The sequence below is a fragment of the Carica papaya genome, chromosome 6, assembly GCF_054855325.1.
Source record: "Carica papaya isolate Zhongbai chromosome 6, ASM5485532v1, whole genome shotgun sequence".
Classification (NCBI taxonomy): Eukaryota; Viridiplantae; Streptophyta; class Magnoliopsida; order Brassicales; family Caricaceae; genus Carica; species Carica papaya.
In genome coordinates this window covers 34,063,029-34,184,924 of record NC_142314.1, presented here as the reverse complement: position 1 = coordinate 34,184,924, position 121,896 = coordinate 34,063,029, and the positions used below count along the sequence as shown (strand labels likewise).

Here is a 121,896-nt window from a genome sequence, read left to right as displayed (position 1 = left end):
TTTAAAAATTTATAATTTCTTTTTTAATAATTCATTATATTAAGATTCAAAAGTTTATGAAATTTACTATCTCGTTATAATTAAAGACGAAGAAATTTCGATGAAAATTCTAAGAAAAAAAGTAATTTCACGAAATGTTGATTTTTCATATACATACATATGATATCTATTATCAAAACTGTTAATAATCGAATCAAGTTTTTAATTTCGATTCACGATTTTCACATACAAATTATTATAAATTGGTCAATTTTTAGTTTCACCTATTATAGTCTCATTATAATTAATGACGAAGAAATTTCAATGAAAGTTAAAAAAAAAATAATAATTTAACGAAATGTTGATTTCTCATATACATACATATGATATATATTATCAAAACTGTTAATAATCGAATCAAGTTTTGAATTTCGATTCATGATTTTCACACACATATTATTATAAATTGGTCAAATTTTAGTTTCACCTATTATAGTCTCATTATAATTAATGAGAAAGAAACTTCAATGAAAGTTCTAAGAAAAAAAGTAATTTCACGAAATGTTGATTTTTTATATACATACATATGATATCTATTATCAAAACTGTTAATAATCGAATCAAGTTTTTAATTTCGATTCACGATTTTCACATACAAATTATTATAAATTGGTCAATTTTTAGTTTCACCTATTATAGTCTCATTATAATTAATGACGAAGAAATTTCAATGAAAGTTAAAAAAAAAATAATAATTTCACGAAATGTTAATTTCTCATATACATACATATGATATATATTATCAAAACTGTTAATAATCGAATCAAGTTTTGAATTTCGATTCATGATTTTCACACACATATTATTATAAATTGGTCAAATTTTAGTTTCACCTATTATAGTCTCATTATAATTAATGAGAAAGAAACTTCAATGAAAGTTCTAAGAAAAAAAGTAATTTCACGAAATGTTGATTTTTTATATACATACATATGATATCTATTATCAAAACTGTTAATAATCGAATCAAGTTTTTAATTTCGATTCACGATTTTCACATACAAATTATTATAAATTGGTCAATTTTTAGTTTCACCTATTATAGTCTCATTATAATTAATGACGAAGAAATTTCAATGAAAGTTAAAAAAAAAATAATAATTTCACGAAATGTTAATTTCTCATATACATACATATGATATATATTATCAAAACTGTTAATAATCGAATCAAGTTTTGAATTTCGATTCATGATTTTCACACACATATTATTATAAATTGGTCAAATTTTAGTTTCACCTATTATAGTCTCATTATAATTAATGAGAAAGAAACTTCAATGAAAGTTCTAAGAAAAAAAGTAATTTCACGAAATGTTGATTTTTCATATACATACATATGATATCTATTATCAAAACTGTTAATAATCGAATCAAGTTTTTAATTTCGATTCACGATTTTCACATACAAATTATTATAAATTGGTCAATTTTTAGTTTCACTTATTATAGTCTCATTATAATTAATGACGAAGAAATTTCAATGAAAGTTAAAAACAAAAATAATAATTTCACGAAATGTTGATTTCTCATATACATACATATGATATATATTATCAAAACTGTTAATAATCGAATCAAGTTTTGAATTTCGATTCATGATTTTCACACACATATTATTATAAATTGGTCAAATTTTAGTTTCACCTATTATAGTCTCATTATAATTAATGAGAAAGAAACTTCAATGAAAGTTCTAAGAAAAAAAGTAATTTCACGAAATGTTGATTTTTCATATACATACATATGATATCTATTATCAAAACTGTTAATAATCGAATCAAGTTTTTAATTTCGATTCACGATTTTCACATACAAATTATTATAAATTGGTCAATTTTTAGTTTCACCTATTATAGTCTCATTATAATTAATGACGAAGAAATTTCAATGAAAGTTAAAACAAATAATAATAATTTCACGAAATGTTGATTTCTCATATACATTGTAACGGCCCCGTAAATTTAAAATGAAATGTATATTAAAAATATCAAATGCGGAAGCGAAGTCAAAAATCCGATTAACATCCCTTACACTAAAACCAAAAGCGTGCTCACAAAATATAAAAGATCAAACTACCTAAAGGAGAAACTTGAAAGTAAAAGTTACGTATATGACTATGAAGTCTTTAGGCGTCCCCTTCGTCGTCCTCCTGCGGAACTGGCTCGGGAACGATGTCTTCCTGATCTGAAATGATTAAATAAGGAATGAGCTACACTAGCCCAGTAAAGACATCACGATATCTCACCGTCACGGAGGTAAAGGTGGGTAAAAAATACAAAAAGACCAATGGAGTATAATTTACAACAAATTCTTTTATCAATAATAAATCCTTCACCATCCACTTACCTCGGTGAAATCCATAAAACAGTATACGAAAGCAATAACATCATAATCATCATGAAATCATATGTAGCAGCCCCGGAAATTTAAAATGAAAATTATATTATAAATATCAAATGCGGAAGCGAAGTCAAAATTTGAATAACATCCCTTACACTAAAAACCAAAAATGTGCTCATAAAATATAAAAGATTAAACTACCTAAAGGAGAAACTTGAAAGTAAAAAAAACTACGAATGTGACTAGGGAGTCTTTAGGCGTCCCCTTCGTCGTCCTCCTGCGGAACCGGCTCGGGAACGATGTCCTCTTGATCTGAAATGATTAAATAAGAAATGAGCTACACTGGCCCAGTAAAGACATCACGATATCTCACCGTCACGGAGGTAAAGGTGGGTAGAAAACACAAAAAGACCAATGGAGCATAATTTACAACAAATCCTTTTAATAATAATAAAACCTTTACCATTCACTTACCTCGGTGAAATTCATAAAAATAATATCCGAAAGCAATAACATCATCATCATCATGAAAACATATATATGAACTGTATAACATAATACCTATCAAACTTTTCGTAATTCAATCGTTACACAACATATTTTCTTGATTCACCAGCCCACTAGTATCCATGGGGATCCATAGGGGTCCTGCTACCCGTTAATCCTTAACACTTGAAATCCATTCCAGGGCCGTCCCCATACCCCGTCCGGTATGAGTGCCAAACCATAGACCTCATTACCCCGTCCGGTATGAGGGTGAAACGGGCCGTCCCCATACCCCGTCCGGTATGGGCGCTAAAATATAGACCTCATTACCCCGTCCGGTATGAGGGTGAAACGGGCCGTCCCCATACCTCGTCCAGTATGGGCGCCAAAACACATAAGATCTCCATACCCCGTCCGGTATGGGAGACCATAATCCCGGTAGGGTTCCTTACGGACCCGGTCCGTCCACCATCTCCCAGGATATCTAGTCAGGCTGACCACATTATACCATTACCCATTTACATAATTTTTCATTCTCTTTTTCCTCAGTCAGCATCATTAATCCACATACAAGCAAACAAACAGTAATTTATACTAAACAGACAACATACAGCATCAATATCCCGGTCTTTTAATCCATAATCAATAAAACAGTAAAATATGCACACGAAACTATAAAATGAAAACATCGAACCTCATGCTGCATTTAAAACTGTAAAACAGGCCAAATAACAGTTAACCGACAAATACACTAGACTTGGGCTCTATTAGCGACCTTAAGCAATTTCACACATTCGTTGACTCATGAAATACCGTTTTATCATTTATTGAACTTTAAAACCGTGATAGGAAATAAGGTAAGGGGTCCTTACACGTTTCGGGGTCCGAACACAGCTTCACAGTGCGCCTACAGGCTGTCCCTAATTTTCCCTGAATTTTTCTCGGGGAACTGAAACGCACTACTGGTACCTGCACGTGTTCCAAAAAATCCCAAATTAGGCCCAGGGCCCCTTTTGGCCAATATCGCAACTCCGGCACGGCGGCTCCGCCGTGCTCCGGTGACGGCATCGCCGCTGGCGGCGGCGATTCGCCTCGGGTTGGCTATTTTCGGCCGTTTCTGGCCGAATTCGGCCACACTCGCATTGGTCCCTGCGATAAAACAACCCTAGGGCCCTCGGGGGGCCAAAAAATCACGGAAAAACGGAGCTTACCGGCGGCGGCGCTCTCGGGTACGGCGGCTCTCCGGCGAGGTTCGTGTTTTGGTGATTCAGCTCCGGTCAACCTGTAGACAAAAGAATGGTGATCACGGTGATATAAAAATTGCATCAAACGGAGGCCGGGAAGGGCCTCATCGGAGGCAAAAACCGAGAAGGGGCGCGGCGGCACCGCTGGGCTTCGACCGTGTATTCCGGCCGTTTGGCCGGGATTTTAGCTCCGATTTAGCCACAGGAGGAATCAGCGTGGAAAAACGAGTCGGGGGTACGAAATTTACCTCGATCGGCAGTCGGAAATTTCCCCGGTGCGGCGGCGGGTGGCGGCGTCCGGCTTCTGGTTTGTCTTCTCCAGCGAGCGGCAGGCGGCTAGGGTTTGTGGTTTGGTGTGGGGGTTCTATTTATAACCCTTTGCCTTTTGATCTCAGCCGTCCATTTTGTTTTAATCTGGGCCGTCCGTTTTTGATTGAATCTGGACCGTCCGTGCGATTTCATCTGGGCCGTCCGATCGCGCCTACGCGGATCGCCAACGTGGCCCGTTCCGGAACGACGTGGTCTTGCCACGTGGCAGGTCCCGATTGGCCGGGACTGCTGACCGGGCCTGCTGACGTGGCTGCCGACGTGGCTTTTTTTTTTTTTTATTTTCGGCCCCTTTCCGGGCACTACATCATATATGAACTGTATAACATAATACTTATCAAGTCTTTTGTAATTCAATCGTTACACAACATATTTTTCTCATTTACCAGCCCACTAGTATCCATAGGGATCCATAGGGGTCCCGCTACCCGTTAACCCTTAACACTTGAAATCATATTCCAGGGCCGTCCCCATACCCCGTCCGGTATGGGCACCAAAACTATAAACCTCATTACCCCGTCCGGTATGAGGGTGAAACGGGTCGTCCCCATACCCCGTCCGGTATGGGCACCAAAACACATAAGATCTCCATACCCCGTCCGGTATGAGAGACCACAATCCCGGTAGGGTTCCCTACGGACCCGGTCCGTCCACCATCTCCCAGGATATCTAGTCAGGCTGACCACATTATACAATTACCCATTTACATAATCTTTCATTCTCTTTTCCCTCAGTCAGCATCATCAATCCACATACAAACAAGCAAAACGGTAATTTATGCCAAACAGACAACATACAACATCAATATCCCAGTCATTCAATCCATAATCAGTAAAACAGTAAAATATGCACACGAAACTATAAAATGAAAACATCAAACCTCATGCTGCATTTAAAACTGTAAAACAGGCCAAATAACAGTTAACCGACAAACACACTAGACTCGGGCTCCATTAGCGACCTTAAGCAATTTCACACATTCGTTGATTCAAGAAATACCGTTTTATCATTATTGAACTTTAATACCGTGATAGGAAATAGGGTGAGGGGTCCTTACTCGTTTCAGGGTCCGAACACGGCTTCACAGTGCGCCTACGGGCTGTCTCTAATTTTTCCTGAATTTTTTTTCTCGGGGAACTGAAACGCACTACTGGTACCTGCACGTGTTTCAAAAAATCCCAAATTAGGCCCCGGGCCCCTTTCGGCCAATATTGCAATTCCGGCACGGCGGCTCTGCCGTGCTCTGGCGACGGCGATTCGCCTCGGGTTGGCCGTTTTCGGCCGAATTCGGCCACACTCGCATTGGTCCCTGCGATAAAACAACCCTAGGGCCCTCGGGGGGCCAAAAAATTACGGAAAACCGAAGCTTACCGGCAGCGGTGCTCTCGGGTGCGGTGGCTCTCCGGTGAGGTTCGTGTTTTGGTGATTCGGCTCCGGTCAACCTGTAGAGAAAAGAATGGTGATCACGGTGATATAAAAATTGCATCAAACGGAGGCCGAGAAGGGCCTCATCGGAAGCAAAAACCGAGAAGGGGCGCGGCAGCGCCGCTGGGTTTCGGCCGTGTTTTCCGGTCGTTTGGCCGGGATTTTGGCTCCGATTTGGCCACAGGAGAAATCAGCGTGGAAAAACGAGTCGGGGGTATGAAATTTACCTCGATCGGCGGTCGGAAATCTCCCCGGTGCGGCGGCGGGTGGCGGCGGCCGGCTTCTGGTTCGTCTTCTCCGGCGAGGGCAGGCGGCTAGGGTTTTGTGGTTTGGTGTGGGGGTTCTATTTATACCCTTTTGCCTTTTGATCTCAGCAGTCCATTTTGATTTAATCTGGACCGTCCGTTTTTGATTGAATCTTTCGATTGCATCTGGGCCGTCCGATTGCGCATACGCGAATCGCCAACATGGCCCGTCCCGGATCGACGTGGTCTTGCCACGTGGCAGGTCCCGGTTGGCCAGGACTGCTGACGTGGCTACCGACGTATTTTTTTTTTTTTTCCCACCCTTTCCGGGCGCTACATACATACATATGATATCTATTATGAAAACTGTTAATAATCGAATCAAGTTTTGAATTTCGATTCACGATTTTTACACACAGATTATTATAAATTGGTCAAATTTTAGTTTCACCTATTGTAGTCTCATTATAATTAATGAGAAAGAAACTTCGATGAAAGTTCTAAGAAAAAAAATATTTTCATGGAATGTTGATTTTTCATATACATACATATGATATCTATTATCAAAACTGTTAATAATCCAATCAAGTTTTGAATTTCGATTCAAACAATGCATTAATTAAAGAAACTAATTAACTAGTGATATATAAATACAAATGATGAAACATTATAAAATAAAATTATATATTTTTTATACATTCTTTAAAATATCACCATAGTCTATAGATTTTAAAGTAGTGAAAATAAAAAATAAAAAATAAAATAATTATTTTATATTATTTATATATTCTTACGTATTTTATAAAATCAGTCCTTTTAACATCTTATAAATTTTTTACCACCAAATCCAGAACTAAACTTTGTAATTTATAAAACAGAAATTAAAATCGAAAATGGAAGAAATCGAACTGCAACTTCAAATCAATTTCAGTTAAACGAACTGTAGAGTTGCAACGGAGAAGATACTCTGGTTACAAGCTTCTTATATCTCTTTGCATGCATCTGATTCAGCCCGAAGCTTTAAATCATCAAGCCTCTACTCAAGAACCCTAATCCATTGAAGCCCGAAACATTCTCCAGTCTCGGCTCTCTCTCTCTCGCCATTTCTCGCGACAAGAAGATAAAAAAGTGAACCCTGCAGCATATATCATCACTTGTTCGGCGCGACTCTTTCTCAATCCTGTTCAGGTAAGCAGACTTTCAAAAACTTGGGTGAACTGCTGAACAATTTTCAAGCTTGCTATATGCTCTTAAATGGGTTGGTTAAAATGGGTAAAATTTGATTCCATGCGGGAAGTTTTCCAATATATGGTGTCGAAGAAATTAACTCCTGATACTGTCATGTATGGCATTCTAATTAGTTTCTCTGGTCACGGCGATGTTTCAAGGGCACACACACACACACACACACACACACATATATATTGATGAACTGGTAGTTAAAGGCTTGAACCGATTGCTGTGATGTAATTTTGTTCTTGTTCGTTATTTGTGCAAACGAAATAAAACTACAGAAGCTGAATGCATGTTCAGGTCAACGGGGAGCATGCTGTTCTCCCAAATTTGTACATTTGCGATACTTTGATGGATGAGTATCGCCATATCCCAAATGGTTGATGTGAAACAGATCTTTAACTTGTATAGGGACATGGTACATGATGGTTGAGACCAAATACTTTCATATTTGTTCTAATTGATGCCTTCTGCATATTGCATTAATTAGCATCTGTAATAACTTGTTATAGGTAATAGTGTGGTGTATTAAGGAGAATAATGACGTGTTAAGTGGATAGACAAATTTATTGGGGAAAATAGATCAATATGTGTTATGTGTAAGACGATCTGTTAAGTATGGACATGTGTATTAGGGAGAATAAGTCTAGATAAGGAGAAGTAAGTAGTTAATTCTGGAAATAACTTCTAGACAGCTACTTTTTCTCTTGTATAAATACATGCTGTCTTCTTTGACAAATTTTTGGGCAATAGGAAATTTATAGAATTTATTAAAGAGTATTGAGTACTTTCTTAAATAAGAGATTGTTGAATTCTCTCTTAACTAGCCCATACTATTAACAAAAATCAGAGATCACTGGATTCTTTCAACGAGCCCGTACTATTAATAAAATCCCATAACGAGATCCATAAATCTGGAGCGAAATGTAAGTGTTTTTGCATATGTGGTTAATTTTGGTGTTCGTAATATATTTGTGCATAGTTGTTTAATTGATGGGAGCTGTAATGTAAGACAGGGGAACTGTCTGAACAATTATTACTCTCAGATATGAAAGGTTTAAAATTTTGCTAAATGTCTTTACTCAAAGTATACTCATTGACTCTTCATTTAAAATGTATTTTCTTCTTAGTTCCTCCCCTTCTCAATTGAGGATTTTATTTGCTTTTTTGTGATAGGTGGTAAATTGACTTTATTCTTTATGGATGGCTGCTATTCGGTCGTCACAAGTTTTTGTCAACCCCCAAGAACAATATCTTGGGTTTCAAGGCACAGAAGAAACAACGTCAAGATCTACAGAATCAGAATCATCCACCTCCCTTTTGGTTCGGCACCTTCCTGAAGCAATTCCTCATGATACCCTCTCTCGACTCTTCTCACACTATGGTGCTTCTGCTGTTCGTCCCTGTTCAGGTGGCAGGTACCTATACTAAAGAATCTTTTTGTTAGGTCTATTCAACTATGGAATTTATAGTTTTTGCTTTTCTCTATGGCATCATAATTGGATCTAGGGGGGATTGAACTCACACGCTCCTCAAGGGGAGCATAGTGTCACTAATGAAGCTTTTGGGAGATTGAATCAATTGCGTTAAAAATTTTTGCTTTATTATATTTCCAGGTTCTTGTACATAATCTTTTTGTATTTCACAGAAAATATAGGATGATTAGATATCCTTACAAAAAGGAAAAGGAAAAAGAAAAAGAAAAGAAGTTATAGTCAAGCACCCTTTCGACAAGGAATGGCATCCAAGCTCGATGCAACAAAGATAAACAGTAATCCTTAAAATATCTATGCACCTGACAGAAACCAAAAAGGACATCTTATCCCTAATAACCAAAAATGGAGAGGTTTGATTTCTGAAGATCCTAGCATCCCTCTCCAACCAGATCACCATAAAATAGTGAAAACCACCCTCCTCCAGAACTCCAAGCTTTCTTTCCTCCTCCTAAAGCCCCTAAAAGTAGATAAAATGAAACCCTCAAACTTATCAGGAACAACCAAAATCAAACCAAAAATGTCAAAAAGTTGAGACCATTCTGGCTTCTTTCTGATACTTGCTTTTATTTTTCCTCTCATTTGGGCCATCATTATCCCATTACCACTGGCTCAAACTTTATTTCCTCTCAAACTTTTAGCCACGATATCATCCTTTCTCATGTTGGCTGCCTCATAAAATCAAATAAGAATTGATAAAATGTCTAAATTTTATTCCCTTTAGTATGCAGATAAATAGATGCTCATCATGTAACATTTATTGATTCTTGCAGATTGAGAAATTGTGCATTTGTGGATTTCAAAAATGAAGCATTGGCTTCTCAAGCACAACGTCAGTTAAATGGGTAAATATCTCTTCTTGCTGATTTTCTCTCTCTCTTGCTTAAAGAAAAAAGAAGTGGAATTGGTTCCTGTTTGTCTGAACCTTAGCATGTACCTCAGCTGATCAAATTTTATCCAATAATGTTGGTATAGCCATTGAATTTTTGTCTGTTCATGGTAGGTCAGGCTGAGGTTTCTTGGTAAAGTCTTATCTGTTCGGAGGGCTAGTAAGCAGGCTGGACAAACTGAGGCTCAAGGTATGAAGGATTTTAAACAGTCAACATCTAAAACGAAGGATGCTACTTTGATCAGAGATATTGGTAGTAGTTCAAAACCAGGGTCTGTTTTTGCCGATGAACCAATTGCTGCAAGACTTGGTGTAGAATATCCATTTCCTCCTCACCTAGAGTAAGTTATTCACTTCTACCTCTTCCAAATTTTCTTTTGCTTCTGATGCTCTTTACATGTGCAGAATAGTTTGGGCAGATGGAATAACTTTATATTCATACTGCTAGCTCTTTTTCCATGGTTCATCATTTTGTAGCTTCCATAGGGTCACTTGAGTGAATGTGCATAATAATACTTTTCTTATATTTAAAAAAAAATAGGGTCACTTGAGTGAATAAGAAAGAAAGAGGATGGAAGGATTGATGTTGAATTGAAATATACAATGGGGTCATCTTTGGAGTTTAAACTGCACGGATTGGCTCATGTGGATAACCTGCAAACTTGTCCTCTCTGTGGCTTGAACATGTGCAGAGGAAGTAGAGGATTTGGTGGTGAACATATGGATTTAATTTTGCAATTGATTCCCTCTTGGTTCAGGTTCTTTTTTCTTAAAATCCAGAGTTGATTAATGCCTGGAATTTACCAACAACCATGGTTCATTAAAGATAGATAAATAATGTTATGCTCCAGGAATTGGCAAAGGAAAAGGAGGTGGAAGAAAGAAATTGCAGAAGAAAATAATGGTGTAGGTGCAGGGACCATGCAGGAGAGGAAATCTGGGCTGATCTCCATAACTTTTTTTAAGTTGAGGTTTTTTAAGGAAAGATAGGATTTTTAGGGTAGGAGTACAGAAATAGCTAGAACGGGAACTATTTTATGTTAATTGGGGATCAACTAAGGATTCTTAATTCTAGATTTAGATCTTTAAAATTATGAACTGGAATCTATGATACTTATCATTATTAGGAATAGACTAAGAATTTATTGACGGTTGTTAAAAAAAAGCTTATGAACTTATCTATAAGTATGTAAACAATCTGCATGAAGAAAATCAACTAGAAACTAACATGCTGTAGAGTACTTAATCTAGAGATTGGTGGGTTCTCTCTAACAAACACTAACTCTAAATTCCACATATCTCAACTCATAACCTCATCCTTAAATATGGGACAATAGCCTAATGATTCTGTTGTCTAAGAGAAAAAACCTACTTGCAGTAGTACTTTCGTGTTGGCTTCTGTATTCACTTCTTGTGTGAGTGCAACTACTTCATGTTTATTTTTTCATCTTGAATGGTATCATCCATGCTAAATACTTCTTTTGCCTTTTCTTTTGAAATAAACCTTTTTTTCTTTTTTTGACCTCTTGAATATTATTTCCATCAATTACAGTTCCTTGGGTTACACAATCCTTGATGTATTTATTGCTAATAAATTGTAGAGGAGCTTTAGAGGTCTTAAGTGAAGGGTCTTGTCCTTAAAGTGGATTTTGAGAAATCTTACGATAGGTTCAAATGGGGTTTCTTAGAGAGTCATATCAAAAAATGGCTTTGGTGGCAAATGGAAAAGTTGACTTGGTGGTTGTCTTCCTTTAGTGTCTAACAGGTCATTTTTTTGAAAATAAAAAAAAGTATTATATATAAGCAACTGAGTGCAATCTGAATGTAATCGTTTACAAATTTATCAAAATATCTGTAATTTACAACTCTCTTTCTCTAACTTTCTCTTTCTAAAAATCTCTCTAGCCAACTGCTCTGTTGGGTCCCTGGTCAGCCGACTGGACCAGCCACCCAAGTTAGCTTTGGAATGAGTGTTTTTGGGAGAAGGTATTTTATCATAGAAAATAAATATTTTGATTTAGTGTGCGAGGGAAGGAAGTTGGATAGTTTGAGAATCACTGAGAATGGATGTGGTTTTAGGCATTCGATTTTCTTGGAAAAAGATGAGTATAAGTGGCTTCTTGATGCACTGGACGAGTTCTGGTGGAGGAAAAGACAGGGGACATGGGCCAAACACTTGGTGAAGAAAAACTACGAGCTATGGTTCTCTTTTGGGAAGAATAGAAGAGGGAAATACTTGGCTTTAATAGTGCAATGGAATTGGCAGGTGAAAATGATATATTTCCCCAGTGATCCTCAAGGTAAAGGTTGGTGGAAACTGCTGGTTGCTGTGTTTGAGCTTGCAGACAGACTAGTGAAAAACCGTAATCTTGAGTCAGTGAAGGGACAGGTAAGTAAGAGTGGGCACATTGAGAAGGTGAGTCATCCCGAAAGGCCGTGGAAGTTATCCTTTCCATGTTCGCATTGCAATGTTCCGATTAACATTGCAATGGATGGAGGCGCTCCAAAATCATACGCGGCAGCGCTGAAGAAAGGTGAAGGAGAAGCGAAACGGGTAAGGCAAAGGAAGCATGGAGAGGAGGTGGACCGGGTTGACCCCGGGTTGACTCGAATCAGATAGAGGAGGGGTTTGCCCAAAATGATAGAAATTCTAGTCGTCCTAGGCTTCAGGGTAAAGGCTATGCACGAATGACAGGCCTGAACAAGAATAAAACCAAACTGCATGTGCTGGGCAAGACAAACAAATACACTTGGCAAGAGAAGGAGAAATGGGTTGCAGCCCTAGACATAGAAGCAGGTCTAGCTTGCGAAACTGGTTTGGGCATGGGTTTTAATCCAATCCGGGGGGGAATGTTCAGGAATTAAAATGAAGCTGTCCGCTGGAAAGGAAATCGCAAAGGAAAAGGAGGTCCGAAGTGTCAAAGGTGAAAAATTAGGGTTTGAGGGAAAGGCGACGAGTGAGATTGGTAACGAGTGTGAAGTGGTCCCTGAATGGAAAATCCCAAGTGAGAGATGATGATGAGCGGGTCTCTATGTTCTCTACGATGGAGGACTTTGATAATGACGACAGAGCTTCATTAATGGAGGATGAGTCGTTCTCTAATCTGGCGTTGGTAACAGTAGATGATGATCCTCAGGCTCTTGCGTCTGGGAATGAGACAGAAATTGAAAAAATCCTGTAGATTGGTTTGGAGGACGTGAATATCACCACGAAGGAGGTAGACTGCTGTTCACTGTGGGTAGCAAATAACGTTCAGAAATTTAGTAAATGGGTGGGAGTCTTGATTGAAGGTATGAAATATCTTACCTTTTTATTTTTCTTTGAAATAGAAAAAAGATCACTGGGGTATATTGCAGAGGAAACAGAGCTGAAAAAGAAACCCTTTGGAGCGAATTGCAGAACTGCAAAACCAAATGGGGAGGAAACTGGATAATTGGTGGGGATTTCAACATGACCTTGCACGGGTATGAGAGGAGTGGTAGTAGATTTTCGGTTGCGGAGGCAAAGGAATTCTAAAAGAGGATGGAGAGGTTGGGGTTGTTGATCTCCCACTCTCTAAAAGGCAATGGACTTGGTCTAATCAAAATAGCAGGTGTAGGATTGACAGGTTTTTTGTATCGGTCAATTTATTGGTGGTTCTTGCTGGAGTCAGTCACAAAACTCTTGCAAGAGCTACTTCAGATCATTATCCAATATGCATTGAGGCGGATGGGATTAAATGGGGCCCTGCTCCTTTCTGGTTGGATAATAAATGACTGGAGAAGGAGAATTTCCGATTGTTTGTGGAAAAGACTTGGAGGAATACAGTGCCTGATGGTTGTGCCAGCTACAGATTTGCACAGAAACTGAAAATTTTAAAGAATGAAATCAAAGTCTGGACGCGGGATCTTTTAGGGTAGGAAAAAACAGAATTCGAGTCTATTCTGGCTGAAATTAATATTTTGAACATGAGAGAGGATTCTGTGGGTTTAAATGATGTTGACATAAGCAAAAGGGGAAACTTGAAAATCAGATTGGCTTCGTTTTTGAAGGATGAAAAGGTTTTTGTGGAGGCAGAGGTCCAGGGAGAAATGGCTAGAAGTAGGTGACAGAAATACGAGGTACTTCCATGCGATGGGTTCATATAGGCGCATATGTAATTATATTGAGGAGGTTAGTGTAACGGCCCCGGAAATTTAAATGAAATATATGTATTAAAAATGTCAAATGCGGAAGCGTAATAAAAATTTTAATTAACATCCCTTACACAATAACCAAAACGTACTCAAAACATGAAAGAACAAACTAACTAAAAGAGATACTCGAAATAAGAACTATAAATATAGATATGGAGTCTTTAGGCGTCCCCTTCGCTGTCTTCTTGCGGAACGGGCTCGGGAACAATGTTTTCCTGATCTGAAATGGTTAAATAAGGAATGAGCTACACCAGCCCAGTAAAGACATCACACTATCTCACCGCCACGAAAGTAAAGGTGGGTAGAAAACAAAAATGACCAATGGAGCATAATTTATAACGAACTCGTTTGTTAACATAAAAACCTTTACTGTCCACTTACCTCATCGAGATCCATGAAAACAACATATGAAAACAATAACCTTATAATATCATGAAATCATACACACTTTATAACATAACATATATAACACATTTACATTTCAATAATCAGGAAACAGATTTCCTCTTTTACCAGCCTACCAGTATCCCTGCGGATCCATAGGGGGTCCCCTCTACACGTGAACCATTAACATTTAAAACCTGATTCCAGAGCCGTCCCCATACCCCGTTCGGTATGGGCGCCAAAACCATGAACCTCAATACCCCGTCCGGTATGAGGGTGAAACGGGCCGTCCCCATACCCCGTCCGGTATGAGAGACCACGTTCCTGGTAGGGTTCCCTACGGAGCTGGTCCGTCCGCCATCTCCCAGCATATCTAGTCAGGTTGTCCATATTTTCCACTTATCAATTCACATAACCTTTTTGCCTTTTTCCTTAATCTCAATCATCCAATCATACAAAACATGTAAACTAGTAATTGACACAAAATAAGACAATACAGTACCGGGTTCGCCATAATACAAACCATAATAAAAGAAACCATGATTCATGCATACGAGACCATAAAATAAACACACCAAACATCATACTGCATTTAATACCGAAAAATTAGATCAAACAATAACAGACCAACACTGTATCAGACTCGGGCTCCATTGGCAACCTCAATCAATTATACATCTATAAAGTCTCAAAATACCGTTTAATTATTTATTAAGCTTTAATACCGTGATAGGAAATAGGGTGAGGGGTCCTTATCTGTTTCGGGGTCTGAATTCGATTCTACAGTGTGCCTACAGACTGTCCTAATTTCCCTAAATTTTTTCCGGAAAACTGAAACGCACTACCGGTACCTGCACGTGTCCCAAAAAAATCCCAAATCAAACCTAGGCCCTTTTCGGCCAATATCGGAATTCCGGCGACGGCGGCTCCGCTGTGCTCCAGCGACGGCGATTTGCCTCGGGTTGGCCGTTTTCGGCCGAATTCGGCCACACTTGCATCGGTCCCTGCGATAAAACAACCCCAGGGCCCTCGGTGGGCCAAAAAATTACGAAAAACCGAAACTTATCGGCGGCGGTGCTCTCGGGTGCGGCGGCTCCTCCAGTGTGAGTCGCGTTTTGATGTTTGGCTCCGATCAACCTGTAGAGAAAAGAACGGTGATCACAGTGGTATAAAATTTGCATCGAACGGAGGCCGGGAAGGGCCTCATCGGAGGCAAAAATCGAGGAGAGACGCGGCAGCGCCGCTGGGCTTCGACTGAGTTTTCCGGCCGTTTGGCCATTGACAGACTCAGCATCGAAAAACGAGCAAGGGGGAGAAAATTTACCTCGATCGGCGGTCGGAAACTTCCCCAGTGCGGTGGCAGGTGGCGGCGGCCGGCTCCTCCGGCATCTGGTTCTTCTTCTCCGGCGAGTCACTGGCGGCTAGGGTTTTTGTGGTCAGGTGTGGGTGGGGTTATTTATACCCTTTGCCTTTTAATCTCAATCGTCCATCAAGATTAAATCTGTACCGTTCGATCGCGATTTAATTGGGATTAAATCTGAGCCGTTCATCGCGATGCAATCTGGGCCGTCCGTGCGTGCGGGAATGGATCTGGGCCGTCCGATCGCGCGCACGCGGATCGCCCACGTGGCCCGTTCCCTGGTCAGCGTTGCCTTGCCACGCGGCGGGTCCTGGTTGGCCGGGGCTGCTGACCGGGTCGCTGACGTGGCTGCTGAGGTGGGTGCTGACGTGACGCAATTTTTCTAAATTGCGTTTGACCCCCGGTTTTCGATTTTCTTTTCAAAAACACTCCAAGAATCCAAATTTTCACCATTTTTTTTTAAAATCAATTTCAATTAAATCCAAATAATATTTTTACTCAATTTTATCATTATTATTATTTTTATTTTCATTAAATTAAATTAAATAAGAATCAAATAAACAAAAAATAAAAATAAAAAAAATAAAAAAATTTTTTTATTTTACTTGGGTGTTACAGTTAGGGTTGACAACAGAAAAATCCATGGTAATACAGATATAAGTGATGCTGTCATATTGCATTTCTCAAATCTTTCCGAGGAAGATTTTAGCTGTCGGCCCAAATTGGAAGGTTTATCCTTTAACAGCTTATCTGCAGAGAGTAAAACGATGTTAGAAGCTGTTTTCACTGAAGAAGAGGTGTACGATAGTCTTAAATCGTGTATTGGGAAGAAAGCTCCAGGGCTGAATGGTTTCAACATGAAATTCTACAATCTTTCTGGTATTTGTTGAAAGATGATATTATGGGCATTTTTTGGGAGATGCACTCTTCGGGTAAATTTGTTAAATCCTTGAATGCTATTTTTATCACTCTAATACCCAAAAGAAGTGGTGCTTGTGAATTCAATGATTTTATACCAGTAAGTTTGGTTGGGTGCATATATAAATTAATTGTTAAGGTGTTGGCTAAAAGATTGGCAAATGTGCTGGGTGAGTTAATTGGTGATTGTCAACATGATTTTGTGGGTGGCAGACAAATCATTGATGTAGTGATGGTTGCAAATGAAACTGTTGATGACTTGTTATTCGGTAAACGGGAGGGCTTGGTGTGCAAATTAAATATGGAAAAAACATATGATAATGTAAATTAGAATTTTGTAGATTACATGCTTGGAAGAATGAGTTTTGGGCCGAAATGGAGGAAATGGATGAAGTCATGTGTGACTACAACTTCTTTTGCTGTGTTGATTAATGGGGGTCCCTCTATTTTCTTTACCGCTTCGAAGGGCTTGAGGCAAGGAAATCCAATTTCTCCACTGCCCTTTATAATGGTGATGAAATCTCTTAATGGCTTATTAAGGAGAGCTACTGATCTGCATTTGCTAAAGGATGTTTCGGTGGGGCATGGGAAAAACAGAATTGTGGTCTCCCATCTTTTCTTTGCGGATGACATTTTAATTTTCTGCAAGCCTGATTTGAAGAATCTGCTATATTTAAAATGTGTTTTGCTGTGTTTTCAAGTGGTTACGGGACTCAAGATATAACAAGTCCAAACTTGCAAGAATTGGGAGAAATGGTGATGCTGGATCTTTTGCGAAATTCTGGGGTGTAAAGAGGTAAAATTCCCTTTCAATTATCTTGGTGTTTCACTAGGGGCTAAATACAAAGACCAACTAACTTGGGAACTAGTTATTGAGTTATTCGAAAAAAGACTTGTGGGATGGAAAAGAGGTTTCTTATCAAAAGGTGGGAGATATATTTTAATTAAGAGCACCTTGGCTAATTTACTGATCTTCTATCTATCCACTATCACTATTCTGGTAAAGGTTGCCAAAAAAATGGAATCTATTCAGTTCAAATTTCTATTGGGTGATGGGGATGAGAATCGAAAATATCATTTGGTAAATTGGGATGACATTAAGTGCCCTATCGACTATGGGGGTTTGAGGATTCGGTCTTTGGTGAAAATGAACGAAACCCTCCAAAGCAAACGGCTTTGGAGGTTTTGGAATGAGGATAAAAGTCTTTGGAGGAGGATTGTTGAGGCTAGATGGGGAGAATTAATGAAAAGTAGTGATGGCAGCAGAATTTCAATCCCTCATGGCCGTGGTTTGTGGAGGAAAATACTGATGTTTTGGTTTGATTTTCGGCACTGCACAAAGTGGAAGGTCGGGAGAGGAAACAGGATCAAATTCTGGGAGGATGATTGGGCTGGGGATGGCAGTTCGATGAGCAGGTTTCCTAGAATTTATAACATTGCTCAATCTACATCTTTGACAGTTGAAGAGGCATATCAGTTCATTAATGGGAGAGTTGTTTGGGCTATCAATGTGCAGAGGAATCTGAATGATTGGGAGGTGGCAGAATATGATGGTTTATTACAGGCTCTTGAAGTGCAGCGAGTCCCGACAAGTGACGATCGGATTGTGTGGAAGCTGGAAAATAATGGAACTTTTTCTGTTTCGTCCTATTATAAGCATTTGTGTTGTAAGGATGCTGCTGGCAGCAGTGATTTTCTGGTCAAACTCATTTGGAGGACTAAAGTCCCTCCCCACATAGCTTTTTTCGCATGGGAGGCTTGCTGGGAAAGAATATTAACTATAGACAGACTTAGAAGTTTGGGTAGGATTACAGTCAATGGTTGTTATTGCTGTTTAAGGGATGAGGAAACATGCAATCATCTATTATTGTGGTGTCCTACTACATACAGATTGTGGTGTTTGATTTATGGGCTTTTTGGGATTGATTGGGTTATTGCGGGCTCGGTTAGGGGTGAGATTTGGGCTTGGGATGGTTTACTTGTAGAAAGAAACATTGCTAATATGATTCATTTGACTGTTTTTTGGGTTATTTGGAAAAAGATGAATAGTAAAGTTTTTGATAGTGTTGAGAGTAGTTTTAATAGAATTAAAATTAAATGGATACACTATTTTGAGTCATTTTTGTTAGGTCATAACATCAATAGTGAGGCAGATTTTGGAAATGTCATTGATACTCTAATAGTATTATAATTATTTTTGTATATGGGTGATACCCCTGTTTTATTGGTATCATGTTAATAGATACTTAACACCTTTTATTTTTTTTTTTAAATCAAAATATTTATAAAGTCTCCTAAGTACTCAAAATAATGAAGAGGATGATCATTTATAAAAAAAACTTAAAGAGTTTGGAGCCAAATATCCTTGATTCTATCAAAAGAAAACTCTATGCTCTCAAAAGCTCTTCTTCTGAAAGGAAGAACCCAAAAGATAATGAAAGGAATAGGGCTTATGTTCTACTTGAAGCACATATTCTCATGGATACCTCTCCAAATCCGTATTTCCTTCTATCCAATAGGGCCATTACCCAATTAACCCCCATAAGATTATATGTCATTGGCCAAAGATGAGAAGCCAAAGAGCACCATAAAAGAATATGGTTTCCAACCTCCGCATCGTTCTTACATGAGTAGCATCTATTCATCAAAACCATTCCTCTTTTGATGAGATTCTTTGCAGTTAATGGACAACCCTTGTTGCTTCCCCCACATCTTATGCAGTCATTATTAAGGTAAACCTAAATCTTGGTTTATGGGAAAAAGGGGTTGAGACGAGGCGATTCTCTCTCCCCTTCTCTTTTCACAATTGTGGTGGATGTTTTTAGTTGTATGTTAATCTGTGGATGCAAGAGAGTTTTGACGAAAGGATTGTTGAGGCAGAGAATATTGAAATTTGCTATTTAAGTTTGTGGATGATACTATCCTCATTCTCTCATATAGTGATCGGGTTGCTAATGATGTCTTGAGCTTCTTACAATCTTAAGTATTTTAGGCTTCACATCAATCTTACTAAGTGTAGGCTTGTGGTACATATTGTTGTGGAGGATGCCATTTCTAGGCTTGTTTCGTTGATGGGTCCTATGTTTTATCTTGGCTTATCACCTTATTTTTCCTTTTTGTGGAAACCTTCAGACTGAGGCTTTTTGGGATCTTAGCCAGCAGGGTTTCTAGGATGCTTGATTGTTGGACGGGGAGTTCCTTCCTTTTGGTGGTAGGGTTACTTTTATCCATCTTGTTTGTACTATTCCCTCATATTACCTCTCTCTATTATGATCCCTAAGGGGTTACTGAGAAATGAGAGAGGATCATGAAGAACTTTTTATGGTCTGGGGTGGGGGAGACTTCAAGAGATTACCTTTTTCATTGGGATGTTTGTTGTCTTTCCAGAGCAGATGGTGATCTAGGTATTGGGAATCTTATATCTAAAAATGTGTTTTTATTAGCTAAATGTGCTTTGGCTTTCCTTTAGAATTATGTTCTTTGAGTACAATGTAATAACGATAAGTACCGGTTGCATAGGGATATTCGAATTTTATAGCTAGGCATACCTTGGCTAGTAGGAACTGCATTTTGACAATTGATAACATGATAAAGAGAGGTAATGTGATGGTAAATGGCTGCTATTTGTGTAAACAGGAGGGAGTCATGCCATCATCTATTATTATGGTGCCCGACTGTATACAACATTTGGACTATGATCTATGGACTGCTTGGGATTGGTTGGGTAGTCACGGCCTCAGTGAGAGAGGGGATTTGGTTATGGGATGATATTAGTACTAATAGAAGTTATATTGAACTTACTGTTTTTTGGGTTATATGGAAGGAGACAAAGAGAAGGGCTTTTGATGGGGTAGGGAGTGATATTAGAAAAAATTGTGATAGGTAGCTGCACTTGTTTGGGCTGATCTTACTTGAGCATGACTTGTATAAGGTAGAAGATTTTGGGTATGTGATTGATTGCCTTACGGAAATGTAAATAACTTTTGTACATGGGTTGTATCCCCTTGGTGCTTTGTTAGTACATTTATACTTTTCATTTTTTTTAAAAAAACATAGCTAGGCACATTGACTAATAGGAGCTTCTCAGAGCCACTTAGCAGGAAACGTAGCTTCATGGTGTCATCACCCCTCTTGCATTGTTGAAAGTGGTTGATGATTCCTGTTATTGTTTTGGGAATATCCTTGGATTTGGGTTATCCCATTAGCTAATATTTTCCCTCACCTTTATACTCTTCTTCATGCCACAAGGCTTCTCAACAAGTTGGATAGTAAGATCTCTTGGAATTTCGTATTCTTTACAAATCTTGATGACTGAGAATTTGTGTGCATAATCTGTTTGCTCAACATTCTTGAGTTTTTTTTGGTCTCTTCATATCCCGAAACACTTGCAAGTCTCTCTTTTCTCATCGTGCCCATAATTTCACTTTATATAATAAGAGTTTTACTGGTGCATTTTGAAGGGCTAAAGTGCAGGTACCTGACTCATTAGGGTTTCCAAGTAGAATTTAGAGAGCTATGGGAGAGAATAGAACAGAAAATGGGGGGAAAGAGAGAAGAACAATGGAGAAAGAATGCGGAGAGGGAGAATGCAGAAGAACAACAGAGGGAATTGGAAGTTCTGGATAATTCTTATTATCTCGTTCTGTTGCCTAACAACCTATTAATAGTACCAATAGTTAGTAGCAAGTAAGGACAACAGTACAATACAGCTGGGTGTCAGTGGTCCTTATGAATAATCTAGAATATTTGTGCAAAATAGAAACAGGAAATAGGGAAATAACTAATGAAATAACTAACAGAAATAGAAAATAGGTCGCCTCTTGTTACCCTAGCAGATTAAGCCTTGACATTACCCTCCTCTTGAAGATTGACCTTGTCCTCAAGGTTTAAGTGAGGAAACTGACTTTGTAAGAACTTTTTGTTTTCGAGTGTATAACTGGTGTTGTTGCAAGATTTTAAACATTTACCCAAGGTGCTGTAAGTGTTGCTCCATCCACTTGTTATATACTAAGATATCGTCAAAAAAGACTGGCACGTATTTTCTTAAACATGGTTCAAATATGTGATTCATGAGGGACTGAAAAGTGATAGCAGCATTGGTAAGGCCAAAAGGCATTACCTTGAATTTTATACTGCCCGTTGTGAGCTCTAATGCAGTTTTATTAGTGTTTCCAGGTCATACATGTATTTGATGGTTACCCAACTCTCAAGTCAATCTTAGAAAAGATGGAATCCTCATGTATAAATCATCAACCATAGTATGGGGTACTTGTTTTTAACTGTTATGGCATTGAGTTGCCTATAGTCAACACAAAATCTCCATGATCTGTCATTCTTTTCCTCTAACAGAACAGGGATGTAAATGGGCTATGACTATGCTGTATAATATGGCTATCTAGCATTTGTGCAATTTGTTTCTCAATTTCAGCTCCTTGAAAGTAAGGATACTTGAAGGGCCTTGCATTCGCGGGTGTAACTTTGAGAATCAGGGGAATAGAGTGATCTTGATCCCTTCTTGGCTGCTGGATCCTTGATTCTTCAAAAACTTGTTAGTGTTCCCTTATAAGGGTACATAGGGGTTCTGCTATTGCTAATGATTCTGCTGGACTCTCTATTAGTGGAGGTTGAGATTTAACAGAGTATATGGTACCAAGTGCACCTTGGTGAGCCTTCTGCATTAACTTTTCAAGCTTTTCTCCTGTTGTTCCTTTTTTTAGGCTCTTCTTTCCCCTCACTCCTTGTATCACCCTTGCATCCCCTACTTGGGTCTCCATTACCTGCACTTTATCATAGTCAAAGAAAACCAGTTTATATTTCTGCATCTGATCTGTGCCCAAAATGATGTCATATATTCCGAGTCTACTACTCAGAAAAAGCTTCTGAACCATAGTTGTTATATCTTACTGTTCAGTTCTGCTGTCTAGTAGTTACTTTTCATGGACTGGCCATTTTCCACCAGTACCTTGAGTGGAAACGATTCAACTAGTGGGATGGCACAACGTTCAGCCAACCTGGAATCCAGGAAGGTGTGTGTATCCTCACTAACAGTCAGGATCAATGCCGGTTTGAAGTTGATGTTTCCCCATACTTAAGTGGTGCTGCCACCCTCTTGCCCATTTAAAGCATGCAGGAATATTTACACTAATATCTGTACATATCATGTTTGTTTCCTCCTTTAATTCTTTTTTAGTAGCACAAATGACTTTGATTTGTCTAAATCTACTTAGATAACTTGCTAATATAACAGATATGCCTATCCACCACCAGATGGAAATATTCTGACCAACATTGTCAATGCTCTTATAGCTGTTCCCCGCTTTTACACCCAGGTTATCTTTCATCACATGAAGCTTGAGTAGTTGCTTTTTAGTATGTGTGTGTACTTGTCTGCAATATTTGATTCTAGTGTAATCAACCAGTGTGTGCATGTGGGTCTGCAATAATTCATTCTAGGGAATCAATTGTTGGCCTTTGAATTTTAGGTGTTGCACCTGATGAACAAAATGAATATTCCAGCTCCATTTCGTATGGCTCTACCCACACCACCTCTGCCACCTTCAGCACCTGCACCACTCTCTCCTCCACCACCGCCTTCAAAACCTAACATGGCAGATCTATCTAGTGGTGAGTCAGAGATGGAGTCTTCAGATGAGGTAAGTTCTTGCTACTAAGTTGCTGAAATTCACAAGACATATATATTCCTTTTTCACCTAGCTAGACTTGCATTAAAAGTATTGATCTGTTTAGATTCTGTAAAATAGAGCTGGAAGCAGGTGAAATTTTTGTTTGATTTCATTCACTGGATTCAATACAATGTTCTTTTGGAATTTTGATCGCTACTTTCTGTTTCTCTCTCTCTCTCTCTCTTCTCTGTCTTTCTTTTCATCCTCTGTTGCCTTTACTTTTTTCTTTCCTTCTGCAAACCCTGAATCCTCTACCATGGTTCTGGGAAATTAATTGTTTTATGATAATGTTTTCAGGAGGTTGACGGTGAAGATCATTCTCTTCGAGTAGTGAAACCTGGAAGAAAGCGTGCGAGGCCAGAAGTTATTTTAGGCCCTGCAGTTGATAAAGATGTGGTTCATGAGGCTGTTGGAGTGAAGTCAGTCACCTTGATGCCGAAAGAAATACCAGTTATAAAGAAGAAGAATCCTGTAGTACAGGTAAAATTCTTGTGTCCAAGAATGATTTTGGAAGATTTCTATTGTTAGTCCTTGACATTCCTTCCCTGGTTCTATGCAGATAAAAATTTCCCACAAAGTGACACAGGTTGAACATAAAGATGAAAGTGGTCACAAAGAAAATGTGGAGGAGCCCAACAAAGAGAACTCAGACCTTAAAGCATTTGCAACTCAAGCGGAACTAGAGAGTGGAAAGTTACCTCCGGAGGAAATTCTCTCGCTTCCTATGTTTAAGGTATTGGAACCCACATAAAGTAGATGCTTGCAAGGGTGCATGAATATGCAGCTATCAACAAAATTTTATGAATATGTAAGCCTAATATTTCAAAAAAAAAAAAGTAAGCCTAATTTTTGTTGTGACTAAGAAGGTGTTTAGTTTGGCATCTTATAGGCTATAGAATTTATAAGAAGATCAAAAGCTTCTTGCGGGTGGTATATCTAGATAGTAATGTCATGATCACATAAAATACATTCTCTTAAGACTCCCCTTCAAACTAGAGAACATATATTGTCTATCCCAAGCTTGCCAACAATAGTCCGAAACTCTGAACTACTCAAATCTTTAGTCAATACATCTGGTAGCTGTGAAGTAGTAGGCATATATAGAGTACATTTTAGGCTACTATCAAATTTCTCTTTGATAGAATATTTGTCAACCTCGATATACTCGGTCTAGTCATATTATACCGGATTGTGTAGTATTTATGATTGACTTATTGTCATAATATAGACGTGTAGGCCTCTCCCACTTAATTTTTTGATCTTATAAATTTTTTTTATCCATAATGGTTCACATACCGCTTAGGTCATTACTCGAAATTTTGGTTTTGTATTTAATGTAGCCTAAATTTTGCTTATTACTCCTCTAGTAATCATGACTTGGACTTGAGAGAGAAAACAGAGAGGAAAAGGAAGAACTTTTATTGAGGTAAATGCTTAAATGTTCAATTATTACATTGTGTAGAAGAATGGTCTATTTATTGGCTGTAAGTGATGGGGATGAACGCCAAGCGGGAGAAAACCGCACGGATCTTGTGATTTGCAGCGGTGATCTCGTGATCGTCTTCATCAGTTATGGTTTGATTTGGTCAAACCTTGTAACGCCCCATTTTTTTTTCCAACGGCGTAGTCTCAAACAGTTTAATGGCCAAATACTAAAATATCATTATAAATCAGTCGCACACAGAGAAAAGAAACTATCACAAGCTACTGCTCAATGTCAAATATAAATCTTCAACCATAAACGCATCATTATAGTGAAGTACAAACTCATACATTCTCAGTAGACACACAATCTACACTACTACCAACTATTTACACACTCAATTCTACCTGTAGAAATCTTTGTACTGTTCCTCTATACGCTAGGCTCGGAAACCGACAACTCCGATCCCGACTCCATCCCTACTTCATCTGTAAATAATAACGAGTGAATACATATAATTCAGTACAGTAAAAATTAAGTTACAAATATAACATGGAAACCAAATTAAAACTCTATTTTTATATGTTTTCCCTTTCCGTCGCCTAAGTTATACTTTCTTTCTACCTGGTATTTTAAGTGTTACTCATACTAGGTGTGATCGTCCCCCGACATCACCTCCTCGACCTTGGCTAGGCCACTCAACTATACAAATGTTCTCATCCGTCACCAGTATCGGCGACCATCAATTAGCCTTCTATCACTCGACCCCTAGCAGGCCACTCACACACATCAATACTGTTTTCTTCCGTCACTAACATCGGTGACTCAACACCTTACCTGTCGGAGACCCCCAACTATCACTACTATCGGCGATCGACTTACTATTTCTAGATAGCGACAACCAATATCGGCGTCCCCCAGTGCAACCGCCTCAAAGACAATTTCATCTCGTTCTTACTCAAGATACCCAGTAAACTCGCATACTTGATTTTTCCCACTACTAGTATGCCATTCTAAACAGTTCCTACACCACATCATTGTCCTGAAGCTCTTCTACACTTATAACATGTGTATAGAACCTCCACACATCTCCCCATACAACACACACTCACACTTAGCACGTATACACCAGTACACCCCTACACTTAATGCTCACATACTAAATTTCTAAATTTACAACAACTACACCAATCTACATGCACATGCAACTCACACCCGCACACAACACATCCACACCAATACACCTCTATTCCAATCCCTCACACACACCCGCTACAGACCTCCCTTTCCTACTCCCTAATTTCCAAAATACACACACTCCACCCCTACATGCCTAACTTCTCTGTTAGTACTCAACTCACTCTCTATCCCTGCCTTCACTTCTCCCCAAATTGTCTCGGCTTCCCATCCTTTCCTCCTAGAGGTATCAACTCTCACAATACCCTACCTTTCCTATCCTCCTCTGCCAACTCCTCCTCTACTACTCTCCTATACCTATTTTATCCCTAACCACGCCTCTCTCCACACCTCTCTTACCTCCCTTCACTTACCTCATTCCGTGCGCGTTCTGCCCGTCTTCACTCACTCCTATTCACCTCACCTCCTTACAAACTCCCTTACACCTTTTTAATCACCGTATTCCTCCCTCTAATGGAACTCACTCACTCACCGAACTCCTCAATATCTCTTCCCGTAGCCTCCTCCATGTACCTCCACTCACAGTTCATTTTCACACCTCCACGGTTTCATCGTCTCTTTCCACTCTCCTATTCCATCTATCATAGTTTCCTACTCCATTTCCTAAGCGATTCCTATATTTCCTCAAACTTACGGTCACAATTCCACGTTCATCTTAATCCTACGCTTGAAACTTAAAATTTATCGCACCTTCCATCTCCATCTTTTCTTTCTGCACTTCCATAGCTCTCACCGTCACCGTCTTCCTTCTCCTGCTCTCTCTTCTTGTTCCTTCCCGCTTCGGCTTCTCTCTCTCTTTCGAACCTTCTCCTCCTCTCTGTTTTTCCTCTTCTCTCTCGAACCTTCTCTTCCCCTGACTCCTCTTCTCTATTTTCCTTTTTTTTTCTTTTTCTTTTCCTATTTATATCCCGCCTACCCCTCATCCTGCCCATCCATCTCACTTCATCCCAACCGTCCACTCCCTCTTCTCCAAATGACGCTGTTTCCTCCTCTTCTCCAAACGGCATCGTTTTCTCCTCCTCTCCCCAACTATATAATTATGTTCATATTTTATGATTATTACCATAGACATATATATATACATACAAGAATTTTTTAATCCAATATTCAATTACTACAAACCCTAACCCTAATATTCTAGGACGGTGAAAGGACTATTTTGCCCTTCTGTGGGTGAATTTCCTTTTCTATCCTTCCTCTTGTAGTAGACTACTAAAGGTTTCTACAATAACTAAGTTACCTTCAAGGAAGGTATGGTGATCTGTAGTAGATCTTCTGTTTACCACTAATCTTGCATAATTTACATTTATAAGCCTTTTAAAAGCAATTTGTCAACTCTTTCTAAACAAGATCCCTTTCTCATATGACATTTTTAGAGAATGCAGCATTCTAGCCTACCTGTAAGTGCAAGGAATGCGCATGAATTGACTTATAACATTTATTGTATAGACAATGTTTGATCTTGTGAGGGATAAGTATATCAATCTCCCAATTTTCTTTATCTACTGGTGTATGTTCTTATGTCACTCCCAATTTATGATTGGGATCAAGAGAAGTACTAGTTGACTTTTATGCTAGGTTGTCAGTATCTTTTAATAGATCATGAATGTATTTCTATTGGGAGATAAAAATTTTAAATGAGTGGGCAACTTCAATCCAATAAAATACTTTTAAACTTATCTAACTTATTGATCTTGAATTCTCTTGCTAGACATTGCTTTAGCGTCAATTTTTTTTTCATCGTCTCTTGTTATAATAATATTATCAACATATATTAAAAGAGTTATAACTCCCTATCTTTGATGATGAACAAAGTGTGGTCTCTATGAGTTTATTTATATCCTAGGCTTATCTTTACTCTTGCGGATTTGTCAAACCATGCTCTTGGCGACTACTTGAGTCCATAAAGTGTTTTCTTTAGTTTACACACTTACTTGGTCCTGCTGCTTTGGCAAAACCTAGTGGAATATTCATGTAGATTTCTTTCTTTGGGTCTACATGTAGGAAGGTATTCTTCACATTGAATTGTTGCTATTGCCAATCAAAATGAAAATAGAATCCGCATTGTGTTCATCTTGACTACTGATGCGAATGTTTCTTGATAGTCTATCCCATAATTTGTGTATAATCATTTGGCACTGCAAATTTTTTATATGGTCATCGATGAACGTCAAATCTGGCCAACTGATAGACCTGTAAAGAGATTCACTTCCTTTGCTTTAATAACAATATGGCTGAAAGCTCCATAATGAGAATAAACAACAAAAAGTACAAAGGTTACCTTGTCTTAAACCACTAAAAGTAGTGAAGAATTTCGGCGGGCACCATTAACAATCACAAAGAAAGGATGAGGTAGTCATGCAACTTTTCAATCCTAGTTCATTTTCCCCTGAAACCAACTTTCTTACAAGTTGAAAAGAAAAGACCATCCACGGTGCTAAGCTTTCTTATTATCTAGCGTATAGAGCACATTATCTCCCCACTTCCCATAAGGTGTCTACTATTTTATTGCCATCATGGATATTGGAAGAATTTGTCTCCCACCTAGGAGAGCATATTGTGTTTTTCCAACTACGAAGCTCACCGCTTACTCAACCTTCTGACAAGAACCTTCATGGTAAGTTTGTATATACTAACCACCAAACTAATCAACCTAAAGTCTCTCAAATTTGTACCCTTCTCAATTTAGGAATAGGGAATAAGGAAGTAGCATTTTGATTCCTCACAAATTTGCTTACTGGAAAGAATTCCCAACAGATATCCATAACTTCAATTTTTATCACACTCCAAAATCTCTGTAAGAGGGCCATTGGGGGACCATCAGGCCCAATAGCTTTATCACCATAGCAAGAAAAAAAACTGCATATCTGCTTTATTCCTTTATGAAAGGGACCTCTAGAGAACATTTCTTAGTGGCATTTAGGCAGACTCCAAACCATCAAGCTTTGACTGCCAATGCATATGCTCAATTCATATAAAGGTCTTGGTAACAGGCGATCTCGTGTTGGAAGTGTCTTTAACTAACTTGTTATCAAGTATCAACTTGGGAATAAAATTGTTCCTCCGACTTACTGAAGCCAACATGTGAAACAATTTGTATGTAATAATTGCCAAATCATCGTCAAACTTTTCTAAGCTCCTAAAGAGTTATAAGTCTTCTTCGACCAAAATAAAAGCAAAACTTAACGTCCTGTAAATTGAATTCTTTTAACCTGTTTTCTCCAAAGATTATTATGCTTATAGGAAAACTATAAGAAAATGTAAATCAATTATCCTTCCATTTCTACTAGGAGTTTTGTTGATAAAATGAAATTTTCTAGTAGTAATCATCAGTAACATGGAAAACTGCATCTTGAGATGTCCATATATTATATCTTTGTTTTCTATCATCAGGTAATTTCTCTTTCTACAAGCCCTTATTCCAAATAAAAAAGATCTCCTCTTGTTAGAAGTTGTCTGTTCTTCTGTTGCCACATTGTGAGACACAGTTATATGAAAAAGCACCTGTGAGGTTCTGGATGACATTGGTGTGCGGTTTTCTAGTTATGGATTCTGAGTATTTTCATTTTTTTAGCCTTGCAGTTGTTCTTGCCTAGTATTTGTCATTTAGTGGTTGTAAATTCCTCTCATGCTTCTGGTTTGTAGATAATTACGTGGCCAGATTTTCTGTGCAAAGTCTGAAGAGATATCCTTGGCTGATTTGTGTGAATTTGATGAATCAAAACTATTAGAAATCTGATCATCTAGGAAAATTCATTCAGAATGTAAATTAAATAGTCATTACTTATAGTTTGAAACCTTTTTTGTAGAAAACTATTAGTCTGAAGCTATACTGAATTTTGCAGAATTACGTGGCTGGAAATCCTGCTCCTGTGCTGTACATTAAGAACCTGGCAAAAGATGTTGTTCCTGATGATTTCTGCTATATATTTGGTGAGAGAAAAATCACTGATACTTGTTGTATCCAATTCCTGTCTTCTACAATGTGATTTACTATTTTAGCAACTCAAGCGTTTCTAAAGTTCATAAAAGAACGTAAAAGAATGGTGTTCTTAATTATATAGATAGAAAAAAGTTTATTTACATGTTTGTTGTGAATGAAGCAATGATGTTCATATTACTTCAATTATTCTACTAAAGTTTAGACTGATAGTATAGTTCTTCTAACATGCTGCAGGATCAGTATTTGGAAGCAATGATGCAGCTAAATCTGGTATAAGCGTGAAGTTAATGCAGGTGAATTTCTCCAGCATCACTTTGTGACTAATGCAAGCGATGGATGATAAAGTTAATTGCAAATATGTCACTTTTTGTCTAGATGATAAAGTTTATTTTGCATATATGTGCAAATTCTACTTTCAATTTTACTGTCTTTTTAAACATATATTGAGCACATGGTATCTATCTTCTTCAACAACCACCATGTTTTCGAACTTTATGATTAGAGATCTTGGTTTCAAGAGTATGTTTGGAAAGAAAAGATCTGTTGGCATAGTGACAAAACATAATGACTGTACCTGCAGAACTCTTGTATGTTATCGTCATAAGAATATCTAGCCTTTGGCTAGTAGACTGTTGTTTTGTCTTAGAGCACTGCAGGACATGATGTCATGATGGCCCCCACTGTTAGAAAGTGAATGTCAGTTGGGGACAGTATCTCAATATTTCAATTGACCAAAATTAGATATAACCAATGCTTCTTTTTGGATTTCAGGAGGGAAGAATGAGGGGCCAAGCCTTTGTGACATTTCCATCAGTTGAACTTGCTCAGCATGCTTTGGTATGAGTCCTATAGCCAGCTTTTTGATGTTCTAAATATCTGTTTCTATTATTTGTTTTGCATGACATGTTAATTGTTAAAATGCTATCCTTTTCTTCCTTACCAATTTACCAATTTTTAAAAAGAAGTTATACCTTAAAACATTTAAATCTTTCTGCAGATGTTTTCAGTTTCTATTCTTTTCTATACTGATTCCATTTAACCAAAATCTTGTTTAAATATCAAATTAGATTGTGAATATTTGCTTGTTATGTTCCTCCAGATTCTAATTTAATACATCTTAGTACTGCTTTAGACCAAAAACAGCTGCAGAAGGTTTGTCTCTTTGTTTCATGGCTGTAAAATTGGAACAAGTTGCTAACTTAGAAACGGATTTTTACTCATTTAATTAAAAACCACAAAAGCAACTCTGGTATATGATAAAGAGGAGATTTGACTTGGATTTTCTATAAAGATTAAGAAGTATGTTTCTTTCAAATTTAAGTGTAGGTTTTCTTTATTTAAGTTTCACAAATAGTATAAGAAATACTACGTGATATTTATAGGGGTACCTTTGATAAGAAATAGCACCTAACTGTATAAGACACTGACCAAATAGAAAAAGATTATATGAGAAATATCCTATTATTCTCTAATAGAATGTGTAGGAATACTCTTAATTTTCTAGAATGTTCCAACAATTTTATTAAAGAAATCTTTTTATCACCAAAATTAAAAGAAATTAAGGTTCAATAGATTCCAAATCTAGAAACAAAATGCAAGCCAAAAGGTAAAGAAGTAGCAATACTTATATTTCTTCCATATAACTTCAAAACTTCCAAGTTATAATGTAAAAGGGCCTCTTAACCAACGAAATTAATTTAATTTGCTTGCATATTTAATATATATATAAAATGTAATAATTTATATGCGATGAGTCATTTTGGTTTAGTTGATTTTCAAAACCCACAAACTGAAAATGGAACCAAATAAGTGGTTTTGATTACTAAAACCAAACAGAGATTAAGAAACCAAAACACAGCAAACTGAATGGCTGGTCTGTTTTAGTTCGGCAAATGTAAACCAAATTATTGTACAGTTCTACTACACAAGCATGCACTATATGAACTATGATCAAAGCGAAGATATATCTTTGTTTCTGTTTTGCGTTTATGGTTTTTACATTATTTGAAACAAAAAACAACCTAATCCTGAGAAATACCAAATTGTTGCAAGGTGAACTTCTTGATTACTTGAAAAAAAATATGACGATTTTCTTCTGTTATCTGTTCCTGAAAAAGCATCATCTTGTGTTCTCTCAACTTTCCCCCGAAACGGAATATCTTTTAACATGCAATCAGAACTGTTTTTTCCAGAATCTAGTGAATGGTTATGTGTTCAAAGGTAAACCGATGATCATCCAGTTTGGTCGGAATCCTGCAGCTGCTAAAGCAAACTAAAATTGTTTCTGCTACATCAAGAGAAGCCCCTTTTCCTGCCACTCTCATGGTTTGTTCTTTTGTTTATTCTTTTCCATTTATATTCTTAAGCAAGCTGGACTTAGATTTGTGAATTACACAAGATCTGACTGTTGATTTGAATATTCTTATTGAGAAACTGATTTTTGTAAAATTGCTTATGAAAATGGGCTCACTCTGAGTTTAAACTCTAATATCTATTAGTGATTAGCTGCTGACCCTTCCTGCATCAACAATTTTTTGGCGCAAAGAACTGGCGCATCGGCCTAAAAAAGGCAGGAATTGAGTGGAGTGTCATCGTATTGACCCATGTTTACCTACCGAGATTTTGTGGCCGTGGAAGCTGGAGGTTTCGACGATACATATATTTGCATGGTGTACTACGATATGTATCCGTGGTGTTGATAACTTGGGTTTTGTGAATGTAATCTTTACATTAATGATCACTTTCAGTATTTCAGAAAAAGCATGTAGCAAAACTGTGATGGGAGGTTACCAGGAGGGGGCAATGTTTTCCCAACATTGCTGGTTCCGAAGCAGTTTATTTCCACATGCTTCCCATTGCTTGAAGGGGATTCGATAAAGTTGAAAGGACCCGAAAAATTAGTACGGTTCCTGCCTGAGGATGACACGAGCAAATCAAAATTCCTTTACGGAGAATTATTTCCATGAGTTCTAAAATTTTGTCACTTGAGAAACATTGGAATATAATCTAAGATGCACAAATTGAAAAATAGTACTTTCTTATGTTATTAATGAGATCGTTAGTAACCTTTTTTCTTTTTTACAAATTCTAATAATTTTTATTAGATATGTAATATAATTTGATACATACTAACAATGTGTTTCATCATTTTTTTCGAGAGTAATAATACTCAGTTAGACAGTTAATACTTGGTATCGTCACTGCACTCGGAACGAACAAAAATTAAGGAATTACTAGTTGACGATAATGGTAGGACTTTTTAAAACTCACCATCTTTTTGCCCTTCCCTTGTCAGAAAGAATAAGATTACTCGTTAGGTTACTATGGCACCTCGGAAGGACTCACCATATATGATTACAGAACGTCCAAAGAAAAAGGTAAAATAGAAATTAAGTTCTCACATAAAGAATTCGAAATACATGGTTAAACTACCAAGTTTAATCAGTGTCGGTGTCTTCACCTTTACCTAATTCATTGTCTTTCCTCATTTTGCATGAGACTTAAACCCATACTCTCATCTCAAGACAACCAAGAATTTTTCTCATCTTCCTATTAATGTTAAATTAAAAAAAAAAAAAACTATACCAAAAAAAAATTGAATGAGATAAGTTTTAGTAGATATGTAATACCCGAACCAGAAATTTGGTCCGGAATTAATTTTAAAAATTAAAATTAATATATAAAATCTAATTTTTAAATTTTATTTAATGTAAAAATTAGGAAAAAAAATAGGTGGATGATGAAATTGAAAAGAAGTTTGAAAAAAAAGGATGAAAATTTGAGTTCGGTGAGTATTTTTGAAAGAAAAATTGAAAACTAAGGAGGTCAAAATGCAATTTAGAAAAAATATGCCACGTAGGACTGCTCAATCAACAGTCCCGACGAACCGAAGCGCGTCGCGTGGCGAGGTACGCTAACTTGGTGCCACGGGGGAGGCCACACTGGCAATCAGCATGCCTGCAATCAGATGGTCTGGATCCGTTTGCTCCTCAGGCGTGATCGAATGGTCGTGATTAAACGTGATGAACGGTCCAAATTCGTTATCGTACGGTGCAGATCAAATGCGATGGACGACCCAGATTAAAGGGAGACAAGTATAAATATCTCACTTCACATCGAATCCTAACCTTAGTCGCCAACTCTCCGCCGGAAAAGAAAAACCAGTCGCCAGAGAAGGGAGCTGACCGCCGCTTGCCACTCGCCGCCGTGTTAGAGCCACATCCAACCGCAAAAAAAAAGTAAAAATTTTCTCATTCGCTCGAAATTTGATTTTGAACACTCACATAGCCAAATTGGAGCAAAATGACTAGCGGATGAGCCAGAAATCGCGGGTAAAACCAGGCGGAGTCGTCGTAGGAAAGACAAAAAATTGCCTCCAATGAGGCCCTTCCTGTTCTCGTTTCGTGCAATTTTTTATCATTGTATTCACCATTCTATTTTTCACATGTTGACTGAAGGAAAACACCCAACCGCGAATGTGAACCGGCGGAGCCGCCGCACCGAAAAGTCCTGCTGCCGGTAAGTTTTTGTTTTTTGATTTTTCAGCCAACTGAGACCCCTTAACGTGTTTTCTCGCAGGGATGAGTATACAACCAACTGAAATTGGCTAAAATTGGCCAAAAAGGCCAGTCCGAGGCAAACCGTCGCCTGAGCACGAAGGTGCCACCGCCGGAATTTCGAAATTGGTTGAAAAATATTTTTAACATCGATTTTGAATTTTTTTGAGATATTTCTAAGTACTTGAAGCGTGTTTTAATCTTTAAAGAAAAATTTAGGGAACCTGGGGACTAGCAGTATACGCAGCTGAAAGTTTAGTATTTCGGATACCAATTCGGGTAAGAATCCCTCACTTTATGCCATGTTATGGAATTGAAATTTAATTATAAATAATACGATATTTTGTGTAATTTAGAAAAACTCGATAATTAATTACAGGTTACTAATGAAGCCGAAACCGCTTATTTATCATTGTTTATCATGTTTTAACTGATTGATTGATTTTACAGTTTTAAATGTATTATAATACGCTGGAGTTGGTAAGATGATTTAGTTGTATTTTCTTGATGCATGTATTACTTGTTTTGCATGATTTACAGTTAAATTGTGAAACTAGAAATTAAATGTAAATGAAAAATTATTTTATTAAGTGAATGAATGAATGGTAATCTTACTGGATATCCGGCGAGATGATAGATGGACTACGTACATAAGGAACCCTACCGTGAATGTGTCTCATACCATATAGGGTATGTGGACGGTCCGTTTCATCCTCATACCAAACGGGGTATTGAGAGATAATATTTTTGGCGCTCATACCGGACGGAGTATGAGGACGGCCAGTTAGTTGATAATGTTGAATAAGGGTTTACACATAGTGGAGACATCCATATGAACCCCTATGGATACCAGTAGGCAGATAAAAATGGAAAGTTATTGTTTTAGTTAATTGAATATGAAATTATGATATTGTTTGTATTATTATCTCTATATGTCAGTTTTGGAAATCTCGCTACAATAAGTATATAATAAATGATTTATTTATGATAAATGAATTTACTTAAATTAAGAGCTCCGTTAGTTGTTTTTATGATTTTTACCAACCTTCATTTCTGTATCGGTGAGTAGTGTGATATTCTTACTGGGTTAATGTAGCTCACTTTCATTAACAATTTCAAATCAAGAGAACCAAGATCCAGATCCTAATCTACAAGAGGGTTGCGAATAGAATGTCCAGTTATTTACTATATATTTATTTTTTTTGATTTTTTGTTGTTCTTTTAGAAGGATCATTCCCATAGACCTATTGGGTATTCTAAATTATTATGTAAGAAATTAAAATTCTAATTTTATTATTTCGCTTCCGCATTCAATTTATAAGTTATTTCCTTTTAAGCTCTGATCGTTACAAGATATTCCTTGGTATAGAGATAAAAAAAAAAAAAAAAAAGCTAGCCAACTTCAAGCATAAAAGGAAAGGTGTAAAGAGAGAAATGAATTAAAAAAAAGTTCCCATTTTATAAGCCCCTCTTAGACTTGCTAAGTCTTTGACCGGTTTGAGCCAATAAAATGAGAATATGAAAGGAAAAAAAAAAACATTTATATACCCTACTAAATACTCTAAGAGGTCCCTCAAAATATTAAATATATTGTCTATTGTTAATTTTACTTACCAATAGTCAAATCACATTGAATTATCTCATTATCCGAGCACTTCTTTAAGGGATACTAGATATTAAAGAATATTTTATCAATTTAAAAGATAGTAGTCAAGGAAAAGTTTTATTAAACATGTCATTATCAATATATAAGGACATTTAGAGCAAGACAAGGCACTCTTTGTTGAAGAAATGATTCACCATTAAATGATGCCAATTAAAAACAGAGTTATTAGTAGGACTACTTTGTCTATCTCAATAAATTATCACTTATTATGGAAGCAACCTATTCCTAGATAGCGTTAATTTAAAAAGGAGCTAGTGATAGAAATACTATAGTGGATAATGAATGCTATGTTTACTAATATATTGTTTACAACTACATACAAGCTTAATAATAGAGATTTACTCTAATGTCTAATCCTAGGAAATCTCAATGAACCCCCTAATATTAGCCTTAGGCATGTTGGCCAACCATTGGGCAAGCACTTAACCAAGAAGCCTCAACCTTAAAGCCTCGTATTAGTTCAACAAACCCATGTGATTGGAAAAGCTGATGATATAAACCTCATCTCTTATTGATTAACATCCCTAAACTCATGAATCTCATGATGTCAACCAACATTCCTAATTCCATTGATGTTAGAGCCTCTTAACACTTAAAAAGAAGTCATATGAATTAGTTGAAATCACTCTTTGCTCACCACGAATCCCCCATAATTAGACCTTATGAATCCTAACAAAGGCAACTTGTTTCTCATTATCCTTATTTAATTAATATTGTTTTGCTCTTTAATTTTCTCTCTTCTTTTTGTCATTAACTAGATCTTAAAAGGTTTCTACTAAAGAAACCTCTAGCACGCCACAAATCCTTCATTTATTTTTAGGTTATAACCTTGATTTCATACTATAATAATAAAGATCTATATGATCGTATTTATAGAATTTAATCCCAAAGAGATTTATGTCTTACCACCAAATTTTAATTTAAATTATAAAAAATTTGATAGATTATGAGATAAAAATCTTCTTAGAAATAATTGAAATTTGATTTTTGTTTTAGTAACCTTACCATTTTAAGGTGATATAGTGATATGCATAAGATATCTTTTCATATAAAGAATACGTAAAATTAAATTCTTCGTCTATAAATACCCATCTCACCACTTTTTTTTTCACATTCACAATTATCACTTAAAAATAACTAGAAATACCTTTCTGTTGCAACGATGGTAAAGAGTGAAAATATGAAAGGAAAAGCTGTTATGGAACTTGAACTAGATTTGAAGCTTTCATGCGTTCCAGTTGATCAGAAAGAGGTTAATTTATTAGGCCATGTTGATGTGGACTATTCTAAGAAAAATTTGGATGCGTCAAGTGATCTCCATCAAGTGCTTAGTCCTACAAAGGTCGACAAATCTTACGCTTGTAAGTATTGCAATAAAAAGTTCAGTACTTCTCAAGCGTTGGGTGGACACCAAAATGCCCATAAACATGAAAGGGAAATGTTGAAGAGAAATAAAACTTTTGATCATATGGGTGTTTTTGTTGGCAATTGGTGTCCTTATAGGTCTTTTGATAGACCTTTTGGGGTTGATATGAGTTCCATGATTCACAAACCCTTATACTCTTTACCTAATTATCGCATTCCTAGATCCAATGTGAATGCATATGAACAATTTAATATGCCTAATTATCAGAGTGACCTGCAGCTAGGAAGCCCAAAAATGGATAATTATAGGATTCCGACGATGATGATGAATCAAGCACCTGAAGCTACGGAGGTTGATTTGTCACTTAAACTCTGAATCGACATCAATAGTTCGTTTTATTTTATGTTTGGTCAATTAATATATTTGTCGTCTCGTTTCATTTTATGTTTGGTTAATTAATGTGTTTGTCGTCTTTTTTTTTGTTGTTGCTTCATTTGAAGCGTAACAATATAGTGTTTGTCTTTTAAATGCTTTATAATATTGTTTCGGGTGGATATTACAAATGCATTATGCATATCATAGAGTTGGTATATGTAACCTTTTATTGCATATATAAATAAAATTTTCTATAAGTTTTGGAGTCTAAGTTTTACTTTCGATTATTAATTCACCTCGTATAAATTAACTTCTAATGGAATTTGTTTCATAAAATCAAAATAAAATCTTTTTCATGGTTTCTTAATCGAAATAAGAGAAATACTAAAATTAAGATGTTTGGTTTGTAATTCATATATTCTTTGAAGATATCGAGAATTTCTTGATAAAATTGATCGATTTTTTTTTGTGTTGTTGGACATATTGTTGTCTCACATATTTTCTCATGTGTGTAAAGGAAAAGATATTGTGAGAAGTGAAAATGGAGTAACAAAATTGTTTGATGTATCAAATTAAAATAGTCAATTATTTTGACCATGAGATGCAATTAAATCCAAGGGGTCAAAGTCTATGTTATTCTTATTCAAAAGGTTATTTATTGTAGAGAAAATCTCTTTGACCAAATGGATTTAAGAGTTCCCTCAAAATGAGAGATAAGAGGATGTCCATATAAGAAATTGGACATTATAATTTACTTATAATTATATATATATATATATATATATATATAATGTGTATACCTATCAATTGGGTTGAAAGTGGTTTTGAATTATGTTGGGCATTGATGAACAGCCTAACAGTTGCTATACATACATATATATATATATATATATATAATTTGATTTCTTATTCACAATATAGGAGATAAGATCTACCATTCAAGTAAAAAATAATTGGTCAACCAATTGTTCCTTTTGGCATGCTATTGAGTTTATGCATAAATTAGAATTATAATTTGTTTTTAATTTAATCTACTTTTTCTTTTAATAATTTCAGTTTTCATACTATTTTATCTCTCTCTCTTTTGTTACATGCATACGCGTGTGTATGTATATGTGTGTGTCTAAAATACTAATTTAGTTCATCTATTATTTTGATTCTATCTTATACTTTTTCTATTTTGATTCGTGTATTTTCAACAAGTTTTTATTTTAATTTATTATCATTAACAATATTAATAAAAATATTATATAAATTTATGTATTATATTCTAATTGAATCGTCGTATACATAAAATATCACGTGTTTTATGAGATAGCATTTAGCATAAAATAATTTAATTATTTTTTAATATAAAAAATAAATTAAAAACCTAAGACGAAAAAGCTATCTCACTCAATGCTCACATATATTTTTAATATTATTCAAACCCTTGACATTATCGATTTCGAGTTTCTTTTTATTATTATTTTTTTAAAAAAATATATTTTTAATTTTTAATTATTAATTATTTTACTATATTAAAAAAATTTATTTTTATATATTAAATATTACATTATGAGATAATTAATAATTGATTTCAACGATGGCTTAATCAGAATGTGACATGTACCCAATTTAAATTTATATAACACATACACTAATATCATTAATAATTATAGATTAAAAATAAAAAATTTTATATTTTAAATAATACACGAACTAAAGTATTTTGGTATAATATTTTTCCTCAAAATTGGCAATAAATAGAAAAGAAATCCAAAACTATAATTATTTTTAAAGCATCTAAATATATTTTAATCTTTAATTTTTTCATTAAAATATGAAAAAAAAGGAGTGTTTGAAATAATATTAGAAATTAAATTATAACAAATGTAAAATTTAATAATTTATATTAAGGACTAATTTATTAATTTATTTTTTATAATAAAAGTGTACAAAATTAAATAAAAATATTATATTTAATAGAATACATGATACGTAATTACAAAATCAAACGAAGATATCAGATTTTGTAGAATACATTATATATAGTTATATGTATTTAGAGCTTTAAATTTATCTTTACATAGTTTAAACCCTTAAATTAATTTAAATTTAGTTCATTAATAATTGTATAATAACATGAACAACATATGATTTATTTAAATTAATAATGACGAAATGATGACTAATAACTTAAAAATAAAATTATAATTAATTCATTTAAAAAACTAAACTAGACCATAAAATAAAATAATAATAATAATAAGAGGGTATAAAGGGAATGAGAAATATTGTAGCACCCGGAAAAAAAAAAAAAAAAAAAAAAACCACGTCAGCAGCCACGTCAGCGGGCCCGGGCCAACCGGGACCTGCCACGTGGCAAGACCACGTCGCTCCGAAAAGTAGCCACGTTGGCGATCCGCGTGGGTGAAATCCGACGGTCCAGATCAATCGCGCGATCGGACGGCCCAGATTCAATCGCACGGACAGCCCAGATTCAATCAAAAACGAACTGCCCAGATTAAAACGAAATGGACGGCTGAGATCAAAAGGCAAGGGGTTATAAATAGAACCCCCACACCAGACCACAAACCCTAGCCGCCTGCCGCTCGCCGGAGACGACGAACCAGAGGCCGATCGCCGCCACCCGCCGCCGCACCGGGGAAATTTCCGACCGCCGATCGAGGTAAATTTCATACCCCCGACTCGTTTTTCCACGCTGATTCCTCCTGTGGCCAAATCAAAGCCGAAATCCTGGCCAAACGGCCGGAATACGCGGCCGAAGTCCAGCGGCGCCGCCGCGCCCCCTCTCGATTTTTGCCTCCGACGAGGCCCTTCCCGGCCTCCGTTTGATGCAATTTTTATATCACCGTGATCACCATTTTTTTCTCTACAGGTTGACTGGAGCCGAATCACCAAAACACGAACTTCGCCGGAGAGCCGCCGCACCCGAGAGCGCCGCCACCGGTAAGCTCCGTTTTTCCATGATTTTTTAGCCCCCCGAGGGCCCTAGGGTTGTTTTCTCACAGGGACCGATGCGAGTGTGGCCGAATTCGGCCAAAAACGGCCGAAAACAGCCAACCTGAGGCGACTCGCCGCCGCCAGCGGCGGCACCGTCGCCGGAGCACGGCGGAGCCGCCGTGCCGGAGTTGCGATTTGGGCCGAAAGAGGCCCTGGGCCTAATTTGGGTTTTTTTTGGAACACGTGCAGGTACCAGTAGTGCGTTTCAGTTCCCCGAGGAAAAATTTAGGGAAAATTAGGGACGGCCTGTAGTCGCACTGTTAATCGTATTCGGATCCCGAAAACAAGTAAGGACCCCTCACCCTATTTCCTATCACGGTATTAAAGTTCAAAATGATAAAACGGTATTTCTTAAATTAACGAATGTGTGAAATTGCTTAAGGTGGCTAATGGAGCCCGAGTCTAGTGTGATTGGTGATTTACTGTTATTTGGCATGTTTACAGCTTTAAATGCAAAACGAGGTTTGATGTGTTCATTTTACAGATTTGTGTGCATATACTACGTTTTTATTAACTATGGGTTGAATGACTGAAAAACTGATACTGAATGTTGTCTGTTTGGTATGAATTACGATTTGCTTGTTTAAATGTGAATTGATGATGCTGACTGAGGGAAAGGAAAATGAAAGATTGTGTAGACTGATAATTGTATTATGGGGGTCAGCCTGACTAGATATCCTGGGAGATGGTGGACGGACCGGGTCCGTAGGGAACCCTACCAGGATTGTGGTCTCACATGCCGGACGGGGTATGGAGATCTTATGGTTTTGGCGCCCATACCGGACGGGGTATGGGGACGGCCCGTTTCACCCTCATACCAGACGTGGTATTGAGGTTTATGGTTTTGGCGCCCATACCGGACGGGGTATGGGGACGGCCCTGGAAACTGATTATGAATGTTAAAGGTTAACGGGTAGCGGGACCCCTATGGACCCCCACGGATACTAGTAGGCTGGTAAATGAGAAAAAGATATGTCGTACAATGATTGAATTACAAGAGGCGTGATAAGTGTTATGTTTTACAGCTTATATTATTCCATGATTATGATAATATTATTATTTTTCTTATATTGTTTTCATAAATTCCACCGAGGTAAGTGGATGGAAAAAGTTTTTATGTTAATAAGCGAGTTTGTTGTAAATTATGCTCCATTGGTTTTTTTGTGTTTTCTACCCACCTTTACCTCCGTGACGGTGAGATATCGTGATGTTCTTACTGGGCTAGTGTAGCTCACTCCTTATTTAACCATTTCAGATCAGGAAGACAGGGTTCCCGAGCCCGTTCCGCAGGAGGACGACGAAGGGGATGCCTAGAGACTCTGTAGTCATGCTCATAGCTTTGTTTTCGAGTTTCTCTTTTAGTTAGTTTAACCTTTTATAATTTAAGTACGTTTTTGGTTTTCGTGTAAGGGATGTTAACTGAAATTTTGATCTCGCTTCCGCATTTGATATATTTAAATACTAATTTCATTTTAATATTTCCGGGGCTGTTACAAATATAGAAGAAAATTTTGTTCGACTAAAAAAAAAAATTAATTATTATAAAATATTATTTGTATATTATTTATACTCTACAAATTAAATTAGTTATAATTAATTTATACTGTATTTATAAATTAAAAAATTATACGACTTTAATAAAATTCAAAATAAAGTTTAAACTCTGAGAATGAGGTGGTGGGGGGTGGGACCTACCTTTTATCCTTTATCCAAAACTTGTATCGTCCTTTTGCAAAAAATCAAGATTTGCTGCTGCCACGTGTCCCGTCGACTTTTCATTCACCACCGTAAAAAAATAAAATTACAAATAAATAAATTACTGACTAAAAAAAGCTTATCCAGACACAAAAATCACTCCTGACCGTTAGATTCACACCCAATCACAAAAATCAACGGCAAGCAGATTAAAATCCAAAAAAGAAAATTCCAGAAAAGGAAAAAGGGGGAAAAAAATCTATCCGGTAATAAATAGAAAATGTTCGTAATTAAAATTTAAAATCCACAAAAACCTTATCCATTTTTCACTCTACGTCACTCCGATTCATCTGATAATTCCTCAGCCGTCCGATTCTACCCGTGTCAGAAAATCCAACGGTCCATAACAAAACCATTCACCATTATTATTATTATTATTTTAAATATTCCAGTTTTTTTCATGGCAAGAAAGAAGGCCAGTCGGGTCAGACGATTTTGCAGAGAGGGAAAAAGCGAGAAAAGCTCTGAACCTACGAACTTGTTATCTATTTCTTTTTTTTCTTTTTTCGTCTTGGTTGTCTTCTTCCATTTCTGAGTTTTGTGGGAGTTGTTGAAAGTTTTCTTTTTCTTTGTTTCTGTGAAGCGGATCCATTTCTGTGAGGGGAAACATGGCAGATGCGTTGAGCCAAACAAGTTTGTTTTCAGCTTGTAACCATGATAAGCTTCATCATAATCATCAAAATCAACGCAGTAGCCTTCATGTTTTCCCAAAAGGCCGTGTTTATTTTCGTTGTAAGAGCTTCCCTTCAACGAAATTGAAATCCCAGACACTGAGCGGTGATTTCCATGGAGAAAGAATCGTTTCCGGAGATAATGATAGTAATAATAACACAGGCATGTCCAGGAGAGAGAAATCTCAATTCTCGATTAAAGCACAGGTTGGTACTATTTCCAATCGCTGATTAATCAATTTGTGGGTGTAGGTCAAACATCGGGGGTTTTGCTGACTGTAAATTTTATTTGTTGTTCAATCTTCTATGGATCTTAAAATCTTTATTACTTTTCTTTTTTTTTTCTTTCCTTCTAATTGTGATGATTGATGATCGATTAATTGTTATCTTCCGAGCTTGGCCTTTTAGTGGATATTTTCTTGCTTGATCGCTTTTCTGATTAAGAGTAGGCTTTGAATTTGAGCTACCTCTTAGCTTGTTGCATATGCAAGAACAGTATAACATGGAAACTAAATTGCTTTCTAGGTTTTTTTTTTTTTTTAATTTATGGTTTGGATTTCCATGTACAATCGACAGAAGAATTTAAAGGGTTCTCAAAAATTTTGAAGATCCATTATTTGTTTTTTTTTTTTTAAATAATCATTCTAATTTATAAATGATAAAAAATTTTGATTAATTTTTCCTTTAATTGGGATGGAATTTCACAGACTAGACTTGGAATTGGGAACTCTCAAAAATGGTGGCAAAAGGGGTTACAAGCAAACATGAAAGAGGTGAAATCTGCACAGGACCTTGTTGATTCCCTTTTGAATGCTGGGGACAAACTTGTCGTTGTTGATTTCTTCTCCCCTGGTTGTGGTGGCTGCAAAGCTCTTCATCCCAAGGTATAATAACAGTAAACAATTCCTTCATATAGATACACACATACATAACTCATCTATACGTTATTTGTGTCCATATGTATGTATGTTTGTGTGTCTTTGGTTAATTGATCTATTGGTTTCAGTTTTTCTTTGGAGTAATTCGGGTTATGGTGTTTGTATGTGGCAGATATCTCAATTTGCAGAGATGAACCCAGAAGTGCTCTTTCTTCAAGTGAATTATGAGGAGCATAAATCGATGTGCTATAGCCTTGGTGTTCACGTGCTTCCTTTCTTCCGATTTTATAGAGGCGCCCATGGTCGCTTATGTAGCTTCAGCTGTACCAATGCCACGGTTAATTTTCACGAGCTCTTAACTCTTCATATGATCTTTTTCTTCCATGAATTAAAACCTTGAGAATATATGAAGCATGTGTTTATGTGAAAATCCCCATTTACTTTATTTGTCTTGCAACTACTTGTTTCTTGCTTCAGCAGTTCAATATGTCTCCTATAGATCTGAGTTAAAACCTTGAGAATGATAGATTTGGAAATCAGGATTGGGTTTGCACATTTGCTTTGCATTGATTAGGACATTCTCTTGGAAGCATTCGATTGAACATTCGATGATTCATTATTACTATAATTTTTCATGGACTGGTTCTTATTTCAATTTAAAATCATGATTGTACGCATGACAGATAAAGAAATTCAAGGATGCACTTGCCAAGCACACTCCGGACAGGTGCAGCCTTGGGCCAACAAAGGGCCTGGAAGAGAAAGAGCTGCTGGCACTGGCTGCAAACAGAGAGCTTTCCTTCAACTACACACCAAAACCAGTCCAACCGGAGATTATCCCTGCACAAAAACAGATAGTACCAGAAACATCTCCATCACATTCAAACTCCAGTCTCCCTCTTCCTATGACAGACCTGAAACGAGCCCTAAAGTCCGAGGAGAAACCCTTGGTTTCCTCTGGGAGATGACGTGGTTAGTTTTTTCGCCAATCCAGTTATCTTCCCAGGACCCCCCTTGTACAGTCATGTAAGAAATATGGGTGTTTGTAGTTTGTGTGAAGTTTTGGGAAGTGGATGAGCTAGACGAAGTGAAGCTATGGAAATCTCATATATACACATACATATATATATATGTGGTTAAGCTATAATAAATATATTACAAGTATCTACATGAAGTTGCAGGGTGCAGGCTTATGGATTTTAGTTTTTTTGAATCCTGGCCTGCTGGCTAGTCTCTATGTAGAGCAAGCAACCTGGGTTTGTGGGTTGCTATTTGAGATGAGAAAAATATGAATATATTATCTCCAAAGACATTGTAGTTTCTGTCTGTATGATTTTGTTGCTGGGAATGAAATATGAATGATATATTAGTACTGGAATTCCTGACTCATAATCTTTATAGAGAGAAGAATGTGTGAACCCTCGTACGATGAAGTGAGGTATTCATACAGTGATAGTTTTATAAACTTGTTTGATGTGTCTTTGAAGACTTAGAATTCACAGAAATGTATACATTATACACACACATATATATTTATATGAAAGATTAATTAAAAATTTAAGGAAAAAAAAGGGAGCATAAAGTGGAAGGTGTTAACTTTATGTTTCCACATAAAGCGAAAGCAATTTGATTTTCATGTGCAGCATGCATTTGCTTTCCATGATCCATAAATAAAGTTTACTTTTATATTCAATAAGTCAATATATAATATAATATATATATATATATATGTGTGTGTGTGTGTAAAAATAATTTTTGAAGAAAATAGACAGGGTTTGCGTGTGAATAAGATTAAAGCAACGTGGCCTATTTTACCTTACATATTCCTTTGAAAAAAAACAAGAAAAAAAAATCGAAAATGAATGACACAGAGACCTCTATATATATATATATATATATATATATATATTTTTTTAAAAAAATGAGAATGGATTCGAAAGGTATTTTAATTTTAACCTACTTTTTTCAATATATCTCCAACCTCCTCCCACGTGTCTCTGTCATCTCCACAACTCAGTAGCTGTCGCCATCTCCTTGAAAACGACGTTGTTTTATTATTTGCCGAATTTCTAATCATTTTTACAAAATAATTTAAAAATATGAATTTTTTTTTTAATCAATTCTAAAGTAATTCAATTCAAAAAATTTTAAAGTTAATTTTGTTATCCATAAAATTGTAACTTCACTTAAATCTAACCTAATTATTTTAATCATTTTGGTTGGTTTTTTTTTAACATAATGTTGAGTTAAATCTTTTATTTTATTAAATTAAATATTATGTATCGGTTAATATTATTTTATAAAATAATTAATTTTTTAATTTTTAATAAAATCTAAACTCGTAATATTTTAATACAATCCATAAATTGTAATCACTAAAATACCTTATTTTTATATTTATAAACATATTTTTTAAACATAAATACTTACTTTAGACTATACATTTTCTTTATACATAAAATATATAAGAGAATAATGTTTTATGATATGTTGTCGAATGTGCCACAAATTATACGAATAAGCAGGTGTGAGCTATTTATAGCTCAAGAGGTTAAAAGGTCAGTTGATTGCATTAGGCAATCCTTACATGTTTTTGTTAACCTATCGTTTAAATAAGTAACAAAAAATTATTTTTGTTAAAAAAAATTAATTTCTAAAATATGCACAATCAAATATAAAAAGAAATAATACAAAAATTTTACGTGATTCGACAGTGTGATTATATTCATGGACAAGATCGGTAAGAAAAAATTTCACTATGTAATGTTAGTATACATTACCAATAGGTTAGCACAACTATTTATAGGTAGATTATAAAAATTTTTCACAAATAAAAGTTCTCTAATATATATCAAATATTCTTCAAGATAAATACAAATAAAATTCAAATAAATTATCTCTCAAAATATAGATAAATATCACCAAAATTCAAAATATATTAACAATTTTAGTTTATTTATGCAAGACGATTTTTCGCAAAGCAGCATAATCTACATGATAACTGTAAAAATGTAACGTCTCCGGAAATTCAAAAGGAAATACATATAATAATCTGAGTGCATAAACAAAATAAAATATTACGGTTAACATCCCTTACACAATAACTAAAAGTACTAAACAAACATCATGGAATAAGTTCTTTGAAAGAAATACGAAAAATAAAAAAAATAAAGGAAACTACAAAGTATTTAGCATCTACTCGTAGCCTTCTTGCAGATCGGGCTCGGGAACTGGGTCCTCTTTATCTGAAATGGTTAAATAAGGGGTGAGCTACACTAATCCAGTAAGGACATCACAATATGTCGCCATCACAGAAGTAAAGGTTGGTAGAAAACCAAAAACAACTAATGGAGTACAAATTTTAAACAAACACATTTATTAAAATTAAAACTATTTTTCCTTTTCCTTACCATTGGAGAACCTGCGAAAACAACCTATTAAGACAATAACAACATACAGATCATAACTTCATGTACAATCAGTAACATAGAGCATATCATAAATTCATATTTATTAACAATAACTGATTATCACCATTTCTCATTTCACCAGCCTACTAGTATTCATGGGGATCCATAGGGGTGTCTACGCTACACGTGAACCATTTCCATTAACAATCTTAATTCCAGGGCCGTCTCCATACCTCGTCCGGTATGAGCGCCAAAACATTAAACCTCAATATCCCGTCTGGTATGAAGGTAAAGTGGGCCGTCCCAATACCTCATCTGGTTTGAGCGCCAAATAATCAAGTCTCCATACCCCGTCTGGTATGAGACAACATTTACGGTAGGGTTCCTTGTGAACCCAGTCCGTCCACCATCTCTCAGGATATCTAGTGAGGCTATTACCTTATCCATTTATCAGATCACATCACTTTCCTGTTTATTCTTAATCTTCGTTACCAAATTAAACACAATCACAGAAACAATGAACATGTACCTGATAATACAATTATATCTTAAATTTTAAAATCACACAGTGGTCAAGTAAGACAGTAATACATGCATTTAAAACTCTAAGACCAGATACTATTATGCCTTTGAACTGTAAAATAAATCAACAAAAATTAACAGAGAACAATGTTCGATTTCGGGCTCCATTAGTAATCTGTAATTAATTATGCATATCTATCTAACTGGTATAAAAGATCGTATCATTATTTATTCAAACTTCACATCTATGATAGGAAATAGAGTAAGAGCTCCTTACTTGATTCGACGCCAAAATTAGATAGTTACTGTGCCTACGGGCGACCCCTGGGTTTCCTAAATTATTTTTCGAGAATTGAAACGCGCTTACGGTACCTACAGGTGTCCCAAACAAACCCAAAAATCAGACCCAGGGCCCACTAGACCAATTTCAGAATTTCGGCACGGTGGCTCCGCCGTACTCCGGTGACAGCCCCGCCGCCCGCGGCAGCGATCCGCCTCGGGTTAGCTGTTTTCGACCGTTTTCTGCCAAATTCAACTGAACTTGCACCGGTTCCTGCGAGAAAACATACTTAAGGCCCTCGGTGGGCTGAAAAAATACAGAAAATCGAAACTCATCAGCGGTGGGGCTCTCCAGTGCGGCGGCTCCTCTGGCTCACATTGCGGTTGGGTGTTTTGCTTCGGTCAACCTGTAGAGAAGGAAACGGTAGTCACAACGGTAGAAAAATCACATCGAACGAGAATCGAAAAGAGCCTCATCGGAGGCAAAAATCGAAACACCCTGTGGCGGCGCCGCTGAGCTTCAACAGCGTTTTCCGGCCAATCGGCCAGTTCTTTCACTCCGATTTGGTCATGGTTGCATTTAAAATTGAATTTCATGCAAGAGAAAATTTTTTTACCTCGTTTGGCGGTCGAAAATTGCTCCGGTACGGCGGCGGGTGGCGACAGTCGGCTCTCCGGCAGCTGGGCTGTCTTCTCCAGTGAGGGGCTCTGGCGGCTAGGGTTAGGGTTAGGGTACGGATGGGGTTATTTATACCCATCCGCTTTTTATCTAGGCCGTTCATCGCTTTTAATTTGGACCGTCCATCACTTTTAATCTGGACCGTCCGATTGCGATTAAATAGGGAGTGAATCTAGGTCGTTCATCGCGATTCAATCCGGGTCGTTCGTGCGCGATTCAATCTGGGCCGTCCGTGCGCGATGCAATCTGGGTCGTCCGTGCGCATGGGAACGGATCTCAGCCGTTCGATCGCGCTCACGCGGATCGCCCACGTGGCTCCTCCACTCGCGTGGCCTCTTGCGTCAGCCTCTCTTCCACCTGGCGTGTCCTGGTTGGTCGGGGCTGCTAACCGGACAGCTGATATGGTATAACTTTTTTAAATTACGTTTTGACCCCCCGATTTCTGATTTTTGTTTCAAAAACACCTTAAGAACCCAAATTTTCACCATTTTTCTCCAAAATTGTTTTCAATTAAATCCCTAACCTATTTTTTTTACCTTTATTATTATTATTATTATTATTATTTCCATTAAATCAAATTAAAATTAAATAAATTAATTTAAAATCATATAAATAATAATTATATTTATATATAAAAAAATAATTATTGTTAAAAAAAAAAAGAAAGGTTGGGTGTTACAAAAAAAGGGTAATTCATCAATCTCTCTAAATTTTGTTTCAATTAAAGAGAACATATAACCACTATGACATTATGAACATTAAGAATCTTATAAGTACCAATCCTAGTGACATACTCTTAAAGAATATAATGATGTTGCTTATGGAAATAACTCATTTTACCCTTAAAAGCTCACCATATAACAATACATGGTCACTAAAAATGGGAATAGTAAAAGTGAGAACAAAAGTTGATTCAGTTTATATTACTTTTATGCATGTACTTAGCATGCTTACACGCACATACACATATATATATAACAAGAATATATGATGTGTATATATATGATATATACGTGTGATAAAAGGATGTATAAGATATGTAGTTGATGTTACATACCGTAGTATAAGAAATAATTTTGTTACATACAGATCATGAAGTGCTGGAGATTGATGTGAAGCTTGATTCATGTTGAGTTCACTAAAAGCCTAGCATGAAGAAGAGAAAACAAGATATAGCCAAAGACAACTCGCCAGCTTTACCCTTTCTCTCTTTCTCTCTCTCTCTCTCTCTCTCTCTCTCTCTATCTATATATATGTAGATATATATATGCACATACACACGCTGAGACATACACAAACATAGGATAAGTTGAAAGCCGGCAAGTCATCCTTGGCTACATTTTATATTTTTCTCAGCTTTCATGCAAGACTGTTAGCGATCCATCACCACCACCATAACTTGGTGAAACCACATAACAATAATAAGCTAGTATTGACCAAAAGATAGAGATTGAGAAGCCAATATTAATAGGATTCTCTCTCTCTCTCTCTCTCTCTCTCTATATATATATATATATATACACACACACACAAACACCGCACTAGACTTCTCTGTGTGTGTAGGGGGAGAGAATTGCATGGAGAGATGAAAGAGGTAACGGAGGCAGTTGATGAAATATATATAGTGGTGTTTCTGATAAATATATATGCAGCAGTTTCTGCATTTATCTTCTACGAAGGCACTGCACCTATATGAGCTTCTAAAGCGTTTGTCGTGTTAATAAATAATGTAACAATTATTTCCAGATCTCAATATTGTTTTATTCTATTTTCCAATAAAAAAATTAAAAAAATTAGGAATATTTTTTTGGATACTTTTAAGAAATAAATTTAAAAATAAATTTAATTAATTAATTAAATTAATAAGAATTAAAAATAGACTTCTGTTATTATTAATTTGTTAATATATTAATTTAATCAATTAATTAAAATAATTTCTTTAACTATTTTTAAAGCATTAAAAATATATTTTAAATATTTTAATTTCTTTTATTATAAAATAGTAAGAAATTAAATGTTTAAAATAAATAGAGAACATTAGATACACTTAACAAATGACAAAATTCTAAGTGCAAATCACCAATCAAATTAAATAAATGCATTTATAATATAATTCAACAATTAAAACTTATTGTTATATATTATCAATGAAAAACAAAGTAATATATATATATATATATTAAAAAATATATATATATACTAATATTAAACACAACTATGTAGTATTTTTATAAAAAAAAAAACTAGAACTAAGGATTTTAAGGCAATGATGACTTAGGAGAAAAGAAAAGAGAGGAAGGCATAGATAAGTATCAAAGATTATTTCTTTGAGAAGTAAATATGTTTCATTATGTAAAAATGATGGCGGTGCAGTGCAGTGGGGAATCCTGCAAACATGGTGATATCTAGGGAAGTGAGTTGACTCGTGCATCAAGGCTCTCTCAATCCTCAATTCAAGCTTTTCTCATCTTTCTTGGTTTGCAAAAAAGATAAAACTGTTCTCTCTCTCTCTCTCTTCTCTCTCTCTCTCTGTATATATATATAAACAGACATGTATACACGCATACATTACTAATACAATATCTATATATATATATATGTACTCCCAGTAAATGAATATCACATACGTGGATTCAATACCCATGCATTTTATATATATATATATATATATATATTTTTAAATGGGTATATAGATACAAATAAAATACTGATGTATGGCTCAGTTACTATATATGAATGTGGGATCTTTTGGTTCATTTGTGTGATCAAATTTTTGATTATGATATTATGAATATATAGAAGTGTGCATGTGAATGTCATTTCCGGTGCAAAGATTAAAACTCATAACAAGCTAGATTTGCACAAAAATCTTGGTTCATGCACTCTGGATATTTGTTTTTTCTTCTTACCAAAAGCCCCTTTTTACGTAAACTTTGCTTAAAAATATAGAATGATTGTTACTATTCTACACCCCCGCCATAGTTATCCTTGTAACTTGCACCACCAATATATATATATATATATATGTATATACATACATAATTTAAGATAGAATTATAATTATATTTATAAAATCTCTTGATTTATTTATATTCTTAAAACACATAAAATATTGTAAATAAATAAATTATGAAGAGAAAAGAAAATTCATAACTTGTAGAGGTTCAGAATTTAAAAAGAAATAAAGTTATAAATTAAATGTGGAAGTTAAATAATAGAATTTAGTGTTTACATTACTTATACAATAATTTAAAATGTCCAATAGAGTTACGAGAATGTGCATTCTAAAAGAATAAATGAAAATTAAAGAAATAAATAAAAAACAAATAATTAATTATTTTAGAACGACTTTCACTACTTTTTGAAGGGAGTCTGGGTGGTGAACTATTCATAAATCTCTTGTTGATCGAGATCTTTATCTTAGTTATTTTGATATGAAATAATTAATAAAAGTGTGAGCTACACTAATTCAGTAAGAATATCATACTACTCACCGATACAGAAACTGAATGTTGGTAAAAATTATAAAAAACAACCAATTGAACTATTAATTTAAATAAATTCATTTATCATAAAAAAAACTATTTATTATATATATTTACCGTTGTGATATTTTCAAAATTGATTTATAAAATCAATAACTCAAATAATATTATAATCTCATAATTAAGTGAGTAAGAACAACAACTTTCTTTTTTTATTTTTCTATTAGTATTTTTGGGGGTCTATAGGGATGCCCCACTATGCGTGAACATTGATCCAACATTGTCAACTAACCGGTTGTCTTCATACCCCGTCTGCTATGAGTGCCAAAAATATCATCATTCAATATCCCGTTCAGTATGAGAGTGAATCAGACCGTTATCATACCTTGTGCGATATGAGCGCTAAAAATGTCATTTCTCGATACCCCGTCCGCTATGAGGTAATGTTCATAGTAAAGTTCTCTATGTATTCGGTCCATCTACTATCTCTCAGAATATCCAATAAGACAATCATGCATGTATTCACATAATCAAGCAATTTTTCGTTTGTATATTAATTTTCAATTTCATAAATTAACCGTAAATCACGCAAGACAAATGATAAATATACATCAAGGAAGCACAACTAAATCATTTAACCATTTCACTATATTCTCTTATATTTAAAGCTGTAAAAGCAAACAATCAACAAACAAATAAATAATTAACCGGTTCCGCCTCCATTAGTAATTTGTAATTATTCTCAAATTTTTTTAAATTATACAAAATACTATATTATCGATTATTAAGCTTCAATTCCATAACAGAGAATAAGATGATAGATTCTTACCCGAATTGGTGTTTGAAACATTGAACTTTCTACTGCGCCTACAAGCAGTCCTCAGATTTTCTGAATTTTCTTGTAAAGATTAAAACACACTTTACGTACCTAACAATACCTTAAAAATTCAAAATCGGTGTTAAAAATTATTTTTCGGCCAATTTCGGGATTCTGGCACAGTGACATCGTCGTGCTTCAGCAGCAGCATCGCTGTGCTCTGGCGACGGCACCCCCGTCCGCGGTGGCGATTTGCCTTAACCTAATCGTTTTCGGTCAGTTCTAGCCGGTTTCGGTCGGTTTTATACATATGCCTATGAAAAAATACGTCCGAAAAAAATTAGAAAACGAAAACCAACCGGCGGTGAGGTTTTTTGGGTGCGACGGCTCTGCCGGCTGACCTTCGCGACTGAGAGTTTTTCTTCAGTCAACCTGTAAAAAATAGAATGGTGAACACAACGGTAGAAAAATCACATGAAACGAGAAACGAAAAGGGGCTCATAAGAGAAGGTTGCATGTTTTTCTCGCAGCGACGCCACCAGGCTTTGCTCATGTTTTCCTACTTACCCGCCGTTTCGTTTGCTCCGATTTGACCATGAGGGTGCTCGAAATCAAATTCCGAACGAATAAGAGAATATTTACCTTTTTTGGCAGTCGGAGGTGGCTCCGGTGCGGTGGTGGTCGGCTCCCTTCTCTGGCGACTAATTTTTCTTCTCAAGCGGGAGGCTAACAGTTAGGATTTGGATTCAGTGTGATGTAAAATATTTATACTCATCTCGCGTTAATCTGGACCATTCATCGCGCTTAATCTCACCGTCCGATCACGTATAAAGAGGAAATGAATCTGAACCGTTCATCGCGATTTGATCTCGACAGTCTGATCGCGTTTAAAAAGGAAACGAATCTGGACAATTCATCGCGTTTGATCGCAATCGTTCGATCGCGTCCGAGGAGAGAACGGATCCGGACCGTTCATGTACGCGGGAACACTTTTGGGGTTGTCTGATTGCGGGGCACGCGGATCACTAGTGTGGCCTCTTGCGTGGCACCGAATCAGTATGTCTTGCTACGCGACGCGCTCCAGTTCATCAAGACTACTGGCTGAGCGGTTTTACGTGGTAAAATTTTTTTTAATTGCGTTCTGACTCACAGTTTCTGAATTTTCTTTCGAAAACACCATCCGAACCCAAAATTTCATTCATTTTTTTCAAAATTGTTTTCAATTTCATCATCAATCTATTTTTTTTATTTTTAAATTAAAATTTACAAATTTTAAAAATAGATTCTTATACATTTTTAAAATATTAAAATTAATTATGGGCCAAATTCTAGATCCGGATATTACATAACTAATTACAGCAAGCATGCCCCTAAAATTTGCACATTTCTTATAAATAAGCATTTAATCAATTGTTGCTTTAAATATATAAAGAAATTATTATTTTGTGCTTTTCTATTTGTTTTAAATATTTATTTTTATTTCATTTTTTAATAGAGAATATTTCAAATGTTTAAATCATACTTGGGCAACTTTAAAGTTCTAATTTTGTCTAGGATAATTTCATTTTTATTTTAATTTAATTGAAATTTATAAGTAGTAATTTATTATTATTATTATTATTATTATGTGAGGTAAACAAAAAAACAAGGAGGAAATGAAAGAGAGAGAAAGAAAAACTGAAGAAAAGAGGATTCAGAAAAAAAAAAAAAAAAAAAAAAAAAAAAAAGTGGAACCCGTAGCAGGACCAGCTCGGGCATGAACCCAGCCCCATGGAGATTCCAAACGGCATCGTTTTAGTTGGACCCAACACCACCACGGAACCCCACAACATGACGTCGTTTTGATGGCATTTGAAAAAAAACCCATTTGACATTTGCTTTCATGATCACAAATCCGAAGAAAATGAGAGGAAGATTCTTTGGACAATGAGAAAAACTGCCTGCAATTACTTTGGCATGGAGTTGAAGAGATGAAGACCCCTTAAATGAGACTATTGTTTCAAGACAGTCATTTGCAGATGGGTGTTCTAACTAGAGTCTGTAAGAATTCTAACAAATGAGAGCTCACAAGTGTTCTAACTGTAATGGGTGTTTGCAGATAGGTCTAGATCTAAGCTAATGTAGAAGATAAGAGCAAAATTAATATGTGCAAACCAGAGCTAATGAAAGAGAATTACATACGTGGAGAGTAAAAATTAAGAGGAGATGGGGATTCGAGGAGAAGAGAGTTTAGTAATGGTAGAAAGCTTTACCTCAATTATCGACTCTGCGATGCCGGGGAAGGAGAAGGAAATTGCATCTTGGAGATGAATAGTAATCCGATCTCACCTTTATCACAATTCTGGACTTCGACACGGACATGAACTGAAAAATAAACTACTGGTATGAACAAAAAAAAAAAAAAAAATTGATGGAATAGGAATCGGAGTCGGATGAGAATCAAATTAATCTCCTGAATCTAATTAGAGTCGGAACATGAACTGATCAATTAGTTATTCCTTCTCCGGATCTAATACGGACAATAACCTATATAAATACAGAGTATACCAGTCGATGATTTTCACATCAAACAGCAAAATACAGAAAGAATCAAACATTTGTGAATTGCGATTCAATCTTACCAGCAAACTAAACACAATGGCTTCCTTCAATTCAATTTCCTCTTTCCTTCTCATTCTCTTCGCACTTTTACCTTTCAGTAATGCCGCTCCCCATCTTCTCAGAAAATGCGAATTCAATGCAATTTACCAGCTCGGAGACTCTATCTCCGACACCGGAAATTTAATTCGCGAAAATCCTTTTACTTCATTTTCGCAGCTCCCTTATGGCGAAACATTTTTCAAGAACGCAACCGGCAGATGCTCAAATGGATTGCTAATGATCGACTATATTGGTAAGTAACTATAATATATATATATATATATATATATATATATATATATATTCTTTATAATGTTTATAGCTGCTTTTCCATTATCATAGATACACATATATATATATATATAATCGTATCTGTATACATATAACTTTTTATGCGTCAATAATACAGATTAAACGTTACTAATTTATATATTTAATCATATATTCTTACAGCTCTCTCAGCGGGCATTCCTCTACTTGGACCTTATTTGAACAAGAATGTTTCATTCACTCACGATTACGGAGTAAATTTCGCAGTTGCTGGATCCACTGCTTTACCTGTCGAAACTCTCGCAGCTCAAAACGTATTTTCTCCAGTTACAAATAGTTCTTTAACCAGACAACTTAACTGGATGTCAACTCATTTCAACGAAACATGTTACAATACAGAAGGTGGTTTGCATCTTACTTCAAGTACCATTAAGAACACCTTAATTATATTTTAATATTATTGTAATCAGCATACTAATTTTTTATTACTTTACAGATTGTATGAATCGGCTTCACAATTCTCTGTTTATGGTCGGTGAAATTGGTGGGAATGATTACAACTATGCATTATTTCAAGGTAAAACCACAGATGAAGTGAAGAAGATGGTGCCTCAAGTTGTACAAGCCATAAAAGATGCAGCTAAGGTTAGTTTTATAAAATAAACATTTGATGGTTAATTTACTAATTGTTATAGAATTATTTAAATGACTAATTTTTTTTTATTTTTTGCAGAGAGTAATAGGTTATGGTGCTACCCAAATTGTTGTTCCTGGAAATTTTCCGATAGGCTGCTTACCGATCTATCTCACAGGATTTCAAACAAATGAAACATCTGCTTACGATAACTTCCATTGTCTAAAAGATCTGAATAACCTTTCGACGTACCATAACGAACAACTCCAACGAGCCATTGAAGAGTTAAAGAAAGAAAACTCGAACACTACCATAATCTACGGAGATTATTACAATGCATACATGTGGGTTTTGGGTCATGCTTCATCTTTGGGTAAGTATTTTGTTTTCTTTCTTAATTATTATTACATAACTACCTAACTTAGATATAATAGTTTTGTTAACTTCCTTTTTTTTTCTATAATTTAAATAGGATTTGACATAAAATCTATACAAAAAGCTTGTTGTGGTACCGGAGGTGATTATAATTTCAATCTCACCAAAATGTGTGGAGCTTCTGGAGTACCAGTTTGTTCTAATCCTTATGCATATCTTAGTTGGGATGGAGTTCACTCGACGCAGAAAACATACCTTCATATGGCACGCTGGCTTATTCGAGATATTTACTCGAAGTTAAAATGTAAAGCTTGATGGTTTAGATGTACTAAAACTTTAGTTGAAAGTTATTTGAGTGTGTTAACTAATTTTACACGTATAATTTCATTCAATTTTATCATACAAATCAATAATATTATTTTTTTTTAATAATTGGTTGAGATGAAGTATTCATGTTACACATATACATATATGTATATTGATTTTCTCGTGAAGTCAATTTAAATTGATTGTAATAATTAAATTATACATAATGTTACAAGAAAATATCATAGTGTAATTTTAATTATTTTCATCCACTAAACGAAAACTTAATTTTCAGAATTAAACTAATATATAAATTATATATTTGCAATTCAATATAAATAAATATAACTATAAATATTCATCCAATTTTTATTTGCAGTTTTAATAAAGATGTATGGTAAATGAGGTGGATAATATCTCATTCTATACATACATAATATAAGATTGAATGTTATTAATTTTATACATTGAATTGTATATTTTTATATCATCACTATGTAACTAAGTAGCTTAGATGTATTATAGACATTATTATATATATGTATATAAAGACTAAGTAGGTTTGTAAATATTATTTATATATATATGTGCATAAAATATTCAAGTTTGATGTATAGCTTTGCTAACTTTTTCATTTACTTGAATAAAAACTGAACTATCAAAATTAAAAGTATTTATTCTAAATAATAATGTGATACTTTAAAAAAAATTAAACTGCATTATGTTATAAGTTATTTTTAATTAAATTGTTAGTATTTTTATTTGAAGAAAGTACAAATATTTATTACAGAAAAAAAAGATGAAAGTGCCAAACCCTTAAAAAAAGAAAAAGGAGGACATGTGCGAGGAAGGCATGATTATGCCTTGGTTTGTTTATCAATGGAAAGTTCCAAATTATTACATACATATATATATATTTGTGTATGTACATATATATATATATATGTATCAACAGACACTTGTATGTACGTATACACAGACGTGTCTGAAAAGGCTTTGCATCTATCTATCTATCTATCAATATAGTGCCGTTACAGAAATGCCACTGCAAATTCACAATCTAACATTAAATAATGTCTTCATCCTCTGTGTTTCTCTAAAAAAAAGATAAAAAAAAAAATGTGATGTCCATCACCATCCCTGTCAATCTCCTCTGCCCTTTTTCTTTTTTCCCCTTTTTACTACTACTTTTGTCTCATTTTCTCCACAAAACAGAATATACTCATCACCCACTATACACCCACTAGCCCTTTCATATGGTATTTATGACCAAATTCGCCCTTCATCATCAAAAAGCCCAAAACTTAGGGTTTCTTTTTCTCTTCAACGCCAGATTTCGTCATTACCCAGATCATAGTTTTTCTCTCAAAGGTACTTTCTCCTCTCTCTCTCCTTCCCTCTTCATCATGTTTCATGTTCTTCAAGTGTCTTTCTTTCTTTTCTTTTTTTTTTTGCACTGTAATTTGGTTTATTTGATGTTCTGGGTTTGGTTTACTCATTTGATTCGGTTAATGATGCCTAATCGTGTTTTTAGTTTGAGTTTGGTTTCATCTGGGTTCACTTGAATTTGTTGGTTTTATTGGGTTTTTTTTTTGTATAAAAATTTTCTAACTTGTTTGTTTTTTGAGGATCTCTTTTGATGGTTTATTGATGTTATGAGGTGTAGATATTGTATTTAGAGGCTTTAATGCATTGAGCGTATGATTGTGCTTTTGGGTGTTTGCTTGGTGGTGTATTTAGATAATGATTTTGCCTGTTCTTTCTTGGATGCTAACGATGTAGATTAAAAGTCATTTGTCTACAGAGTTATGGACTTTATCTAAATCTTAGAGTTAGTTATAGTTGCATGGTTTCGACTTCTGCCATCTTTAGAAACTTTGTCTTGGAATAGTGAAAATTTAAGTGGAAAGAGCGTGTTGGTCTGCTCCATTTACTGGTGAAAATGACAATGAAAAATTGCAGTCCTAAAAAATGGATAGGAGAGTGACAAATTTACTAGATGTGAGACAAATTTATAATAAGAGTAGTCAATTTAAATTAATCTTAAAAATGTTGTATCCAACTGTTATGAAACTCTGTAGTTGCTTGTTTACGCGCTCTTTTTTTTTTTTTTTTTGGGCATATCCTTTTATCATGTATGTTAATCAGGACTCACTTTGTGGTTCACACGTAATTTTAGAATCCACTGTTGTTATTAGCTGAAAAATGTGGTACTTAACTATTTTCAGATTCAGTTGGCTTACTTGTTAAATTTGTTCAATGTGTATGTCCAGTGTGAAAGCTGGATGCTTGCTTTAATCGGATTTCAAAAGCAGCAGTTCTACCCGAAACTTAACTATCTCTTTAGATGGGGAGAATGCTTGATGGGAATTTGAAATGTTCCAACCGGGTTCGTGCCGGCAGACACTTGTTAGCTTCAATATAACTTGTTGTAGTCATTTATAATTTCTGGCTACGACTTTTCAGTGTGAGTATTTTCATTTGGAAACTTGGTGTATGAGGTAGCATGTGAAACTTCATTCTTCAGAAAATCATTCACTGGGTACAAGATAACTTTTTGGTCCCAATAGAAAATAGCTAACACGGGTGCACTTTGTTGTGTGGCCGCTGGGCCACAAGGGGCAAAATCGCCAACTGATGGAAGGGAAGCTCTGGATCATAATGAGCCACATTGGCGAATAAATTCTAGTTATTCACCTCCTCCGCCGAGGATATGGAATTGTCGGTTACAAGCAGATGCTATACCAAATGGGGGAAATGGAGTTCCTTTGCATGGATTATCACTATCCTCAAATAGTAGAGGAAGCAGAAGCAGGGTGGGTAGTGAACGATACTCAAACCATCACCATTCTGTGTCTGATGGAGTTCTCTCTTACTCTGAAAGCCCGCCTGAAAATGTTCAGGTGCCTCGGTGGACTTCACCAGTGCCCAAATTCAATATGGGCGAGCTTGCTGCATCCACAGTGGGAGGTAACCTTGAGTTGATACCTATTTCTTATATTTAGTCAATGCTTGCTCTTATTTTCTTAAATATTATTTCTTTTTACTTTTTAGTGGTCTTACTTGTCTATTATCATGTGTTTTTTCCTATTATTTTGTCAGTGATATGGTGCTAATATTTGTTTCATTACTGTACAGCACCCTAGTTTTCTTCTCTCAGTAGTTTCCTGACCGGAACTAGTAGTAGCTGACCATACAGACCATTCAACTATATGGCACGGTTCCATTGATGAGACATAATATTTATATACCATGAAATCTATAAGATTATGTCAATTTTCAATGTGATGGATAGTTCATGAGTTTTTCTTTTATTGATTGTTTAGGTTTTTTACAGGCAGATTTCATGGTTTAATTTTTCTTAAAGCTTTTTTTTGATACTCTGCTTTATATTCATGTGATAATTTTTCTTTTTCATTTTAATTAAGACACAGACTAGCTGCACAAAGTATCCTGCTTCTAAATTACCATGTTAATCTGCTTTCAATTTTGTGGTTTATCTGTTCTATCCATATGTAGGCTCCAAACAAAATGGACAAAAGTGCTTTCCTAATGTGAGCCAAACTATACATGTTTTTAAGGGGTCTAACTTGATTACTTTTTGATTGCTTTGATACAATAATACTAGGTTCCTATTTTTTTTGCATGCTATTGTTAGGTGGCATTGGAGAAATGCATAAACCCTATCTGTGTCCTTTTTGTTTTTCATCTTGCTATTGGCAGTCCACGAAGATGTTTTCATGGATAGTGTTCTTTTACGTTAGAATTGGACTAAGAGTCTGTAACGTGACATGCATTTAATATATGTACACCCTAGTTAAAGTATTATGTTTTCAACTTTCAAATTAAGACATGCATTCTGTTTTGTTTAACTAATTGTCCAATAGTGTAAGCTGCAACCAACCATTTCTATCCTTTTCTTTATTGTTATTTTTTCAGCTGGACGATTTGATCGATAGGATAGGCTTGATTGAAGGTCCTATTTCAAAGCCTTTTGGTACAATGGGCTGAAGGTCTTAATATTGCAGTGAAAACCTTGTTCATGTTTTGGTACAATGGGCGCTTTGTGCGTAGCTTATAGCTAATTATTGCCAGGGGCATGTGAATAAGTAGAAACTGAAATAGTCATTCAAATTTATACTTAAAATCTGTTTGTTTTTGGCTCTATTTTTATTAATTGAATCCTGCTTAGATCTTTAAAGTTTCTGAAAAAAAAAGCCTTCTCGTAATTGAAAATACTCTAACATTCAGAGGTATACTGGCTCTCAGATGTTAAATGCAGCAAGATATTGATCATGTTTTCTATGATTGAGATGTTGGTTATGTTTGGATAATTTGATCTAGGTCATGGGTTTTAGGTGTTCATATCATTTCTTCACCATTGGTTGTTGACTAACTCACCAGACATGTACTCGTGTGTGTCTATTCCGCATTTATCAGAGAAAAGATGAAAATCTACTCAGCAAATATGTTACTCTTGTAAACATTGTAGAATTTGGAAGCAAATCTGTGACTTGGTTCTATCCCAACAGTTCTTCCTCCCAATATTCTTGGTGCACAGCATGGTACAAAACTTATTTGCATCTCATGTGTATAAAATGGATGATGGTACCATTTAATAGGACTAAAAGTACACTGTTGTTAGTACTACCTTTCTAGTTTCTAAAAAACACAGTATGTTTTATGTTTCAATAAATAAAATTGATACCCGGAAACGAAGCTGTTTGTAAATAGAATTGATAGCCTTCATCTCTCCCCCTTTAAAGAAATGAATATTTTGTTAAATAATAATCATAGTTTCTTGTGTACACCATTTTTATAATCTTCTTGCAGTTTGGTTTATTAATATGCACTCATTTATCAGGGTCTAGGTCCCGAAGCTCTTGGTTTCCTCACACAACAGAGGTGATTTTTGTTTATAACTTTTTGATTGAGAGCCCTGACAAAATATTTATTATTTAGCATTTAGGTTTTTATATTCTTGTTTCAGAGGCGGTATGCTTTCAGAGCAGCTGCAGCATCCCCTAGTTTTGGATCTCCTTCTTCACTTTCTGAGTCCAGCCAATGGGAATCAACTAGCAAGCATCCTTTCTCTCTCCCTAACCGCAACTTCCCTGGTCGGCGATCTTACATGTCGAAACCTGTTTACCCACTAGTGTTTCGCAATCCTGTGTCAGATTGTGATACATTTGGTGATGCAGATATTGGCAGTATTGGCAGGTTGACACCCAGCGAAGATCACCAGGGTCAATTCTCACCATCCGACTGGCCTGATAACAGTTCAAGTGTGGAGCACAAGTTTCACAAAACCCTCACAGAACTTCAAAGGTTGGAAGCATCACCGAACCCCAGTACAAGCTCTAGAAGAGAGGGTTTCAGGTGGAGCAGCGCTAGCAGTTATGATCTAGGTTTTGATGGAGAAAAATTTGATATTGTAGATCATATTGATGGGGAGAGCCTGAGGTCTCCTATTGGCCCTGTAACAGACCAAAAGTGTGGTGTTTGTGGAAAACTTCTGTGGCAGAAGTCCCCTTGGAGTTCACATCGGATAATGAGAGGTGGCGATATGCCAACTGCTGGCATTCTACATTGCAGCCATGTATTTCATGCTGAATGCTTGGAGCAAGTAACCCCTAAAATCCAGATTCATGATCCTCCTTGCCCCTTGTGCTTGAAAACAATTGGAGCAATGGAAGAATCCTCATCTGTATCCGAACCATTGCAGATGGCCTTAAGATCTATCCGAAGAGGCAGAGGGGTTGCCATATCTGAGCCGCTGGGAAATCAGCGCAATTGTAACAGTGAAAACCCACATCAGATTGACACAGTAAAGAGAAGCTGGGCAGGGGTAGTACCTCGCTGGAGCAATGGTGGTTCTTCCTTAAGGAATCGTCTTAAAAGGCATTTCAACTTTAATGGAAAAGCGAGCAAAGATATCTTCGGTGCAAAGGTGTTGCAGAGGATTGGATCATCGTCTTCTAGCAGAGAACGAGTTCGAGGCAGATTATCCATCCAGTAACGCCTTATTTGTAATTCATTTGCAAATAGATTATAAATGTTTTGTGCGTCTGCTCCTTTTCTTCACTTTTTTTAAATGGGTCCTCTTTTTAGGGAGGCAGATGTAAACGAGGACCTTTCTCTGTATAATGGCATGGTTGATCAGTATAATCTGCTTTCAGAAGTTTTGAATTTTCATTCCAGGTTATATTTCACATCAAATCGATGGACTTTTACATGATTCCTCAACCAGGTACTTCAAATCAACAGCACTCATAGGGGATCAACTACCTTTGCGTCAGGTGCCTCAGAAGTTCTGCAGCTTGTCTCCAAGAAAATGGTCTAACTTTGCTCATTGCAGAATCTACACTCCAATGTTTGTGCTTTTGCTTTTAGAGCATACTGTTGGTGCCTTGAAAAGGTAAGGCTCTGCTCCAAAAGAGTATACATATGGATGGTTCATAAGGTTTATATTCATATTTCACCTCTTCTGGAACAAAAGGTTGGAAGGGGCCATTGCTAAATGTCAGGATCCGGGAACATGGTTCCTATCTGGAGGTATGTATTGCAGGTTTTAGATAAAGAGAGAAAAATAGAGAGGGACAGAAGAAACAAGGGGGAGAGAGAGAAAAACTGAGAGAAAGAGAGAAAATGAGTGAGAGAGAGAGAGAGAAAATCTCAGGGAGATTATGAAACTATATTTCAAATAATTCATTCCATGCCTACCTCTTCAAAAACATGAGATTATATACAAGAAAATGCCTGAAAAGTACTCTGAATGTATCCTTCCCGGAAAACCCGAGAGCTACCCAGTCCTGGAAACCCGGAAAGCCATCCATCATTCTGTTCACTCCTAAACCCTAAACATGCCACTTAACTACCCCTGCAGATTGCTGTCCATGTCTCCCTTCCCAGGATTCTCCAGACGCATGCTGCATATCCCTATTTTTTAAAACAGTAAACCCTTAAGGGTTTGGATTCCTTGTGAACCTTTTCATTTTTCTCCTTCTGTTCTCCCACCATTCCAGTGTTACCCTGGTTATTTTCTCTTGGTCGCACTCGGATCCTTACACCAAATTATAGAGAAATTTCCTGAGCTTATAATTAGGTATGTGGCAAAATATGTGAAAGTTCCAGGAACGACTTTCTTTAAGTTGTTTAGCAGGGAAAGACTTTCAAGTGAATCTTTTTTGTTTTTCTCTCTTTTTATTACTGTGACCCTGCTGCATATACGTACAGAATTAAGCTTGATACCCAAATAATTAAATATATATCTATCATAATCCAAAACCAGCCAGAACCATATCAGCCTATCTCAGTGGATGCCAGGGCCACTATCCTGAGAGTGACCCAGTCTGCCTCATGCATTCACATGGTTGTTTTTATGAATTGAGAGTTGGAAAATGCTGGATTCAATTCTGAATGGCTGATAATCTTTCACGTTTTGCACAGGAACTCCCTCTAGTCGGGGCTCCCAATGATTTGAATCACTTACTGGTTTTCTACAACTCTGCTATTCTCTAGCTTCATGTGGCCTAGAATCGAGTAGATGACAACTTATCTAAACTCTTTTGGTCTTTTTGGATAAAATGGTGGGGGCATATAATATTTGCTTAATTACACAGATATCTTACATACCCCTTGTAGGACTTGTACCTTTCATCATATATTCAAAAGATTGAACAAGTGGACATGTGATTCCATGTGTAGATTATACAGTGAATGAGTTTTTGTAGCCTCATTGTTGTTTTTTAGCGCAAAAATTATTTTTGGATCAATTCGGAGTAATTTTAAAGACGCATTCTTCCAATATCAACTTATTTAGTACATAATTTTATTTACATAATTTTAAATAATTAAAATAGCGATAACAGTTCTCTAACAATCGAACATAATAAGATAATAATATACCATTTTTTTTATTTTACCATCATAAATATTATATTGAAATATTAAATCACCTTTATCACCCACCATGTGATAATGGAGTGTTAAAAGTATCCAACGGTCTGATCCAAGTTTTATAATTTCATTTGGAATATCAGACAACTGGATAACTTCCCTACTTAAATCAAACTCAACTAATAATGATTCTTTATATAATCAATGGTTAAAAAAAATCTCATTTAGGATATTATCTTTTATAATATTCTCCGAACTATATGTTTCTCTATATATATATATATATTTAAAAATGCATATTCTTTTTGAGCAATAAGAAATTCCATGTTCTGGGTAGCCACCTGGAGGAAGGACATGATACTCAGGCACATGATGACAGAGGAGTAAAACCTAAACTTGTATTTCTTGGTGTTTGTTATCTTCTTCTTATCTAATCTTTAAAAATTTTAAAAAATATACTAATAAATTAGAGAATAATCTGGGATTAGATAGAATAATCTGGGATTAGGTAGAAACTTATCCATATACAATACAGACAATTAGCAGTTTACCCAATGGATAGACAGTAACATGCATTAGGTTAATTATAAGATGAGTAAAATATAAAACTGTTATTGCCATGATTCTACAGGATGGTTCTTTTCTTTCTTTTTCTTTTTCTTTTTTCTTTTATTCTTCCCTCAACCAGATTAAAAAAAATTAGAAAGAAGAAGATTTTAGGCATCAGACCAGATGGCCAAACCCCAATATCTTCACCATTTGATATTGAAGATTCAAATACTGTAGCATTTGGCAGTGTCTGCCAAAAGCATTTCTCCATTATGGGGTTAGATAGAGAAATCATTATCTGTGGATTTTTTTCTTTTAATCAAATAATTCATTCTCAAATATATAACATGAAAATCATAGGAAACTTTTCTTAACAGAAATTGATCTAAGCAAATTATGCATGCATGCAGAAACAAGCTGTAGTCACTGACTTGAAGCAAAATGGCAGATGGATGACTTCAAATACTGTCTTGTTTTTGATGATCTATATCATATACCCATTTGTCTGGATACATAAAAAAAATATATATATATGTATGTAAATATATCTGACAGTTTGTGAGAATCTTGCTGCAGAAAGTTGATAGCTTTCTTCAATTTCTACACGTACGCGTACTCATGATTGATTAAGCTGTAAAGATTACAGATTTTGTATCCGTAGCAGCAAGAATCAAAGGTGGGTTGTCAACTGGATACAACTAATTAGACCCAAGAAAAAGAAAAAGAAAAAAAAAAAAAAGAAAAGGATGAATTGAATTGTTTAATATTGTTCATGTTCGTAATGATACGTCTGGTCTGCCACATGCACAACACTTTGATTACTCATAAGGCTTTTTTCTCCATGTAGGGACTAGGCAAACCTACGTTCTTTTCTGTATTGCCTCTTCATCCCTCTTCTGATTTTGAGAAATTTTTACTTACATTTTTCTTGTCAGCTTAAAGATTTTGGATTTGAATCTCAAAATCTGAAATCAATCATTCATGCGAAGCCTATTTGTATATAATGTCACTCGTTTACTTCGGATTAAGAAAACAAACAACTTCATACTAAATTACTTACGACATTAGTTCAGTTGACAAGGAAATGTATTTCCTGCAATGATCATCTTGTTCCATTTTTTACTTCAATGTAAGTAGCATTTTGAGAGTAAAATTTTAAATATATATGATCGAGGTAAAAAAAATGTCCTTCAGATTTCCTTTAGGAGGAACATAATTTAAGTGCAAAGAACGAAAAAAATATAATAATCCAATGACGTTTTTCTCTAACGAGAGATTGTACATTCAACTCGAACTGTATATTTTTCTATGTACTCGTTAGAAAATTGTATTATAATTAATATTTATGTATATTCTAACTAATGAATTGTATGTATTTTCAATTAAAAAAAGAATTGGATTAGAGTATGGATTGCGCTAAAGAGTTTTGATTTAATGGGGAAGACCCAGATTTTTATCCTATGTATATGTTCATTATATGGAACCAAATTTATGGAGAATTAAATCTTACTCTGCTGATGAAGCGTTTCTTTATGATTCATTATATGTAGACTGCATTTACATTGTGTGTGTGTGTGTGTGTGTATGTTATAAAACTTGGAAAGTTAGATCCTTGAAATACAAATTGAAATGTCATAACTGTAGAATGTCTTGTAGCAGAAGATTTTTGAAGATGAAAGCATCTTATTCCTCTTTCTCATTTCTCAAAAGTTGCAGAAAAATACAACTTCATGCAAGCTGTACTAATTATATCAACCTTGGATTTTTATGATTGGGTAAATTAATTATCCTTTAGGTAGTTAATTATGTAATCAATATAAAAAAGTAAAAGTAAACATCAGAATATCATATATATATACATATACACACACACACCTTATATAAAAAGACAACATACACTTCCACAATTTCAACTCTCCACCTCACAGAAAAAGGTCTTTGTAAAAATGACCTTTTTCTTATGTGCTTTTCCTTTCAATGCCACTATCTACTCTTCTCCGGATAAATTTTTTTCAAGATTTCAAAGAATTTGTCGGTGTTATCTTTTTGCATTTTCTTTTTTCCTTTTAACACTTAATCAAATCGTCATCATAAAATATTAATAAACTATAAAGAGTAATTCATGACATTACTTGTATTAAACTATCAAGATATAGAATTGATGAACTCGACATACAGACTCTAATTACTTTAATAAAGTAATTTAAACTTAAATTTTTTATGTAAATGTTGTTTCATTCGGAGCATTACGTAGTTAACACTACAAAACGAAGAACAATAAACTCTCACAAGATTCCCAACTGCTAATTATCTTCATTTTATTAATGCTTCGAGACAAATGATCTCTCTAATTATCTTCATTTTATGAATGCAATAAAAATTTAAGCTAAAGTGAAAAAGTAACATGATTCTAATATATCAGGAGGAATATAATTCAGCAACACTTTGAAAACCTACCATATTTACAGGATGGTGAAAAATAAAAACAAACCAGATTGGCATGCACCAGAAAAAGCATAAACAAAAGGTTTTGTCTTAGTGACAGCAAAGCTAGTTCAACCTATAATAAAATCCCTTTTGTTGCTTAACAGATTAATTGACACTTGTCGTCTTCTCTCTTCCGATGAAAATTTTATAACTTCTAATCTTTCTAGCATCAGCAGACTTATTTATCATCGTCTTGCTATCATCAGCATATTCAATTATTGTTTATTTATCTTTTCTTCCTCTTCTGCCTTCTTCCCACTATGCATATGTCTATAAATATGTTGTAATATCCCCATATCTTCCTTACCTTAACCAAGTTTTTCAGATTGACTTTCAAGTCTTTGTAAGTATTGGTCTATATGATCCTTCTCTTTGTTCTACATATACTAAAATTTTCCCATGAGGGTTTCAAAGAGATTTCTTATACCATCCTAATCCTTTGCTTCACTTTTGTTTGCAGGAAAATGGATGTTGTAGTTGGAACTTGTCTAGTTTTCTTCCTAGCCTTGTTGAGGAACATTCATGGCTATGGAGCTGGATGGTCTAGTGCTCATGCTACTTTCTATGGAGGTGGTGATGCTTCTGGTACAATGGGTAAGGATTCAATCATCCAAAAACAAATTTGTTAATGGTGATTTTCCTCTCTCATTTTCGTAAATCCTATTTCAATTCTGAAAAAAGCTCAACTTTGGTATGTAGGAGGAGCTTGTGGGTATGGGAATCTGTATAGCCAAGGTTATGGAACAAACACAGCTGCACTAAGCACTGCTCTATTCAAGAATGGACTTGCTTGTGGAGCTTGTTTTGAGATTAAATGTGTGAATGATGGTAGATGGTGTCTGCCCGGGTCGATCACTGTTACAGCAACAAATTTCTGTCCTCCGAACAATGCTCTTCCAGGCAATGCAGGAGGCTGGTGTAATCCTCCTCTGCGACATTTCGATCTCTCTCAGCCTGTTTTCCAGCACATAGCTCACTATAAAGCAGGAATCGTACCGGTCCAGTACAGGAGGTAAATATGTATAGATAGACAAATATAATTTGGTCTTAATTCACTTCTTACTTCAACTTTCATTGTCTATTTTTGTATCGTGGGTACTTGTCGTACCTAGCTCTCCGAACATTGCCTTTCACCTCATCAATTCATTGTCTATACATTAACATATCGTTTCGTACGCGAATTAAGCACAGACATACTACTTTGTATTGAAATTAATAAACAGATAATGGGACAATAGTCAGTATCTAAAGTCCAGACATCTCTTCATATGTTTATACATAAACACATCTTTTACGTGAGAATCAGGCACAGATCTATTAGTTTGTATTGAAATTAATAAACTGATCATGAGACGGTAGTTAACATATTCAAACTCTAGAAATTCTTCCCTGATACCATGATAATGGAGTTGAAGTGATTTCCATAAAAGTTTCAACTTATATAAACACAAATCTTCTATTATACATTGATCACTGGGTTTGTAAGACACATAATGGAAGATAAATGAAAAAGGAAACCTCAAAAACAACCCAGTTCAAGTTCTAACGTTCTTTTCTTTTGGGTCGTCTTTGCAGAGTTAGTTGCAGGAAGAGTGGTGGGATTAGGTTCACCATAAATGGACACTCATACTTCAATCTTGTGTTAATAAGCAATGTTGGAGGAGCTGGTGATGTTGTGTCTGTATCCATCAAAGGCTCTAGGACTGGTTGGCGAGCCATGTCTCACAACTGGGGCCAAAATTGGCAGAGCAATGCTTACCTTAATGGCCAAGCCTTGTCTTTCAAGGTCACCACCAGCGACCGCCGCTCTGTTATCTCCAACAATGTGGCTCCTTCCACCTGGAAATTTGGCCAGACTTTCACTGGCAGACAGTTCTAGTTCTCTTCATAATTTGAATTTCATCCCAAAACTAACCAAAATCTTACTAAATACTCAAGCTGATTAGTACTATATGTTATTATTGTGTTGGCACTTTGCTAAAAAAGCAATGATGCCACTAGAGGGTCCTTTTTAGAAATGATCCCCAAAGTAATTTTTCTGGGTTTACTTAGTTGTTTGTATTGTTATGTTTCAGGATCTTGGATTAAGTTCAATCAATGAATCCTGTAGTATAAAGGGGGTATTGAGTCTCTGGTAGTGCAAGATGCATACAAGAGACTGTAATTTCATAGCATGAAGGAAGAAGAAGAAGAAAGCTTCTGATTTTTCCAACGAGTTTAGCTTCGATGTGTGCTTCGAAGATCATTGCCTTTACTATTTGTATCATATAATTATTATGATTTAAAAAAGAAAGATGTTACCCATGTTTCTATTGCCAATTTCCTCTATACTATGCCAGTTAGCTCTTTAAATGATTAACATACAGATTTGAGATTTCCATCCTTAATTGTTTACAGCAAATGCTGCTAAAAAGCTTTTAAAAAGAAAAAAGAAGCTGCACAAATTTCATTTAAAAGATCCCAAGAACAAACCACCACTAATTTACTTTTGGAAGCAATAGATTTTCTGATACATCCAACAAATGACAAAGCTGACCATTAAACACCAAATGCCCACTAAGCATTCTATTGTCACCTAATAGCACTCACATGTAGCCCACACCGAAAATCAGATATTAAAAACAAGTGCCAACTTCGTGTAAAATGAACCTGCTTCAAGAAGAGTTACAGAAGGGTAGAAAATGAAGTAGAGATGGAAGAAGACAGAATTGAGAAAATAATGAGAGCCTGATAACTTTCAATGTATTTCATTAATGATTTTCCCAATAACCTCTACAACTTGAGACTCCATTTTCTGCTCAATGCAACGGTTACCAGAAATTTTCAGCGAGACACCTGTTTAGTAAGTCCATTTAGCAAACAGTATGGCAATCACTCATTTTTCATATACTGATATACGCAATTGAGCACCCTAATTGCATAAGCATTGCACCCAATCCCCCTCCCATTAGCATCAATCTACAGCACAAAATATTTGTCAAAAGCTTAAAAGTCTAGGTCGCCTCCTCACCCCATGTTAAGCTTTTCTTCTTCAACAATCAGTAAGGAATTCAGCAATGGATCCACAATCTCTGATGAATTTCCTCCACAACTAGTATAACTTGATAAATGCTCCCAAATCTGTACTCCTAACATAACATGCTTGTCTTGCTTTCTTATAATCTGCACTAGTTCAAATTTCACATCTGCACTAGTTCAACTTTCACAAGAATCAACTTCATTATTCAAAATCATCTTCATATCAAGGACCAGACTTCAATATATTATGGAAATGCAGATAAGATATGATATTATCACTTGAAGGAGAAAGCAAACAAAAAGATTGAATTTGCTTTAAATTCCGATTTTATTAGATGGAAATAAGAATACAATACAACTCAAATAAAATTTTGAATAAAAATAATATTTTTAATTCTATGCTAATCTCACCTACTATTCAAGTAGAAATTATGTGTTCTTGTGATTCTTCCCACACAAGTATAAATTACAGAATTGAAGCTAAGGGTAATTGATTTTAATATATATTAATGAAGTTCTGACTAAATACTAAAAATAGAATAACTAAAACTTAAACATAATAAGAATATAACAGATTTGAAGCAAACAAAACATGCCAACAATTCCATGCCATAAACTGGTACCATCACCAATCCATAAATTATCAAAACCACATATAACCTCTAGGTCCTATTAGTCATACAAGAGACCAAGATAATGAAAATTCTCATTAATTTCCACATAACAACATTCAAGATAATGAAGATATGAGATTTGAATTACAAATATCAATTCCTAGTCCTAACTAGCTGCTTTCATCAATGATATATCCAACCTGTTATACAGAAGCCACGGGAACTCTTAACTACAGCTTGCAGTTAAGGATACCCTGATCTATACAGATATTACAAGTCAGTTCAATCATAAAACTTCACAACTCATGTAATCATCTAAACAACTATGCAACTGATTTGACTTTTACAACAATTTTTAGAGCCTGCAAACTTAGTGTCATCCATGCAAAGTTTTAGACAGCATCGCAAAAAGCAATTTTGAGAATGATTCTGCAGCTTCATAACCAAATATTTACCATTCTATTCTCAAATTCACGGTGTAAAATTACTAAAGAATGATAGGGTGAATGACCATTAGAATCACTCATTTTCTTTCCAGGAGGATTCAATCCTGCACTCTATAAGAAACAAAACTAAGCTTCTTGTTATCAGAGATTATCTGTTACATAACTAGAGAGCAATTTTTCATACTATCATCTAGAGACAGAACTGTAATTTACTAAAAGATATCTGCTTTCGACACGCAAGGATCTCTCTCGAAAAGCTTGAAAGAATAAGAAATGACATTAACATAAATTCTATAAATTAAAAGAATGCAAAAGGTGTAAATTTGAATGGTGGTAAGCCCGCGACGCCATCATAGCCAGATTCATCATCAAATGGATGAATAGAAATCAAGAGAGCTCCGACCGCGGGCAGTCTTCATCGCAGAGAACAGGAAGAGCGAAACTCATTTCTCCGTCAAACTGCGAGCTGAGCTTCCAGCAAACCCTAGAGGAAGGGAGAGGGTGGCTCGTGCGCCGTTCGAAAGAGACGGAGAGTGCCCTCCAGTCCTTTGCTCAGATAAGATCAAGTAGTGATTTTCTGCAATTAGGGTTTTAGGGCTCATATTTATTCTGTGTTTTCTCCATTATGAAATTCCATAAATACCCTCGTTCTTCCAAAATAAGATGTTGCATGTATTAATTATAGCCCTTTTATTAAAATTTTTAATTTTATAATAATATTAAGTATTTTATTAGAGTTTAAAACTACAAAGAGAATTTGAAGTATTTAAATATTTTTAAGTTATGTTTTATACAAAATCTAATTTTAATATGATACCAATAAAATATATATTTGAATAAAAATAATATTCTAATTTTATACTGAATTTAGATTACATATGTTTCTATTATTATTTTTTTAATATGTAAAAATATAAATTTATAAATATGAAATTAAGTATAGGAATAAAATTTAATTTAATTATACAATAAAATCAAACATCAACATTCACATTTTCTTTTTGGACATGTTAAAAAAAAAGTCAAACATTAATATCCAAATTTTTTTTTTAATTCTTTTGACCATACAAATATGCAAATCGGAACATAATCTTTGTTGCGTAATTTTAATTTACAAGCTAAATAAATAAATTTTAAAAAAATATAGTAATAAATTATTTATTATTATGATAATATAATTAATTATTATTTAATTTAATAATTGTTATGTTTTTTTAAAAAAAATATTATAAATTCGAATCTAACTGTATTTTTATTTGAGTATTATTTATTAAAAATTATTTTTTTATTTTGTTATGATTAATATTTATGTATTGTCTATTTATAAATATATAAATTTTTATTTAAAAATTAATTTAATAAAAAGAATTATTAGCTTGATTAAATAAAATTTATAAGACGATTTAATCAAATATGTTTATATATTTTTTTTAATCAAATAAAGATAGAAGGGAGTTTGATAGAAAGAAAAGTTAAACTAAATTTGGTCAAAAAAGAAATGTGTGCTTTAGTAGTTTTAATGATGTATTCAAGTTATGAAATTCCACAAAATATACATCTGAAAATATTTTAATAATTACCATTTGACATAATCTTAAGAGGAACAGTGAGAAATACTCTTCAGTCTTTGATGAGTACAAGAAAACCAAATCAAGACAGCCACCTAAAAAAATAAAAAAATAAAAACCAAACGAGACAAGACTTGATCTTGTCTCTTCTTTTTTTCTTGATTGTCAATCAGAAAATGAAATGGTGAATTAAATTTTTCACACCCCCCCTCCCCACATCCTTCTTCAGCAGACTCCAACACAACTTTCTTACCCTTTTTATCTTCTCTTTTCCTGCTCAGAGTTTCTTCTGCTTCATCATATTACTGGTAATTCATATTATATACTCCATAAATTCAATCTTTTTCTAGTTTTTGATGAATTATCTTCATGACCCGTTTCAGTTTTCTAATGTTTTTCTTGTTAAAATCATTAGCTTAAGCTCTGCTATCATTAGTTCACAGATCCATGTGCCTATATTTTTCTGTCAACTTCGTTTTTCCCATTTGGGTTTAATTTGATTCACTGTCAGTCATCTTTGGAGCTTTAGCAATTCTAAGATAACTCTCTGTTTAATTCATATAAACGCCCTTTGTTTTGCTTCACAAGAAGATTACAGATTTCTTTTTCTAGATTTTTAAAATATCATTCACTTATTGATATTGGATCAAGTAGAAACTTACTTTGCAGATGCTATTGGATTTGGTTTTTGTTCCATCTTTAAGTTTTTATACAATTAAAACATGCTCATATTCTGTTTGTTATACTGCCTCTTTGGTGAATCTAAGTACCAAGCTTTTCTCCTTGGGATATCTTGGTTTAACTTGCTACCTTTTGGTACTTCACAACACGCAAATCAACGAGACACACATTCAAATAAAGAGACTGTTTAGTTATTGATTCCGTTAAGAATGGTTTTCATGATATGTAATTCATTGAATAGTACAACCTTGTATGTATAAATTTTCTAAGAAGGAAAATGAAGTAAATAATTAATTATGAATAATATATAATTTTACCATTTAATTTGATTTGCGTACTTTCTAATATCTTCATTTATTTTTTCTTTGAAGTTCTTAATTTTCTTCTTTAATACTATAATTTTTTTCCTCTTTACCACCTTAATTTATTTCTTCTCTAATACCATGATTTTCTTCATTTTTAACAGATTCTAACTCTTATCTCATTTGGTTCTGATGTAGATTTGTGGTATAGAAAAAAAAATAAGATGGAGGATTCAATGCTGGGTCAATTTTGGTGCTATATGTGTTCTCAAATGGTGAATCTGGTTAGAGACTCTGAGATGAAATGTCCGTTTTGTGAGAATGGGTTTTTGGAAGAAATAAGCAGCACAGAAGAAGCTAGTAACAGTGATAATGATTTACAATCAACCAGTGAAAATGCTGTATTTCTCTTGGCTCCTATATTACTTGGTTTAGTAGGTGGTTTAGACTCTCTGAATCTGCGTATCATGGATCAGGAAAGCACTTATAGCAGATCTCATAATGAAGAGATGGAGATGAGACACGAATCCTTAGTTAGGAGGAGAATACGAAGAAGTGCCCCTAATGTTCTTCACATGCTTCAAGATGATCGTTCTCGGATGCCTTCTGAATCAGAAAGTTCGCATAATGACAGGGAAAGGAGTGATCAGAATTCGGTTACTGACGAGGCCTTGGATTTTCCAGGTTTAATTTCTTTGAACCAAGACCGTAACCCAAATCAAAATGAAGCCAACTCTTTCAGGGACTATCTTACAGGACGTGGTTTTGATTTGTTGTTACAGCATTTGGCTGAGAATGATCTTTACCCATATGGAAACCTCCCAGCACAGAAAGTAGCGGTTAAAGCAATGCCAACAGTAACTATTGAGGAGAATATGCAGTGTTCAGTTTGTTTGGAGGATCTCGAGATAGGAGGTGAAGCAAAGGAGATGCCATGTGCACATAAGTTTCACCCTAGTTGTATTCTTCTATGGCTGGAACTTCATAATTCTTGCCCAATTTGCAGGTTTCAATTACCTTCAGACGGTTCTTAGAATGAAACAAGAGGGTGTAAGTACTAAAGAGAGTAGATTTAACGATGCTCGTAATTTTAGAGGAGATGAAGAAATAGGTAATTGAAGCTGAAAGAAGGGACTGGACTTCTATTATGTGTAATTTCTATACTTTGTTTTCTTCTCATCTCCTCAGATTACTCTCTACTTCATCACTCTCTTCCAAACCCATGCCTGGAAGTGAATCTCAAGCAGATTGAGAATTGAAAACAGGTTTGTATATATCTAAGTTGATACCAACAGTAAATTTAGAGTACCATTTTTTTTGCTTTGTAAAATGTTATTAGGTTTTTAATGAATCGATCACGATTTTTGGTTACTTGTAATTTCTAACTTATCTGATCTTGCGAGTCCTTAATCCATTTGAACGTTTTCCAGTTTTTTCCCTAGCTGATATGTCTTTTATGTTCTAAGTTCCTCACCTAGGAGATTGAAAAAGGCTACTCTGTATAGATTAGAATGAACTCTTTGAGCATGCTAAACTGTAAAAGAAATTAATGCAGGCTTCAAAATGTAACTAAGCAAGCTTGAGAAGGCCTTTTCATTCAAAATTTTGTAATATATCATGATCTTGAAACATTAAAGATCTACACCTTCGTGTTTTCCTCGTCTCTCAAATATGTTTCTTCTAATCTGTTAATCTAAACTCAGTTGACCTAAAAAGAAGTAACAACTACTAGCAAGCTGCAAAATCATCAACTACACCTTACTTTAGGTTTAGTTGACCAATATTGTCTTGATCACAGATTCACTGTTGATACGGTACAACAACAGAACTTCGTCGCCTGTCTTGCAAAGTCCCTTTTCCTTTGCTTGTTCAAGGCCACATTTAATGGCTTCTTCTGTTGAATCATAAAGAGTAGTTCCTATAGACCCAGAGCTCAAAACTGGTACTAAGCCCCGGAAGATAAGGCAATGTCTTGCTGGAGCTTCATCGCTGCATATCCAGTCAAAAGTAGCTGTGGTTATGTGTGGAATGATCACAGAAAGAATTGGAACTCTTGGTCTGTACTTTGCCACCAGCCTGGCCGTGTGACTGCCTTTTGTTAGCACTAAAATCAGAGCTGCTCCACTACAATTTGCTTGGCTCACAACAGATGAGGCTAAACTCTCTAATGGGCTCATTGGTGTTGGTGCAGTTTCCATTAATTGATCAAAAAGATCTCTGTCATTTATCAAGTTCTCTGCCTCCATGCAGATTCTAGCCATGGTTTGGACAGCAAGTTCAGGGTAGGCTCCGGCAGCAGTTTCACCACTTAGCATCACACAGTCAGTTCCATCAAGGACAGCATTGGCAACGTCTGTGGATTCAGCTCGAGTAGGCCTTGGACACTTGATCATCGACTCCAACATCTGAGTTGCAGTTACCACAGGCTTCCCGGCTATGTTTGCCCTACTGATCATCAATTTTTGAGCAAGGAAAATCTTTTCAGTTGGGATCTCCATCCCCAGGTCACCGCGTGCTACCATAAAAGCATCTGAATTTTCTAGAATTTCATCAAAATTGGCCACCCCTTCTTGATTTTCAACCTGGGAAAAAATTGCACATTAGAAGAAGTTAAGTACATAGCAAACAAAACCAACTTGTTCTTCAGAACAGAAAGATCATAAGCCAAAAGTGTGAGCAACAAACCTTTGACATGAGAAGTATATTTTTTCCGTGCTCTCCAAGCAGCTTTCTGGCCTCCAGAAGATCCGAACCTTTGCGAACAAATGACAGTGCAATAATGTCAATCTTGTTGGGGATACCCCATTGCAGGATGTCCTCTTTATCCTTATCTGTCAATGTTGGAAGATCAACAATGACGCCAGGGAGATTGACATTCTTCCTCTCACCAAGAAGTGCAGAGTTTTCACAGCGACAACGAACCAAACCGGATTCCTCGTCACAACCCAAGACTGTAAACGTAATTGTGCCATCAGAACACAGAATGACATTCCCTGGCTTCAAATCTTCAGCCAACTTTTTGTAACTCATGCAGATTGTATTCTCATCTCCCTTAATAGAGTAATCTGTTGAGATTGTAATTTCTCTGCCTTGCTCCAGTTGTACAGGCTTTCCATCCTTCAAGAATCCAGTTCGAATCTCTGGTCCCTGGAATATTTCCAGAAGAACACAAACATTGTTAGAGCAAAGTAACCTCGTGACTTGCATATCACGCAAACCAGGTAAGTCACAAGAACAGAGCATCAAAATCATCAATGACGTTTAACGAAAAGAAAAAAAGAAAACGAAAGAACGAGTGTATAAAACTTAGTCAAGAAACAAAAAGAAAAAAAAATGAAAAGCAATTAAAAGAAAGAATGAGTGTATAAACCTTAGTGTCCAACATGACGGCACAGAGAATTCCAGTATTGTTCATGGCGGTTCTGAGATTATCCAGAGTTTCTTGATGATACTCATGAGATCCATGAGAAAAGTTGAATCGAGCAACGTTCATGCCAGCCTTTAGCAGCTTCTCTATCATCTCCACCGACCTTGAAGCAGGTCCCAACGTGCAAACTATCTTAGTCTTTGGCCTCCTGAGTACACCATCGGCCATTGATGTTGTTTCAAGCAGTTTCTCCATTGTTATAGTATTCGAACGAGTGAAGACAACGACAATGCAGGTAGAGGGTTTTGAAGATTGTAGTTAGGTTTTTGAGCGGAAAACAAGAGGAGGGTTTTAGGGTTTATATATGTAGTTATGATTGACTCCTCTTCCTTTTCTGGTCGGAGTCTTTCCTATTTCTCAGTAGTTTCCGATTCCTTTTAGTATTCAAAATCCAACTGAATAATATTTAGGAAAACGCCACGGGTTACTTATATTGCAAGGGAAAAAAAATTCGTTAAAATAGGAAAGTAATTTGTAGTAAAAAAAATAGGAAAGTAACTATAACTTCAATAACATGTATAAATTTTTAGAATATCATACATGTTGTTCATTAAAGATCTCACAATAATTATTTCCTTATATTATATCTTTAAATTAAGTTAATCTTTGATATTAATTTTTCCTATATATATATATATTTTCCTTTTTAAAGTTAATGTTATTTTTTTATTTATACTTTTATTTTATCTATTGATATTATGCAAATTATAATTTGCTTATGTTTCACTTTTTTTTCCCAAAAGAATGTTTTACTAATTGTTTGTACAAGTTATATGTGTAGTATTATATATATATATATATATATATATATATATTAGTTTGTAAATTCATGAAAAAGAAATTATAAAACTCATGGTAAAAATTGTTTTAGAGAGAAATGAGCTACGCAACTCCATGACATACTCGGTAGAACCAAGACTTTTGCTTGGAGCTAATTTCTATCATAATGTAAAAATAGAACTCAGCAATAACAAATACATTCAGTCTTAGATATGCTGCAAAATATATTAGCACGAGTGAATAATAAAGAGAGAGGAATCTCTTATTTCATATAGAATAATCACCAAGTGAATTGCACATTGGATCATGCCTGGCTTAGTGATCAACATACATGCATTATAAGGAAAAAGTCATCCGGCCTTACATAAAATCCAACCCAAAATTTAGAATGTATCAGAAAGAAATAAACAAAAGGGAAACTAATTATACAGTCAAAAGCTATATTAGTAACTGGCGTGAATAGACAAAATTTGTACTATCTGGTATCAAAACTTATAAAAATTAGGTGCTTCTCCCATAAATTTACATATAAAGAGGTCATATCTTTACAAAGTCGAAGTTCTGGACTTGTGCATTTTATCATCCTGTGAAGGTGTCTTTGAGGAGGATGAAACTGCTGCGTGGTATGCAGAAGCAGAAAGCTGGGCAAGGGCTGGAACAGCACCGCCTGTGGGGATTTCCAAGTAGTAGGTTATAGTTAACAAATTAAACATTCAAGGAGCAGTAGTCCCCTTCCCAGCTCTTTTTCCAATGACTTCTAATGTAAGAGTTCTCCCCACTGTTTTCATATTATCATATACCATTTTTTGGAATTCATATTATCATATACCATATCCTCTAGTTTGGAACATAAGTGTCTATCATACATCCTAAATGTTGGACACGGATTCCATGCACACGTGTCGTGTCATGTCTGATATAGGTGTGGCACTAAAATTGAAGACTTTGGGCAACATAGTTTCTAACAGATAAGGTTACAAGACATCTGTGCATGAAGTGAATGCTTTCATTACTTTCTTTGTGCATAAACAGAGTTCCAAAACTCAACACAAAAAATTTTCATATTATCAATCATAAATTTTAAGACAAACTCAGTAATCTACGAATGAACTTTGCACATAAACCAAAAAATAGAGTACGAAAAAATCCCTAACCTGCCAACCCTGCACAGCCTGATGAGAACACTATTACTGGTGGTGCCTGCATAATCACAAATGATCCAGATAAGGAAAGTAAAAAAAAAAACATGCTCAACATGATTAATGAGAAAATTACCCTCTTCACTTCTGTTGGATCTACAAGTTGGACCAAACCTATATCATGTTTCAAAACGTCATTGGGTGTCATTCACACTACTCCCGAAACACTAGCTATAAACACTGTTAACATAAGTGTCCCTGTGTATTTGTATTTACAGCATTACATATTCTAAGAATACCTGAACTTCGGACAATGATTAGACATTTATGCATTTGTACTTATGATCCCAAACAAGCTTCTTGAACCCTTATTACTAATCACTCTTCTTCTGGATTGAATGCCACTAGTGGTTTCTTTACTAGGTAGGTTAACTGGGTTTTGGGAGAGTCCATCTAAGTTGGCCACATAGCACAAACCGTGTCCAGCTCCAAAAGAAGTAGTGGCTGTGAGTACATGGTTGGTCTTGAACCAGAGATGTGAGACCATCGAGCTCAAATGGAAAGGGATATCCTCATAGTTTTAGGAATGCCTTCCTGAACTATAATCAGTATAAGGTTATTATATTTTAATAGGTGTTATTTTTTGAATCCTCTTTTGTTTTTCTTAATCCTTATTTAGTTCTATGAATAACCGGTATATGGTACTTGTATAAATAATTGAATGATGCTGATTGATGTAGGACAAATAGAACTTGTGCATAATACTTTGAGGAAATTCACTGAGAACTGAAATTGGAGATCTTGGATTTTTACAATCAACTCAATAACTCAATATTTGTATAATAATTACATGAATAGTATACCTAATAACTAAGCTAGAGAACCCTATCTATAGGCACTAAGATATAATCAAAATAGAGATGTTTGTAAGTCCATCTAAGAGTTCTACTCAAATTCTTAAGATTTCGTCTTTTTCATTTCAGAACATCCTCTCTCTCCTTAGGAAGATTTAAGGGACCAGATAGATATTTTGACTGATTTGTAAATATTTTCTTCTTTTGTACGGCCAACACCTCCTTGGTGCCTGTTTAGTATTTACTTTTTTTCTTTCAAAAAAATGTTGCCCACTTTGCCTTCATGATAAGAAATCCTCCAACCATCTTCTCTTATGGTGCTAGAAAGGGAGAAGGGTATGGACTTCAGTTAAAAGCTTATTGCATCCAGTGGGTGGTAAGTAGGCTTACTTTTTCTACCAAGCTCCTCCTTGGATGGTATTATACAATCAAAAGCAAGAAGACATCATCACTCTTATTCCTTATTCCATTTTTTGGATTATGCAAAGCAAAAGGAATAGGAGGATTATTGAGGGTTTTTTTTAATATGGCACAAGAGGATTATTGAGGGTCTTGTATCTAATATTTCTAACATTAGCGAACCCTGGTTTCAGACATTATGTAATTTTGTTTAAAGGTCCCCCTCCTTAATAGAGAGGATCTAGAGGACCTTGTTGACATTTTGATTAATCTTTTTTGCATTGTTCTTTTTTTTCCTCTCTCGTACATGGGTGGGAACCCTTGGTGGCTTGTTTCGGTATTTCTTTTACTTCTTAAAAAAATCAAAAATCAAATGAATAACATAATTTGATGACAACCCACGATATCTAGCTTGAGAAGAAACTTACACAAATATTCTATCAAAAAAGAAACTTACCCCAATGAGGAAATGCAACCACATGGGTCCTTTTATTGACCTCTGGACTATTGGCATCACTGCATCAAAAAGTACACGTTAAAACGGATAGGATAAGCTTTGCATACCAAGCAATCTCAGACTTATACAGAATCCTTCGACCAATTATGGATCTCTGCCTGAGAAAAAAATACTTCATGGAAAGAAATTTCATAAAAGTGAAAAAAAAAAGGTAAATGTACCAGACATCAGAAGAACTGTTGAAATAAGAAATATAACAATAAACAATATTAATTTCATACAACAACAAATGTATCAGACATCATTACGAGCAAGTTGAAGTTAGCTTGCTGCCATATAGATAGCTCTGCTCAAGATTGTCCTGTTATCTCCCAATATTTCATTTTTGCTATTACCTGAGTTTTTTCCCCCTTCCATTTGTGTCCCAATTTTTTTTCCAGAAAATTGTTTCTGAATGAAATATTTTTTCCAACTATACTTAATTAGCAGGTTAAAAGAATTATTAATAGACTAAAATTATAAAAAGGTGAACCATATTACTAGAGAAAGAAAGTGATGGAACACACACCTTTATTGAATCCATAAAATGCACTTGTTGTTCCACCAACTGCAGAACCAATCTAAATGCACAACAAAAAACACCAACTTCAGGACCAACTACTAAGATATGCAGCAAAAATTAAAAAACCCACTTTTTTTTTTAAAGTGAAAGTTATAGTGTGTGTGTGTGTGTGTGTGTGTCTACACAGCAAGAGAGTGCAATCTGCATACAAAACTTTACAAATCTATCAATACGTCAATCAAATGCCCTAAATTCTGAAAAGAATAAAAACGATGACTGTTAATAAAAAAAAAACTAGGATCTGGAATCAACTATCCGTAATTCTTTAAAAAAGTCCTCCTGTGTCTCTTCTTCCAGATAACCCATAAGGTAGCCAGAAGGGACGAGGTCTAAATTCTTTTTGGAACCTTATCCCAATGAATGCCTCTCCATGCCAATCTCTTCTCTACCTCAACCAGACATTACCCAGCACACCCACATAACGCTGTAGGCTAAGGCCCACATAACGCTGTAGGCTAAGGACCAAAAAATGAAATGTGAAAAGATACCATAATACAGAACTAATTAAGTTATTATTCTATGCAATCTGAACTAATTTAAGAAAACCTTAGAAAAATCTTCAAGATTGCCCAAACTTCAAAATTAAGCTATAGAAACACCAAGATATAATATGAAAATTTCAGCTATTGAAAAAGGCACTAACAGTACAAGCCAGTTTCTATAGATCAACCAAATCCGAAGAACTCACTTCGAATCAAGTTCCCAAATAAATTAACTTCTCAAAAAATGGGGAAAAAAAGGACCAAATACAACAAACTGGGGAGGGGCGGAGAGGAAGAAGATACCATAGAAAAGCTATCCCTGACAAGCGGAGCAACAGTCCATTCACTAGTTTCCTGCAACAAATTGGAAACCAATCAAAAGCAGTTAAAAAAACACAGAGCAGCACGATTTTGCATTATCATAACAAGCACAAAAATTAGTGACACTATATAGATATGCACATCTATATCTATGTGTATAATATTGCATGTGGAATTCAAGAAGGTGGGTAGATACCATCTCCTTTGAAAGAGGGCCTGCACAGTGATGGCATCTGACTCTGCTGCATGGGCTTGAATCTGCCATTGTTCCACACTTCACATACTCCAAGTACCTGCCGAAAGAATTCAAGGTCCCTGAGTTACTATATTATCGCTGAGTTCTTAAATGCAGTAGAACGGAGTTAGCCAATGAAGTCCTGTCTTAAATCAAAGAATAATCCACACTTTGTGAAACACGGGTCCAAAGAAGATAAAAATCTAAAATAAGAAGCATTTGGCTTGGAAAACCGAGGAGAAAAAATTAGACATTAGAAAATACTGAGACAAGAGCAATTAAGCACATTAGGAAGTCTGTAAGCAAAACAGTCACCCATGCAATATATGTTTGCTTGTTTGAAATTAAACAACTAAAAATATTTGCATAAAGTAGTGATAATATTAGGAGGATGGGTTTGAGATTTATTGAAGCTTACCAAAATGTCCTTTGATATGCAGAAGCTGAATAGCCTGAGGAAAATACTACTTAAATATAAAAAAATGCATTCAGTGGTTTGTGAAACACATACAGGGTGCAAGAATAGAAGAAACACTAGGCCACACATAATATTTTCCAATAACAAATTTGATGCTACACTTTTGTGATTCAGCGAAATAGAACTGTAGTAGCTGAATGTTAATATAGAGCTTGATGAATGTAGCCGTAGAATTATACTAGGAAAGTGTCTTGGGATTCCTTATTTTCTGTTTATAAGCAGCTTTAAATACTCAACTCCAGTTTTCACATTTAGTAACAAAAAGAACAGGAAGCTTATTTTCTAACAGTGGTTTTCAAAAAGAAAAAATAAACACCTTATTCATAACTTTTTTTTACATTCTTTTTTTTCTTATGTAACCAGTTTACTTCCTTAACCTTGCAATATCCTCCTCAACTTAACAAAGTAAATAACAATATGTTACAAAACATCTGTAAACATATATTTATTAATTTCTTTATCCAAAACTACTATTTATTTTTTGAAATTGGCGCCTTATTCAAATGTGCCTATAGAGAACCCTATATCCAAGAGATAGAAGCATAGTTTGAATTATGACATATCATAATTGGCACATAATTTGTAATACTTAAGGCAGAAAGGGAAAGAATGAATTCTAAGTCAAATTTAATGTAGGTCGTCAAATGGCTTGTAAAGAAGCACTATCTCAAAATTCCCTAAACTGTTAAATAGAGAAAAACAGGATTAATATTCTGTTGGCATATTTTGAAGAGCTTCCAACCTTGAGGACAAGTGGCCTAAATGGAGGACAATTTGATATTATAAAAAATGATTTCCAGTAAGAAGCTTACTAAAGGAAACCAACAACCAATGGCAGGCACAATAAAACCTCTTGTTCGTATTTGTTTTTGTAATCGTCATCCCTTCTCCAAAACTCCTCTAAATTTCTGAAATTCCTACTAATACACTCCCGATTGTATTATTGCCCACGCTCATTATCATAGAGGAAGAAGGAAATTTGTAAACCAAGACAATGATAAAGATCGTTTTATGCATTTAAATAAAAAACATCATAACGAAAACAACCGCAATTATGTTCAACAAGTGAGGATTTAGAAATTGCAAACTGTCACCGTATGGATTGAGAGGGAAAGAAAATAGATGAATCTTCAACTTTATGGTTTAAGCAAATACCAGAACTGCGGAGTTGAGTTGCAGCGAACTGCTAGAAGGAACGATGAGGCTCCAGTGACAGCAGGCCAGCTGCGAGTGGCGGCGAATGGCGGCAAGGACGGCAGACTCCGCGGGCACCTTGAATCAACCGCAGACTTGGATCGATTGCGAGCTGCGAGAGACGGAAAGATGCAGAAAGAAATTAAAAATAAAAGGGAAGGGTTAAACGGCAATACTTTTGGAGCGTATTAGCGAATTTCTCCAAGGAAAAAATAGAATTAGAGAAAAAAAAAATTTATATTTGGTTAACATAATATTTTAAATATATATAATATTTTAAAATATATAAATATATACATATATATAAATATCTTTGGTGCGGACAATGTGAACATTTTAGTTTTTGAGGATTAATAGAATTTACGATATAATAAAATTGTATTAATTAATTAATTATCATTTAGTTAAATAGTTAAATTTTTATTTCTTTATTTGATGGTGTAAACTTCTAAACAATATAGTTGAATATGATAATTTAAGTTTATTAACTTATTTGAGATTAAAATCCAAACAAAATATTCATTTTTTTTAAGTCCATTTAATTAATCCACCATTTTAAAAATATTAAATATTTTTTTTATTCATATACACTAATCTTATGTTAGAGATCATATTATTGTTAATTTTAATTAGTTTGTTATATTACTCAATTGATAAGCTTTTACATACAACTAGGAGACACTAATTTTAATGTCATATATATATATATATTAAGTATCTAAAAATGAAATATGTGGGTTGGGTTAGAACATTATGGGCCTAAAATATAAAAGACTATATTTGGTCCTCAATATTTTGAATATGATATATGGAATTAAATAAATACACCTCTAAACCCCTAACACTATTGGTTGAGATACTAAATTTGACCAAATTAGTGTGACAAAATAAATAGCCAATAAAATTAGCTATTACTTGACAAAATGCTTGGAAGTAATGTGGCATTATGTATCACCTAATAATTTTCTACGTAGTATTTCTTTAAGAAACTTCTTGACTTTAGTATAAGGGAGTCATCGATGAATTTTGATTCTATAGTTATTTGTGTCTTAATTTAAAATAGAGATATAAGTTTTGATATTTGTTTATAATAAAATTCACATATGTTACAGTACACTTAAAAATGTGTATTGGGAAATCTTTTGGCTTCGAGAACTACTTCTCACCAATTTTTATCAACACCATAATGCACTCTTTGGAAAAGGTCTCGAAAGCAAGATTTCATAATTTTCAAGTAGACTTAAAAACTGTGGAAGAATAGAGCATATGAGAATAAAGATATTGCGTGCCAAATATGAAAATATGAACTTTTTTATACTTCAAAAATGTAAAAAAAAAAAAGTAAATGTTATCTGTCAAAAATAATTATTTCTAACCTAATGCTCGTCGATTACGTAAAATTAAGTTTTTTTTGTGTGGTATATGATAATTATATAGTATTAGATAAAAGAAAAAATTGTCATATTAGTTTATGAAGTTTGACACTTATTATAGTTTACTTCTTACTTTTTTTCTATAATTTGATTTTTTTTTCTCAAACATTCAATTCATTTTCATTTCCTAACAGAAAAAATTAAAAGAGTATTAAATTATTTTTATTAATTTGTTAGTAAAATTTATTTTTGCGATATGTTTTTAAAAATATCTATATGACTTAATCATTTTATTTGTTTTTCATCTAGAAATAAAAAAAAAATTGAAACAAATAATAAGAGATCAAATTGGAACAAAAAATAGTAAGTATTAATTTGTAAAAATGTTAAATTTCCTAGAATAATTTAATAATTTACGATAAAACTAGTAATAAGATAGCATTAGGGAGCTACTTGATAGAGTAACTAGCAGCTAAGTATCATTATGTATTGGCTAACTGGTTTATTAAAAGCCATAAAAAATAAGGTATTATCTAATTAGGTACTCTAAAATCAAGTAGTATCAGTTAATAAGTGAATGTTTGAGTAATTGAGATTGCACAATCCATACATGTCTTCCATAGAAGCTTTTATGATAGAGAAGCAGTTGGCTTCTATGCAAGGGGTGCACTTGGCTTTTGTATAAGAAAGCCTACACATTTTGGTGGAAGTTAAACTAGTATAGATAAGAAGTTTGATATATTAGTATCATTATTAGGGGTGTGTAAATCTCAATTCATATGGAAAAATCATATCAGATTGAACACATATCCAGCTTGGCCTTAATCCTCATGTAGGCAGATTGAAACTTTTTGCCTAAATTTATTTGATCTATCAAGTTTCTCGACCCTTTCTTCTCCTCTTTTGAGTTCCTAACTCCCTCTTTTAATTCCTTTAGATCTCTCTCTCTCGACTACTCCAATCCTCATAAAAGTACGTAGACACCTCTATTAGTGCCTCTCAACCCTCTCATCTCTTGTGTCCCTCTCACCTCTCAGCTTTTAATGACCTTTGCCCTTGTTTAGTTTCTCTTCCTCTAACCTCCATTAAACTATCTTTACGTTCCATGCAGCATAATGCTTAACTCGCGCAGGTCGTGCCTCTCCTTTTCCAATCTACTATCTAAGGTTTGAATCCATATTTTGAAAAAACAAATTATAAAAGTTAATAAAGGTGTTTTGACATTTAAAAAGTTGTCTTCAAGCTTATGATGATACTCTTTGGTTGTTTTCTTCCTTCAAGTGCCATGTGTTCTCTAATTAGTATTTTTTATTTTTTTTAGCCCTTAATTTGAATTTGCTTCTATCATGGTTGTAATACCCAAAATAATTTTTATGTAATTTAAATTAATTTGTAAATATTATTTTTTAATTTTTTTAATTTTAATTTAGTGTAAAAATAAAAGAAATTTGATGGATGATAACTTAAAAATAATTTTGAGAAAAAAGGGTGAAAATCTAGGTTGTTGGGATATTTTTAAAAGAAAAATTGAAAACTGAGGGTCAAAATATAATTTAAAAAAGTTGTGCCACATAGGATGCCCAGTTAGCAATCTCAATGAACCAGAACCTGCCGCGTGACAACAGATGCTGACGTAGTGCCACACAAGAGGCCACGCAAGCAATCTGCATACCCGTGATTGAACGACCCAGATTCGCTCCCGCGCAAACGGACGACCCGAATGCCCTCCCCAAACGCAATCGGACGGTTAGATTTAAATGCGATCAACGGTCTAAATCCATTTCCTATTTAAACGCGATCGGACAACCTAGATTAGATCGCGATGAACGGTCCAAATTCACTCCTTATTTAATCGCGATCAGACAGTTCAGATTAAACGTGATGGATTGCTCAAACAAAATGGGACGAATATAAATAACCCTCTTCACACCAAACCCTCCCCCATGCAGGAGAAGAAGACCTAGTCGCCAGGAAGGAAGCCACCGTCACCTGCTGCCACATTGGAGCCACTTCTGACTGCCAAAAGAGGTAAAAAAAAAATTTCTTTGCTCGAAATTCAATTTTAAACACGTTCATGGACAAATTGGAGCATAAGGATCTACTGATTGGCCGAAAACTGTGGGCAAAACCCGGCGACGCCGCTGCAAAAAATTACAAAAACTACCTCCGATGAGGCCCTTCCCGATTCCTGTTATGCAAAATTTTTATACCGTTGTAATCACCATTTCCTTCTCTACAGGTTGATCGAATCAAAACACCCAACCACAAAAGTAAACTAGCGGAGCTGCCGCACCGGAGAGCCCCGCTAGTGGTGAGTTTCATATTTTCATTTTTTGGGCCAACCGAGCCCCCTTAACGTGTTTTCTCGTAAGAATTGATGTAAAATCAGTCAAAAATAGCCAACTCGAGGCGGACAACCGCCGCCCGCAGCAGCACCATCACCAGAGCACGGGGGAGCCGCCTTGCCAAAATTCTGAAATTGACCAAAAAGGGATCCTGACACTAATTTTAGATTTTTTAAGGATATTTATAGGTAATTGTTGTGTGTTTTAATCCCTAAAAAAAATTCAGAGAACCCGAGAACCGTCAATAGATGCAGTCAACAAGCTTAGTTTTTCGGACATCAATTTGCGTAAGAATCTCTCACCTTATTCTCTGTTATGGAATTAAAGTCAAATTAACAATAATACAGTGTTTTGTATAATTTAAAAAATATTCATAATTAATTACGGGTTACTAATGGAGTCAGAACCAGAAATTATCTAATGTTGTTTCTGTTGATTGTTTTTACGGTTTGAATGTACGATAGTATCTAATTGATCGCTTTTATAACTTTGAATGCATGTATTATTTATTTTATGTGTTTACGGTTAAATTGGAAAAAATGGAGATTAGAGGAAAATAGAAAATTGCATGATTAAGTGAATGGATGAAACGACAGTCTTACTGGATATCCTGGAAGATGGTGGACGGACTGGGTATATAGGAAACCCAAACGTGAACATTACCTCATACCAGACGAAATATCAAGATTGGTAATGTTGCGCTCATACCAGACGGGGTATAGGGACAACCCGTTTCATCTTCATATCGGACGAGGTATTGAGCTTTAGTAGTTTGGCCATCATACTGGACGGGGTATAAGGATGGCTCGTTAATTGAAAAAATTAAAGGAAATGGTTCACGCGTTGTGGAGATATTCCTATGAAACCTCATGGATATCAGTAAATTGATAAAGGATAAAATTGTTGTTCAAATCAATTATATATGAAATCATGATCTGTGTTATGTTATTGTCTCTATAAGTTATTTTGTAAATCTCACTACGGTAAGTAGATAGTAAAAGATTTTGTTTATAAATGAATTTGTTTAATTAAGAGCTCCATTAGTTGTTTTGATTTTTCTACCAACCTTCATTTCTATGTCGGTGAGTAGCGTGATATTCTTACTGGCTAGTGTAGCTTATTTTTTATTTAACCATTTCAGATCAAGAGAACCGGGATCCAAAGCCTGATACACAAAAGGGTTGCGAGTAGGATGCCAGTTTTATTTATTTTTTGTTTATTTCCTTAATTTTTTGTATTTTCTTCAAAATGGCAATTCTCGTAACACTATTTGGTACTTTAAATTATTGTGTAAGGAATGTAAACTCTAACTAATCATTTTTCTTCTGCACTTAATTTATGATTTATTTCATTTGGAATTTCAGAGTCGTTACAGTTAGTATCAGAGCCACGTTCCTCGGACCCATTCGTTACACAAAATCCTTAGGAAACACTAAAAACAATGAATTATCACTCAATCATTCTTTATGAAATGTAAATACAAATAGATGAGGAGAGGAAGACCCTCACTAAACTGAGCAACCCGGGAGGGTTCGGTTAAAGAGGATGTTGACTGGTTATTTGATATACTTGAGAGACTCATTGCTGCCCAGCAGGCCCGAAAGGAAAGGAGGGAGCTACTTGACCCTCCCCCGCTGCCACAAGTTGAGCCACCCCTGCAGTGAGATGATCCCGAGCCACCCCAGTATGACCCTGCTCCTCCACAATACCACTCGACACCACCACAGTATGATCCGGTGCTCTGGCCACAGTACCACCCAACACTACCACAGTATGGCTCGGTGCCCTAACTGCATCACCCAGTGCCCTAACCACATCACCTAGCATCACCACAGTATAATCTGGTGCCTCAACCATATTATCAAGTACCACCGTAGGGCCATTCAGTCCATCCTCAGCACAGTCCGTCCCTTTTCCACAGGACTCAGCTCCTCCCATGATGGATTTAGGCTACACTGAAAGGTATAAAAAACTAAATTCATCTACTTTTGCATGGGAATCCTTCTTTGAAGAGGTCGAATATCGGTTAGTTGAGACAGAGAATGCTTTCATGACCCTTAGGGTGATTTTCGAACAGAAAGTCATCATTGCTACCTACATGCTAGTGGGAGAAGCAGACTGCTGGTGGCAACTCAAGTAGGCCACCTTACCCGTTCTACTCACTTGGGAACAACACCTGACAGCCTTTCATGCAGAGTACCTTTCAGAGCATCTCCGATATCTGAAGGAGATGGAGTTTGTACACTTGGTCAAGGGGGACATGACTGTATCAGAATATGCTCGCAGGTTCCTATAGTTGGGCCGGTAGTCCCATGAGAAAATGATGGATGAAGGCAAGAAGGCTAGAAGATTCGAGTGAGGTCTCCATCCTGAGATTAAACAATAATTGTATGTGCTCGAGCTCAGTACTTATTTGGCTGTTCTGGCCAAGGCACAGTTAATGGAGAGGAACCTCCGCACTTTCCCTCCAGCAGTAGCGAACCTTAGGCCCTCGACTCCACATCACATATTGACACCTACTGCACCTGTTCAACAAAATAAGAGACCCAGACCGACGACTCAGGTTCCCCCTCAGGTTTCAGTAGCAGGACGTGGTAAGACTTGTCAACACTGTGGTAAATCATGGGGACCGACTCTCCTATCACCTCAACAACACATGTCGCATATGTGGTAGCGCCCAACATTATGCAAGGGAGTGCTCGAGGAACAAGAACCAGGCTAGACCTCCTATCTAGGGCAGGGCTTACAAGCTCACTCAGTAGGATGCGGAAGCCAATCCGGACATGGTACATAGTATGTACATTATATGTAATCATCTTGCTCATATTTTGATTGATAGTAGTGCATCGCATTCATTTGTTTGACATGTTTTTGCTTCAAACTTAAATATATTACCTGAAAAACTTGATTCTGTGTTGTTTGTGTCTACTCTTGGGAGTAGGACACTACTGGGGGAGGTTGTATATAGAGCCTGTGTCATAGATATAGCAGATAAGAAATTGAGTGTGGACCTAATAGAACTTGACATGGGAAACTTTGGTGTAATTTTAGGAATGAACTAGCTAGCGGCGTATCACGCCACTGTAGACTGTTTTAGCGAAAAAGTTGTATTTAACCCTCTTAATGATGAGTCATTTATAAATTAATAAAATTCTTTAATATTTGTTCACTCATGGTAAATTTTCTTATTATCAAGTACTTTAACTCAACTGTTTTCTCTAACTAGAAAAACTCATGAAAGAAATTTGTATTCAAGAGATTATGGTAGTCCGAGACTTTCCAGATGTGTTTCTTGATGAATTACATGGACTGCCAGTAGACAGAGAAGTCAAATTTACTATAAAATTTCAACCAGACACCTAGCCTATTTCGGTTGCTCCTTATCGCATGAGTCGTGTTGAGATGGAGGAATTGAAAAAACAAATCACTGAATTACAGGACAGTAGATTCATCCGACATAGTGTGTCCCCTTGGGATGTCGGAGTCATATTTGTAAGAAAGGAAGATGAGACATTGAAATTATGTATTGACTACAGAGATCTGAACAGAGTCACGATCAAGAACAAGTACCATCTCCCCAGTATCGATGACCTCTTTGATCAGTTGCAGGGAGCCCAAGTCTTCTCTAAGATAGACCTGCGTTCAGGTTACCATCAAGTAAAGATCAGGGCAGAAGACATTCCCAAAATAGCCTTTCGAACTAAGTACAGATACTATGAGTTTCTGGTCATATCATTTGGACTAACCAACACTCCATCCATCTTCATTGACTTGATGAACAGGATTTTCAGACAATTCCTAAATCAGTTTGTCATTGTGTTCATCGATGATATCTTGGTTTATTCTAAAAATAGAGAGGAACATGTTCACCATCTCACTCAGGTTTTGTAAGTTCTTAGAGAGAACAAGTTGTATGCAAAGTTGAGTAAGTGTGAGTTTTGGCTTGAGCAAACTACCTTCCTAGGATACATCATATCAAAGGATAGAGTGTCAATGAACCCCAAAAAGGTTAAAACAATATTCGGCTAGAAAAAATTGACATCGATTAAGGAGATCCATAACTTTTTGGGGATGACAGGTTATTACCGCAGGTTTGTGGAAGAGTTTTCTAGCTTAGCTGCTCCTCTGACTTAGCTCACAAAGAAGAAAGTCAACTTTAAGTGAAACAAGAACTGTGAAAGAAGTTTTTCATAACTAAAGAAACGATTGACTACCGCACTTGTGTTGGTTTTGTCGAGTGAATCGGGTGGATACACAGTTTATAGTGATGCCTCCTACCTAGGATTGAGTTGTGTTTTGATACAGCATGGGAAGATCATAGCCTATGGGTCAAGGTAGTTAAAGGGTTATGAGAAAAAGTACCTCACCCATGACTTAGAACTTGCCGCAATTATCCACGCCTTGAAGACTTTGCGCCATTATTTGTATGAGGAGACCTTTCAGATATATATCGATCATAAGAGCTTGAAACACATATTCACTTAAAAAGATCTCAATATGCATTAGAGAAGGTGGATGGAACTCCTCAAGAACTATGACTGCGACATCTTGTATCACTCGGGTAAGGGCAATGTGGTAGCCAACGCACTGAGTATGAGAAGTGCATATACATTAGCTCATTTGATGGTTTCAGAATGCAGGCAGGTAGAGGCCGCACAACATGTACGGCTTCAGGACATGAAAAGGGTCACATGTTTGGGTCACCTAACTGTTCAACCTGATCTAATCTAGAGAATAAAGGAAGCTCAGTTCACCGATTCCACCCTAGCAGCTCTTAAGAAAGATGCAAAATAGGGAATTAATTTAGAATTTTAAGTCTCTGTCGATGGGTTGCTTAGATTCCAGGACAGGGTATGTATTCTAAGTGACAGTGAATTGAAAAGAGACATCATGACAGAAGTCCATACCTCAAAGTTTGCCATGCATCCCGGAAGCACTAAGATGTATCAAAGTATGTGACCCCGATTTTGGTAGAACGAGATGAAAAGAGATGTAGCTGACTTTATTTCTAAGTGTCTGGTATGTCAGCAGGTCAAGATAGAGCATCAACGACCAGGTGAGCTACTTCAACCATTACCAATTTCAGAGTGAAAGTTGGAACATATCACAATGGATTTTGTGACAAGATTGCCTAAGACACGCTCAGGACATGATGTCATCTGGGTGATTGTTGACCAGTTTACCAAGTGTTCTCACTTCTTGGCCATTAGGATGACTGATCCCTTGGATAAGTTAGCAAGAATGTATATCCGGGAGGTAGTCAGATTACATGGAGTGCTAGTGACAGTAGTGTCCGACAGGGACCCCAGGTTCACTTCTCAGTTTTGGTCTAGCTTTCAGTAAGCCAGGGGAACGAAACTGTCTCTTAATACTGTATTCTACTATCAGACCGATGGACAGTAAAAAAGAATGATCCACACATTTGATGATATGCTCCGAGCTTGTGTTCTTGACTTCAGGGGCCATTAGGATGACCATCTACTTCTGATAGAGTTCGCCTATAACAACAGCTACCAAGCAAGTATTGGTATGGCTCCGTATGAGGCGTTGTATGACCGTCCATGTAGATCGCCGATATGTTGGAAAGAAGTGGATAATAGAAAATTATTCGGTCCAGATATCGTATAGAAGACTACAGCCAAAATAGTTAAGATCTGGAAGAATATTCAGATAGCTCAGAGTAGGAAGAAGAGTTATGCGGATACTCAGATGAGGGATTTGGAATTTGAGAAAGGCGATTAGGTGTTCCTTAAGGTCATTCATTTCAAAGAAATCAGTAGGTTTGGTAAGAGGGAAAACTAAATCTCTTGTTTATTGGGCCATTTGAAATCTTAGATAAAATTGGTAATGCCACTTACAGAGTGACACTGCTTCTAGAACCTTTCAGAGTCCACAATGTGTTTTATGTGTCAATGCTACGCAAGTACAACCCGAACCCCTCTAACATCTTGGCTTACGAGCCTTTTTCACTATAGGAAGATCTGTCCTACGAGAAAAAACCAGTCGATATTGTAGATCGAAAGAGCAGATTACTCCGCAACAGGAAAATTTTCTTTGTAAAGGTTCTATGGCAGAATCACACACTGAGAGAGGCTATATGGGAGATAGAATCAGACTTCAAATCCCAATATTCCCAACTGTTTGATTGAGAGTGAGAGAGACAAATTTGAGGGACCAAATTTTTTTTAAAGGGGGGAGAGTTGTAATACTCAAATTAATTTTTATGTAATTTAAATTAATTTGTAAATATAATTTTTAAATTTTTTTAATTTTAATTTAGTGTAAAAATGAAGAAAATTTGATGGATGATGAAATTGAAAATAATTTTGAGAAAATGGATGAAAATCTGGATTCTGATGGTATTTTTGAAAGAAAAATCGGAAACTGATGGTCAAAATAAAATTTAAAAAAAATTATACCACGTAGGATGCTCGATTAGCAATCCCGACTAATCAGAACGCGACATGTGGCAACGGACACTGATGCGGTGCCACGCGGGCGATCCTGTGCCTATGATTGAACGGCCTAGATTCGCTCATGCACGCACAGACGGTTCATATGCATTTTCTCCCCAAACGCGATCAGATGGTTAGATTTAAACACGATCCACAGTCTAGATCTACTTTCTATTTAGACGCAATCGGACGGTCTATATTAGATCGCAATGAACAGTCCAGATTCTCTCCTTATTTAATTGCGATCAAACGGTCCAAATCAAATACGACGGACGGTCCAAATTAAATGGAGACAGATATAAATAACCATTTTCACACCAAACTCTAACCCTATCCGCTAGACCCCCCCCTCCCCCGCCGGAGAAGAAGACCCAGCCACCGGGAAGGAAGTCGTCGCCACCTGTCGCTGCACTGGAGCCACTTCTAACCATCTAAAGAGGTAAAATATTTTTCTCTTTGCTCGAAATTTAAATTTAAACACCTACATGACTAAATCAGAGCAAAATGACCGGCTGTTTTGCCGAAAATTGTGGGCAAAGTCCGATGGCACTGCCGCGAAAAATTACGAAAACTGTCTCTGATGAGGCCCTTCCCAATTCCCGTTCTGTAAAATTTTTCTACCATTTTTAATCATTGTTTCATTCTCTACAGGTTGACCGAAGCAAAACATCCAACCGCAAAAGTGAGCCAGCGAAGCCGCCGCACTGGAGAACTCCGCTGGCGGTGAGTTTTGGTTTTTCGTTTTTTTGGCTAATTAAAATCTCTTAACGTGTTTTCTCACAGTGATTGATGTAAAATTGGCCAAAAATAGCCAACCTGATGCGGACAACTGCCACGGGCAGCGGTGCCATCGCCGGAGCACGACAGAGTCGCTGTGCTGGAATTCTAGAGTTGGCCAAAAAGAGGTCTTAACATTGATTTTGGGTTTTTTGGGATATTTGTAGGTAATTGTTGTGCATTTTAATCCCCGAAGAAAATTTCAGGGAACCCGGAGATTGCCAGTAGGCACAGTCAACAAGTTTAGTTTTTCGGGCATCAATTTGCATAAGAATTCATCACCTTATTCTCTGTTATGGAATTGAAGTCAAATTAACACTAATGCAATATTTTGTACAATTTAGAAAATATCCATAATTAATTACATATTACTAATGGAGTAAGAATCGAAAATTATCTATTGTTATTTCTGTTGATTATTTTTACGATTTGAATGTATGATAGTATCTGATAGATTAATTTTATAGCTTTGAATGCATGTATTGTTTGTTTTATGTGTTTACGGTTGAATTGAGAAAAATGGAGATTAAAGAAAAACGAAAAATTGTGTGATTAAGTGAATGGATGAAATGACAACCTTATTGGATATCCTAGGAGATAGTGAACGGAGCGGGTACATAGGGAACCCAACCGTGAACGTTATTTCATACTAGATGGGGTATCGAGATTTGGTAATTTGGCACTCATACCGGACAGGGTATGAAGATACCCCGTTTCATCCTCATACCGGACGGGGTATGGGGACGGTTCGTTAATTAAAAAAGTTAAAAGAAATGGTTCATGCTGTGTGAGGACATCCCTATGAACCTCAATGGATACCAGTGGGCTGATAAAATATAAAATTGTTGTTCAAATCGATTACATATGAAATTGTGATCTGTGTTATGTTATTGTCTCTATAAGTTATTTTGTAAATCTCACTACGGTAAATAGATGGTAAAATATTTTGTTTATGATAAATGAATTTGTTTAATTAAGAGCTCTATTAGTTGTTTTGATTTTTCTACCAACTTTTATTTCTGTGTTGGTGAGTAACGTGATATTCTTACTGGGTTAGTGTAGCTTATTTCTTATTTAATCATTTTACATCAAGAGGATCAGGATACAGAGCCCGATTCACAAGAGGGTTGCGAGTAAAATACTAGTTCCTTTTATTTTTCGTTTATTTCTTTAATTTTTTGTATTTTCTTCAAAAAGACAATTTTCGTAGCACTATTTAATACTTGAAGTTATTGTGTAAGGAATGTAAACCCTAACTAATTATTTTGTTTCCGTATTTAATTTATGATTTATTTCCTTTGAAATTCCGAGGTCGTTACAATAGTTTTGTTATATATTACCTCTTTTTATGGTCTCCTATATTGAGTTAATATAATTTTTTATTAAATATTTTAATACAAAATAAATAAATTTGATCAATTCGGTCAAAACTAAATGAGACTAAACCTTATTTCATATGGGATTTAAGAGATTTTCAGTTCTAGTCTGATGCAATCGGATCAATTTTGAATCGATGATATTTTTATTACTAAAAAAATGGCCATCAAACTGATACAAAAATAGGTGCTTCTATATGTATAAAAAATATTTTATGCACGCACAATCTACAACTCAAATATATTGTTCCCATAAAAGAAACATAATCGTATTATTCATAATTTTTTTTTAAAAAAAAAAAGTATTTTAAGTTATCTTTGGTATTGACAACTTTTCTTAAAAGTTCCACAATAAATTCTCATAAAACTAAAAATTGAATGAAGAAAAAAATATATTATCTTTGACCTAACGTAACTTATTATAGCTATACATGCTTGCCTTAAAAAGTATGGGTAGCATTGGAACAATGTTGCTAATTACTAGTTTCTCATGTTGTAGACTTATGAATGCCGTATAAATTATTCTACTTATTATAGGAACACAAAAGGTGAATATTATATATATATATATATATATCACTTCCAAATGAACTTTTAAAGTCGATTCCCCACCACACCCACAACTTGCAGCTTATATAGCAACTAGAAGTTTAGCTTATGGAACTCGCCGGAATGAGAAAGTAATGAACTTCATGGAACATATAATATACATACATATATATATATATGTATATTAGGTTTTAAGATGTATAATTATTTAATTTATGGAGATGATGTATTTTTCTTGTCAAAATTAATGGGAAGTAATATAAAATTATTACAATTTTGAAATATTTATAGAAGTAATTTTTTTTTTAGTGTAGTGGCTTGAAACTTAGTCTATATTTACCGAAGATTTTTATTAATTTTAAATAAATTAAGAGATTTATTGTCATATTTTAAAGAATTTATAATTTTTCAAGATAAAAGCTATCCTTTATTAACTAAGAAAATAAATTAATGAAAAATTTTATGAATTAATTACTTAATAAGTTTTTCATATTTAGTGTACTTATGCATTCTATTTTAATATTTTTATTTTTAATTTCTTTCTACGAATTTATCTTTATCAAAATTATACGTCATATAATCACAAATTATAATTTAAAATTTTAACAAAATTCAAGATCATATTAATCCAGAATCACCAAATTAGCACGTGCTATAATACTATTTATAATATTTTGAACTTAAGCACCACTGATCCAATTAATTTTTGGAATCAAATTACTTATTTTTAAAAATTTAAATTTAAATTATTAATAGAATGTGACTTAAATACTTATATGAAGTTCCACGAGATCTAAAATTAACTTATATGAAATTCAACGGACACATATATTTTCAACATGAGAGTAGAATATCACATGATCAATGTTATTATATATTTTATACAAGTAAGTTACACTATTCAATTTTTTTATTGTGAAAATTCGGTCGCTTGCACATTTTAAAACTCAAATTCAAATTTTATATATATATATAAAAAAAAAAGCAATGAAAGTACTAATAATTCAGACAAGAAATAGATGGCGAGTTATGTCAACCAAATTGCATAAGTACTTTATACCAATTGTGTAGTTTTATTACATAGCGAAAACCATAATATCTTAAAGAAAAAGAAAGATTAAAAAAGATATTCTAATACCACTAGACGATATGAACATATATAGCGTTCAAATTATGCAAAAATAAAATAAATATGAAACCACCAGAGATACCACGTTACCTTATTGTTAAGTACATAGGACGATGATATGGATATATACAACGGCAAATACTCCTCGTGTAAAAAGGTGACCCTTTTAAAACCATCCATTTCATTTTTTTTACATTCCAAAAATAGTCCCCCTTGACAAGTACCCAAAAATTTCACACATATATATACAATATGCTATATGCCCCTCTTCCTTGTTTTTCAATTAATCTCTTTCACATATTCTCTTGAACTCTTTTATTGAAAGAGTACTTAAGAGGTGTCAATTTCATTTTCATGGGTATTTATTCTCAACCAATTTCATTTGTTGCCAACTTCAACTTGTTAACATTTCATAAATCTCTCTCAATATAAAAACCTTTCTCTCTTCTTTTCTTTTGGGGGGGAGGGGGGAGGGGGGAGGGTCCATATTGAATCTTTTATTATTTTATTCTGATTATATATGCATATAAACATATATATGTATATGTGATATATCTTCGAACCCCTCCAATAACTTTGTCCGTTTAAAAAAGGTTGTGTGCTGTGAAGAATAAGTAGAAAGAACATCTATATATATATATATATATATATATATATGTACGTGTTGTGTTTTGCTTGTGTGTGCGTGTGTGTGTATATATATTCTTTTTGTTAAATGCTTGTGCATGTATATGGTTATATATATATATATATATGTATATATAATGCCCACATTTACCAGATGTAAAAAGGGGTCCAATTGATTTGATTCTTCTTTCATGTTATTATGAAAATATTCCAGAATATGCATGGCATGTGGGCATTAACGTTAATATACTATATTATATATATATATATATATGTTCTTTTCCAAAGTAACTAAAATATATTATTATAGCCACTTAAGGCGTGTTTGGATTTAATTAAACATTCCACCCTGCTTTGTTTTTTCTGGTTGTGTAGATTAATGACGAGTTTGAAGAAATTATGGTAAAAAGATAAAGCATTGTAGTAAAAAAAAAAGCCGAGAGCATTTGATTGGTTAACTCTTTGGTACGTTTAGGCAAAATTTTGGTCAAGTGAAATTTATGTTTAGTTTTTTTTATTTATATTATTATAAAAAAAATGGTAAATTACCAATGAAGTTCTTGAATTTCGGTTTATTTTTTATTTTAGTCTTAAAATATTTTTTATTACAAAAAAAAAAATATTTAAAATTTTACTGTTATCATTTTTAATCAATTCTTTATATTTAATAACTTATGGAATACTAAAATTATTATTCATATCAAATCAGATCGATTTGGATTCGTTTGACTGAGAATAGATGCATGAAGCTAATGAGCGTGGAACAAGGAAGTGAAGTGAAGAGGAAATCATAGTATATGACGTCCTCTTGGTAGTTGCTTTGTGATTTTGAGAACTCAAAAAAAAAAAAAATGCAGAGTATTAAGGATGAGGGGAGACATAGATTAGGGTTTCAAATATTAAAAGATGAGGATGAAAGAGGGGCAAGGTTCGGGTTTCATATTTTAAAGCTCATCACATTTTTTCGTATGTAACAGCTAATACAAATAATGATTCAAGCAGAATGTGACAAGTGTTCAACATATCACAATATAGGTGACGTGAGACCATAATTCCGCAAAATAAAATTTTATGCTAAAAAAATAGAAATCGCTAATAACTCGTTTGCTATGGAGTTAGGTACCATTAGACATTGGTTTTATCCAAACGAATTTAGGTTCAAATATAATATTAGACATGGAGAGTTGAGGCACCCGCATGACGATATAGATATGGTTAATTTAGGCTAACGAATCTTCATAGTGAAATTAAAATGTCGTCAAAGGGTAATAAATTATTCAAGATGGTGCATTAATAAAAGTATAACAATTTTTATTCTAATTTCTCACCTGAAAGATTAAATTCTAATATTCAACATAAATTATCCATAATCTTAATATTGGACATAAATTCTCCGTGATCTTAAGTTATGAATTCGTATTGGGAGTATATGTTTCAAACTTATTTTGTTCATTTATTTAAAATACGACTCAATCATAAGATTTCTTAATCTTACGAATGTTCTTTTTAAGGAGCAAAATATTTTAGTGTCCGGTTTCATGAAGAGAAATTTTAAATTTTTTTAAGAGAGTGTAAGTTAAAAAACAAATAAATAAATTCTTCAAAAGGGAGAATTGAGTTCAAGAGAGGTTTAAACCATTAATTTCTTCACCAAAAATCCCATGGCATCTACCTCTCTTTAAAATCTCCTTCTCAAAACAGTGTCGTTTTAAGAGGGAAGGGAGCTTTTTAAAAAAAATCTCCTCCTTTTCCTTTTTTCTATATACATATATATATATATATGTATATATATATATTTGCATTCTCTTTTTCATTATAATGACGAATTAGATGTGAATTTTGTTTTTCGCTTTCTAGTCTTCTTTGTTATTATTATTATTCTTGTCCTTATTTGATTGATACATATATATTTTATAATTAAAAATCAAAATTACAGCAAATTCACCAAACAAAAATTGTAAGAAATTAGAACACAGATGCATTGAACTTTTAACTTTATATTATTATTATTATTATTACTATTATAAATAATTTATTAAATTCTTGCCCGGCTAAAATTGAGATATCACGCAATCTACTTCTACGTAATATTTTCATTAACAGTATTAATATGCATTAACAATCTTTAAAATATGAAAACTAAAATTGCAAAAAAAAAAAAAAAAGTATATAAGTTAATTTGAATATTTTAAAATAATACAGTGGTCTAATTACAAGTCTTAATCTTCAATTTTTATTTAATTCTTCTCTTAATAATGGTGTTTTAGTGATCTAATCTTCATTTAAATGATTTCTTTAATAATAAGAATAATTTGGCGGCTCCTCTGTTACTTCATTCCTAGGCCAAACCTAATTAAGTTCCAGTTCATCACCCTCCTAATTGGAATCATATTCGATTAAATCATGTTTCATTAGGAAGATAATATCCATCCCTTATGTGAATAATCTTTTTATTATTATTAAAAAAAAAAAAAGAAATTCCCTTACAAGAATAATTAATTAATATAAAATGGAATCATTAAATATAAAGTCTGTACCTTTACTATGTTAATAATAATCATGCAACCACTTGATAAATGATTATATGTACTATCAACACCATATCGTGCTAAGTCAATCTAACAAATCTGTCTCATTAAGAATTCAAAACTAAGTTTTACTAACACCACATATAAACATATACTAAAGAATTATTAAACATATACCCTGTAATTAGTGATATATATTGTTCTGTTCAAAATGACTCTGAGTTAAAAGAAATAACCTTGACTCGACAGAAATTTTGGTTCTGGAGGAAATTTCTGTCTTTTTAATATATTTGAAATAAATAACCAACCCTAAGGATAATAACGTGAGGTATTTATAAAGAGATTAATATGTTAAAAGAAAAGAAAATGTAGAGGTTAAGAATTGAGAATGGGAGAGGACCAGATGTAAGTTCCAACCAATGAGTTAAAAGAATCATGTGAAGAGGGTATATATGTAAGAAAAACCTAAGCAAAAATCAAGACAAGGCAGTATTCTCATTTCATATATTACATATATATATATATATATATATATAAAGTGGCCCAACTTATGAGGACACTGCACATTAATCATGGATGTTGAGAGGCATCTAAAGAAAAAACAGCTAAAGAGAAAAAGGGGAGGGGGAGGGAGGAAGGAGGGGAACCCATTTTTTGTGGCTTTGGGTAGAGAGGAATAACCAGATTCTTGACTTGAGAATATGATTCAATGGCTTTGCTTTGAGTTAAAATTCTCACATTCTCATTCTCCAGAATCTTTAAAAACAATTTCTCTTTTTTTTTTCCCCCCCCTTCTCTCTTGCTTGCTGATCAACTTTTCTCTACAAGGGAATAGCATTCCGTGGTCATTTCTCACTTTTCGTTTCGCCCAATGCCGTCACGTGCAGTCAAGAAACCACAACCAATCAGCTTGCAACATGTGTGTCGCTTATGATTGACCATACTTGCTTAAGATGATTCTTATGTGGCTATGTGCCTGCATTTTTCTGCTTTGAGAGCTTCTTCGAGTCCTAAAAGGGTAAAATTATATTAATGTAGAATCCAGAAAAGGAAATTGCAAGTACAAGGAAGAACACAAATCCATGTCCTCTGGCTTTAAAGTGGAGAATATAACATCCAATATAGAGAAAGGAAAGCAATAGCAGTTAGATAACAGCACAAAAGTAAAGTATTCCCTTGTACTGTAGATCTACATACACAAGAATAAAACCAGAAGAGAAGAGAGAAGATTATAACAAAGGGTATTAATTTTGACAAACATCAAGGAAAAGCCAAGTACTTTACATGTACCACCATTATTAGCCTGATAATTGGGTCCTTGTGAGACATGAAATGAAAGCTCTTATTTAGTCCTATTTATGGTTGGGCATAAGCAGTTCTAAGCATCAATTAGTCACTTATTTTTCTAAACAAGAACAACCCAGTAACGAACGATGGCTCTATACCTGTTTCTTGATTGAAAAACTTTCATGCATATAACGTGGTATTTAACAAGTCACACAAACATGTTTCCTGTAGTTGTTTGTCCATATGAGGTCCTTACTCTGTTAGGACAGAAGAATATCAGATTAGCAGGATTTACATATAATTTTTTTGCCTCCAGGATGGCCTCAGATTGTGTTCGTGACAATTAGAATGTGAGAAAGATTCACAAGCAAAATAAGACTAAGCTAAGCATCATGCCACCAACTTCAGAATGTGGCACATTAACTATGCAACAATCTTGCACAATCAATCATATTTGGTAGATTTATAAGATGCACAGTTCATCAGACATTCACCGATGCCAGAAGCAATCTAATATTTTAACTTGCAGGGTACCCTATCAGGCCTCTTGTGCAATTTATTCCCATCCACATGCCAGAAAACTATTTCAGAATTGTGCTTTAACACTTTATCTAAAGGTTTAGATTCTCCCAAACTGAATAAAGTATCCTGACAAATCAGAATCAATTGATCTTTGCTAAAAGGCCAATCGGAAATAATGTGAAGATATTGTTCAAGGAACAGGAATTTTGCCTATTAACTTTTTTTTTTCTTTTCCTTGAAACAAGCTCTTATAATTCCTATGTGGCTTGGCAGTGCTAGTTTTAGAAATCTATCAAGCCGTCTTTTAATGCGTATCTGCATATCAGATATGTCCTCATTTGTCATTAAGTTTTATTTCCCTATCATGTAGGTTTTATGATTTGGCGGAAACGGTCTTGGTAATTTAATATACGAATTTATTCTGCATTAGCTGTTGAGCATGGAGATATATTATTCTTTGTATTTTAAATAGGTATAGTATAATTCCTGGTTATCACCACAATAATATCCTTCAACCAAAATGCAATGGAACAGCATAAGCATAATGAACTTGCAGTTGACACATGCAGAGCTTGGAGAATGTAGATCCAGACAAGCAAATAAAAATACAAATTAAGTAACCCTAACCTTTGATCAGCATGTGCCATGCATGGATAGCCTTTTTCATAAAATTTCTAACGACATGCATATTTTCAGAGTCTGAACGCATGCCAATGTATATGTGCCTAAATTATTCAACATAGAGACAGAATTGCAGGGGCAAATACTGTTGGTTACACATTTTTTATATGCAGAAGTTAATGACAGCATTCTTCTCCCAAAAATTAAAATAAACAAGTGTTTCTCTGCATTCGAGTATAATATTAATTTCAAATAACACAAGTAGATTTATGCAAAATCACAAAGAATCATATGCATGAATTTACTTGTTCATTCATTCAGGGAAATATTTGTATCAATATAGAGATGTTTAAAAACCCTTTTCTAATGTGGGCATTCATTGAAAAAAGGTGATCAATAGAGCAAGAAGAGTATATATATTCATAAAAAGAATCTGCAAAGCATAGAAGGCATTAGTCAAGAGTAAGTGAACCTCTCAAGGCCAGGTCTGTCATCCCTTCCACCGAATGAAAGTATGGAAGGAAGTACATTTTTTTCTTCTCGTCAGGTCCCAGGAACTTATGATTCCCTCTGGTGGGCCCTGCTGTCTTGTGCCAGTTGAAGAATCGAAAAAACTGGGGCCCCTTCTACTCCTATTTCATACTGTATGGACTGAATAAGTACCAAACTTACTGAAGGAGACAAAACAGAATGTATTCCTCATTCCATTCCTTGCCTCAAAACAATCTACAAGGCAAAGCATCTGCACACCATTTTAATTTTTATTTTCTTGTATCTAATTCCAAAATTTTCTAGTGCTCTAGTCAAAAGAATCTTCTTCTAAATTCTCCAAAACTAACCACCTAAAACACTCCTGTTGCGTCCTTATCCTCACCCTTAACACAGCTAAACCTTATTTACAAAATCATTAGCTTGAAATATGTACATCAACAACCCAAAAAAATGACTCCAGAAACAAGGTGAAGGATAAAGATGTAAGATTTCAAGAATCTCTATGAGGGCGAAAGGGTGGGAGGTCGAGAGGTTGGGCTTTGAAGGTCTCAAAACAAAAGCGACAGTGGATTCCCCACATCCAAGTCTGAAAATTCTTCTATAAAATCTGGGAATAAGATTCCTTCCTTTGCCAGAAGGACGAATACGAATGCACACACAAAATACTTTATTGTGGATTAATTCTGATACCCAATGCAAGCGTGAGGTGTTTCGGAAAGATGGAGTTAAGACAAATTCAAATGGATAGCATAGACTGAGAATGGAAAGTCTAGCATGAGTACAGGCCCCACAATTAAAAAAGTAGTGGGGACATTGTCTCTTTTCGAGTCTCTATGAATATTGGATTGGGTCAGGTGTTCCTTCGGCTCTGTCCAAGATTCTATACCTTCACAGCTTGTCGCCCACCCCATTTTCTTTATAAAGCCATGCTAGAGGGCAACTTTGTTTGTGAGAACTGGCCAGAGGAGAAAGGAGAGAACTAAGAGCAGAAGCAGCAGAAAGTTCAATCAGGGTGTGGAAATTGTACTTGAAGAATATAGCATAGTCAAGTTCAAAATTTCAAGGCAGCGGGTTTTGACAACTGAACAACAACTTATCAGGTAAAGGAAACAAAGCCAGTCCTTACGACAACAACTTGGTCGTTTGTACTTTTACGTCAGGCAAGACTTACACTGGTTCTTTGATCATAGAAGATGTATCATCACCACCAGCATCCAGGAAAAAACATGCACTTGTCTTCAAGAATGCCCATCCCCCCTGAAAGGCATTTGTTTCTTCAAGGTGGGAATGGCCCAGGAGATTCTGGACTTGTCCTGTCAACTGATGCTAAGCCAAGGCTAAAATGGACGCCAGATCTTCATGAGCGGTTCATAGAGGCAGTTAATCAGCTTGGAGGAGCAGACAGTAAGTGCTTAGAAAAAACTGAAGAAATGTGAAAAAAGAACTTACCTTCAAATAACTAGATGTAGTTTAATTTACTTTTATTCTGTTGCAGAGGCCACGCCTAAGACAGTAATGAAACTCATGGGAATTCCAGGACTTACCTTGTACCACCTCAAGAGTCACCTTCAGGTAACTAGCCAATACCAGATGCTCTTTTTAACTATATGCTTACCATATACCACTTGTTTTTAATAAATCATAAGATTTTCTGAAGATGTTTAATGTCGATAGCTAATATTAACTCCCTCCATTTGGCTAGCAGAAGTACAGACTTAGCAAGAACCTCCATGGACAAACAAATAGTGGAACCAACAAACTAGGTAAGCAAAAAAGGTCATTTAGTTCTCCAAATATTTATGAATGCAAAGCAACAATGCAAATTATTGACTGTGTTTTCTTCGAAAGCACTTATTGTGAATAATAAATTTTCATGAAATTGTTGTAGGTGCTGTGGTGATGGCAGGAGAAAAAATGCCAGAAGCAAATGGAACTCACATGAACAATTTAAGCATTGGACCCCAGACAAACAAGTAAGCACAAAGGTTTTCATGCAATATCTATTTTTGGTTCTATAAATTTATTTGTATAATACAAAATTGCACTAACAACCAATTTTTCTTTTTATACAGAAGTTTACACATAAATGAAACACTACAAATGCAAATTGAAGTTCAGAGAAGGCTACATGAGCAGCTTGAGGTATAGTATGTTTATAAATACTTTAGAACCAAGAAACAGACATCTATTATTGTCAACTTCTTCAGTTGTTCTGCATTCACGTCTGCAAGTTGAGTAAGGATATATTTACATTCTACCCAATTTTTTTTTTCCATCAAACAGGTGCAGCGACATTTACAGCTTCGTATAGAAGCTCAAGGAAAATACCTTCAGGCAGTGCTGGAGAAAGCTCAGGAGACTTTGGGAAGACAGAACTTGGGCGCAGTGGGGCTTGAAGCCGCCAAAGTTCAACTCTCAGAACTGGTGTCCAAAGTATCGACTCAATGCCTCAATTCTGCATTCTCAGAGCTGAAAGAACTACAGGGTTTGTGCCCTCAGCAAACACAACTAACACAGCCAGCGGATTGTTCAATAGACAGTTGCCTGACCTCTTGTGAAGGATCTCAAAAGGACCAAGAAATACACAACAATGGACTGGGATTGAGACACTATCATGGTAATTCATTGTTGGAGCAAAAAGAGAGAGTGCAAGAGCCCATGCTGCACCAGACTGAGCTCAAGTGGTCAAGAGATGTGAAAGAAAATAAAATGTTTCTTTCTTCAATAGGTAAGGATACAGAAAGGAGAAATAGTTTTGTGGAAAGACACTCCAGTGATTTATCCATGAGTGTTGGGCTTCAAGTTGAAAAAGGGCGTGGAAGCAACAGCTTTTCTGAGGGACGATTTAGAGGAAGAAATGACGACAATATTTTTGGAGACCAAACCAATGGGAGGACAGACTCAGGTAAAATAGATAATGAACGGCTTTCACAAGGATATGGACTGCCTTACCTTGCAACAAAGCTGGACTTAAATGCCCGTGATGAAAATGATGCTGCCTCAAGCTGCAAACATTTTGATTTAAATGGTTTCAGCTGGAGCTGAGTGGGTAGACAAATAGAAAAAGGAAAATGGGAGGAATTCAGGAGATGAAGCTTCCAGTGTAATTCGAATCAAGGGCCAATCAAGTCAGCACCAAAAACTTCCTAATCCCAGCCATGCTGCCATCGAAAATGGATCCATTCAATCTGGAACAGATTACTTTAATAAGTTGCACCAACAGAGTAGATTGCGTTTGCAACTACTTAAGCATGATATCTCTAATAGATTACTATTCCATTTTATATATCATTAACATGTTATGAAATATGAGCACAATATATTGATAGCACATGTCCATTGTATCAAAAGAAAAAACTCTAGAAAATTTAAAAAGTAGTCATAAACACATCGAATTCACTATTCTTATCTTACTGAAAACAAATGTAATCATGCTGAAAAAATTATTTGCAAGATGATCATTCCTGAAAGCAAAATGCTCAAGTCAATGACCTTAGTTCCTACTGGACTTCTCCTACTGGACTTCTTCCTTGTTATAAGTCCTTAGAACCTTCAGAACAAGATACTCAAAGATATGCACAATACAATGCAATAACAAATTAAAAACACGATTACTTAAAATAAGTGCGCTAGAAGAAATGTGTAAAACACAAGTTGATTTTTTTTTTTTTTTGTGAAGTGAAGTGTAAGACACCAGTTGATTAAGATCAGCCTATCCAGTGTACTTCCTTAAACTTACAACCAAATTCAGATGAAGAAAAAAATTAATGAACTATGATTGAACACGTGATTACCATTTTCAACTGCAAGAAAACCAAACTATGGCTAGATTCTTAATATCGAGACTCACGACCACATTATGAAAGCTTCCATAGGTATGTGCTGAAGAATGGATGAATTCATAACCACGGAAAAGACAGATGTTTCAAGAAAAATGTGATTGGGAATTAACGAACATAGCATAGAAAGACTTGAAATTCAATAAAATCACTGGGAGTATAGGAAACACACTACATCATGTACAGGTGAAAAATCATTTTAATGTGTCTTGATTTTCCAAAGTAAATTACCCTAGGGCCTTATGTTGGCCTAAGGTTTGAGAGTGAACAAAAACATCCTATTATTCTTCTTAATGATATGAGTTTCATCTCTCCGCATAATAGATCAGTCTCCAGAATTCGTATTAGTTGCCAACCCTAATACTGCATTTAGTTTAAACCTATTATATTCATATTCAATTCATGTATCTTAGTTATTTGATATAAAAAGCTAGTCATTATCTACATACTTTATTCATAATTGAATAAACTTAATCACTTCTTCAATTCCACAACCATAAATTTATATTCTCATACGTCAATATCGAAACTGCAAAAGTACCTAATTTGACTTTGAATTATAAATATAAAAGTTAAATTGAAACTATAATGTCATAGAATTTGAATTCAAACCAAAATCAAAGCAAGAGGTCTTCTAATTGAGAAGTTACGACACTATAATTATCAACTGTACTAGTTACTATCAAGAAGTAAATTGGGGTGCCAACTAAACTTCTTATTTCATGAAGTTAACGCGTAAATCTTTCCGATCCTATTCGTGTCTAAACAGAGAATGTTATGAAATTAAAAAGAGTAAGTAACCCCTATTCTGGACACCATGAACTAAGTTAACGATTTAAACCTCGAGCTTATCAAAGCAGGTAAATGTGAAAATCTACAGATGAATTTGGGAAACACTGCCATTGAAAACTCGAAACCTAATTATCTTTCAAGCAATGAAGACGATAAGGTACAATAAACTTGGACATGTGCAGAGAGGGAAAGGTGGTGGAAAGAAAGAACCTCAGTCGCCCGCGAAAACAGGAACTTCTCTCTCTCTTTCTTCTTCGGCTGGGCCGCCTCTTTCTCTGTTATATATGAGGAGGAGTTGGACTTTTCACTTGAGCCTCGTTTATAACAATTAATTATTTTTTATTTAAAAAATCAATTATTTTTCTTGTATAATTTATTTAAATTTTGAATAATTAAATTATGAATAAATCATACAAAAAAAAAAAAAAAGGATCTATATTAATATCTTGAAGATGAGATTTACGAATTGTAAAACGATGACGTTTGAACTAATCAACTTGAAGTTATGAATGTTTTCTCGAATGCTAATGGGAAAAAAAATTTAAAAAATTGTGAATTTTTTAAATTTAAAAAAAATTTTATTTTTTTTTTTTTTTTTAAAATCTAATTAGCATATTTAGTAATATAAAATATTTATTAGTGCTAATTAATTTTTAAAATTTAACAAAAAAATGATTTGAGTAAAAAATATTTCTATAAAAAGTTTATTGATTAATTAAACAGTAGATGAACGTAGTTGTGTAATTGGAAAAAGACAAGTTTAAAACAGATTAACCCACGCCAAGTGACGAGTATAAATAATTGGGCTTCGGCCCGGAATTGGAAGTCATGTCTGTTTCTTCCTAATCTGATAATACAACTGTTTACTGATCGAATCATTTCAGTCTCTCTCTCTCTATCTCTCGCTCAATCCAAGCCCTAAAACCAGACAAAACTCCTTTCCTCCACTGGATTCTCTTCTTTTGGATGATAATTTCTTCTGATTTGCTGCTTCACTTGTTCTGTTTTGTGTTGTTAAAATGGGAGCAAGCCGCAAGCTACAAGGCGAGATCGATCGAGTCTTGAAGAAGGTCCAGGAAGGCGTCGATGTCTTTGACAGCATTTGGAACAAGGTCAGCATCTACACATTAATGTCTCTTACCTGCTTGGTTCTCGAGAAAACGATGAAAATGGGGAAAGGATTGATGTGCAGTTAACTGCAAGTGTTATGATAGGATTGGATGTAGTATTACTTGAACGAAAATGAAAATTATCTGTAAGGCTAGGGCTCGGTTAACTGTCTTCAGTCTGTTTACCGAGAAATGGTGGAAGTTATGAAGTGTAATGCTCCGAGGACTTCAAAATTGGATTTGCCAAGTTCTTTAGATATCAAGCGTTGGAGAGGAAAATGTCCTCACAAGTGTTTGATTATGGCTTTTCTGTTTTGATTTTCAAAAGGATGGAATAGGTGTTTGTGGTGAAAGAAGGGTGATATTCAGTTTTGTTCTTTTTGTTTATTGGAACAGTTATTGGATTTTTTTTTTAATTATGTACTACATTTTTATAGAAAGCAAATCGTGTGGCATTGATTGAGTTGATTTTTTGTGCTTCTCTACGTGATTTTCCTGTTTTAGGTTTATGATACAGATAATGCGAATCAAAAGGAGAAGTTTGAGGCAGACTTGAAGAAGGAGATCAAGAAGCTGCAGAGGTACAGAGACCAGATCAAAACATGGATACAGTCCAGCGAGATCAAAGATAAGAAGGTCAGCCTTTGTTCATTGTTTACACTTGTTACAGTTGTTAAGGATTATGATGTTCAGAGCGAATTTACATTATCCTGGATCATTACTTTATCTTAACTTTCCCATGCTGATGATATCAAGCCAAACAAACAGAGATAAAATTTCAGGATAGATTTTTCTCTATTGAGTTCTTCTTTGCTGGAGTTAGAAAGTAGATATATTTTTTGAGTGAAGAAGAAGAATGTTATATACTAGGCACCAAGAGATGCCTCCCCTATACAAAAGAAATTTAGATAGCAGAAAGAGGATTGAGTTTCAATGAGGTTTCCCCAGTCTTCTCCTTGAAAGAGACGGTCAACCTAAAACAATATGGTCTAAAACTATTGATATCATCTCTACTACTATTAGAAGGAGAGTAGATTAGCTAAAAAATGGTTCTGTTTAGTTTTCCCAAATAATTGATATAATATCTAAGTTAATTAGGACGGGAGCTTCTTTCTGAACTTTTAAAGGCTTTCCTGCTTGTAGTCCATCCCAAGCCTAAAGACGGAGATGGTTAGGGGTTCATTTCCAGAAGGAAACATTAGCAACCATCAAGAAGAATTATTCTCCTTTCCCTCAAATTCTTCAATGTTAACAGTTCTTATGGGGAAAGCTTTCCAAGAAAAAAAGCTATAAAGGAAGAAGCTTTTCTCGTAGTTTGCTTCCTAGGGAATCTGGAGGCAACATGATTATAGGATAATGGGATAAAAGATTTAAGTAAAATGGACTTTGCTACACCATTCTTAGAGGGAGACCATGTCCTGGCAATCAACTCTCAGTAGGGGAGCAAACTTCCAAGAAGCAAAGAGCTAGTAACAAGATTTAGAAAGAATTTGACGCAAGCAGCTTGCTTCTTTTTTTATGCAAAATCTCAACTTCTTTCCACCGGCTTGATCCTTTTGTCTCTTTCTCTGGGTTAGTTTTGGGTGAAAAGGTTGGGAAAGCTTTTGATTTGTGGAAGAGCAAAAGGAGGTAGAACATGTAGGTAGCATTTGGTGCCATAAAAATTGTGAAACAGGACAGAACGATAAAGTATAATTCTATGTTTGATGACAAAAAAGTACGTGGACTGAATAGTGCAATAATTCTATTAAATGGAACAAGTTTGTTCCTACAAACTGGTGGAACAAATTTGTTCTTCTGATAAAAACATTCTTTTACTCAAACACCCCCACTTTTATCCTTTAACTATTTAATTTTTTTTTAAAAAAAAACATTAATGGGCACATTTTACTCTAGGCGTTTTCAACTTCCACTGTAGCCCCAAACATAGAAAATGAAGAGAGAAAAAATCTGAAAATTGGAAGCATTTGCAGTTCTTTTTTAAAATAATTTTGCTAAATTTTTATTAGATTTTATTTCAATTTTAAAAAGATATATATTAAATAAAATAAATTTATTTATCAGTTATGAATAGTTAATTTAGTAGTTAATTAAACATAAATTAATTTCACAAATTTAATTTGAGTTAACAAAAAATATAAAATAAACCTATAGTCATGTTCATGCTAACATTTTTTTCTTCTGAAAGTAGTCATGTTCATGTTAACATGGAGGTTGATAATCCTTTCCAGCATGTCTCTAATAGAACATTTGAATCTTGAACTAAAGAAAAGGGGCTAAAGGTTTGCTCGCTTTAAAGTTTCATTGTCAATATCTCTTGCTATAGCATGAACATTGCACAATAAGATTGGTCTTCTGTGTGTATGGAGCTAATAGGGATTGTATTGCTATGGTTACTATATGATGCATGTTCATAATTGACTCTTACCAGCTTTATATCTTACTTGATTTCCGCTGATAACATGTTGGGTAAGTTGATATTCTTTGTTATCTGTTGTTCAACATTCAGTTGCACTGATTTTTTTTTTTTAAAAAGAGTTGCACTGATTTAATATAACTGCTCTATTGTGCTGTCTTCAACAAAGGGATGTGAAATATTATTCTAGCAGGTTATCAGTTATTGGTTTTGACATTGACTGCTAATGTATTTTTTTGTTGACATATGTTGGTGTAGGTTAGCGCCTCTTATGAGCAAGCCCTGGTGGATGCTCGAAAGCTTATTGAGCGTGAAATGGAAAGATTTAAGATCTGTGAAAAAGAGACCAAGACAAAAGCATTCTCGAAAGAAGGCTTGGGCCAGCAACCTAAAACCGTAAGCATAAGATGCTATAATGCTTCCTGTTCCTCCCCTTTATTGATCTTTAGCTAAGTAAATTTGAGCCTTAAGTGAAAATTTTATAGTTCCCATGTCAGTTGCAGTCATGATGATCACAGTGGGAAACTGGCAACTTCCTACTCTGCTAGTATTTTGCCTTGCATGTAGAGCATATTTTTCATTATTCAATGGAGGCAATAGATAACAGAATCTCTAAGTATGTGAAGTATTCAGTGACACAATAGATACCCATGGTTAGGTTTGCAGTTGCCTCACTGTTTGCGGTTTATCCTGCTGATTTGAAGTTTTGCTCCATTTTAATAAAAAAGTGAGTCAGTTGTGACTTTCTTACATACCACGACTAATGTTCTAGAGTAGTAGACTTGAGGTGAAGCTGGCTTCCTGAGATTTCATCAACAAAACCCTGGTGTTTGAGATGGCATTTACAGGAAAGAGTAGTTCTATTTGTTTCTTTTCCTTCAATGATTTAATTTTTTCAAGGATTTCATGCCACATGTAGCATGCACCATTGTGCCTGGATCAGTATTTTCAGTTTCTATTTCTATTTCTGGCTGTCAGGTGGAGTTAGTGGAATTGGCACTCGATGTTCTTTCTTCTTTTCTTTTATATTTTATTTATCTGTCTTTCATCTTCTATGGTCATATTTCTCATCCTTCTTTGACATTTGTCTTGAAGAAAGTATCAATGAATGGTTACTGATTTTAGAATTCTTTTTGTAGTTAAATTAGTTACTATGTTATTATTTGTCTGGTAGGACCCGAAGGAAAAGGCAAAGTCGGAGACAAGGGATTGGTTAAACAATGTGGTACGGAACTAAGCCATTTGTTTGATTTAAAGCTGTCTCACTGAGGCTATGTTTAGGACCAACAAATTCCACAACGAAGTGTGAACTCCATTTGCAAGTTCACATTTATCTAGTTTTTAAATGTACAATTTTGTATTTGCAAAGGAATTTAAATTTATTTTTTCTGTTAAATTCATTTGTTCCAAACGTATAGTTCCTACTGACTACTGTACCTTTATAGGAATCTGTCACCACTATATTTTTCCATGTTATTACCATCCGCAAAATGTTTGATGCACTTAAATAGGCTTGCTTTCTCCAAAACTAATAAATTTTAACTAGCTTTCTTTTATACATGTGGCATGTGCCTGAAAAGCAAGCCATGTGTAGTTGAATACCTTTGCTTGCATGCCTTATGGTTGGCAACTACAAGAAAGTTCTGAAGCAGGTTGATAGCTGAACTTATATGTTGCTGCTTGTCATTCGTAATGATAAGTGTCTGGGTATGGCTTTCTATGATTTAGCAGTATATAGGCGAGCATGCACACGTTTATGGATGTACTTGAACCAGATACTTTGGAGACTGTTGAGCCATTATTGCTACTTAAGTTTGACATCGTGTTTGCCATTAACATAATAGTTAATTTTCTTCTACAACTTACTAGTGTATGAATTTCGTCTTCTATCCATCTGGCTAATGTATTGCTACTAAGTAGGTTGGAGAGTTGGAATCCCAGATCGATAATTTTGAAGCTGAGATTGAGGGTCTATCAGTTAAAAAAGGGAAGACAAGGCCGCCCAGATTGGTAAGAATGAAGGAAAAACTCTTGAGTGTGGTGACTTCTTTCTTGTCTGTGGTGTATTATTTTTTATTTTATTTCCTCTTTACCTCCTCTTTCAGATACATCTAGAGACATCCATCACTAGACACAAGTCCCATATAAAGAAGTTAGAGGGGATCTTGAGGCTCCTGGACAATGATGAATTGAGTCCAGAGCAGGTCAATGATGTCAAAGACTTCTTGGAGGATTATGTAGAGCGTAATCAGGTTCTTGTTACTCCAGATCTGGTTGTTTCTTCACTATCGTTATTGTATGATGTAATGTTTATATAGCCTGTGCATTGTTTAGAGAATCTATTTTTATGGTACTCTTCAATTTTTTTCTATTTCATGTGTTCTTTTATAATCTTTTTATTGTAAAAAATGATTCTTTAGTTGGTATTATTCATGTTTTTCCTTCGGATATTTGTGCTACTTAAGTTGCTTTTAATTTTTTTTCTTTTGTAGGATGATTTCGATGAATTTAGTGATGTGGATGAGCTCTATAGCTCATTACCATTAGACAAGGTGGAGTCTCTTGAAGAACTTGTTAACATTGGCCCTCCTGGTCTCGTGAAGGTACTTTTCCTAACACTGTATCTCTTCCTGATTCTTGTAGTATGGTTGAGTTCAGAAAATAATAATTGTGCTTCATTTTTTTTTCAATTTCTTGTTCTAATTTCTCTTTTCCTTTGGGTGGGTTTGTGAGATGTTAGAAAGTAACATATGGTGAAGCTTTTCTTTCTAGAGTTATTAATCAGTTATTTGCCTTACTGCTTTCTCACTTCAAAATTCTGATTTGCAACTTCTTATATATTATTGGTTCACGTGTGATCTGTGGGGATATTATCTGCAAAGTTCTGGTTGATGCTTGCGTCCATTTTTTATGCTCAATGTCATAAGCATTCAACGTTGAGAGACTTGTTTGCTTTCTGAAACTAGAATCATGCTCCTATTGATGGGTGTGAAATTGTCAACTGTTGCCCAGAGTTGAATTGGCTGATAATCTAACTAGATTTATGGTTGGTGTGAAGTTTACTTTTACTTGTATCAATTCTCTGATAACAAACTGATAAGGTATGCAATCAGCATGTAATTAGACTTTGTTTTTTTCTTTTATAGTTATAGCTTGCAATCCATGTGGTATAGTTGATCAATGGGTAAAAAGGATGTGTAACCAACCCTTAGTAGGGTTGAGTGAGTTGTTTAGGCATGAGTGATTGTTTCTTTGATTAATGTATTATATAATACCTGTTTCTTCATCGAGATGTGGTGTGAAGGCTTTTGATTAGGCTCTTTGACATCTTTAGTGCAAGTTGGTTTGTGGTTTGTTTTTTTTTTTTGGTTGGAAAAGAATGCTAATCTTTAAAGATCAATTCCAATTTCTGTTGTTGCTTTGGGACCAATTGGTTTTTTGGCTGCCTTTTGGTTAAGGCTTATGATCCTTTTTGGTGGGTTTCTTTAGCTATTTGTATTTTGGACGGGACAAAAAAAATATTAAGGCACCAAGGGACTGTCATCCATACAAGGTCTCTGTGGCCATTTTGCGAAGGAGCTAGGTAGCTACTTGCATTGAAGTTTACCTTTTTTTCTACTTTATTTGTTGTAGAATGGTATCTTATCTTCCTGTCATGTACTCCCTCTTCCTTTCTAAGTATATTTCTTCTTTTTCCCAAAAGAATTATACATGATACTTGTGATTAGGACACCTTCCTTGCTTCGAATTTGGTGAAAAAGCTTTTCTACGTAAAATTTTATTTTTTGGCAGGGTGCACCTGTACTTAGCTTGAAGAGTTCCTTGGCAGTGCCAGCATCTCCAGTGCCAGTAAACCTCTTATATACTTTAGATCTACAATTATTTAATCAATTATTTTTGTTTGCTAAATACTACATGACATTTTTAAAATCTTTAATGGAGACCAAAGATTAACGTGGATCTGTTTCTCCAATCTCATACCATTTTGATTTTTTTAGCTCATCTCTTCTTTTTCCTGTTTTTGATATTATGGATCAGGATAAAAAAACAGTATAGAGCTTCACCAAAAAAAGAACATAAAGAATAATTTTAATATAAATATTTCAGACACCCATTCTCTTTAAAAAGGTTTATTGTTTCATATTTAAGCTTTCCTGTCTTCTTACTTACCTTATATATTTTCAATTTCCCAGGTCTTCAATTGAAGTTTAGTTTAAATGTAAAATCCAATCATAGATATGGATAGAAAGTTGTTAATATTGTGGTTCATGTGTACTGTTGTCTTAGAGGAGTGTCTAATTATAATGTGTATTATCATCATTTCTAGTAGCTTTTCTTCTAATTGGGTTTTTGTTGTTGGTAAAATTTTATTAAAAGTCTTTCTTTAATATTAAGTTATAGCTTGAGTATGTTCTCTGCTTCACTTCGTACTCTTTAATACCTTGGACTGAAATTGCCTGGATTCTGTATTATTTCCAATGGTTGAGTCTGTTTGTTGGTTCATCATGCCTCTTTTCTTATGGAATGCGGTTTAATTTCAGGCCACTGTTACATCCTCTCATCAGCAGAGCACTTCTACTCAAGAGCAAGCTGAAGATACAGCTTCTCAGGATAGTAACTCTGACATAACAGTAAAAACTCCTCCTCCCAAAAATAGTACGAATAACCCTTCTGGAGCATCAACACCAACTGGCAGTCATGCCACTCCGATCTCTGTGAATATTCCGGCTCATAATTTGCCTGGTATAGCAAATCCAACAGCAATCCTTCCAGGTTCAAGTTCTGTTCGTAGTGCTATAGAAAATGCAATTAATCCTTCATCTCCTGTGAGCCTAGCAACATCTGCTAAGGAAGAAGACATTGGGAACTTCCCTGGACGTAGACCATCTCCATCTCTTTCTGATAGTGGACTAGTAAGGGGTATTGCTAGAGGTGGTCTCTCCACACAACCTTCAACAAGTATCCCTCTCAGCTCAAGCAACACAATTGCCAGCAATGGAACTCATGGTGTAATTTCTTCAGCCTCCGAACTAGCAAAGAGAAATATTATTGGAGTTGAGGACAGACTTGGAAATAGTGGTGTGGGACAGCCTTTAGTCTCGCCGCTAAGTAATAGAATGATACTATCTCAGGCTGCCAAGGGTAATGATGGAACTGGCTCAGGTGATTCCAGCAATCCTGCTGAGGCTGCTGGCGTTGTAAGCAGAGTTTTCTCCCCATCTGTGGTTCCTGGGATGCAATGGAGACCTGGGAGTTCCTTCCAGAATCAGAATGAACCTGTATGTCACATTCTTCGTTATCCTTCCATGCCTAAGCACAAAATTTTCTCTTTAGTACTGCTCATTCACTATTTTTCTTTAAAACTATAATCTTTTATGCCTTTTGTTTTTAAATTTAAGGCCTGGTTAACCATAGAAAACTGTTTTCAGTTTTCACCTTTCAAATTTATATATGTTTATGTACAGTGATGTTGTTAACAATGTAAACAAGATTAGAGACGTCATAATTTAAATATAGCATGGGTTTGGAAAGGAAAAAAGTTAACCCACGCCATATTTTTGCTATCAGTTCTGAACTCCTATTTTTGTTTTCCACAACAACTATTCTCTCTGTTGATTATATATAATTCTAGGAAATGAAAACTTGAAAAGGTTTTTTACAACTAAACAGAACCGTAAATTTCCTATCCTGCATAGCATGGACTTGTGGTTGCTTTTAGTTGGTTAAGGTTGACCCATGAGATGAGTTATCGATCTCTCTACTAGTGAAAATTGTTTATTGTTGCATTTCTGTTAGTAATCATGTATCACCTTAATATTTTATGTAAATTCTATAGACAAAATTTGTACTAGTGTCTTGCTGTACCATATAACTTATTTGTACTTTTCAGGGTCAGTTTCGTGGACGAACTGAGATAGCTCCGGATCAGAGGGAGAAATTCTTGCAACGATTCCAGCAGGTGCAGCAACAAGGTCACAGTACCCTCCTTGGCATTCCCACCCTTGCTGGAGGAAATCATAAGCAGTTTTCTGCTCAACAGCCAAACCCACTCTTGCAACAGGTGCTTTTCTTGCTCTAGTTATTTTCATTCCTTCTCTGACTTGAGTCTGTTCATTTTAGATCTGATGACTGAAAGATAAGGCTCAAATAAAACCTAGATTAGTCTGAGCTATATAGTTGCAAAAGGTTGAGAAGCTTTGATGGTTGATTATTTTTTTTGTTTCATTTTTAGAAAAGATCTCCTTTGCAGTGATTATCCTGTTGGATATGCAAACTTAAATGGCACCACCAGTTTTACAGATTCCTCTTCCCCCTTTTGGCATGCAGTCTTGACATCTGCATTTTCTTTTCATTCCTATAATTAATTGAGCTTCTTCAAAAATTGAGTTATCTTCATCTGTCATGACATCATATCTCTCAGTTCAATTCTCAGAGTTCACCTGTCTCTCAAGCTGGCTTGGGAATTGGAGTTCAGCCACCTGGTCTCAATGCCGTTAGTTCTGGTAGCATGCAACAGCAATCAAACTCCATCCATCAACAATCTAGTCCACAAGCATTGATGTCAAGTGGTCCAAAAGATGCTGGTATAGTCAGGCTATTTATTTGAGTTATAGTTTTGCTTTATTGCCATTTATGAATATGGGGTGGGGAAAATCTAAGACACTCAACAAACTCTGTTAGAACACCTGGACTTTTGTCTAGTGGTCTATTTCCTTGACTTTTTCCAAGAGGCTAAGGGTTCAAGGGCCCTGAGGTGTGTCCTTTATGTGATAGGGTTCAAGCCACAAAAAAAAGGAACGAAATCTGTTAGAAGTGGAAGAATGGACATTTTACTGTTACACGTGTTACCTTTCCCATATCTTTATCATGTTTCCTTTTCCTTCCTGTTCGTTTAGATGATTTTTTTTTTTTTAAAAAAATATCATTAATAACCGGCACCAACAGGGTGCCAACCTACAAATTATTTACCATTACAATGATTTTACATGTTTATGTCTTTGTTATACTGACATTTACATGATTAAGAAGTACTAGTTTAGTTGGTAAGTAGCCCGGTCAAGATGTTTATGTTGAAGTATGGTTTTGTATAAGTGTTAGTTGATATTATAATTGTTTAGTTCATATGGAAAGTGAAGGAAGCAGACATGAAGTGTCTAACTTAAGTATCTTTTTATGAACTCGGAATAGGATGAATGGGTGCCACAGATATCTAGATTAATGTGATTGTAAGAAGAAGATTTTTTGTTCTTATTTTGTTTGATGCAGATCTTAATCACTTGAAAAATGAAGAGCAGCAGCAACCGCAGAGTTTATCTGATGATCCAACTTTGGAGTCTACTCCAAATACTCTGGTGAATGAGGAAGACTTGAAAGCTGGATATGCAGTTGATTCTCCTGTATGTTTAGTATATAAATATCACGTGTTCCATAGTAGCATTATTGTGAAGGTTCTTTTGTTAGAGAGCATTAGTATGAAGGTTCCTGATGTTAAAAGTCTTACCTTTTCCGCAAGAGGTTCTTAATGCTCGGATCAGCTTGCTGTAGTTTTTTGTGTCTTATTTCCTTGTTTATTCTTGTGAGTGGTTTGCTTAAAGGTGAAAGGGGTTCAATGTCTTGCGATGAAAACTGCATGTATATATTGCATCATATCTCATTCTGGTCTTAGTCCTTAGCTCCTTGAATGTGGCTTTATTTTTTCTAATTGCACATACTTTTTGGGAAAAAATTATCATTTCCTTGCACTGTTGCAAGAGAGGGTGCAATATATATGGTTAGAGAATGTCTTTGCTTCTATGTGTAACATTTTGTTTTTTAAAGTCAATTCATATTGGATTTTGCACGCACCTATTATAACCTCTAAAGGGCAACTTGTATGAACCTTTAGACAATAGAGAACCAATCTTTAGGAAGTTCACAACCTTGGGGGGGCGATCTCGAAATACTTCATAACCTTTAAAAAATTTATATGTTGGGGAGACAAACCTTTAAAAACCTTATAATCTATGGGGACCAACATCAATGAACACGTAACTCTTAAGAACTAAATATAGAGGTCTCAGAAGACTTAAAAATGAATACTGCTTTGACTTCAAAACTCTTAAGCGTAGATCTTAAGGGCTCAAGACCTTATAACTCTTACTAATGTGCCATAGGGCCTCAAAATTTATGGAAACTCACCCCCTAACATCATAAATCTTGGGAGTAACACT

At 35.1% G+C, this 121,896-nt stretch overlaps 11 protein-coding genes and 2 long non-coding RNA genes across 26 annotated transcripts in view; 9 read left to right on the top strand and 4 right to left on the bottom strand.

The window, feature by feature from the left end:
• The first annotated feature begins 6,959 nt into the window (after positions 1-6,959).
• Positions 6,960-32,992, top strand: LOC110819873 (RNA-binding (RRM/RBD/RNP motifs) family protein). 5 transcript variants are annotated; one of them, XM_088206681.1, is made up of 13 exons: positions 6,960-7,296; positions 8,518-8,759; positions 9,608-9,679; positions 9,843-10,064; positions 22,829-22,890; positions 23,078-23,214; positions 23,542-23,724; positions 23,804-23,977; positions 29,710-29,797; positions 30,042-30,100; positions 30,579-30,644; positions 32,000-32,132; positions 32,306-32,992. In XM_088206681.1, exons 2-12 carry the CDS (start codon positions 8,545-8,547, stop codon positions 32,081-32,083), a joined length of 1,362 nt encoding a protein of 453 aa, XP_088062807.1. In that variant the 5' UTR covers positions 6,960-7,296; positions 8,518-8,544; the 3' UTR covers positions 32,084-32,132; positions 32,306-32,992. The 5 variants fall into 5 exon arrangements, 4 of the variants coding, with proteins under 4 accessions (XP_088062807.1, XP_088062806.1, XP_088062805.1 ...); XM_088206680.1 differs by having other exon boundaries at positions 6,961-7,296; positions 22,809-22,890; positions 23,044-23,214; positions 32,313-32,992; XM_088206679.1 differs by having other exon boundaries at positions 6,961-7,296; positions 22,809-22,890; positions 23,044-23,214.
• A 4,199-nt stretch (positions 32,993-37,191) lies between these two features.
• Positions 37,192-37,770, top strand: LOC148253564 (zinc finger protein 2-like). Its single transcript, XM_088223403.1, has one exon. It carries the CDS (start codon positions 37,192-37,194, stop codon positions 37,768-37,770), a length of 579 nt encoding a protein of 192 aa, XP_088079529.1.
• A 5,161-nt stretch (positions 37,771-42,931) lies between these two features.
• On the top strand, positions 42,932-45,458 carry ACHT4 (atypical CYS HIS rich thioredoxin 4). The gene is made up of 4 exons (XM_022049187.2): positions 42,932-43,409; positions 43,910-44,086; positions 44,253-44,417; positions 44,764-45,458. Exons 1-4 carry the CDS (start codon positions 43,140-43,142, stop codon positions 45,046-45,048), a joined length of 897 nt encoding a protein of 298 aa, XP_021904879.1. The 5' UTR covers positions 42,932-43,139; the 3' UTR covers positions 45,049-45,458.
• A 1,647-nt stretch (positions 45,459-47,105) lies between these two features.
• Positions 47,106-56,034, bottom strand: LOC148253563 (uncharacterized). The gene is made up of 3 exons (XR_015821838.1): positions 55,894-56,034; positions 55,525-55,636; positions 47,106-47,325 (listed from the first exon to the last, which is right to left on the bottom strand). It is a non-coding gene; the product is annotated as an uncharacterized LOC148253563 (long non-coding RNA).
• On the top strand, positions 55,649-57,541 carry LOC110814882 (SGNH hydrolase-type esterase superfamily protein). Its single transcript, XM_022042465.2, has 5 exons — positions 55,649-56,165; positions 56,366-56,584; positions 56,679-56,827; positions 56,916-57,189; positions 57,289-57,541. The coding sequence occupies exons 1-5, from the start codon at positions 55,826-55,828 to the stop codon at positions 57,504-57,506; spliced, it is 1,200 nt and encodes a 399-aa protein (XP_021898157.2). The 5' UTR covers positions 55,649-55,825; the 3' UTR covers positions 57,507-57,541.
• A 2,303-nt stretch (positions 57,542-59,844) lies between these two features.
• LOC110814884 (RING/U-box superfamily protein) lies at positions 59,845-63,692 on the top strand. The gene is made up of 4 exons (XM_022042466.1): positions 59,845-59,886; positions 60,068-60,467; positions 62,362-62,402; positions 62,488-63,692. Exons 1-4 carry the CDS (start codon positions 59,845-59,847, stop codon positions 63,514-63,516), a joined length of 1,512 nt encoding a protein of 503 aa, XP_021898158.1. The 3' UTR covers positions 63,517-63,692.
• A 4,876-nt stretch (positions 63,693-68,568) lies between these two features.
• On the top strand, positions 68,569-70,751 carry LOC110814908 (expansin-A15-like). Its single transcript, XM_022042489.2, has 4 exons — positions 68,569-68,775; positions 68,893-69,026; positions 69,132-69,444; positions 70,008-70,751. The coding sequence occupies exons 2-4, from the start codon at positions 68,897-68,899 to the stop codon at positions 70,309-70,311; spliced, it is 747 nt and encodes a 248-aa protein (XP_021898181.1). The 5' UTR covers positions 68,569-68,775; positions 68,893-68,896; the 3' UTR covers positions 70,312-70,751.
• A 3,400-nt stretch (positions 70,752-74,151) lies between these two features.
• Positions 74,152-76,994, top strand: LOC110814925 (E3 ubiquitin-protein ligase SIRP1-like). 3 transcript variants are annotated; one of them, XM_022042513.2, is made up of 3 exons: positions 74,152-74,386; positions 75,260-75,745; positions 75,844-75,976. In XM_022042513.2, the coding sequence occupies exons 2-3, from the start codon at positions 75,286-75,288 to the stop codon at positions 75,852-75,854; spliced, it is 471 nt and encodes a 156-aa protein (XP_021898205.1). In that variant the 5' UTR covers positions 74,152-74,386; positions 75,260-75,285; the 3' UTR covers positions 75,855-75,976. The 3 variants fall into 3 exon arrangements, 2 of the variants coding, with proteins under 2 accessions (XP_021898205.1, XP_021898204.1); XR_002539749.2 differs by adding an exon at positions 76,860-76,994 and having other exon boundaries at positions 74,158-74,386; positions 75,260-76,326; XM_022042512.2 differs by having other exon boundaries at positions 74,158-74,386; positions 75,260-76,401.
• Positions 76,693-78,954, bottom strand: LOC110814885 (pyruvate kinase, cytosolic isozyme-like). The gene is made up of 3 exons (XM_022042467.2): positions 78,432-78,954; positions 77,747-78,208; positions 76,693-77,643 (listed from the first exon to the last, which is right to left on the bottom strand). Exons 1-3 carry the CDS (start codon positions 78,681-78,683, stop codon positions 76,831-76,833), a joined length of 1,527 nt encoding a protein of 508 aa, XP_021898159.2. The 5' UTR covers positions 78,684-78,954; the 3' UTR covers positions 76,693-76,830.
• Positions 78,955-79,509: 555 nt separating this feature from the next.
• Positions 79,510-85,666, bottom strand: LOC110814975 (uncharacterized). 3 transcript variants are annotated; one of them, XM_088223150.1, is made up of 8 exons: positions 85,411-85,666; positions 84,196-84,241; positions 83,739-83,835; positions 83,525-83,575; positions 82,686-82,737; positions 82,118-82,176; positions 80,423-80,468; positions 79,510-79,935 (listed from the first exon to the last, which is right to left on the bottom strand). In XM_088223150.1, exons 3-8 carry the CDS (start codon positions 83,805-83,807, stop codon positions 79,814-79,816), a joined length of 399 nt encoding a protein of 132 aa, XP_088079276.1. In that variant the 5' UTR covers positions 83,808-83,835; positions 84,196-84,241; positions 85,411-85,666; the 3' UTR covers positions 79,510-79,813. The 3 variants fall into 3 exon arrangements, with proteins under 3 accessions (XP_088079276.1, XP_088079277.1, XP_088079275.1); XM_088223151.1 differs by having other exon boundaries at positions 84,196-84,229; XM_088223149.1 differs by lacking the exon at positions 84,196-84,241 and having other exon boundaries at positions 85,411-85,664.
• Positions 85,667-103,084: 17,418 nt separating this feature from the next.
• LOC110816971 (uncharacterized) lies at positions 103,085-107,999 on the bottom strand. The gene is made up of 2 exons (XR_002540116.2): positions 107,859-107,999; positions 103,085-103,618 (listed from the first exon to the last, which is right to left on the bottom strand). It is a non-coding gene; the product is annotated as an uncharacterized LOC110816971 (long non-coding RNA).
• On the top strand, positions 106,491-108,861 carry LOC110816961 (myb-related protein 2-like). 2 transcript variants are annotated; one of them, XM_088222351.1, is made up of 7 exons: positions 106,491-106,630; positions 106,724-106,934; positions 107,026-107,102; positions 107,233-107,293; positions 107,419-107,503; positions 107,603-107,672; positions 107,814-108,861. In XM_088222351.1, exons 2-7 carry the CDS (start codon positions 106,724-106,726, stop codon positions 108,573-108,575), a joined length of 1,266 nt encoding a protein of 421 aa, XP_088078477.1. In that variant the 5' UTR covers positions 106,491-106,630; the 3' UTR covers positions 108,576-108,861. The 2 variants fall into 2 exon arrangements, with proteins under 2 accessions (XP_088078477.1, XP_021901042.2); XM_022045350.2 differs by lacking the exon at positions 106,491-106,630 and having other exon boundaries at positions 107,236-107,293.
• A 2,126-nt stretch (positions 108,862-110,987) lies between these two features.
• Positions 110,988-121,896, top strand: part of LOC110824824 (transcription regulator NOT2/NOT3/NOT5 family protein) — a 15,218-nt gene continuing 4,309 nt past the window's right edge. For 2 of the 5 annotated variants that reach the window (XM_088221981.1, XM_088221980.1), the window contains exons 1-12: positions 110,988-111,273; positions 111,775-111,906; positions 113,945-114,082; positions 114,861-114,911; positions 115,607-115,696; positions 115,792-115,938; positions 116,179-116,289; positions 117,479-117,535; positions 118,228-118,965; positions 119,577-119,747; positions 120,108-120,270; positions 120,953-121,083. In XM_088221981.1, coding sequence (XP_088078107.1) covers positions 111,181-111,273; positions 111,775-111,906; positions 113,945-114,082; positions 114,861-114,911; positions 115,607-115,696; positions 115,792-115,938; positions 116,179-116,289; positions 117,479-117,535; positions 118,228-118,965; positions 119,577-119,747; positions 120,108-120,270; positions 120,953-121,083 — 2,022 coding nt within the window. In that variant the 5' untranslated portion in view covers positions 110,988-111,180. The remainder of the gene's footprint in view (positions 111,274-111,774; positions 111,907-113,944; positions 114,083-114,860; positions 114,912-115,606; positions 115,697-115,791; positions 115,939-116,178; positions 116,290-117,478; positions 117,536-118,227; positions 118,966-119,576; positions 119,748-120,107; positions 120,271-120,952; positions 121,084-121,896) is intronic. The other 3 variants (XM_088221982.1, XM_088221983.1, XM_088221984.1) reach the window with 3 other exon arrangements.

Bases quoted from the DNA above. Each gene is read 5' to 3' on its own strand.
- LOC148253564 (XM_088223403.1), top strand. From the start codon at position 37,192: ATGGTAAAGAGTGAAAATATGAAAGGAAAAGCTGTTATGGAACTTGAA.
- LOC110814975 (XM_088223150.1), bottom strand. From the start codon at position 83,807: ATGGCAGATTCAAGCCCATGCAGCAGAGTCAGATGCCATCACTGTGCA. The intron at 82,177-82,685 runs GTGTGTGTTCCA...TTTTTGATGCAG, and splicing joins ATTTTATGGATTCAATAAAG to TGATGCCAATAGTCCAGAGG. The intron at 79,936-80,422 runs GTTAGGGATTTT...AAATCCCCACAG, and splicing joins AGGCTGTGCAGGGTTGGCAG to GCGGTGCTGTTCCAGCCCTT.
- LOC110814885 (XM_022042467.2), bottom strand. From the start codon at position 78,683: ATGGAGAAACTGCTTGAAACAACATCAATGGCCGATGGTGTACTCAGG. The intron at 78,209-78,431 runs GTTTATACACTC...GAAATATTCCAG, and splicing joins CCGTCATGTTGGACACTAAG to GGACCAGAGATTCGAACTGG. The intron at 77,644-77,746 runs GTTTGTTGCTCA...ATTTTTTCCCAG, and splicing joins ATATACTTCTCATGTCAAAG to GTTGAAAATCAAGAAGGGGT.
- LOC110814925 (XM_022042512.2), top strand. From the start codon at position 75,286: ATGGAGGATTCAATGCTGGGTCAATTTTGGTGCTATATGTGTTCTCAA.
- LOC110814884 (XM_022042466.1), top strand. From the start codon at position 59,845: ATGGGGAGAATGCTTGATGGGAATTTGAAATGTTCCAACCGG. The intron at 59,887-60,067 runs GTTCGTGCCGGC...TGGTCCCAATAG, and splicing joins ATTTGAAATGTTCCAACCGG to AAAATAGCTAACACGGGTGC. The intron at 60,468-62,361 runs GTAACCTTGAGT...CTCATTTATCAG, and splicing joins TGCTGCATCCACAGTGGGAG to GGTCTAGGTCCCGAAGCTCT.
- LOC110814908 (XM_022042489.2), top strand. From the start codon at position 68,897: ATGGATGTTGTAGTTGGAACTTGTCTAGTTTTCTTCCTAGCCTTGTTG. The intron at 69,027-69,131 runs GTAAGGATTCAA...TTTGGTATGTAG, and splicing joins TGATGCTTCTGGTACAATGG to GAGGAGCTTGTGGGTATGGG. The intron at 69,445-70,007 runs GTAAATATGTAT...TCGTCTTTGCAG, and splicing joins GTACCGGTCCAGTACAGGAG to AGTTAGTTGCAGGAAGAGTG.
- ACHT4 (XM_022049187.2), top strand. From the start codon at position 43,140: ATGGCAGATGCGTTGAGCCAAACAAGTTTGTTTTCAGCTTGTAACCAT. The intron at 43,410-43,909 runs GTTGGTACTATT...GGAATTTCACAG, and splicing joins AATTCTCGATTAAAGCACAG to ACTAGACTTGGAATTGGGAA. The intron at 44,087-44,252 runs GTATAATAACAG...TGTATGTGGCAG, and splicing joins GCAAAGCTCTTCATCCCAAG to ATATCTCAATTTGCAGAGAT.
- LOC110819873 (XM_088206680.1), top strand. From the start codon at position 8,545: ATGGCTGCTATTCGGTCGTCACAAGTTTTTGTCAACCCCCAAGAACAA. The intron at 8,760-9,607 runs GTACCTATACTA...TGATTCTTGCAG, and splicing joins CGTCCCTGTTCAGGTGGCAG to ATTGAGAAATTGTGCATTTG. The intron at 30,645-31,999 runs GTATGAGTCCTA...TGTTTTTTCCAG, and splicing joins AACTTGCTCAGCATGCTTTG to AATCTAGTGAATGGTTATGT.
- LOC110814882 (XM_022042465.2), top strand. From the start codon at position 55,826: ATGATTTTCACATCAAACAGCAAAATACAGAAAGAATCAAACATTTGT. The intron at 56,166-56,365 runs GTAAGTAACTAT...ATATTCTTACAG, and splicing joins GCTAATGATCGACTATATTG to CTCTCTCAGCGGGCATTCCT. The intron at 56,828-56,915 runs GTTAGTTTTATA...TATTTTTTGCAG, and splicing joins CCATAAAAGATGCAGCTAAG to AGAGTAATAGGTTATGGTGC.
- LOC110816961 (XM_088222351.1), top strand. From the start codon at position 106,724: ATGTATCATCACCACCAGCATCCAGGAAAAAACATGCACTTGTCTTCA. The intron at 106,935-107,025 runs GTAAGTGCTTAG...ATTCTGTTGCAG, and splicing joins TCAGCTTGGAGGAGCAGACA to AGGCCACGCCTAAGACAGTA. The intron at 107,504-107,602 runs GTAAGCACAAAG...CTTTTTATACAG, and splicing joins ATTGGACCCCAGACAAACAA to AAGTTTACACATAAATGAAA.